The 144,179-nt window shown below is 44.9% G+C and overlaps 2 protein-coding genes across 4 annotated transcripts; one reads left to right on the top strand and one right to left on the bottom strand.

Annotated features, from left to right (window-relative positions):
- Positions 1–24,434: 24,434 nt before the first annotated feature.
- Positions 24,435–122,503, bottom strand: LOC136832032 (uncharacterized). Of its 3 annotated transcripts, none has more exons than XM_067092524.1 (5): positions 122,343–122,503; positions 43,415–47,527; positions 33,493–33,658; positions 31,322–31,482; positions 24,435–25,007 (listed from the first exon to the last, which is right to left on the bottom strand). In XM_067092524.1, the coding sequence occupies exons 2-5, from the start codon at positions 47,513–47,515 to the stop codon at positions 24,924–24,926; spliced, it is 4,512 nt and encodes a 1,503-aa protein (XP_066948625.1). In that variant the 5' UTR covers positions 47,516–47,527; positions 122,343–122,503; the 3' UTR covers positions 24,435–24,923. The 3 variants fall into 3 exon arrangements, with proteins under 3 accessions (XP_066948625.1, XP_066948626.1, XP_066948628.1); XM_067092525.1 differs by having other exon boundaries at positions 122,230–122,428; XM_067092527.1 differs by lacking the exon at positions 24,435–25,007 and adding an exon at positions 29,123–29,279.
- Positions 66,668–67,246, top strand: LOC136832323 (uncharacterized). The gene has a single exon (XM_067093229.1). It carries the CDS (start codon positions 66,668–66,670, stop codon positions 67,244–67,246), a length of 579 nt encoding a protein of 192 aa, XP_066949330.1.
- Positions 122,504–144,179: the final 21,676 nt, after the last annotated feature.

Genomic DNA, 144,179 nt, shown 5'->3' with positions numbered 1-144,179 from the left:
GTTGCAATCTTCTTCTGAAGCCTAGGACTTCTAGCTAAGGAGTTGAGGGGGGCTGGCTTGAACTCAAGGTCGAGTTGAGATGACTAAGACCAAAAGTTCTTGGCCATTGTCCAAAGGACAAATCAGTGCCCTGGTGCGAACCTTGATTACCGGGGTATCTGGCAAATCTCTGAAAGAGAAAGGCAGAACCAAGTAAAGTTTCGTTCCTAACGGTTGAGCCAACTCGGGACTTACGAAACCGGAGATCCGAATTGGGACAAAGTCCTTCTTCTTAGCACCAGAATTGCCCAAAAAACTGCAGTCGGCAAGACCCTCCGAGGCAAGAAGAATTCATATTCTGTCGAGGCAGGGGTGGAAGCTTGGTGTCTCGACCTGAATTAACTCCTTCAAAGAACAGAATTCATCAGGTCGACAACGCTCTCGGAAGCCAGGACCGCAGCGGTCCCTGACACTCTCGGCTCCTCGGGAACTGCAAGGGTTGAGAGTGATGAAGGTTATTTATTGGGGGAGCCGTGGTCCTGTCACGTGGATCCTCGCGCCGATTGAAGCCTAGGACTTCTAGCTAAGGAGTTGAGGGGGGCTGGCTTGAACTCAAGGTCGAGTTGAGATGACTAAGACCAAAAGTTCTTGGCCATTGTCCAAAGGACAAGTCAGTGCCCTGGTGCGAACCTTGATTACCGGGGTATCTGGCAAATCTCTGAAAGAGAAAGGCAGAACCAAGTAAAGTTTCGTTCCTGACGGTTGAGCCAACTCGGGACTTACGAAACCGGAGATCCGAATTGGGACAAAGTCCTTCTTAGCACCAGAATTGCCCAAAAAACTGCAGCCGGCAAGACCCTCCGAGGCAAGAAGAATTCATATTCTGTCGAGGCAGGGGTGGAAGCTTGGTGTCTCGACCTGAATTAACTCCTTCAAAGAACAGAATTCATCAGGTCGACAACGCTCTCGGAAGCCAGGACCGCGGCGGTCCCTGACACTCTCGGCTCCTCGGGAACTGCAAGGGTTGCGAGTGATGAAGGTTATTTATTGGGGGAGCCGCGGTCCTGTCACGTGGATCCTCGTCGGCGCGAAGTTCTCCAAAAACACGGGGGCGATCGTAACTTGAAGAGGAAGACCCTCGCTGTTTCTGATGCGTAAAACTCCTGTACCTCTCCCCTTGGAGGGAGACCTTGACAGATCCCATGAAACCCTCCTCGGCTACCTGGTTATAATACGAGAGAATCGGGGAACCAATACCCAAAGCACGACAGGCAGCCGAACTCCGAAGAAAATTTCGTCGGAGTCTCTCTCTGCCCATCTTGCGCCTCTCGGAACAACTGAGAGGAGAAGAGAACAGGTGAGGAGAAAAGAGTATCCCTGCCTGTCCTGCCAGTAAGATAAGCAGGAGAGGCGGACCGTGAGCGATAATCAACCGAAGGAGATTACTGCCACACAGGGGAAGAAGAGCACTTGTGCCGTGGCAAAGCGCTTTCCTGGGAAGAGCAAAAAGTTCACTCGAACATAGCTGAGAACCCGAATCGGAAAAAACCGAGTAGGGCCGAGCCGAGCTGATCACGTGAACACGATCCAGCTGGTTGGTATGTGGCGAACTGGGAGGCAGGCGGGGTGAGCCAAGCCGAGCCAGTCTGGCAAGCTGAGTCGAGCCGAGCCAGTCTCGTAAGTGTGACTGGGGGCCGAGCCGAGCGGATCGCATGAACACAATCGTAACTGGGCAGGCCAGAATCGTCTGCTGTGAACAATTGCTAGTTCCCGAACTCTAAACTCCTTTGAGGCCGAGGCCCCTCGAGAAGGTTCAAAAGGGGATTCTGTGTCTGCTATCTTGCATGCTCGAACCCTTAAGTTCGAGACACAAGAATGAAGCCCGGCCGAGCAACCGAAGCAGCTGGCAGGCAGATCGAGACACCTGGCGTCTCGGCACCCAGACACCCGGGCGTCTCGGCACCCAGACACCTGGGCGTCCCGCCAACCAGATACCTGGGCGTCCCGCCAACCAGACACCTGGGTGTCTCGGCACTTTCTCTCTTCCTGTGCCTCTCGTAAGGAAAGAGCTCATGATTCATAGAATTCGAGCTATCAACGAGATTTCCAAAAATCGGGAGCGGCTGCTTTGTTCCTAATAGATCAAAAGAGCTAAGCACAGAAACAGTCTTAGACGCAGACCTCCAAGACTGGCAACGAGGGCATGGCCTCGAGAGGCCGCGCTCTCGCGGCCCCCGAAACGCATGATCCCACAGGAGAATGCAAATCGGTTCCCGCCTGAGGGCGGGAAGAGCCAACGAGAGAGAATTGTCTCCCAGAAGAGAGTCAGTCCCTTAGAAGTCCTGCAGGACTCCCGAAGGGAATCTCTTCCCTGCTTCTTCTGATGTTCGAACCGACAGGATCGAGACACCAGGCTGGGAACCCGACCGAGCACTGGCAAACACTTGGGGAGCGCTTGCGGTGCTGGTAGGAAGAGGAGCCGAGACACCTGTGTGCCTCGGCCCTTTCTCTCGCACTGCTCCCGAACTGGGCCGAGAAAAATCTCTCCAGACCAGATCAGGATACTCGATATTCCATAGAATCTCGAGCACTCAGAGCGGCTCGCGAACGAGCGCCCGAAGCAGCCCCTATCTTAGAGGCGGAACCTCTAGGACTGGGAATGGGATCGCAAACCGAGGTCTGCGTGCCCGCGGCTTCCGAAACACAAAACCCAGGGCTATGCGAATCGGTTTCCTAACCTGAAGGTCGGGAAGAGCCAACGAGAGACCCACTGCCTCCTCGGAAGGAGGTAGTCCCTAGACGTCCAAGGGCATCAAGGGGAAGAAGCAGCCTTCCTTTCCTTCGGCCGACGGAGGTCTGTCCGATTCTCGGGACCCCCTTGGACCTTGGGAGAGGAAGGGAAGACGCAGCAGAAGACGCAATCGAAGATATGATGAAGAAGACGGCGGCTACTTCCACAGGGCGGCTTCCTTCACCTCCACTCCCACATCTTCTACAGGGTGGTGGACACGAAACATAGTAAACTCCAGGCCAGTCTGGCAGGAACACAACGGACGCGGCCCAGGACACCACCACCAGGAGAAGCAGCAGGCATGATCAGGACAGCTGATGAAGGAGCTATGGCAGCAGTTCAGAAGGCAGGAGCTACTGCAACGGCCAGGAACATCACCTCAACAGGGCGACTTCCTTCATCTACATGTCAACATCTTCTACAGGATGGTGGACATCGTAACCCCTGGGGCAGCTGGCAGGAACACAACGGAAGCGGCCCCGGGCACGACCGCCAGGAGGACAGCCGATGCAAGAACTATGGCAGAGGTTCGGAGGGCAGGAGCTATTGCAACGGCCAGGAACGTCACTTCCACAAGGCGACTTCCTTCCCCTTCACGCCAACATCTTCTACAGGATGGCGGACATCATAACCTCCAGGGCAGCTGGCAGGAACACAACGGAAGCGGCTCCGGGCACAACCACTAAGAGAAGTAGCGGACACGATCAGGACACCCGATGCAGGAGCTGCATTAGCGGTTCGGATGGCAGGAACTACTGTAACGGACGGAAATGTCACTTGAAAGTCACCAGCAGCGACAGGAACGATCAGGGCAGCTGCGGCAGGAGACCAGGAAGAGCAGCTCACAGTCTGTCATCGAGTTGACAAGAGCATAACACGGAACAGCAGGAGCAGATGGACCACAGATACGCTGGAGGCATTGCAACAGCATACATGAAGACCAGCAATGACAGCGATCGATCCACATCGGCGGGAAAGAGTCAGAACGATACCGATGTGGAAATATGTCATCTAACCAGGTACTGTGGTTGATCCCGAAGCAACACAGAATGAATGTCGGGACTGCTTCATGCGAGATATCCTTCGATATATCCAGCCAACTACTGCTGTGCCTGCGATGCTCACTGTCAACCTGAAAGAAAAGCAAAGATGATTAGCAGAGGGAGATTCCTCCCGCTACAAGGGGAACTGCCCTACGCAGCGGGAGGAGGTACTCTACAAGAGGTCGCCCGATCGCTCCCCGCCCCTGGACTTCGCCTGACGAGCGGGCGAAGAGGGCGAAGGAGAGAGATCTATTAAAGGGAGGGAAGAACCTACGGGAAGAGAAAAAAGGACGGAGGGGAGGCCACCAAGGGCGCCGTGGAAGTGGAACTTATCGACGACGCCCGCAACCTCCCACCCGGCCCGTAATTCTCCAAGCGCAGGCGGCGAGCAACACTCAGCATAAGTAGGAAGAAATTAGTGATGCTCCTTATACGGAGGGCGGAAGCCCAAGAAAGGAACGAACTCTTACGTCCCGATGAATGTAGGGGAGTGAAGATATTATGTCCCAAGCTATATCTCCGAAAGTACAGGGGTGCCTTCAGTATTTACGTAAAGGGCTGCTGGAAGAGAAGTATTTCCACTTGGTCACGCTCCTCCAGTTACGCCCTTGGCCGCCAAACCCAAGACACAGGCAGAAAACGGCTTAAACAAGGTTATTACAAATCGTGGGTTTGTATTAATAAATATCAAACACACGTATATATAAACAAAAATACAGAAAGATCCCACCGGGATAATAAGAGCTTAACGACAGTCAAGTGGAGAGAACGAAAACACGTCAACAACGCATGACAGCCGAAAGCAAACTGGAATGTTTACATCCGGGCAGGCGGGTATCCCTGCCTACCTGGCGGTAGTTGCTGCCTAACCACCTTGCTCAATAGTTTAGCGGCCGTTTCAAGCCTATGCCTGAAAGTAATTCCATATGTAAAGGACCTCGGGTTTGTATATTGTGTCGGAACAAATACAATTTACTTTAAAAAATTGTGATTTTCTGGAAGTCATTCCATTAGCTCACTGTTAAGAGTTTATAAAGTTTTCAAGATTCTCATCAAGCTTTGCATCTTGGTCTTCCAAGACAATCCACCACATAGTATTATAGAACAGTTAATTCTTATGCTAAGTTCACACATTCACATATCAAGGCACGCATGCCCACGCATGGCCACGAACGGGTCGGAATCAGAAAGTATGTAAACACAACGCAAATACAACATAAATGCACCGTAAGTACTGTGTAATTGCGGCAGCATGCGGCGCAACCGTTACGGACCACCCGGGCGTGCGCCGGGGGCACGAACCTTTCAACCTGCTCAAAAACCTGTGTGGGTGGCCAGGTCAGCTGTCAGGTAGCATGGCCCGACCCGCAGAGCGTGGCGCCAACCGCGGGCTGACCGCGCAGCTGCTAAGCCCTTACCTGTGGTCCCACGCTGCCCCAGGGTTCCCGCCCTGCACCGTGTGGCTGTCAGCATGACGTGGGAGTAGACGCGGCAACGCTGTCGCATCGCCCGCAACCGCGGAGATGTGGCAATGCTTTGACCTGGGATAAAAGGGACAGGTGATGTGGTTCCGGGTCAGTGCTTCTCCGGACAGCATCCTGTTGCTCTCTCCGTCAGCGCCTCCGTCGTCGTCGTCCACTGCAGCCAAGATGCCGAAAGGACCCATGTTGAAGAGGACCAGGAAGGGGGCCCTGAGAACTCCAGGAGCCCAGGCAGCTGGAGTTGCCCCCTACGCAAAGCCTTCAGAAGCTGATGGTCCCCCTTCAGGCAGTGATGCTGTGGTGCTGCAACTTGAGGCCGACAAGCTCGTGACGGAGAGCGAGCTAGAGGAGGAGGAGGAGGAAGAGGAGCTTGCCCTCGTTTACAAGAGCGACCCCGCCGCCGCCACCGATGACACCGCCCACGAGGGGGATGCCGACAACGACGCCGAAGGCACTCCTGAAGGGGATGGCCCTACAGGTCAGGGCCGGAAGAAGAACCTGTCAGTGATCCTCTCGGAAGAAAACGAGAGGCTTGTTGGTAAGTGGCTGGAGAACGAGGCCGAGTACATTTACAACAAGGGCCTCACAGCCTACAAGGACAAGGCCAAGGTGTGAAGGGCCTTTGAAGAGAAGGGCCAGTCACTTGTTCCTCCTGTGAACGGCCGTGATTTGAGGACGTGGTTTACGTCCCTCAGGAGTCGTTTTGGGCGGCTCATGGCGGAGAAGAGTGGCCAAGGGACGGGCAGACGGCTGATGGGCCGGGAGAAATGGATTCTCAACATTTTCCACTTCCTGAAGCCGCACATTTTGCATCAAAGGAAGCCAAAGGTGTTGGGACTTCCGATGGTATGTTTTAATGTGTTTCCAAGCATAATTATTACTGAAAATATAACGTTATGACATAGTTTCCATGCATTCAATGTACATTTTATACCATTTTCTCATATATGTTCCTCCTCTTTTTACAGGCTGCCTGTGCTGCTGCCGCCCTCCCTGCCCAAGCTCTGGACCTGTTTGCTGCTCGTGTTTCTTCTCCTGCCCCAACACCGACGCCCTCGCCCTCTCCATTTGCTGACCCAGCAAGCACCAAGGCTCGGAAAAACCAAGTTTCCGAGCTCTTCGACGTCGCCTTCACAAAGGCACAGGCCCTCCGGGTCAATATGCTGACGAATGTTCAGCCAGCTCCTCGTAACCCCCGCGTCCTCTACTGGAGGACGAGTGTGCGCAGGTGTCAGAGCAGCTGAGTCTCAATCTCAAAATAGAGGTGCTTGGTGCCATCCACCGGTACATCCGTGCCACCAAAGACGGCTCCACGGTGCTGTTGAGGGCCATGATGACCCACACCATGGCAGTGACAGCAGAGTGTCAGACACCTGCAATTCCTCCCAGCCTGTCGGCATTGCAGCAGCAGTGGTCACTCACTGCACAGCAGCTGGCGCTCCTGCAAGCACAGTTGGTGACATCGACACCAAAAGAACTTGCCAACCTGTCGACTGACACGACTTTTTACAATAATTTACAGAATTAACTTGTTTGTTGTGTTTTCTTGTGCTTATATTTATATGTATGTTTGTGTTTTATATTAAATAAATATCTTTTGCAGTATCACGTCTAGCTCTATCCTCTGTTCAAATATCATGTATTCAATGAAGTAGCTAAAATACAAGTACACAAATAAAGTAGGCAAAATGAACCAGAATATACTAACATTTCAGTATACATTACTGACTTTGAAATAAGTTCAAAATACTTTATGTAACATATGTGCACAGAAACAAAATGACAACAGACCAAATATTAGCAAGTCATATAAAACGTCACAAATATCTGAAAGAACGTAGTTTCAAAAAGATAGAATTTTCATATCAGAATATCAAGTGTCAATGCTAAGAGCAGGTACTTTCAAGAACATAGAATTATCACATCAGAATAGAAACAATGTTGAGAGAAAGTACTTTCAAAAATGATAGAATTATCATACCAGAATAGAATCCATGTTAAGAAATTATTAAAAAGGGCAAAATAACTACATCTTTCTTTTATTTATATGTATGTTTGTTTGATATTGATTAAATATACATTTGCAATGTCATGTCCTGCTCTACCCTCTTCCCAATTACCAAGTATTGATGAGAATAATATATCATGGATTTGAACAATATCTTTTATTAAATCAACTAAAACAAACAAAAGTACACAAATACAGAGGGCAAAATAATCCTGAATTAATACATTATTGAATTTTAAATAAGTCCAAAATAAATGCAAGAACAGACATTTAAGTAATTACAACAATCAGGTATGCAGGAAAGTAACTAAATCATGTTCTCCTGCCAGTGCACGGAGCCTTCAGCCGATGAAAAGTATTCCTTCAGCATGTTACGCTGTTCCTTTGCATCCCTCTTTGCAGTGTTGCTGGTCACGGTTGGAAGGGCTGCTCCTAAGGACGGGTTACTCCTCCAGCTACCAGGGATGACAGCATGTGTGACGGGGTGCTCCTGATCTCCTTGTCTGCGTGCATTTCTTCTTATGATCATATTGTGCAGAACACATGTGGACATCACTAATGGCTCTATATGGTCAGGCTTCAGGCATATTGCAGTGTGGAATACTCGGAATCTATTTGCCAGAATCCCTAAGGTGTTCTCCACCGTCCTGCGTGCCCTACTTAACCTGTAGTTGTAAATCCGTTCCTCCTTGCTAAGTCATCTTTTGGGGTAGGGCTTCATAAGGTAATTCCTCAGGGGGAAGGCATCACCAACTAGGAAGTAGGGCACAGGAGATCCATTAGGTTGACCTGGCAGGGCATCAGGTTGGGGAAGATTTGCTTCCTCTTGCAACAGCATTTCTGCCAGTCGGGTTTGGGCAAATACACCACCGTCTGACTCTGACCCAATGGCACCCACGTCGACATATAGGAACTTGTATGAAGAATCAGCAACTGCAAGTAATACCATGGAGTAGAACTTCTTGTAGTTGAAGTAATGCGTACCGCCTTTGGGAGGGTTACGGAGCCTAATGTGTTTCCCATCTATAGCTCCAATTACACGCGGGAAGTTCCACCATTCCTCAAAACCCTGTGCAACCTCCTGCCACACTTCAGGTGTTTGTGGCACCTGCAGGTCCTCATCCCTGAAGGCAGCAACAATGGCCCTGTAAGTCTCTGGTACAATGTGACTAATGGTGTTGTGGGCTACCCGGAACGAGTATTGCAGACTCTTGTATGAATCACTTGTAGCGAGGAAGCGTAGGGTGATAGCAACACGTAGGCCTGGCTCAGTAGGTTTCCTCCAGAATGTTACTTTCTTCTGAATGTAGGGTGTGACTCGTTCAACAATTTCATTGAAGAGGTCCTTGTCAATCTGGGTAAAATTTCTGTACAGGTCTGGGGCTTTGGTTGACAACTCCTCCATCAGGTTGTCATAATGACCTTGCTCCATCCTTTTCTGCAGGCACGGCCACGCCCACACCCTCCTTGGCCGCCTTTTTTTCTGCTCTGTGTGTTTTGCAGCAATCATTGCAATCTCCAGCAATAACATGATGTGCACATATTCAATGACATATGGCAACATTTCTGTTCTATCCCTACTTGCTATAGCTATAAGTTGACGCATTTCAGCCATGTTGTCCATGTTGCTTCAGCACATTGGTAGTATGTCTTGATGCTGTGGTGTTATGGCATTGACTAGGCACTGGTAGTATGTCTTGATGCTGTGGTGTTATGGCATTGACTAGCCACACGTGCAACTGCCGGCCCTTATATAGCTGGGGTTTAACCCCCGCAGTATGTGGGGCCAACGTGACGTTTGCGTAACTCAGTTACGCAGAACGTAACACATAAGGTATACTGTACGTACGTTGGTGTTACATGCTCTGCCACGCACTACTTCTGCCTGCGCCACCGCTTGTCGATAAGCGTCATGTCACCCTTGCGCAGTGCGTACATTTGCGGCGCACTACAATACGTATACATCACGCACATCGTCCCATGACACGCATCCAGTTGGGCGGGGCTTATTTTCTCGCGTATGTGCAAGTTTCACAAATTCCGGCTGTGCCTGCGCATGCGTGACTTGATACGTGAATGTGTGAACTTAGCATTAGTCATGCTTTCATAAGGTTCAGTCCCACATGGTTTTCTAAATTTTGTTCCAGCAATGACCAGTGTATGACATGACCTTCCTATAGTCTCATTGGTTAAATTGTTAGAACTCCAAAAGTTCAAACTAGGTGCAAATGTATCTTTTTTGAGCAGTCTCACATGAATCTCATTTCATTTATATATTGCTATTAGTCTTGCATGGTTTATGCACTATTTTTGCTATTTCTCTTACATAATTTATTCATTACTGTACTTGTTTCTTTTTCTGTTATCAGACTGCTTTCGCCTAATGGGCTCCTTGGAACTTTAGCATTCTGCTTTTCATACTACATTTGCAACTCGGCTAATAATAATGAAGAAGAAATGTTTTGGCAAAGCACTGGCACTTCTCTTTTTTTTTACATACAGTATATGAAATGGTAAAGCACATGTTAGGTGTACTGCCTCGCCCCCTCCCTTTCTGATATGTCAAAAACACTTGATATGGTTACTTACAGACATGAACAGAATTGTAAATAATTACCTTAAGTGGTAAAAGTAAGGCAAGAAAGAATACCTAAAGACATAGTCAATGGCCTGCTCATTTGATGTTAAGCAGAACCTTATTAACACAACACAATACAATGAATTTGTGCTCCAAAACTCTGTACAAAATCTTTGAAGACACTAAAATTTGACTCACTGTATGAAAAAGGAATTAAGAACAATTCGCTGTTGGAAAAGGGCACTGAAACCAACACTGTGACCACATAAAATTTAATTAGAAAGGATGCAATGTGACACTCCAAGATAAACTTTCCAAGAAACAAAACATGGACAGAAATCCTTTCAATCATCATTACAAAATACAACCAGGACTTTAACTATGCAAATTAATTAGCAAAAAGCAGTTTGAGCCATGTGTTAAAATCAAGTAGTACCCTATGCATATGTATGTACTGTATAGTGAAGATACATCAGCTCATCCTCCCTTCTAGGCATTGAGAAATTATATTAAAAACCAATTAACCTTACATTGGAAATTGGCAAAACTGCAGAGAATTATTCAGAGGTTGTCTGGATATCACATTGCCAGCTATGAGACCACTACACCTTCTACTATGCAACAGTCTTCCAGGTAACTTTACTGAGCTTTAATAATGCTGTTAATAAGTTGAAGGAAAGCTGTTACGCTACTTGAAAGTGAGATTAATTTAGTTTTTGTCATTTGATTTGCTGTTAAATGATGTGTACGTTTCCACTTAAGCTGGCTTTGTTGGCATACCACTTTGGGGGTTGTCCCACATGAATATCTGCACAATTCCAAAAATATTAATGTGCAGTTTACAGCTACTTTCTTACTCTAAAAATAAATTTCCTTTGCACTCCATAAAACCATAATTCATAATTCAGTAATGTGAGAAAAGGGAAGGCATTTTGCTTAATAATAAGGTGGTAAATTTTTCACAAGTTCTTCAAACCTCCTTAACAACCCATGTATGAAATCAATATTGGAAGTTATTTAATTGAATATAAATATTAATATTATGACTGTAATTATAAGCCTTTACTATTAAAGTTGTTCCAAATATATCAAACCAAACTGATTACACAGTCAGCAACTCATGATCACTATGAATGTTGCTAACTGAAAGTTAGACATGGCAGATTTTAACACAGTTATATAAAATTACTTTTGCCAGGTCTCTTAACTAAACTGACATTTCACAGAACACTAACTACAACCTTTAAAAATAAGGTTTGATACAAAAATAAGATACCTCTACACCAGCCAAAAGACTGTACATTCAGTTTGCTTCCAGTCAAACTCCCTTACATCTATTAAGATCAGTAAGAAACCAAAGCCAATGCATCCAGTAAGAAATCTGTTTGGTATTACTTCACTTTATTATAAGTCAAAACTTTTTTGGAAATATAGTAACCTTTTGTCATTAACAAAAGGATGGCAGCAAGAAGGTTAAACTTGCCTGACAACTTGGAACCTACAAAAGGAGAAGCTGAATATATTCTTAAAAATTTCATGACAGCTACAACCCTATTTGCTTTGCTTCAACCATTACCCCTGGTCAAATACAGCAGAATATATGCTCAGTTATCATACACAGTATAACAGGTAATGGCAGTTCTTTGAGAGATGATTACCTACTGTACACATGGTGGGTCTTAAAGGAACTTAATGAAGAGTGATAACTGCATCATTGTGAAGAATTACTGTTTCTGCAAAGAAATTTGTTGGAAATTCAGGAATGAGTGGGCTTTGGCTGTCAGACAGATTTTTACTAAGCCTTTCTCCATGAATAAACCCACTTGAAGCACTAAGCAGGCCATTTAAAAATGCAGTTACAAATTACTAACAAATGCTTGTGGAAAAACAAAGTAAACTGCATTTTGTATGTACACTTGACTGCACTAACTCAACAATTATCTTAAATTTCTATAACAAGAGAAGTCACAATACTAAACTCCCACTGGGGCTGCCAAGAGGATATCTTCTCAAATGAAGGGCTGAAAAATGGAGCAAGGTAGTTCAATATGTTGGACAGATCATAAAAAAAAATAAAAAGGAAACAAAGAATAAAGGCTGAGAGTAATACAGCCAGGACAGAAGGGTAACTATAATAATCATATACTATCTACACTGTGCTATGCAACCCACATTATAACAACGGCCCCATTCAAAAACAAATAAAATAAGAGGTATAATACATCAGTAACACAATGCATTTACATAAAAATCACACAAGTAAGCAAAATAAATCATTTTGGAAAATGCTGTCAGCCAAAAAAGTAGTAATCATGGCACTAACATAACGTACAAGTAATAAAAATAGCAAGCACATCCCCTACATAGTAAGAATTCAGCATATCAAGGACAAAAAGCATAGTTAAAAATGACTAAGTTCACAATCCATCTTCCTCTCTCATACATATTGCAGAGTAGCATCCACTCTCAGCATGAATAACTTGTTCACTACCACATACCCAACATTTGGGTCATATATAAATGAATTAAGGAGAGCTAACGTGCCAGTTTGCTGAAAAATTGACACTGTTATACTGTACAGTAAAATCTGGTAGCATACTCTTTTATTATGAGGGACTTTATTGTTGTATACCACAATGGAAAACAATCTGTGCACTTCTGACCTCCTTTCTTCTACTGGAACAAAAAGTGCTACAAGCCATTAGATCAACACAACAAAAGTATTAACGCAACAAGCTAAATTAAAAAAAAAATGGCAAATGATAGTACATACATAAGGTCTGAAATACACATGAACCAACAAATACACATCAAGAGCATTAAATGTAAAAATACAAAAAAAAATGTGATAAAATTCTGATACCAATAACCACTTGATATCAACTGCTCAGGAGTAATGGCACATACACTCCTACCACAAAAATGTCTCACATAAATTCACATTACAGTATTAATGGAGTGTAATATCATACAAAAGCCTGAACCAATCAATATGTGAACATTAAAACACTGAAAAAGACCCAGGATTATATGAAAAACCACATTGTACATTTGTCAGTGACCAGACTGAAAGCAAAATGAATGTGTAAGCATGGAAAATGATACTTTCCCTGTTGTGTGTGTCTTTAAATAATAACTTTGCTACTTTTTTGACATACAAACTCTTCCATTCATCACACTCTTCCGTTCATCACCATCAAGAAAATTTTTTTTGAAAGAAGAGCAAAAGTAATACAAAATTCTGTTACTTTCCAAGACACAAAAGTCTGTCTCAGCATATCACAGAGTAAAATATTCACAAATGTCTATCATTCAAGACCTCATAATAACTACTGAAATCTTTCCACATTCCTAATACACTACCTCCAAAGACAATATTTGTTGGTGATTTTATGAACTACCAAACAGAATAACCGGGGGAAAGGGACAGTTATAAGAAATCTTAAAAAAGTTTAAGCTTACTTTTTTTTTCAACTGTGACTGTCTGCCATACAAACATAACGTAAAGCTACAGCCACAAGCTGTTGAGCCTTTCCTTACATTAGTATATTTCAAGTCTTCACATGGTGAATAGGCAAAGACCGTGCTAAAGAAATGAAGATCTTACATTAACAATCTTGCAAGTTCACAGCTCTGTACAATAAGCAAATTATCATTAGATAAAAAAAATCACCTGACAAAACTGGATGTAAAAAGGAAATGAATGTTGTCCTGGAAAACAAGTAAAACACACCACTGTGGCTTGTACAACAGTTTACGAAAACATTTTGCTTTTTACCAATACTTTGTACAAAAGTACATATGAAGAGTAAAATATGCACAATGACAAAACAACTAAGATTAAATATTTAAAAATACATTATATAATGAGGCACTCCAAGAAAGTCTTGCCTAATTTGTGTAGCACTTTCATTTTATTTAGAAGTATTGCTAAATTTTCATATTTTTTCACATCACATTATTTTCAGCTGGTGGTTAATACACATAATAGTTTGTAGGTTAACTACATTAAGCAAACAGAGACACTAATCTGAAAAGGCCTCCTGTTACAAACACTAGTATATTCCAGGATCTTAGAAGCATATTGGAAACTTTTATGATTGCTTCAAAGACAATATTACACTTATGTTGTACATAAACATTTATTGCAAACCATACAAAACCCTCTGGTTTAGAGAAATCTGAACAGAATTACTCAGGAGCTATATCACTGCAATGGGAAATGTCAGTTAAGTACAAGTCCTTCCTCAATATAATGGACATACTGTGAGACCTGCAACTGGAGTGGCAAGAGTTCAGTGATGAAAAATGCTACTAAACTAAAATGAAAAATAGTAATGCTTGGAATAATTAGGACAAAAATAAAGTTTAAAATACCCACATTACTGTGCAAAATCTAGCTTTTTGGGCACCAAATTTTTTAAGGAAAGTGCACCACATCATTCTGACTTTAAAAGTTTCTTGACTATAAAACATTTATCTAATGAGCTAACTTTTAAAGACAGAATATTCACGTTTAGCCAGATGCCTCAACACACCAAATATGACATTTTTATAATATAATAAAGCTTTATACTGTATATACTTACCAAGTAATTACATTGCTATTAGTTCCTACTTTTTTGCAGCAGCTTAAGTTTTTAAAAATTTTGTGGTAGCGCTCACATTGTTTTGGTGCTAGGTAACACACCCCGCCCACTTTCAGGGAAGAATAGGTACAACTGGCTCAAGTATTCAATTCGTTCAAGCATAATGTCCATTGGAGGGGAGGTGGGAGGGCTCCAATCATGTAATTATAATTACTTGGTAAGTATATATAAAACTTTATTTTATTATAAAAATGTCATTTTTATATAAGTAACTTGCCAAGTAATTACATTGCTGAATCCCACAGAGAAAGGTGGGGGATACATGGACACTAACTACTGAAAAACACTCAGTAATGGAGATGAATCTGAAATAGATAAGTAGCCAGCATTAAACAATGCTTGTTGTAACCTTACCTGTTGAGAGCTACAGCAGATGGGTACTGCCTCTGGTCGGTGCTCATCATCAACCTGCAGTGGCGCAGCAGTGAAGCCGAGAATCGCCTCTATTTAGTGGGTGCTTTGCCGCCAAGGAGTACTCCGATGGTTGCCAAAGCGTTATAGAAAAAAATATGCCCTTGCCCTGGGTGCAGTACAAGAAAAACTTTTTCAACCAAATATTGTTACCTACACCTTGCATAAAATACCAAACCCAACCAAAAGGAGATAATGACTGGTGGGTACTCCAGGTACATAGTAACCCCAGGCTCCCATAACTCAATCACCTAAAATTAAAACGAGGAGATAGAGAAAGAGACATGCTCCTACCCTTCCTCCCCCAGTACCAAACCAGCCATGGAGAATGGACCTAATGTACTGAAGTTTTCATAAGTGGTTTCTACAGCATACAAATAATGAGAGGCAAACACAGATCTGCACTTCCAGTACGTAGATTGAAGTATAGCCTACAGTGACAGATTGCATTTAAGAGCCAGTGAAGCGGTGACAGCCAGCACTTTGTGGGGTTTACCTTTCAACAAAGGTAAGGCCTCTTCCTGAACTCCCCTGTGGGTTTCAGAGGTCACTTCTCAAAGAAAGAAGGATAACATATTCTTGGACACAGAATGAGATGGCTTCTTTATGGAACACCAGAGGTTGCGAAAGGAACCTCTGATGCTCTTAGTCCTCTCCAGGTAACATTTTAAGGCTCTGACCGGACAGAGAACGAACGGGGCCAAGGAATGGCTGGGGTTCCATTCTTTGCAAGAAACCCAAGGGTAAACATGCAGACCGCATCACCTTGTGAAAAGCTGGCCTGCTTGTCCAAGGCCTGTAAATCACTAACTCTTTTGGCTGTCACTAGACCAACCAGAAAGAGAGTCTTCCTCATTAAGTCTCTCAAGGAAGATGTATGAAGAGGCTCAAAGAGAGGCCCTGAGAGCCAACAGAACACGACGTCTAAGTTCCAAAGAATAGAAGGCGGTCTGTGTTCCCTTGAAGTATCGAAAGATTTAACCAAGTCACAAAGATCCTGATTTGTTGCAAGATCCAAATCTCTGTGTCTAAAGACAGAATTGAGCATGGAGCTACAGCCTTTAATAGTTGAAGTTGCTAGTCCCCGAGAAGACTTCAGGAAGATTACAAAAATCAGCTATCTGAGCTAAGGGGTCTCAGAAGACAAGATACTGTGTCTTTGACACCAGTCACGAAAAACTGACCACTTAGCCTGGTAGATGTTGGATGAAGATTGTTGTCTACAGTTGGAAATAGCCTTCGCAGCTGGATTTGAAAATCCTTTCGCTCTGACAAGCTTCCTGACAGTCTGAAGCCTGTCAGAGCGAGAATGGACAAACCTTGATGATAGCAGAGGAAAAGAGGTTTTTTGAGGTCTTGGGAAGTCCACTAAGAGGCCTAGAAGGTCTGGGAACCATTCCTTCTGCGGCCAAAACGGGGCCACTAGTGTCATCGACAAATTGCTATGAGATTGAAACTTGTTGATGAATTCCCCTCAATACTGAATGGAGGGAAGCCATACATGTCCAGGTCGGACAAGTCCTGGAGCATAGTGTCTGTTGCCTAAGCCAGAGGGTCTGGAACTGGTGAGCAATACAGGGGAAGACGATGGTTCTTCTATGTCGCAAACGTGTATCAACGGCTTCACCCACCATTTCCGCAGGTTGGTGCACACCTGTCGATTCAGCATCCACTCCGTTGGTATGACCTGTTTGCAGCGACTCAACTCGTTTGCAAGAACGTTTATCTTGCCCTGAATAAAGCTGGCGACAATCCGAGTACGGTCGTTCTGGGCCTAAATGAGATCTCTGGCTGCCAGGCAAAGAGAGAAAGAGCGCCTGCCTCCCTGGTTCCTTATGTAGGCCAGCGTCATCATGTTGTCCGAGTGGACTGCAATTATTTTGTTATGTGTCACCAAAGCAAAATGTAGAAGAGCCAAGTGTGTTGCTTTCAGCTCCTTTACACTGATGTGGAGTAATTTGTCTTCTTGCAACCATGACCCTGCAACTTCCAAGTCCTGTAAATGAGCTCCACATCCCAGGTCTGAAGTGTCTGAGAACAAGGTTAGGCTTGGGTTCAGAGGGAATATAGACTTCCCTACCAGGAATTTCTCTTCTCCCAGCCACCACCGAAGGTCCTCCTTGATTTCGGGAGTAATGGGGAAGACAAATGAGTCTGGAGATGTTTTCCCATGCTAGCTGGCCTTTAGGAAAAACTGCAGGGGTCTTGTGTGCAGTCTCCCTAACGGCACAAACTTCTCTATGGACACAAGAGTACCCAAGAGGCTCATCCACTCTTTGGCTGAGCAGGCAGGAAGAACGAGAAATTTCTGAATCGTCTGCAGGCATGGAAGAATTCTTCTCTGTGACGGAAAAGCCTGAATAGATGATCGACTGAGTCGGGACTGGTTGTGACTTGTAAAAGTTTATTAGAAGGCCCAGATCCTGGACAAGGGAGAGAGTCTTCTGAAGTCCTCGTGCAACAGTTTCTTGACAGGGAGCGTATGAGGCAGTCGTCGAGATACAGGCATATATTGATGCCCATCAAATGTAGCCAATTTGCTACTGGGGTGAGAACCCTGGTGAAGACCTGTGGGGCTGTAGAAAGACTGAAACAGAAGGCTCAAAACTGGTAGATCCTGCCCTGGAACACAAATCTCAAGTACTTTCTGGATTCCGGGTAGACTGGAACATGAAAGTATGTGTCCTCCATGTCTATCATAACCATCGAATCCCCTTGATGAATGGAGGACAGCACTGACTGATTGGTTTCCATCCTGAATTCTGTGGTCTTTACAAAAAAATTTCAGGGCACTTTAGTCCAGGACAGGTCTCCACCCTCCCAATGACTTGGGTAAGATGAAGAGGCAGTTGTAAAACTCCTTTGAGTTCATGTCTTTCACAGCTTCTATAGCCCTTTTTTGAATAGAGAGGTAACCTCCTTTGACAGGGCCAAAAATCTCTGGAGTCCACGGAGTAGGCTGTAGAGGTGATGGGCGCCGACACCAATGGGGGGCCTTGCGTTGAATGGGATCGAGTACCCCTCTCTCTAAACTTCTGTCACCCATGGTCCAGCACTCTTGACTTCCCATTTTATTTTTTATAATTTGGTGAAGGTTAACCTTATTTTTGACTAATTTTCCATTATTTGTCTCTCCTCACTGGTGTGAGTACCTGTCATAAGTGGCTGTACCAATCAGAAGATCAGAAAGATCAGTGTTCGTTTATTTACAAATATGAATGAATATGTGAGTGAACAGTAATCTACAACTGGTATCTTTATTTTTAACATGCAGCTTACGAGGTCCAGGTGCCTGGCCTGTATAGTTTAGAGCAAATAACACACACAAACAACTGACCACTCTAATAGCATTTCAAAAAACAAACCAGCTGTTGACAATGGTGCGTCCATGTAAAAGACAAAGGTTTGTATCCTCATAGGAACAACAACAGGAGGGAAAAACTTATTCTAATTTTTTTCTTATACCAAAAACCAACATGGAATTTACCTTAGGACTGGGTACCGCCGGTAGGATTTTTGTTGGCCCACCTTGCACTACACTTGAAGTAGTCTCGACATTTGGCTTTAATTGCTTTAGAGGCACAACACTTGTAATTTTGTAACCTTTCTGGAGTTCTCTAAATTTCTCCTGTGGCACTCCTATCCACACCAACCTGGCTGACAGTTTAACATTAACTCCACTTGTGTTCATGGGCTTGCACTGTTGTAACAAACATGTCCATTCCTTATTCATTAAAGGCTCAATCGTGGCTTGAATACGAACATCATCCCCGTCAAAGGAAGCACCATTTGCATATAAAACTTGGCAGTGAAAATATGCCTTAGGATAACTCATGTCAAGTATGTTTCCTCTCACCATGAGAATACCAGTCTTAGCGACTATCTTTTTTACTGTACACAATGCCTTGTAGATAATGCCCTTTCCCGATGATCCTTCACCACTTTTACCCTTGGCAGTGTTCACACTTTGTGGGGGATTCTGATAATGATTTGCCATACTGACATTAGATGGATGTTCTGATTTTGAGGGTTTTTGAACCACTTCACTGTAAGAAGCTGAGGTTTTTGTATTTCTGAAGAACCAGAACCTGCTTTGCTGCTAACACATGGAGGACTGGATCCTCACTTGCTAGAAGAGGGTCTGGTAGATGACTTGATGACCATGCACACTGCATGGGGCTTGGTACGTGGTCAGGACTAATACCCTACTCTGCTGCCACGAAAAGGCCGCTGCTGTAAAGGAGAGACCACCCTTACACTAACGGGTGCCGCAGGTGTCCGAATTGACTGTTTTGGGCGTTTAGTGGATTGCGTTAGCAAGTCCTTGGTAAACTTCTTCTGAAGCTCCGAAGCTACATGCTCCAAAGTAGCCCTGGGAAACAAACTATCTCGGTCCAATGGGGCGAAGAGCAGATATGATTTCTGATAAGGAGTGACTCCTTTGGTGACAAACAAACACCCCAGCCCCCTTTTCTTCAATACGCCTAAGGTAAAGAGAGCAGCCAATTCTTGCGATCCATCACGAACCGCCTCGTCCACACAAGATAAAACTCCTAGCCAGTCTGCAGTAAAATTGTCTGGTGGCGCTGCGCAATCTTCAATCTTCTTTGTCAAAGCTCCCACTGTCCAATCAAGGAAGCTGAATATTTCAAAGACTTTGAATAAGTCTTTCACTAAATGATCCAAGTCCGTTGACAAAAAGCCTATCTTGGCCGAGACAAACGCTGAATGTCGTGTCGAATCAATCAAGCTGAAGAAATTTCCTTGGGAGGAGGCAGAAACTCCCAAGGATGGAGCTTCCCCAGTGACATAAGAGAGATATCTCGTTTCCGTCAAATGGGAAGGAGGGGTGCAGAAGGTGGCTTTGCCAAGATCCCTCTTATTGGCCAACCAATACCCAATACAAGACAAAGCCTTCTGCGAGGAACTGGAAAGAACCATATTCAGCAGGTTAGAGGAGCCTGTGGCTTGTCGCATCATAAATGCCGAGCCCGGAGACAAAGGGGCCATAAGGGAGAAGAAAGTCAGATAGCTGAAGAGAAAGAACTTCAATAAGTAGGCATAAGCTGACGCTGGTTGATCTTTCTCTACATCTTCTTCCATGGACGAGATCGAAGAAGAACCTTAGTCCTCTTGTTCTTGCACTGTTGTCGAAGGCTTCTTTAATCAAGATGTTATCAAGACGACGCTGAACGGTTCCAGAGAGGAGTCTTGCACCACCAGAATGCTGACACTTATCAAAACTGGCTGCGTTGGATGATCAGAAACAATGATATGAGATGTTAAATGCTTGTCAGGATGTGGTGCCATATGAGGCGGCGAGTGCGGCAACCAAGTATGGCAAGACTTCACAGGAGACGTATGATGATCATGCGCCAAACGATGGTCAGAGCGCTCGGCTTGGATAGTGAGCTCACCTCCACTCGCGTGTTCAAAATCCACTGCCCCAGCGCACGTCACTGGGCATCTGACTGCTATCGAACGTTCGAAACGCACAGAAGTATCAACAACTGGCCGCTTGATGCCAGATGAGCGATCAACCGCAATGCTGTCTGCCCTCACAGTGAGCTCGGCCAACACTGAACGCACCCCTACCGGGAGCTCGGCTGACACTTCCCGATCAGTGCTCTTCTTAGATGAGCGATCAACCGCAATGCTGTCTGCCCTCACAGTGAGCTCAGCCAACACTGAACGCACCCCTACCGGGAGCTCGGCTGACACTTCCCGATCAGTGCTCTTCTTAGATGAACGTTGCAGTATGAACAACTTGGGGAAACATCGGGGCGTCTTCTTGGTCTCAGAAGCTACAAGAAGGTTCAGGACTCCGCACCAGATCAGGAGTTGCCGATCTTTTCAACGGTCTGGAAATGTTGGAAAAGCGCTGACTGCGCCTCCTATCTACGCTGGAATCGGAACCACTCGACGATAAATCATGCACATCCACTCGGACGCCTTTCCAATGGCCATCCGCCGAGTCCTGGGAACAGTCAACAGGCTCGGTTGAGGGAACAACTACCCATGGGCAAACCCCACCGACCTCCCTTGGACGTTCGGTTTGCCTCCTCCCATGTTTAGGGGAGTTTGACAGGGACCTAGGTCTAGGTGCGTTGGTGGGATGAGTAGCCGGGATGAGTAGCCACCTCCTCCACTGACACGACATTTGCACCAACACTTTGCACTCAACTGATTCACCAAGATCTTAATGGAAGCGGCCAATTGGGTTACGGTATCTACCATAACTCTAAATTTCTTATCTACTCAGGCTTCAAGGCTGGGTAAGGCACTGGGCTCAGAAGGTAGGGAGCCAGGTAAATACAGAGGACTTGGAATGGGGGAAAAAGCAATCATAATCAAAAGGACAGACACCTCTTGAGAATGCTGCAAACTAACCTTGGCTTTATCAGCCGCCTTTCTCTCTCTGTCTCTTTGAAGTCTCGCTAAATGGGAATTTAAAGTCTTCCATTTCCCCTGATCCCACTCCTTACCCTCATCACAGTCAATGTCAGGAGAAAAACTTTGCCCTCTTCAAGGGGTGCAGAAAGTATGAGTGTCATACTTAGCAGATGTCAGTCTTGTCTTGCAACCCTTGCTGCAATACCTAATACTATGAGTACTCGAGTCGGACATATCCAGTCACAAGCCAGGAAAAAAGCTGATTAGCGATATCAAAAAATACAATGTACTTCACCAATTTGGCGATGTTCGCAAACAACCAGTGAACAAACCAAAACAAAAGCTACCCAGCGACCGATGTTCAGTCGACGAGCGGCAGGAACGAATTGAATACCTGAGCCGGCTGTACCTATTCTTTCCCGAAAGTGGGCGTGGTCTGTTACCTACACCAAAACAATATAAGCGCTACCGCGAAATTTTAAAAACTTAAGCTGCCGTAAAAAGTAGGAACTAATAGCAATGTAATTACCTGGTAGGTTACTTATATAAAATGAGACATTTCTCAAGTGCGTTCAGTAGTCTCAAGCAACCAGGCATTCAACATCCTGTTATATATATTGTAATGTCTAATATGATATATATGCTGGCTTTGATGTTCACTGCAAAACACCTATCAGTAAAATCAAAGCTTTTTAACGATCCATAGAACCACAGGTATGGGTTTATATATGCTGGCTTTGTTGTTCACTGCAAAATACCTATTAATAAAACCAAAGCTTTTTACCGATCCATAGAACCATGTGTATGGGTTTGCTAAATGTTGTAACTGCTCTCTCACCCTAGGAATCGATATCTACCCAAGAAGTCTCTCAGGTAGTGATGAATCTACAGCAATTAATCACATTCACTTCAACCACAGTTCTGATTTTCAGGAATAGAGAAGCACAAGTAAACTCAATGTTATTTAGCACCAATTGCACTTATGGATGGCTTACACTTCCATCACTGGCCATAAAGGCACGGGTATCATTATATGCTACTGTAATCAATGATGGAGGATTAGATTTCGTACATGTCTCCCGTACCTGGAAGACCCGTGGAAGATTGTTGCTAATGGATCAACCAAAAAATAAATGCCCATACAAACTTTGTAGTCCTCCAGGTATGTTAAGATACAAAAAAAAAAAAAAAAAAAAAAAAAACATAAGTTGCAATGAAATGCAGAGTAGAAATATGAATTGTACTCCAGTTACTTTGTAGTAACTTAGGAAAATGACTACAGAAACTAAAGATAAAATTGGAAAGAGATAACTTCTATTAGAAAGTGGCAGAAAATACTAAATTATCTGTATGATATTAACATATGAACTTCACTGCAACCTCAAACTTTGAGTGATCAAAACATGCATACAACCAAAAAATAAAAGTTATGATTCATAAGTAAAATGAACTAGAAAAAACACAACTTCTTCCATTACTATGCCAGCTCTCTCCAATAATGCGAGGCTGAACCAAACTAAGACCTCACGAAACTGTCAGATAACCATCCACTTGCACTGCAAGTCGAGCAGAGCATCAGACTATGCAGTGAGCCAAGGCTCTTACTACACACTAAAAGCTTATGAATAAACACCTGAAAAACCACTACAATTTTAATTTACTGAGGCACCTTCCCTGGCCACTAGGCACTAAACAACGCAACCCACCAAACTCACAACTTGATTTAAAAAAATACTGTACAATGATCCTGCTTTAGCACAACAAACAGTATCAAAATCTATATCCTTTACCAATCATACCAAAGCTATGTACTACAACTTGTCATTACCACACTGTTTTCCAACATGATCTTAAACCGAGTAGTGTCATTGTTTTAAACATGATTTTAAACCTGATTTTGATATAAAGAAGCTTTGCAGTGTCTGACATAGAAGCTTGCCTAATTCCTAAGGTTATTAGGGAAGCTCCCTTTGTTTCCTGTTTCTGTTCAAAATATTTTAAGTGGAAGTACCACAAGTCTCTGCAACTATACATAACATGGTAGTAAACTCTAGTTTCATTGAAAACTCATAATTAACATGCTCATCAATCCTTATGACATAAAACTTCTTTATATGACATACAGTGCCCTACTTTATTAAGAACATTTACTGTCCTATAATAATACTGAAACATTTCATACTAAAAAAGTCCATAAATGCTGTAACGTACTGTATTTTAAGCATTATCACTCACTGTGACACCAGTCAGCTGTGAAGATACAAATTAATCTTGAAGGATGAACAGGTTACATGTTCTTCAAGGCAAATATCTTGCAGTCAAGAAAGCCCCTTACTCACTGCTCCCTTTTAGTAAAACTACTGACCAAATGCTTAGTTCAGTCTATCATGCTGCCTACATTTCATTTCCCTTCTAATAGAGTCTTCAGCTAGCCATTCCTTCAAACTAAACGTCATAGTTAAGAATCATATACCCAGCCATGGACCGTTCTGGTAAAGGCCCCAAGGAACTTTGAAGTTTAATGACCAGGTGACTCTTATCCCATGAAAAATCCTACAATAGTATTTCTGAGGATGAAATGAGATCCTACAGAGTTGCCTTCAACACTTCTTACCTAAGAGTGTCCCACGTAAAAGTATTGCTAACAACACTGCCTTGTGTGGACTATGGAAGGAAATTTTTATAAGTCCGTTTCAGACAGGATGCCCTTCAAAAGCTCAGCACTCATGTCGTAGGGCCTTTATCAATAAAAGGTACAGTTATTAAAGCAGTGCATTGATGTCAATCATTTCTTGCAATGTTTTACCTTGAGGATATCGGTCACTATTCACCAACACATTTTCGATAAAACTATTGGCTCGGGGTAGGCAAGTGATTAACTGATTTCTCCATACTTCATAGTACAGATACAAAATTTCTGCTCCTTTGAAATAGGGAATGGAGTACCTAGGGTTCAATGAGGTTAATTTCAAGTAGGTTAATTTACAGGTAATTTGCTCTAAGGAAAATTCATTTTGATTTTAAAAATTTCCTTAACAGCCTTGGATATGCAACAGCCTTGGATATGCATATTCCTGGTGGTCATATCCCAGATGCTAACATTAAACTTTAAAAATATTACAGGATGCTGCAACCATCTGTTCTGGGGTCATCAATAAGTCAGAATTCTTATGACTGATTACAAAACCTCCCTCTTAAGGACACTGTATGAATCAGTGAAAACGAGAGTAACAAAATTTTTTATATTAAATACATAACATTTTCCAAGTGTCCTCCTCCTAGGCCTACAAGGATGCCTTAGGAAGGAATGCCACAATCTTACTCTTTCAAGAATAAATTACAAATCAACAAAATCTTACATTATGTATCTCACAGAATGCTTTTTCATTATGGACATATACATAATCAAAATACTGTATTCAAATATCACATTAAAATAAAAAAACAAGATTGCTAGAGAGTAACTTATTCAATATCAACACCCAATTCTCACAGCCATATTCAAAATAATCACAGCGAAACAATAATCTCTATATTACCTCTCCCACATCAGTATGAAGCACTCACGAACCTATCAAACTTGAAGAGCTTCACCCTAGATTTACAACTGCTTTTATACTTTCCTGTGCAGCTGTTGGATTCAGCTCCGGAGGTAGCCATCCTCCTGCCACAAGCTGAAATAGAAAGAAAAAAAAAAATACAGTATCAAGTACGCTAAAAGTGATGCACAACCAAATAAATATTCCTTCATACTCATACCTGAAACACAAGTGAAGGTTTCAAAATTGCAAACATTTCAAATTCAAAACATGCTGTTGCATTTGATTCTAAATACCAAAGTCCAATAAGACAATTAAGTAAAAATATCTGCACACAATACATTAGTGCTTATAATTAACCATTTTTCGGTGCTACAAAACTGTACAACACTTTAATCCCTGTCCAAAAGAAAGACATTTTGGCAGCACTACTGCATATTGGCAGATGGATCCAAAGGGTACCCAGCAGCATTTAACCTAATTCTTCTTGTCTTGATTAGTACATGGCTGCCCGAAATTCTTGCGGTTGCGATGTGTGAACTAGCATTATAAGTGATGAGTTTGTATGAAAAATCTAGTTTTTTACCCATTAGGTACCAAGTAGAGACAGACTGGCCTAGAAACTCCATGTCAAAAAGAATGCCAGAACTGATAACACGGGGGAGTTTTACCTAGAGTTCTTTGAAAACCTGATACTTGGATATTATTATTATTACTGCATTATTATTATTTTTTTCTATCTGTCATCCTATTCAACTGGGTGGTATTCCAGGTTGCATCCTGCCTCCCTAGGGGTCCATCACTTTTCTCACCATGTGCGCTGTTTCTAATACCGCGGTCTTCTGCATGAGTCTTGGAGCTACTCTGGCTTTTAGTTTTTCCAGGTTCTTTTTCAGGGATCTTGGGATCGTGCCTAGTGTTCCTAGGATTATGGGTACAATTTCCACTAGCATATCCCATATCCTTCTTATTTCTATTTTCAGGTCTTGATACTTATCAATTTTTCCTCTTTCTTTCTCATCTACTCTGGTGTCCCATGGTATTGCGACATCAGTGAGTGATACTTTCTTCTTGATTTTGTCATTCAGCATCAAGTCTGGTCTATTGGCACATATCACCCTATCTGTTCTGATACCACAGTCCAAGAGGATCTTTGCCTTATCGTTTTATATCACTCCCTCAGGTTGGTGTTCATACATTTATTATTAATTATTATTATTATTATTATTAATTATTATTATTATTATTATTATTATTATTATTATTATTACTAACCCTTTAACGTTGACTGGATGTATTTTACGTCGACAAAAGTTGTCTGTCGGGTGCCAAGTGGACGTAAAATACGTCGACTACAAAAAGATTTTTTAAATATTCGCGGAAAAATACTTACAGGCCTCGTTTGCCAAAAATTTTAAATCACACGCCTTGAGGGATGCTGGGAGTTCACGGATCATGCCGTTGTTTTGTTTACAAGCGTGACCCAGCTGCGCATGCGCGAATTTCTTTCTTATCCCAAAAGAAAGCATCGGCTAACTGTGCTGAAAATCTCAGAAATTCTTTAGTCACATTGTTATAATTTTTGCACTGTTTTCTATTAGCCTTTACATAAAGTTTTATATATGAAAATGTGCGCAATTTCATGTAGAATACAACAAAAAATAACTCATGGTTGTAGCTTTTATCAATTTTGACATATTTTCATATAAATCACGATAAGTGCCAATATTTCAACCTTGTCAACTTTGACTCGACCGAAATGGTCGAAAAATGCACTTGTATGCTATAACTCTTACATTCTAGTAATATTCAATCATCTACCTTCATTTTGCAACAAACAAGAAGTCTCTAGCACAATACTTCGATTTATGGTGAATTTTTGAAAAAAACTTTTTCCTTACGTCCGCACTAACTCTGCTGAAAATCTCAAAAATTCTTTAGTCACTTTGTTGTAACTTTTGCACCGTTTTGTATTAGCTGTTACATAAAGTTTTATATATGAAAATGTGTGCAATTTCATGTAGAATACAACAAAAAATAACTCATGGTTGTAGCTTTTATCAATTTTGACATATTTTCATATAAATCACGATAAGTGCCAAAATTTCAACCTTCAGTCAACTTTGACTCGACCGAAATGGTCGAAAAATGCAATTATAAGCTAAAACTCTTACATTCTAGTAATATTCAATCATTTATCTTCATTTTGCAACAAACGAGAAGTCTCTGGCACAATATTTCGATTTATGGTGAATTTTTGAAAAGAACTTTTTCCTTACCTCCGCACGCTAACTCTGCTGAAAATCTCAGAATTTCTTTAGTCACTTTGCCGTAATTTTTGCACCATTTTATATTAGCCGTTACATAATGTTTTATATATGAAAATGTGCACAATTTCATGTAGAATGCAACAAAAAATAACTCATGGTTGTAGCTTTTATCAGTTTTGAAATATTTTCATATAAATCACGATGAGTGCCAAAATTTCAACCTTCCGTCAACTTTGACTCGACCGAAATGGTCGAAAAATGCAATTTTAAGCTAAAACTCTTACATTCTAGTAATATTCAATCATTTACCTTCATTTTGCAACAAACGGGAAGTCTCTAGCACAATATTTTGATTTATGGTGAAATTTTTAAAAACTTTTTTTTACGTCTGTGCGTTACGAATTCATGCATGATTTTGTGATAATATTTTCTCTGTGTTGCTTTGATCGTTTTACAATTTGTTATATACCAAAATCATTGCAATTTAGTGTACAATACAACGAAAAAGAGAATAGCTAATTAGCTTTAACTGTTTTGCTCACAGCGCGATTTGTATACAATTATATATGAAATTTTTTTTGCACTGTCATATATTCCAATATTTATATATATGATAATGATATTTTTTTCATTTCTGATGGTTGCATATTAAACTTCAGGCAGTGAGAAAAAAAGGAGCCAAAAATGAACTCTTAATCTTAAAAACTAAGCGTGCTGTGATTTTTAAAAAAACTTTCTTTCCTTCAAAAGCTAATTCCCAAACCCGCTGGCATATGGCAGACACTTTTTGTAAATAGAGGCTCGGCGTTTAAGGGTTAATTATTATTATTATTATTATTTAGAAGATAAACCCTATTCATATGGAACAAGCCCACATGGGCCATTGACTTGAAATTCAAGCTTCCAAAGAATATGGTGCTCGATACAGAAAGAAGAGATCTCACTTATTAAAAAGAATAAATAAATTAATAAATTGAAAAAATGTATTAAAATGCAAGGAGAATAGCATTAGAGTAGTAATGCACTGCATCTTTCCTTGAACTTTTGAAGCTCCTATTGCACGATATCCTCAGGGAGACTTCAACAATCCAATGGTGTGAGGAATAATGGCCCTCTGTAACTGAGAAGTTTGACAACGAGGCACATTTCCTTCACATTGGTGCTGCTGTTCAGCAAATCTGGCTGCTCTCGGCAGGAAAAGGGGATCAGGGATCAATTGTGAATGTGAAAGATCTCTATTAAAATACAAGTCATAACTGCCAATATTAGGAAACAGAAACCTACCACCATGAACCAAATCCCTGGCAGAAGCAGACAACCACACTGGAGAACAGTATTCTAGTAAAGGAGGCACACAAGACCTAAAACAGGTTGCATTTATTTTATCACTGTTATAAATACATGAAGCTTTACGAACAATACCTAACTTTTGTGAGGCATCTGCTGAGATTTTCATTAGACGCTTCTCAAAAGTAAGATGTGAGTCAAAAGTTACACCTAGAATAGTTAGTCAGCAAAGTCCCATCCACCTGAAGGTGAGGACGGGGTAAAAAAATCTGTACGAGATCTGCTAATCAACAGTGTTTTCGTTTTACTGGAGTTCAGTTTCATACCCCACCTACTACACCATTCAATGATCCAGTCCATCGGCATACTGAACAATCTTGTTCTCCAGTCCAACAACCATATCACTTGTATACACCAAAAATAATAAGTGGACCAAGAACACTACCCTGTGGAAATTGGTAATGAATATTCAGACAAAATTTCCTCAACTGATTCATTTTCAAACATGATATTCCTTTTACTTGAAGTTTCAACATCATATAAAATCTGTTTAAATATGAGTGACATTTCAAAGAATTACTTCTACACTGTGTATTTTTTGGTACAGTACTCTGGTGTAAAAACGGATGCAGTGTTTGGTAACAGAAGTGGTTTGCTTAATTAGGTTATATGGTAGTAAATCTTACAATTGAAGAAGATCTGGAACCAACAGTATAATGGAAAGCGTACATCTTTACTTCCTATGTTCCAATGTTTATTTATGATCATGAGTATAAGCATAACTTATGAACAAGTAGGGTACATGTGTGCATAGCCTTCGTCTCTTCATTATTCAAGGACGCAACAGTTCCTGCAATGAAGGAAAAATTACGTTTTTACAATACTGTAAAAAGCATTTTTCTACAAACCCATTAATCATACATAGCCATGCTCTATGTGAAACAGACCCAGTCATAACAACTTTATATATCCTGAAAGAACAATCACCCCACTGAGGATGGCTGTACAAGTCAGAATCCACTGTGTAACATGGCAACACTTCAGTCATCCAAGCTAACTTCCATCTGGAATATTGATGGGAATGGAACATGGCACTGACATTTGCAATTACTGTAATGGATTTGTAGAAAAACTTTTCAAGTTCTAACAAATCTATTAGTCATAAATAGCCTGAATTGCTAAGTAAGAAAAAAGACAAAGCTGACGAGCCTTTGGAAAGAAGAGTAGACCCAGATACCAGTAGCCAAGTCCCCCTCGAGTGGTTCCACCGTAGCTTCCATATAATTAATAAATCTGCAATGGAAGACACACCCCAAGACTGTACACTCACCAAACATATGAGGAATAAGGGTGAGCACTCCAGGAAACACATTCCTACATCTATGAGAGATGAAGTAATGAAGATGACCTAGATCCCCCTGACCAGGAGCACAAGACCTGCCATAATAGATAAACACTGAGGTACTTCTGCATTCTGTATATGAAGTAAATAAAATCTGGTGAAAGCACTTTGGCAATGCTTAAGATGAAACCTTCGCCTTGCGCCTGGTCATGAAAGCATCACCCAATGAATGAATGAACTTCACTGATGATAAAGGAAAGGGAGGAACAAATGCTGGAGGGAGTAAAGTAGAAGGAAGAAGCACAGACAAGGAAGGATGAGCAGATGAAGAGACCACAAGATTCGCAGGGGTGATCAAGAAAGTCAGGAGACATCCATGGCAGAGAGAGAATCAAGTGATTTATTAGACACACAGTATGGCAAGAACATTGGAATGCAGAAGGTAAAACTATAATGAATGGGATTAAAGGAAAGACACCTCCTTGGAGGTATAATAATATGCCCAGAAGGGAAACAAGCTTCTAGCACTTATGGATATGACAATCCTGCCTGCCTCTTGGATTTTTAATGGTAGGTGGAAATCAGCCATACTGTGATGACTATCAAGTCCCTCTGATTGAGGGATACAGTACTTGTTCACTAGATGCTTCAGTCTTGCGAACTTCCTTTCTGAGGCTTGAAGTATTTTAAAATGGCAGATTCTTACTAATGTCTTTATGGAAGAAACTGGATAAGGTGCCAATGGCAATCTTAGTTATGTTTCAGAAGCCAGTCTTCTGCAAAGGATCTTGCCATGTACTGTATATTCATTTCAGAAGCAGGACTTCGGTGAAAATTTAATATAAATGAAATTTTCTATCAACTTCTATGGACTTCCAACAGAGAAGTACTAGGTACTGTGTTATTTTCATACAAGTGTACAGGATATGAAGTGACAAGATTATCCACTTGGAGTGACAAAAGACTATGTTACTCAATATATGAACACAACACATAGAATTAATGTTGAACTAAGATATGAAAATTCTACAAACATGAATAAATGGTTAGGCTATAAATAGTGAACCACTAAAATTACAAAAGCTTACAGCAAAATGCGGTAAGCCTAAAAAGGCACTGTGCAAGATAGCAAATCTAAAGGAAGTAACAAGGAACTAACAACATTAGGCACTTACCAAACACAGGAAATGTAATTTAAAAAAATCTTATCCACAGGAGATAAAAAAAAAGCACACAATTCTCTTGAGATCTTGCATAAAAATTGGTTAAATACTTGAAATTATTGAAAATAATTGTGAAATTACAATGAAAAGGTAATATAGGAATAGGTTTTGCTGGTCATTAACAACATGTTAGACACAGTGACTAAGCACACCATTGGGACGCCAGTGGACTGCAAATGCATGAGCTGCCAGCTGGAACTGGAATGCACACTGCTATTGTAAAGCAATGGAACTGATGAAATAAATGTCCTTTTTAACTTACAAAAGCACTTTAAACTTATTCAACAGACGGGTTAAAATTAAGGAAGATTTTGACAGTAATCTTACCAATATATCTCTAGATACACTTGGAACACTGTACTGCTCACACCAGGATTTAAGTAACTTGTAGCGAGTGGCAGGATCCAGCAAATCAGCATCTCTGTAAGATCCCTCCAAAATAACCTTCTTCACTTTTCCATTCACTTCCTCATATATCACCTCTAGCCCTGTGAGCAAAATGGGAATTCCCATATAAAGAATTAATTCCTCCTATGCTATAACACAGAAGTAATGCAAAAATTAATATAGTAAAATCTTAGTTTATTAATAATGGTATATAATACAGTATACTATAATAATAATAATAATAATAATAATAATAATAATAATAATAATAATAATAATAATAATAACAATAATAATAATAATAATAATAATAATATAATAATATGTGATATCCAACATGAGCCAGAAGAGATTTATATTATTAATGAGAACTTTTATTAACGAAAACTTGATGTAAAATACATGCCATTATATAATTAGGAATGTTATTTCAATACTCTAAGGACAGGCAGACTTAAAAACTTGCTTAATAAGAAAGCACTGCAATCTCCATGATGATGACTGACATTACCTCAGGGTACTCATATCTGAGTGCTTGGTTAAATGTGCAAGCACACACACACACACACATACACACCTTTTCTTAACTTTCCATTCAATTCAAAAGCTTTGTTCTTAAGAGGATTTGGGGAGATCAGTGGAACCTTAATTTGAGACAATAATTTACAGTCTACAAAAACAAATAAATATTTCTAAAAAACTGTGCTTATTTAAAGACTCAAACCACTGCCTTACTAAAGCCAAGTACCATTCTAGGTAGGATGAGGATTAATGTAGGAAGTAGCACTGACTGGGATTCAGGAAAGAATCGTCATATTAGAAACCAGGCATGGAGTTGAGACTGCTGGAAGTAAATTGCCCTTAACAGCAACCTCACTCAACCTCAAGAAAAGACAATGCTGGCGGCTGGAGATAGCAAAATTGGAAATACATGTACTGTATCCTAAAGTCTCCCTAAGCAGCTGCAAGGTGCAATAAGATCTGAGTAGGTTTGACACTATCCTAGTACAGAATGTTGGCCCATGTAATAGTGCCTGTACAGTGTCTGTATCTCTTTGCCTAACAAACTACTGTACTGCTTTCGCAGCAAAATTATGTGCAATAGGATCAGCCATTACTATTACTGAAAATAAACCACTGCATATACTTCTATTTTTTGCAAATCTAGAAGTGCTAGATTAACACTTCAAAATTATACTCCAAAAAATTCCTTGGGATAGAAAATAATATTTTCACTTCACAAATTATACAAAGATGGTAAAAAGGTATATATATGTTGGGATTCCGGCCCACGTAGACATTAAGGGAAATGATGGGGAAATGACGAAGCAAACTTCTCTAAAACCCATTACTGTATAATCTAAAAATGGCTGCATATATGGAGCAATGAACATGACGGTAACAAATGAAAACATTTCAAGCCAAATGTTGGAATACTTAGGCATTCATCACACCAAATAGACAGGGGCACACACACATAATTCTGACCCATGGATACTTGGTGAGTAACTCAAATGATCCAATCTCTTTATGTACATAGCAAAGAGTGACAGTAAGTTCAATATTTTATGCGTGAATATCCAAAATATAATTTATAGCAAATGTCAAGTTTTAGAAACAAATAAGTTGAAGGAACTTTGTCAGAGACTTCATTTTTAATTAATGCAATTATGACATTTTTAAAGATTTAATCAATACATGTACAAGCTAAACCTTCTGTCCAGCCCTGTGAGAGCTACATAAATTAGCTCGGTGGTCTGCTTACACAACCTAATAATAATAATCTGCTAAATTATCCAGATGTTTCAATTCCTTTTTTCCAAAACTGAGCAAACTGCCATTATACATCACCTATATAAGCATTGGGAAAATAACAGTTTGAAATTACAGCACCTGTAAATCTTATTCAACTAGAATCTGTATAGGCTAAGTAAAACTATGAACACTAAGTCAGCTGACTTGAAGAACCAAAATTTCTTCAACTTCTGAGATTTACAAACTAAGCATTACTGTATATGAACACAGTAACCTCAATTTCATATTACATAAACTAAGCGATACATGATCACAGTAACCTCAATTTCAAAAACAAAAACATACAACAACCTTACCGCAAGGAAGAACATCCTTCAGGCAAACTTTTTCTAGGGAGATATTGTAGAGAAAACAAATTTTTCTTGTGAATTGGATTTCCTTGTTGTCTGACCCAACTGATTTGAGTTTTCCAGCAGTTGACTCTACTGCAACAACAAACCCTCTCAGAAGTACAGGTTGTGGCTGTGAAAGTACAAAGCGAATCATAAAACGCAGTTCAACAAAGATCAACATGAATGACATTAACCCTTATTACCAATTACATTTGTGGAAAGTAGCAGTGACTCAAGCTGTAGGTGTGAAAATGTTTACACTTTTTTTTTTTTGTTCATTGATGCATACCTCCAACAATCATCAAGGCAGACTGCTCAATTCTGCTTCATTTTGCAACTGAATGATTTTTCTATGCAATGGCATAAAACAATCCCCCCAAAATAATTTCTATGTAGGTGGCATAATGAGTAGAAACACAGATACAAGAAAATTTTGCACCTTCCCCCAAAAAATTTGCCAAAAAAACTATTTGCAATAAATTTTAATTTTTTATCCATAGGATACCTAGATAAATTACCTAGTTATTGCAATGCAAAAAGTTGTAATTAAAGCAAGGAAAATATGAAAAAAAAATGACAAAGCCGGGTAAAGTTTTGATAATACAGTAAAAATGTCTTATATTCAATATGCGCAAGAACTCTATACCATTTTTGTTCAGACAAATACCTCTGACAATTTTCAAGGCAGACTGCTCAATTTTGTTTCATTTGGCAGCTCATTGACTGCTCTATACAATGGCATTAAAAAGTACCCAGAACTTCCTTCCTTCAATCTTGCTGTCCAACACCTCTAATTCTTACTTCTTAGTGCAACTCTGGGGTTTTCTCCCAGATTCACCTGCACATATATTCATTTCTTTAATTTCCTGGGTCTCTTTATCTTGCTGTCCAACTACTCCAACTGCTCCTTCACTGTCTTTAAAGCTGAATGCCTGAAAGTACGCCAGTACTTGGTTTGACGGCCTAAATTTCATATATCAAACATTTTATTCCCCATCATAACTCCCTGCTTGTTGGGTTATAAAACAAAAATTAGTTTAATTCCCCTCAAAAACCCGTCCAAAGCCTCAACAAGAGCAGTCGGCTGAATTCATCATTAAGGGATAAAGAGATAACAATCCCTATACAGTAACATGGTTCTTCAAAGGAAATATGTAGTCATCATTTCCAAAGAGTCTTTTTGCATTGGGGCAAATAGAAATGAAGAAAGCTTGTGAAAATGAGCAAAATAAATGTTGGAACAATGGCAGGGAAAGATTATCCTTTGAGAGCTGTGTCTACCAAAGTTTTGTGTATTTGCCATTCACAGGACACTTCAACCTCTCCCTAAAGTTGTTCTCCCTTGAAAAGACAAGCTGCAGTTGATGTAACATATGCTTTTCTTTATTTTTCTTGGCAAATGATATTTGTCCTTCACTTCTTGTCTGGCTAAGTTTCATCAAAACATCTTACCTACCAATTTTTGTTGATTGGATCCACAGATAACAGCAGTTTTGGCTCTTTACCATTATGGTCTGAGGTGAAGCTATTAGTTTAGGGAGTGTGGCCTCAAGGAGTATCTTTGAAGTCTTGCAAGTTTTTGATTTGTCAAAAGTGGATCCCAGGAGTAAGCTCTGACCAAAGTCTTCAACTGAATCATCACCATCTTCATCTACACAAGTTTCTACTCCATGATGCTGTTTGTCAGCCTGATTGGAGAACATGGTCTAGTCATGGTCTGCCAGGCTCAGCACTTGCAAAAACTACTAGGTAAGAGGAAGGGCAAGCCAATCAATGATGGCACAGGTAATTTAGTTTATCAAAGTCTGAAGCTGAACAAATTTCCAGACTACTTTTCTGTCCTGTTACTATAAAGCTACTCAGCTTTTACTAGGTGAAATAATAACTCAACCTGGCCTTCCTAGACACAAATGAAAATAAACACTAAACAACAATTATGTCACTATATGTCATCATTCACATCTTTATGCCAGGTTACTTCCTTTATGTAATTAAATATCCAAGGTGCATTTGATTCAATATCCAAGGTGCTTTCCTCATTCTCTTCAGTCAGGAGCATTTCTTGTCTTACTTCCCAACTTTTTTAGGTCCTCTTTTAGGCTTCTCCTCAGCCCTTCTCATCGCAAACCAAGCCATCTTGGTCCTTTAGGTCTTTACCTATTTTCTCCCTCTGAAAGTCACCTCTGAAGTTAATCTTCCTAGTGCACTCCAGCAATGAATATAACAATTTTTAAAAGTAAATTGTATTTTTCCTAACTATACAAACCCAAGGTCCTTTACATTAGGATTACTTTCAGGCGTAGGGCTGAAACGGCCGTTAAACTCTTGAGCAAGGTGGTTAGGCAGTAACTACCTCCAGGTAGGCGGGGATACCCGCCTGCCCGGATAAACATTCCAGTTTGCCTTTCGGCCCAGGTACAGATTGAGGGTGGCATGAGGTGGGCATAAAGTGTAAAGGACCTCGGGTTTTTATAGTTAGGAAAATACAATTTACTTTTAAAAATTGTTATTTGTTCCGACACAATATACAAACCCTCGGTCCTTTACATTAGGAGACTCACTGATTGGAGGGAGGAATCTGATAAAGTCTCTCTGAACTGACTGGAGTTCACCACCTTGCCTTCCCTTCCTGGTCGTGAGAGAGCGAGGAAGGAAAAACTCCCTCTGACAAAAGATCGGGTTGTAAGAAACGCAGGATCAGTTGTCAGACTTCTGGGTCCTTTGCATGAAAGAGGAAACGTCAGTTCATGCAAAGTAGGCTAGAAAAAATTTGACGTCGGATGACAATAAGGCAAATACAAGCATTGAGTTTGTCTCATAGTCATGGTCTCCTTCCTCCCTTGCAAGAGGAAGGAGTGGGGTTGTTCTATTAACCTGAACGGAAATAGAATGAGAGCTCCCGTTATGTGCTTATCTGCCTCGATCGCCCGGTCCAGCTTGTAACGGCATGTCCGCTCCCTGCCCATGGGAAGAGAGCCAGGATGGGGAGAAAGAAGAGAGGCCAGTCACTCAACATTCATTCTCCCAATCACGGGACGTACAACATAGGCGAGATGCAACCTGTCCCGTTAGGGGAGCTGGATAAGTTACACAACTTGTTGAGCAGCCACCACAGGACCCAAGGAAAAAGTGTCCAAGGACTTGTGTGCAACATCCCGGAGGTAGAAGGTGAAGGTAGTCTGTTGGGACCACACACCCGGCTTCAGCACCTGTGGTACCGACATATTCTTCCGGAATGCGGGGATGGACCAAGCCATCGACCGTGAGCTCTCGGGTGCAAGGTACCGGTATCGTCGTCGTCAGCTGCAAAGTACCTCCTTTGATCGCTTCACAAAGTCAGGAGGAAGATGTGTCCTTAGACACTTCTTCCTTGGGAGAGACAGTACTAGCGAAAACGTTGACGACATCCAGGTTAGGAATGTTGAACCTTTCGGAAAGTACCACAGCTCCCAATAGGACGAAGTAATGAATGATCTGGATCATCGATACAAAGTCCAAGTAGGAGGGGAACAAGAAGGACTCGAACCCGACAGTCGATGCCAATGGATTCGGAGTCCACCTACGACATCCGAGAAGGAGTTGAGGTATGATCCCCATCCCTGTTCTTCCATCTTCTATGCCAAGGCCAGGGTAAGATGAGAGATGGACCTAAGAGGGCATATCTCTATCTGACGACTCTCGTAGGGCGAGTACAGAGCACGGACAGGAACCCTAAACGGGAGTCGCATGCCACCCAGGGAAACAGTTCCCTGGGAGAGCATGACTGAAGAAGCTTCTTGTCCGTAGCTAACTCTCGACTGAGGAGTGAAGGCTACTTCAGATAAAAGACTAGGGTCGCAAGGGCCTCGTTCTTCACAAATGAAAGGGAGAGAAGCAGCCCTCGGCGGAGAAGACGAGGAAGTCCAGACTTGACGGCGACTCTGACCGAGAAGAAGTTCCGACAACGACACCACCAGTTAAGACGGATCCAGTCCCTGGGACAGTGTTGCAGAGGACTTCAAGGGATATCCAGCTATATCAGTTGCTGCTCGGCGAGAAAGCCTGTGCTTGCAGGAAAGCTGGAAAGTCTCCCAGTCCTGAACACACAGGGATGTACTGCCTCAAGAACTGCTTTCTTGTAGCTGCACAGGAGGATGGGTCAAGCGGAATTCTTCTCGATGCCTCGGCAATCAGGTCGGATGAAGGTGAAGTCTTCAAGTATTTGTCTGTAACTCGGGGTGAAAATGTTTGTGAACCCTAGCGAAACGGACAAATACAGAGCGAAAAAACGTTGATATCGAGTTTTCACCAAAAGACAGCATGCCTCAACAGAGCGGCCCCTGGTCTGGTATGAAGGAGCGAGAAAACACTACCGACTTGTGTGCAGGGAGGCAACAGAAGGACGGTAGGGATTTCCCAGTCGAGCAGTCTCTGCACGAATCTTCGTGAAGAAAGAGTGAGCAGCATGTTCCGTCCCGATCACTCAAACCCAAGGCCAGGCTTGCCTATCAATACATCCCCACCAGGAATGCATCTGGTTAATTGAGCTGTCGAGTGTGCAATAGAACAACACTCGAGTACCTTCAAATGTCGAGATGAAACAGGGGTTAAAAACGATTGCCTCCTGTCTGTCAACAAATGCCACTACTGTGGTTTTGTTGTTCAATGAACCAGTGAGTGCCGCAAAACCCATCCTGAATTCTCAGGGCCAAAAGGCTGCCCTGAGCCCAGGACGGTGGTGAGAAGGTACTAATCGTCTCGGTCACACAAATTCAAGACAAAGTCTTACCAGTGTGCGCCTATTCCTCAATCTGTGAATCTGTAAGTACTGTAGACACAAGATGTGAGGGGAATATGCAAGCATATTCGAAGGTTCCTTCAATCAAGCATTAGCCTAACTCTTTCCTTATACATCGAAGAGGAAAGAAGGGGAAAAGGAAGCAGACTTCCATTTTTCCACCATGGGAAGCTTCTGCCCAAGATGACAGGAACCAAGGCAATTAGCTCTAGCCAGCTGGCATTTCCGAACCAGGAGCACGGGAGAGGTGGTGGGATGAAAGTTCGATGGAAAGAATTGCCGAGACCTAAGGGAAATAGATACTTCTCCTAATGGAATCCATTCCCAGGTCTCACCAATGTCGCTGCCAGTTCCAGAGACTCGATAAGTATCATTTCGTCCAGGCATCAGCAGTTGCAATCTTCTTCTGAAGCCTAGGACTTCTTAGCTAAGGAGTTGAGGGGGGCTGGCTTGAACTCAAGGTCGAGTTGAGATGACTAAGACCCAAAGTTCTTGGCCATTGTCCAAAGGACAAGTCAGTGCCCTGGTGGGAACCTTGATTACCGGGGGATCTGGCAAATCTCTGAAAGGGAAAGGCAGAACTAAGTAAAGGTTCGTTCCCAAGGGTCGAGCCAACTCGGGACTTACGAAACCGGAGATCCGGATTGGGACAAAGTCCTTCTTCTTAGCACCAGAATTGCCCAAAAAACTGCAGTCGGCAAGACCCTCCGAGGCAAGAAGAATTCATATTCTGTCGAGGCAGGGGTGGAAGCTTGGTGTCTCGACCTGAATTAACTCCTTCGAAGAAAAGAACTCATCAGGTCGAGAACGCTCTCGGAAGCCAGGACCGCGGCAGCCCCTGAAACTCTTGGCCCCTCGGAAACTGCAAGGGTTGCGAGTAATGAAGGTTATTCATTGGGGGAGCTGCGGTCCTGTCCCGGGGATCCTCGCACCGACGAATTGGTGCGAAGTTCCCCCGAGAACACGGGGGCGATCGTAACTTGAAGAGGAAGACCCTCGCTGTTTCCGATGCGTGAAACTCCTGTACCTCTCCCCTTGGAGGGAGACCTTGGCAGATCCCATGAAACCCTCCTTGGCTACCTGGTTATAATACGAGAGAATCGGGGACCGATACCCAAAGCACGCCAGGCAGCGAACTCCGAAGAAAACCCGTCGGAGCTCTCTCTGTCCGTCGCGCCTCTCGGAACAACCGAGGAGTATCCCTACCTGTCCTGCCAGTATGATAAGCAGGAGGCGGACCGTGTCGCGATAATCAACTGAAGGAGATTACTGCCACGGGAAAAGAAAACACTTGTGCCGTGGCAAAGCGCTTTCCTGGGAAGAGCAAAAAAGTTCACTCGAACATACCCGAGAACCCGAATTGGAAGAAACCGAGCAGGGCCGAGCCGATCAAGCAAATGCGATCCAGCTGGTCTGTATGCGGCGGACTGGGAGGCAGGCGGGGCGAGCGAGCAGAGCGAGCCAGTCTGGCAAGCCGAGTCAGTCTCGAAAGTGCAACCAGGGGCGAGCCAGGCCAATTCTTGCGAACACAATCATAACTGGGCAAGCGGACTCGTCTGCTGTGAACAATTGCTAGTTCCCGAACTGCTCCTTCAAGGCGAGGCCCCTCAAGAAGAAGGTTCAAGGGAATTCTGTGTCTGTTATCTTGCATGCTCGAACCCTAAAGTTTGAGACACAAGAATGAAGCCCGGCCGAGCAACCGAAGCAGCTGGCGGGCAGTATCGAGACACCTGGCGTCGCGGCACCCGGACACCTGGGTGTCCCGGCAACCAGACACCTGGGTGTCTCAGCACTTTCTCTCGTCCTGTGCCTCTCGTAAGGAGAGCGCTCGTGATTCATAGAATTTGAGCTACCCACGAGACTTCCAAAAATCGGGAGTGGCTGCTTTGTTTCCTAATAGATCGAAAGTGCCAAGCCCAGAACCAGTCTTAGACGCAGACTTCCAAGACTGGCAACGAGGGCGTGGCCTCGAGAGGCCGCGCTCTCGCGGCCCCCGAAATGCAAGATCCCACAGGAGAATGCGAATCGGTCAACGAGAGAAACTTGTCTCCCGGAAGAGAGTCAGTCCCTTAGAAGTCCCACAGGACTCCCAAAGTGAATCTCTTCCTGCTTCTTCTGGTGTTCGAACTGAGAGGATCGAGACACCAGGCTGGGAACCCGACGAGCACTGGCAAACACTCGGGAGCGCTCACGGTGCTGGCAGGAAGAGGAGCCAAGACACCTGGGTGCCTCGGCCCTTTCTCGCACTGCTCCCGAACTGGGCCCAGGAAAATCTCTCCAGACCAGATCGGGATACTCGATATTCCATAGAATCTTGAGTGTTGAGGCGCTCGCGAACGAAGCAGCGCCGAAGCAACCCCATCTTAGAGGCGGAACCTCTAAGACTCGGGAACGGGATCGCAAACTGAGGTCTGCGCGCCCGCGGCTTCTGAAACACAAAACCCAGGGCTATGCGAATTGGTTTCCTAACCCGAAGGTCGGGAAGAGCCAACGAGAAACCCACTGCCTCCTCGGAAGGAGGCAGTCCCTCAGCGTCCAAAAGCATCAAGGGGAAGAAGCAGCATTTCTTTCCTTCGGCCGATGGAGTTCTGTCCGATTCTCGGGACCCCCTTGGACCTCGGGAGAGGAAGGGAAGACACAGCAGAAGACGAACTCGAAGATAAGATGAAGAAGACGGTGGCTACTTCCACAGAACGGCTTCCTTCACCTCCACTCCGACATCTTCTACAGGATGGTGGACACGAAACATCGTAACCTCCAGGCCAGTCACGCAGGAACACAACGGACGCAGCCAGGACACCACCACCAGGAGAAGCATGATCAGGACAGCCGATGCAGGAGCTACGGCAGAATTCGGAAGGCAGGAGCTACTGCAACTGCCAGGAACATCACCTCAACAGGACGACTTTCTACATCTTCACGCCGACATCTTCTACAGGATGGCGGACATGGTGACCTCTGGGGCAGCTGGCAGGAACGCATGGAAGCGGCCCCGGGCACGACCACCAGAAGCGGCAGGAATGATCAGGACAGCCGATGCAGGAGCTACGGCAAAGGTTCGGAGAGCAGGAGCTATGCAACGGCCAGGAACGTCACTTCCACAAGGCAACTTCCTTCCCTTTCACGCCAACATCTTCTACAGGATGGCAGACATCGTAACCTCCAGGGCAGCTGGCAGGAACACAACGGAATTGACCCCGGGCACGATCACTAGGAGAAGAAGCGGGCACGATCAGGACATCCGATGCAGGAGCTACATTAGCAGTTCGGAAGGCAGGAGCTACTGCAACGGACAGAATGTCATTTGAAAGTCACCAGCAGCGACAGGAGCGATCAGGGCGGCTGCGGCAGGAGACCAGGAGAGCAGCCCAGAGACTGTCGTCGAGTTGACAAGAGCATAACACAGGGAACAGCAGGAGCAGATGGACCACAGATACGCAGGAAGCATTGCAACAGCATACATGAAAACCAGCAATGACAGAGATCGATCTACATGGGCGGGAACAGAGTCACAGCGATCCCGTGGAAATATGTCATCTAATCAGGTATTGTGGTCGGTCCCGAAGCAACACTGAATGAATGTCGGGACTGCTTCATGCAAGATATTCTTGATATATCCAGCCAACTACTGCTGTGTCTGCGATGCTCACTGTCAACCTGAAAGGAAAACAAAGATGATTAGTAGAGGGAGGCTCCTCCCACTACAAGGGGAACAGCCCTACGCAGCGGGAGGAGGTACTCTAGACGAGGTCGCTCAATCGCTCCCCCTCCCCCCGGTCTTCGCCCGACGGCTTACGCAAGGTTATCACAAATCGTGGGTTTGTATTAACAAATATCAAACACACGTATATATAAACAAAAAAACAGAAAGATCCCACCGGGATATTAAGAGCTTAACGACAGTCAGGCAGAGAGAACAAAAACACGTCAGCAACGCATGACGGCCGAAAGCAAACTGGAATGTTTACATCCGGGCAGGCGGGTATCCCCGCCTACCTGGAGGTAGTTACTGCCTAACCACCTTGCTCAAGAGTTTAACAGCCGTTTCCAGCCTACGCCTGAAAGTAATCCTAATGTAAAGGACCGAGGGTTTGTATATTGTGTCGGAACAACATTCTGTGTAGCACCTTTTCAAAATCTTCACAATTTTATTTAAATACATGATGAGTTCAACACCCCTAAATTGTGAAATTCTGGTTTCACCAATAGGCACAAACTATTAACATGATTAATCACCAATGCCAAAAATATTCTGTGCACTCCGTATTTGAATGTACCAATGATAATTAAGAACAGAGTAAAATAACTATTTTGAGTACCACAAGTGATAAAATATGAAATGTTAAAGGTAAAGGCAGTTAGAAAAGCATTTAATACACAGAGAGGATTTTGGGCAAATGATATTTTGGGGCTTCCCTTACACAAAATTGACATTTTCCTTGTATGCAACCGTTATTCTTGGCTCAAAAATGAACAGCAGCTTGACTCACAGCGATAATATCATGAGCTAGGTAAGGCCCACAACTAGGAAGCTAAACAATGGTTACAATACAAGCCCTTTGCTTTTCATCTATCCTAATCTGCAGTAGCAGCATCCCCCACAAATCTGAATACACATCTAGCTCCTGAGCGGCCATAATTCTCAGTGTGGTTGGATTTTTTCAACTAATGTGAATTACAATCCTTTGCATCTTTTATTTTTTATAATTTGGTGAAGGTTAACCTTATTTTTGACTAATTTTCCATTATTTGTCTCTCCTCACTGGTGTGAATACCTGTCATAAGTGGCTGTACCAATCGCAAGATCAGAAAGATCAGTGTTCGTTCATTTACAAATATGAATGAATATGTGAGTGAACAGTAATCTACAACTGGTATCTTTATTTTTAACATGCAGCTTACTAGGTCCAGGTGCCTGGCCTGTATAGTTTAGAGCAAATAATACAAACAAACAACTGACCACTCTAATAACATTTCAAATAACAAACCAGCTGTTGACAATGGTGCGTCCATGTAAAAGACAAAGGTTTGTATCCTCATAGGAACAACAACAGGAGGGAAAAACATATTTTAATTCTTTCTTCTACCAAAAACCAACATGGAATTTACCTTAGGACTGGGTACCGCCGGTACGATTTTTGTTGGCCCACCTTGCGCTACACTTGAAGTTGTCTCGACATTTGGCTTTAATTGCTTTAGAGGCACAACACTTGTAATTTTGTAACCTTTCTGGAGTTCTCTAAATTTCTCCTGTGGCACTGCTCCTATCCACACCAACCTGGCTGACAATTTAACATTAACTCCACTTGTGTTCATGGGCTTGCACTGTTGTAACAAACATGTCCATTCCTTATTCATTAACGGCTCAATGCGTGGCTTGAATACACGAACATCATCCCCCGTCAAGGAAGCACCATTTGCATATAAAACTTGGCAGTGAAAATATGCCTTAGGATAACTCATGCCAAGTATGTTTCCTCTCACCATGAGAATACCAGTCTTAGCAGCTATCTTTTTTACTGTACACAATGCCTTGTAGATAATGCCCTTTCCCGATGATCCTTCACCACTTTTACCCTTGGCAGTGTTCACATTTTGTGGGGGATTCTGACAATGATTTGCCATACTGACATTAGATGGATGTTCTGATTTTGAGGGTTTTTGAACCACTTCACTGTAAGAAGCTGAGGTTTTTGTGTTAACATCTAGCTTACTTTCTGAAGAACCAGAACCTGCTTTGCTGCTAACACTCACTGGCACTGGCACCCCAAATGACCATTTCCCTGGAGGTAAGTAAGGTAAGCAAATTTTCTTATTAGTCACTTTAGTACTTGATATTTGGCTCAATGAAGTATATGAACTACTAGAAGACATTGGACTGCCCAAAACAGGAGAAAAGTACTGTAGAGAAGCTGAGGAACAATTTGAATGTTCTGCTGGTGAACTGTGAGGAATATCAATCTCAAGAGGCAGATGAAATGAATTTTCATTACTTTTGGACAATGGAGTACCTGGAAAAGTTGCCAGCTGAGTTTGAGACAAAGATGATTCACATAACTTAGCAGATGCTGAACCAGGCCCAGAAGATTTAGAGAAATTGTTGGAATTATCACTAACAATAGCAAGCAAGCTATCACCTTTACTTTGGGGTGACTTAATTGTGCATCCCACCTTGGATGAAGAAAAGTTACCCAAGACAGCTCCATTACTTTTACACAACTGCATACTTGAAGTGTTGTCTTCCTTGACTGAAGCAATCTCAGGCATGCTATCATGTGAAGAAAACAGAGGTAAATTTGGGGAAAAGTTGAAGCGGAAGGTTGAAGGAGTACCTGTATCCAAAGTGGATGGATCATGACACTGAGACTTAGAAGTAAGTACATCACATGCATGATTGCTAGAAGGGTGGACTTCTTGTGAAGCTGTATGTCTTTCAGTAAGTGTAAGATTAGAGCACACAGTATTATGGTTAATATATGAGGGTGATGCAGATGATGACTTGAGGGAACTTACAAGACTCTGATCCTTAACAATGTTGTCTGGAGTCCCACTCCTTCCCTTATCTGCAACTCCTAACTTCTGGACAATATTTAATGATGACAAAGAGTCGGACAAAGTAGTCCCAGTGACCTCTTCAGGAACTTGAATCATGATGACTTCAAATTTTTCCATGTTCTCCTCAAAACGATGCTGTAGAATATGAGCTTTCACAATAGTTGAAAAAGGCAGACATGAGCCAATAAGTGCAACATGTCTATTTTTACAGTATAATCTATCCAAAGTGCATTCTAGTAACCGTGCTTTGTTATCTAGAATAAATTTCAAATTAAAACTTCTCTCTGATGATGTAAAATCTCCTGCACCCTCAGACAAGAACAGTTTACAAGGAACATCACAATGCAGTGTGGAATGATGCTCTAGTTCCTGGGGCAAGGTCCCACTAACATGAGGGTTATAAAGTTTTGATTGATTAACAGGAGGATTCAGTAATAAATTACTTGGCTTTACACCTCTCCAAATACAAGTTGGTATATAAACATATTTATCACTAGATCCAATGAGAACGAATTTGTTCACTGTTACATATATTTTGGTTGATGAATACTGGAAAAAACTAAGCAGATCAACATGATTTGACACTTTTGCACCATTGAGAAACACCACTTCAGCTGAAAAAAGGACAGTTTCTTCCTGACCATCTATGGTGGCCTTCACAACACCGGTCTCAACTCCAGTCTTCTTGGCATTTAAGCTGACCAACTGCACTTGAAATCCAGTAACCTCTTCCAAAAACATAAGATATTCTTCCTTTGGCAAAGTGGCAATACTTGGCTTACAAGTGTGCCAGACAACCAAAGCAACAAATCTGTTCAATTCCGGCACCAGCATGGCATCAAACATCACCTCCACACCATCTTCAATATGTGACATTACAAGAGGAGTCTGCTCTCGCCACAGTATTTTGCAGCAGTTGTTAATACTGGCCTCAAAACTCTCCTCACACATGCAAATTAACATAGGAACACCTTGTATTTCAGTGAATATGTATTGCTTACCAAATATGGTACAAAGCAGTCCAGAATAATTGTACAAGCAAGAATAGGTGCAGCAAGCACAATTACGACAAGCAGAGTAAATTGTAAATAGCTCTCTTTTGGGTTTCAAGCTGTATTCAGGTTCCTCATCACTATCTACTGACATTGCTAACAAGCTTGCTGATTCAGATAAACACTTCTTCCTTTGACCTCGTGACCTTCTCTTCACACTTGGTTTAACACTTTCCACACCAGACCTAATGTTACCTCTACTCTCACTGTGACTCTGTATTTTTTCATTAAACACGTTGCAAATGTCTTTTGATGGAATTTCTGATGCACAATTAAGTGTACCAATACTAGCTCCCCCATCAAATGCTTGTGCGAATTCAGAGCTATGCACCTTTTCTAAACACGGCTCCAGAACTAAATTGGAAACCTCCTCAACATCTTTTACTTTCCATTCCAAAGACTCTGCGTTTTTCTCATTAGAGGTGTTAACCTCCTTGTCACTGTTCTTTTTGTGACTTGGGAAAACGTCATCTGACCAAGCACTTTTTACTTCATTTCCATTTCCAACAACACTTTCTTTGGGCATGGTAGGTGTGGAAACACTTCTCAAACATTCTCTATCAACATCGCCACCATTCACAAGACCTTCACTCTTTGGTTTCCCTGTTAATTTTTGCTCTATATTTTCCTTATTTCTGCCGCAAAAGACTTCAGCCTCACTATCCCTAATAACTGAATGTACCCTTTCATTAACTTTTATTCCAAAGCCACTAGTTTTTTCATTACCACTTAAATCTTTGCTAGACATAGACACAGAATGAAAGCTATGAGAAAGTGCATGCTTCCCTGACATATCTTGGCTATCTGTACTGTCAACAAAAGCATGTAAACCACTTTCTGATTTATATTTATGCATTGTAAACCCTGCTCCACTTGCCAGAGACATTTCTGGACCACAAGTCCCTTCATCTGTACTTTCACTTGTTTTGCTGTCTGCTACGTCACTGTCATCTTCACTTGAACTTTCATGCATGGCATTACTATTCTGGCTACCACAGTTGCTCTGTACTGTTCGAGTAATTTCACTGGCATAAGTTTTGACTTCTGTGTACTGAGGCATTTTACACTCCTCATTACCATCCAGCGATCTCTGTAAATCACAAAGAAGCGAATCACAATCTTTAGGCAATGGGCCATTTTCTATTGTGGGCAAAGGCATCGAAATGTTACCATCGGAACTTTTAGACATAGAGCTAGTTGATGAAAAGTCACACAATTCAGTATTTTCATCATTTTGATCAATCACTTTCACAGAGAATTCTAATGTGTCACTGGATGCAGAATGCCTAGCAACAACAGGTACATCCTGATCACTGACTTTCATCTCGATGTCATCAACACATTCTGAGACTTGACATTCCTGGTTCATTAAGTCAAGCCCAAACTGTACCAATTTGTTTTTATCGTCAAATATAGACACAGATTCTGCAATATGCTCAACAGGTGTCTGTGCAACAGACACATCTTCCAGCTTGTCCGTCATTGCATTTTCTACATTCATGGACATTCCTGATACTTCTAGAGTGAAATTTCGAGAAGTTGTGTTTCCCGTGTCCTGATTATTTGCCTTCTTGTCTGCTCGTCTGAACAATCTTTGAAGCATAATTCACGAAACCTGAAAAAATAATTGAATATCAATAAACAATACCACCTAATGATGGCAATTATACAGATCGCATTGGTTGCAATTATAATGGTACTCCATTACATCCTTACTCCACTCACTATATTTATGTACCAGTAGATAAACTTGTCGTAAATGAAACACACACATACAGGGACTATGTACAGCCTTGCTCAATTGAGGCACAACATGATTCTTTTCGCATCGTTCGAAATCTGACTCAACGTAACTGCTGCCAAGTAGTGTTTCCCATGTTATATATGCTAATAAATTTGCAAACTCACAGCTAGCATTTTTTGCCAAATGGGTATAAATATGATCTCTTATGTGTTGGTACAATTTGCAATCTATGTGACATGAATGTATTTTTTTTGTTTTGTTTACATTGCCTAACACAAATAACTTTATTTTTCAAGAAAATCTCTATATTCTTATATGAAATATAAAATTAATATTTTGAAGATCATTTCATTGCTCTACACACTGTAGACCTACTGTATGTTCCATCTGGTTCATGTTGCTGCCATTTAAACACGCAGGCCCGCCCGTCCTTTGATATTAGTGGATGCATCTTAGCTACATTAATACTTTTGTAAAATGTAATCTATTTATCTTCTCAGCACTGAGGCATAAAAAAGGGATTTTGACAGAGGAAAAATCTATTTCTGAGGAAGGTCCCGTGTCACCCGGTGAAATTCCATTACAGCACGAATTTCTAGGTATAACAATGCTAGATATACCAGAGAAAAAGAGCTTTCAGGAAAGCTGGGGTTACTACCCCCAGTCGACCGTCTTTAGAAGACGTCGGTATAATGAAGGGTGAGTGAAATACCACTACCACGGAAATATACTCGAAAGATCTCTCCTTATCAAAACCCCCGTAAAAGAGCGGTGAGCCGTTACAGCTCCCACACTCTACACCCGCCAGGACGGCGACACCAGCGCCACCTGCTTCATTCCATGCTAGCACTAACCCCAGACTTGGCATGTGCAAGAAGGGGAGGGAGTACTAGACTAGACAGGGAGGGTCACGGGTGACACAGGACCTTCCTCAGAAATAGATTTTTCCTCTGTCAAAATCCCTTTTCTGAGTCCAGTCCCGTGTCAGCCGGTGAAATAGTGATAGAGAATCATGCCAAGACTGCTACTACTGGAAAACAAGAGGGGGTAACCTGAAGAAAAGGCAAAATTGTAACGAAAATAATTTAATTAAAGAATCTCTTCCATGAAGCAAGAATACTTAAAAGTAAAGCAACTTAACTTTAAGGCACACCAATAAACTTAACACTACCAAACACTGGAGGTCTCCTGACTGGGTAGAAAACCTCAAAAATCTTAAAATTACTCACAAGTAGTGAAACATGAAATGTGCACAGAACAAAAATACACTTTTAAAAACTATATATGTAAACTTAGGCTTAAACATGTAAGAGGCAAGACTAATGAAAATAACACACGCAAATATCCGGGGTACGTGGAGCCAACAAAAACTGTCCAGTACCCCGCAAACGAAACAATTATGGCTAATCAGGTTACAGTTTTCCATCATAAAACACAAACATATCAACATGAAGAGCTAGGCAGTGAGGCATAAACTACCAGGAAAACAAGCAGAAAAGCAAATGAGGTAGGCGGGCGGGGGGGAAAAGGAAAGTATATAATTATTTAATGTGGGGAGATGACACTTCCCACTGCTACAGTAGAATATTTCAGGGCTTCGAGTGATTTTAAATAGTGGCGTTTAAACACTAGAGGTGATTTCCAACCCGTATATTTTGACAACTCTGAAAAGTCCATATTATGAAAATAATTAGTAGAAGTAGCCACTGCTCGAATATCATGAACTTTAGGAACTGAGTCTGGGTTGGCTTGTTTAATGAAATACAGAATCTGTTGTCTTATACCATTAAGGGAAAGAGTACCACCTTTCTCCCTGATAAAAAGAGGACCCGACTTACTCTGTGGAGTTCTTGAGAGATAAGATTTAAGTGTATGGACTGGACATAAAGATTGATCTTGAGGAAGGGGCACCACCTTCCAGGGAGACCACCTGTCCTGTGGGTCTTCGTTTTTAGCTAAAAAACCAGGGTCAGGGGAGAGGAGGACTTCTCCGGATGGGAGGAAGTTAACAAAATTACCACCTCTAGTGAGAGCTGACAGCTCTGAAATTCTAGCACCTGAAGCCAAACTAAGTAAAAATAAAGTTTTTCTTAACAGATCTTGATAAGAGCAATTTAAGTTATCCAACTCTGACGCTAATTTAAGGACGTCGTTGAGAAACCAAGTAACCGAATGTGGACGTGAAACTGGCCTCAGACGAGCACATGCTCTGGGGATGGATGAAAAATAAGAATCTGTAAGGTCAATTTTAAAGCCGTAAAGAAATACTTTCTTCAATGCCGACTTGACTGTGGTAATAGTGGCCGGAGCCAGGCCTTTCTCAAACAGTGACCTAAAGAAGGAAACTCCTAAATTAGTCGTCATAATTTTGGCTTCAGAAGCTTTCAGGAAGGAGGCTAACTTCTTGACTGCTGAGTCATATTGCCTAATAGTAGAATCTCTTTTATCGGATTCTAAAAACAGAGTGTTGACAGGGTCAATGTTTGCTCCTTTTGAGCTGCGAACTTTATAAAGTCCATAAAGCTAGGGCATCTTGAATCCTTGAGGAAGCTGACACAGTCTTGGTTTGTACTGTCTGGGTCAGAATGGGCTTGGGAATCCAAGACTCGCAAGCCCAGTTCCTGAAGGAGAGGGAACCAATTGCTCTTCGGCCAATAGGGGGCTACCAGAGCTGGTTGACCTTCGAATGTCCTCAGTTTGTGTAAAACTTTCAGCAGCAAATTTATTGGAGGGAACAGATAAATTCTCTCCCAACTGTTCCAATCTACTGTCATTGCGTCTGTGGCGAACGCCTGAGGGTCCAGGTTGGGGGCTACGTAACAGGGGAGCTTGAAGTTGCTCTCTGTTGCGAACAGATCCACTTGGAGTCCCGGAACCTGGCGGCAAACCCACTGAAAAGATTCCGCGTCCAGGGACCACTCCGTCTCCAACGGAGTAGTCCTGGACAGAGAATCCGCCACCACGTTCCGGACGCCTGCCAGGTGGGTGGCTGACAGGTGCCAACCGTGCTTGTTCGCCAGGGAGAAGATAGCTACCATTACTTGGTTTACCCGACCTGATTTGGAGCCGCCCCTGTTGATGCAATGAACCACCACTGTCTAGCACCAACCTGATATGAATCCGATTGGGAGGGCGGATTTTCTTCAGCGTCAGAAAGACCGCCATGGCTTCCAGGGTGTTTATATGGAACTGCTGAAACATTGTGGACCACGTTCCTGTACTTTTTGTTTTGGTGAATATCCCCCAGCCGCTTAGAGAAGCGTCTGTGTGGATAACTAGTGCCGGAGGGGGAAACTGAAGTGGGACTGTTTTGGACAGGCCCTTGACTGTGGTCCAAGGCCAAGCCTTGTCTTTAAGATCCGAGGATAGAGGAGACCCTGTCCCTGAGCTTGGTGTTTGCTCGGCTCCGCCACACCCTGTTTATGTCCTTTAACTTGGCTTTCAAGAGCAGGTCTGTTACTGAAGCAAACTGGAGAGACCCGAGGACCCTTTCCTGGGACCGGCGGGATGCTGACTGATTTTGAGAAACCTCTTGGTGAGAGACGCTATCTCTTTCCTCTTGGAAGGAGGGAGAGACAACGTGTGGAGGACAGGTCCCACTGAAGACCCAGCCACTGAAACCGAGACTCGAGTCAGGCGGGACTTCTCCTGTTCAGCTGAAAACCCAATGACTCTAGGAAATTGGTGACTATGGACGTGGCTTTCTGACACTCCGGCACAGTTGGAACCCAGATTATCCAGTCGTCCAAACGCTGCTAGGAGATTCCTTGGGACCGAGCTGCTGTACTACCCGTATCCGCCAGCTTGGTGAATATCCTGGGTGCAATGTTCAGACCGGCGGGCATGACCCTGAAGGAGTAGGCTTGGTTCCCGAGTCTGAAACCGAGGAACTGAGAGAAGTTCCGCGCAACTGGGACGTGATAATAAGCGTCTGAAAGATCGATAGAGGTGGTGACGGCTCCACGCGGAAGTAGAGTCCGGACCTGAGCTACCGTAAGCATGCGAAACTTGTCGCATTTTATGTAGAGATTTAGACGCGACAGATCCAGGATCACTCTTAGCTGATCGGAGCCTTTTTTGGGAACAGTGAATAGCCTGCCTTGAAATTTTAGGTGCCTTGCTTTCTTTATTGCTCGTTTGTTGAGCAATCCTTTTACATAATCCTGTAGGATTGATGTGGGTGGCTGGTAAAATCTGTTTGGAGGGGGAGGATTCTTGATCCAGCTCCACCCCAGTCCCTTGGACACAATGCTGTGTGCCCACGGGCTGAAGGTCCACTGGTCCCTGAACCAATACAGGCGACCGCCTACCTGCGTTTTCTCAGTGGGAGGGAGCGGGTTTGTTCCCTCTACCACGACCTCTCCCCTTGGGGTGGTGTTGGATTTTCCTCTGTAGGGGCCTTGCCCCTTCCTCCCTTGCCACCCTGTTGAGGCCGTGAAAAATCCACGACCTTCATATGTAGGGTTGTATGCTGGTGAGGATACATAGGAGGGCGCCGCTGGTTGAACCAAAACATACTGCTGGGGTTGGGACTTAGAGGTAGATGGCTGGGCCACTGCCGAGACCGGGACGGCTTGAACCATCGCCTGATGAGGCCTCTTATGCCTCCTGAACCTTTTTCCTCCTCTCGTCTGGGGGCCGGCTGATTCTGGGGTCTTGCGCTTATAAGTGGGAATTCCCCACCGAGCGCGAAGACTCTGATTGGCCCGTGTAGCTTCGGACATGACGGATGTAACCTCTCCTTCAGGGAAGAGGTTAGGTCCCCAGATTGAACTTTTAATGAGCTTGTTAGGCTCGTGGCGGATTGTAGCGTCAGCAAAAATAAACTTTCTACATTCCAGCCTAGCCATAACAAACTCATGCAAGTCTAACTGGAAGGTCGCCAGGAAAGACTTAGCCAGGACCTGGAAAAAGGGCTCGTCCGAGCCGGAGACGGCAGTAGCCTCGGTAAGACAGCCGGAGCTCAAGGACCGGGCTAACTTAGTCCGGGTCTCAAACTCCGCCTTTAACAAAGATTCCGGCAGCTTAGGGAGTTGCTCACTAAACTGCGTGGAAGCGCAAAGAGGGTCCAGCTTGCCTACAGTGAAAGTGGACGGGCGTCCACCCCAGAACTCGTTACTTCCTGGGAATACCAGGAAGTAGGGTCTGTTTCCCTCAATTGAGGAAAGGGTTCCCATCGAGGCATGCTCGGTCGTGGCCAGAGCAATTTTATCCATACAAGGAGTGGGAAGATCTTCACCTAGGGTGAACATCGTGAAATTGCCCTTGAAAGGGGTCAATTTTGTGTTCACTGCCTGCCACTCCGTCAGAGTGCGTAGGAGAGCCGACTGGGCTTGGTCTCTAGGGATGATGACAGTTTCCCTAGGAACCTTGTCTGATCGAATCCAGGCTTCTTCGGTAAGCCTCACGAAGCCAGGATAAGGGGGCAAGAGATCGGGGGGGAAGAACTCCAACTCCTCCAACCGTCTCGTGCCCAGACCGTCTAAGGTGAGTTTGCCATCATGTTGGATGGCCCGGAGTGCGAACCGCCAAGGGTTTCCGACATCAAACGGCGGGAGGTCCGCAGTGTCGGGGATAGAGTACTGCGGTTCGGCTTTAGGTTGGCGAGCCAAACCTTCCAGTACACTGTCATAAGTGGCAAACTTTTCGGAGATCTTCTCAAACCTCGAGTCTAGATCCTGCGTGAACTGTTTGTACAGTTCAGTGGCCAGGGCCTGTGCGTCAAAAAGAGGCTGGGGAGGAGGGCTTGGTTTTGCAGCCCTCTTACTCGCGCCCTTGCTGGAGGAGCTAGACTTACTCCCGGGAGGCTACCGGTCCTGGGACCTTAGCCTTGACGGGGAAGGGCAATGCCTTCTTAGAAGACGAGGACTTAAAGCCCTTCGCCTTCCATGAAGTCTTCAACTTCAACTTGGGGATAGCAGACGGAGCTCTATCACCCAAAGAAGAAGACTTCACAAAACCTGAAAAAGATGACATAGATGAATCAGGGAGTTAAACAAAGAGGGGCCCGCCCCAACCTCCTCACTTACCTCTCCACTTACCACCTGGTCCTGCTCCGTATTCATAGGTTCCAAGTCGAGATTTAGTGCGGCAACATCCTCCGAGACTCGGCGTACAAAATGTCCACTTGAGGTGGCTGGGTCGCATCGAGGATCTGCTGGATAATAGGGGTGGCAAGTTCTTCCGAACTGCTGCGGCCACCCGTGCGCCGGGGTAAAGCAGATCCCTCAACCTGGCGTCGAGGACGTAGGGCTTCCCCGACGGAACATTTCTGCCGAACCCAGCCACCCAGGCCCGGAGGGATTCCAAGGCAGACTTCTTGGAATTTTCATCCGCCTGCAAGGAAACCTGTGGTTAGTCCGAATGCAAAGACCGTCCGGAAGATATAATCAACGTAACGTATGAGGAGCATGGACCGGAGGAAAGAAGACTTTCACTTACCGACCGTCTTGGATGGTTGAGGAAAGAGCGAAGCAAACCTCACAGCCATCGGGTGCCAAACAACCAGGTCGTCTAGCCGGACCGCACAACCTGCGTGGGTCCGACACACCACGTGCCCGTAGGGTTGTTGAAGGGAGGCGGTACACCGGCTCCTCACAACGCACAGTCTGTAAAAGTAACAGTACATGAAACCTCACACTCTAAGCAAAATAAAGCCGGCAAGGCCGGAAACTCAACTACAACCGGAATACTCCGGTGTAGAAGAACTACCAAATAAAAACTGGGCCAATAAGCTTTAAATGCAACGAGCGGAAGTTTAAGGATTCATACCCGGAGGGCTCCGGGAATGAAGGAACGAAACCAGGAACCAACCATAAGGGCTGCCAGAAAATAACGGCGGAGCCCCAGGTGTGGGATCGAATCACGTAAATGGTAAAACAAAATAATAATAATAATAACAATAAATTATAATAATAATAACAATAAACAAAATTAATAATGATGGTAACCCTCCGGGGTCCGAATACTAGCATTACATGGAACCATTTCACACCTATCTCCCCGCCGGAGAAGCTTAATGGGTAAAGGAACAATGTCCATAATATACGGCGGGGCCACACCTAAACCCAAACTTCGTGAGCCCGATGGGGAGACGAGAGGCGAGACAGGATCCGAACACGCTCGAAAGCAAACGAACCACCCACCCCACCACAGCGAAGCTGGGGACGACATGGGAGGAGCGAATCTCTCAACCAATAGGAGAAGTCCCTGACTCGGAGAAAACGCCATCTAGCGTCACCCGCACGAGTCGCAAGGCTGAGGGGGTAGTGGAGAGAGAGTAGGCTACCAGAAGGGGAGAGGAGACAAGGAGAACATGATACCCGCTCAACTGCAACCTTCCTTCCCAAGGAACTTGGAAGGAAGCCTACTCCAGGGAGCTACACAGCCCAAAGCCCAACATCTCCTAGGCGTAGCCTAATAAATCCAAACCTAGTATAGGTTAGAGAGGAGAGAGGGGTGAAAAGGGAGAGGAGTAACCAACAGGAGAAAAATTTTGTGCCGAGAGCCAGCAGGGAACGATCAGGGGATAAGAAGGCGACTAGCCTAGAGGAACACGTCCAAAGAACTCGATTCCTCCGAAATTGGGGGAAGAGGACTAAGGGGCTCACTCTGACCCACAAACGGACCCTGAGGAACAGCAACAAAACTCCCTCAACCTGATCTCCACACCCAGGGCAAGGGATGGAGCCTACACTATGACCATCACAGAAAATAAAATTATGTTCACAGGAAGTGTAGCCTACCACGAGAGTAATTCAAAACATTTATAGGGCTCATCAGAGGCAAACTACACAACCAAAAACAAATAAAACTAAAAACATTAACCCAATTTAAGAGCACCATCTTCAATAATAACATAATAGCCTATGAGACTAAATGAAAAGGAACCCGACCTGGTGGGGGTACAGGATGGGGCAACTCCTTATGCAAAACAAAAAAATAAAGTGGAGGGAGAGCCATCGCACGGAACCACCAGGAAGGAAGTCAAGGGCAAAAATCTAAATAAATATATAGCGACTGGGAGAAAACTCCGACCGAAAGAACAGAAGGAGTCGCCTCGCGCTCGCCATGGCTGATAGGGGACGCCGTGGCGTCATAATAAGATCTCAATATTTATGAAAATACGAGACCAAAACAGCCAACAAAAGATCAAAAGCCCCACAAGAAGATGGTACTTAACTTAGAGATGGAAAAAGGTGCTCGAAGCCATCGAGATGAAGAAAAATAAATCCAAAATAGGGACGAGCACACAAAAGAAGCGAACGAATCACGTGCTAGAAAATGGAATGAAGCAGGTGGCGCTGGTGTCGCCGTCCTGGCGGGTGTAGAGTGTGGGAGCTGTAACGGCTCACCGCTCTTTTACGGGGGTTTTGATAAGGAGAGATCTTTCGAGTATATTTCCGTGGTAGTGGTATTTCACTCACCCTTCATTATACCGACGTCTTCTAAAGACGGTCGACTGGGGGTAGTAACCCCAGCTTTCCTGAAAGCTCTTTTTCTCTGGTATATCTAGCATTGTTATACCTAGAAATTCGTGCTGTAATGGAATTTCACCGGCTGACACGGGACTGGACTCAGAAATAACCAAATAAGACCATTTAAAAATTTATGGTTATAATGCAAGCAATATCTATGTTATGAAATTTTTTTTCATTGTTATTTTAACATTTGAACCTCGATTTGATAAAGACTGTTTTTTGAATGCATCAACGCTGGGTGAATGAAAGTTTTGGAAATGTTTTGTTACTGTTTTTCTAAAATGTGGCTACACATATTTTCTCACAGTTTTGATATATATGATTGACTCCACTCTCTTGACACATGCTATGGGCTTATTTTAATAAATAAATGTATTTTTGCATTCAAATAAAAGATAAATATCCAGAATACTAGGTTGCCAGTTAATGAATTTTGAATGAAATCCTTTGTAGTCATATAGTATCACTTTTGAGCATGGCTGTACATACAAATTTAAATACAGTGTTTCATTTTTAAGAAACGCTGCCTATACTAAAATAAATGATAGGAAGAAAGCTATACAAATTATCAAAACAATCAAACACTAATTAATGACTAAGGTTATAATATACAACAAAACTCCAAACTCAGATCAACTAACATGAATGTTGACAAAGCTTAATATTCATTAACAAGCCAAGGCACACAATCTAGCAAGAGGCTGAACTGCAACCAAATTTGCATAGTACACACCTCCAAAAGCAGTCAAAATTTTATTGATGTGCAAATCATGATATTATAAACTCTCACCAGGCCATAATTTTTTATCATTTTACTCGGCCTACATTAAAATGTCTTTCAATATCCGAATATTTTTGAAAAAGCACTTGAACACTTTCTAGTTACTATGCTGTACATATATAATAAAATAAAATCATTTAAAACTTGAAGAACTGACCACCTTGACAACAAAAATCCGAGGGTAAGGTAGTCACTTAGCTGTGCCCTGGATCTCAGTGGGAAACCTGGGTTTAAGGAGAGGACGAACATGATGTGGAAAATAGAAATAACCTAGGGATATACAGAAACCTAACCTAGCCAGTGAAGCCAGGTTACCTGAAAGTTATGATTTCTGAGTTACAGTAATCACTTGATTATCAGGATCTTCATTTTCTGGAACTAAAAAATACTCAACAGCAGTGGACCAGGGGCCAAATATATACTATGTACAGAGAAACATCATTTTACGACAGGTGCAACTTGCGACAGTCTGAGTTTATGACAGCAGCAAAAAAAAAAAAAAAAAAAAAATTAAAAAAATTAAAAAAATGTAAACATTTACAAAACATGCAGCAAGCAGAGTTATGAATAGCAGTCCCAGCGATGTGTGTAAAACAGAAGTATGTTTCAGACCCTTACGGAATGTGCAAGTGATGAATATCATAAAGAATTCATTGCAAGTACCGAGTGGGTCAAAAGGTTAAAAAGAAGATTCAGTTTGCATATGTTCAAGTAACAGGAAAGAGGCAGTGAGAAGGTTCATTGATAGTTTTGATGAATTATAAGAGAAAAGGATAAAAGCTTATAACATTTAACAAGCAAAAACTAGGAGTTAATAACCATCTTGGAATAAGCGCAAAAAAAGCCACAGTAAATGTGATAATAATGTACTCCATACATTATACGCAAACGTCGCAAAAATGATTTGTAACATTATGACAAAATGGAAATGGAAACTAAAGACTAGTAATCGTAAAGTACTTTCGAATACCATGTTGAAATCACAATTTTTTAAAGTAAATTGTATTTTTCCTAACTATACAAACCTGAGGTCCTTTATGTTAAGAACTACTTTCAGCACAGCGGGAAATGGCCATTGAACTTTCGAACAAGGTGGTTAGGCAGTTAACCACCGTCCAGGAGACGGGAGTACCGCCTGCCCGGATGTAAACATTCCAATTTGCCTTTCGGCCCAGGTTTCAGATTGAGGGGTGGCATGAGGTGGGCATGAAATGTAATGTAAAGGACCTCGGGTTTGTATAGCTAGGAAAAATAAAATTTACTTTCAAAAATTGTGATTTGTTCCGACATGATATACAAACCGTCGGTCCTTTACATTAGGAAGACTCAGGTTGGAGGGAGGAATCTGAGTGAGTCTCTATGAACTGACTGGAGTTCACCACACCTTGTCTTCCCTTCCTGGTCAATACAGCGAGGAAGGGAAAACTGCCTCTAACAAAATGATTGGGTTGTAAGAAATGCGAGATCAATTGTCAGACTTCTGGTCCCTTTGCATGAAAGAGGAATCATCAGTTTATGCAAAGTAGGCTAGGAAGAACTTGGAGTTGGTGACATTAAGGCAATCACAAGCATTGGCTTTGTCTTATTGTCATGGTCTCCTTCCCGCCCTTGTAAGGGGAAGGAGTGGGGTTGCTTCTATAAACCCAAAGAGAAATAGAACAGAAGCTCCCGTTGAGTGCTTACCTGCATCGCTGCCAGATCCAGCATGTAACAGCACGTCCGATCCCTGCCCGTGGGAAGAGAGCCGCAATGGAGAGAAGGAAGCGAGGCCAGTCACTCCACATTCATTCTCCCAATCACAACCGTACAGCTTAGGCGAGACGCAACCTGTCCTGTTAGAGGAGCCAGGTAAGCTACACAACTTGTTGAGCAGCCACCAAAAGACCCAAAGAAAAAGTGTACAAGAACTTGTGAGCAGCATCCCGAAGGTAGAAAGAAGTGAAGGTGGCATGTTGGGACCACACACCTGCCTTCAACACCTGAAGAACCGACATGTTCTTCTGGAATGCGAGGGACGGACCAATGCTGTGGACTTTGTGAGCTCTTGGACAAAGCATATCAGTGTCGTCTTCTCCAGCAGCAGAATACGCTCTCCTTACCGTCTCACGAAGCTAGAAAGAGATCATGTTCTTGGACAACTCTTTCTTGGTCGAGCCAGTACTAATGAAGAGTTGTCAACACTCAGGCCGGAGACATTGAGTCCTCTCCAGATAGCGACGCAGCATTCTAACAGGACACAGTAGCATCTTGTCTGGTTCAATACCTACAAAGTCCTCTACGGAGGGGATCACGAAAGTCTCAAACCGTGCGTCAGGGACCAAAGGATTCTGAGTCTTCGCCATGAAATCCAGGACAAAAGCGAGCGTCACTGATCCCCATCACCTTGAGTGTTTAACATCAAAGGAAAGTCCGTGAAGTTCACCAACTCTCTTCACCGATGCCAGGGCCAGCAAGAAGACGGTCTTGAGGGTCAGATCCCTGTCTGACAACTCTGATAAAGGCTCATACGGTGCACGAGTCAGGCTCCTTAGAACAAGAGTCACATCCCACGCAGAGGGCCTGAGGTCCCTGGGTGGGCAAGACCTTTCGAAGCTTCTCAACAGTAGGGAAATCTTGAAAGAAGATGAGATATCTGCTCCTTTCAGCTGCAAGACTAGGCCGAGTGCGGCGAGGTAGCCTTGTGGTAGGCTAAGTTTGGGTTTGTATGATAAAAGACGTTTGTATGAATTAATTGTTCCGTTTTGTCCGTTGTGATGTTTTTATTTTTGTTTGATTTTTTTGTTTCCTTATTAAGTGTGTGTGTGTATGTTGTTTATGAATGTGTTGTTGGTGTATGATTGTATGAATTTGTTGTTGGTGTATGATTGTTTAATTTGTCGTTGTTTTACTTTTTTTTGTTTTGTTTTGTATGTCAGGAAGTACACTAGATAAGTCTGTTTTTTTTCTTTTTTTACTTGCAGTTTGCTGAATGTGTCAGAGTAGTGTGGCTTCCTCCCCTTCAACCCAGTGTGTACGCGACTTGGGAAGTTAGGATACTTCCGAGAACTTCCCAGGATAGAGGAACGTTAGATGGACATAATCTACTTGTTCCAAATTAATTGCAGTTGATTTGATTACGAACCATCTACTGTAATTTGGGCTATGTTTGCAGTAGTCATGTGCTTCTTTTCATGAAACTAGTGCATTTATGTAATTTTGAAGAGTTTAAATGAATTATTGAGGTTTTTTTGTGGTTCTGAGCTCAATATGTTTTTGTTACTGTGAAATGAAGAGTGACTTCATAGAAAAGGACAAATTGTTGTAGAAATGTGTGTCATTATTTTTGCACCAGACTACCAATTTAATCTTTTGTATACAACGGACACTGTTTGGTTGGTACCATATGCAGTTGAAGTATTTTGCTGGTTTTTGTAGTATTAAGGTGGAATACAGGATAAGTTCTGATGAACTATAATATTAATTTAAGCTAAGTTAGATATTGGCTAAGTTAGGATAAGGTTCTGTTTGAAGATCTTCAGGCCACTGTAATATTAAGGAAATAAATTAGGTTAAGGAAAGTCAGAGTTTCATTATAGAGGGATGAATAAATTTGTTTTTATTTAGCATTTCCCAACGTTTTTGAGAGAGAGAGAGAGAGAGAGAGAGAGAGAGAGAGAGAGAGAGAGAGAGAGAGAGAGAGAGAGAGAGAGAGAGAGAGAGAGAGAGAGAGAGAGAGAGAGAGAGTAATTGTCGTAAGTGAGTGCTTCGGTTGTTGGAAGAGGGATGAGGTCGTTATTTTATTTACGGCGCTGTCTGTCTGTGGAATATGTGTGTGAGGATTTTTCGGTTTTAATGGCAGTTTTTTGAGTCTTGAGTCAGAGCTAGTGCTGGTCTGTCGTTTGGTTTGGACAGTTTTTTTGTGCTGATGCAAAGTTGTTGTTTTCCCTTGTTAGTGTGCTGTTCTTGTTGCTGTATGTTCGTGAGTCGTGTGTTTTTCTGTTTTGGTTGGGTTTGTGTTTTTTTGTGTGCTGTGTTGGCGACCGTGGACGCCTTACTCCATCTTCCAGCAGCCGAGGACCAGGGTGAGTGTTGTGTACTGTTTTTTTTTGTGTTTTGAAATTCCGCCACATAAAATTTGGCGCCCAACGTGGGGCAGCTGGTGGTGCAGCTGCAATTGAGATTAGTGGCTAGTAGTGTGACTGGAGGGAATGGAAGAGGAACTGGTGAGGTTGAGAGAGGAGTTGCGGCTGGCAAGAGAGGAGAATGGGAGGCTGAGGGGTGAGAATGAGGAGTTGAGGAGTCAGTTGGAGGAGATGGGGGAATGCTAAGGAGTGCAAAAGAAGAAATGAAAGGGAGATGAAAGAGTCAGAAGAGAGAATGGAAGAGAGGATGGATAAAAGTTGGAGGGAATGATGAAAAGTGTGGAAGAAATGATGAAAGGTATGTTCAAGGGTGTTTTTGGAGAAGGGGCTGTTGGAGGCAGGTCCTCTGGAACGTGTGAAGGGGCAAGAGAGAAAGAAAAGGAGGAAGAAGTGAATGGAAGCGTGAGTGATGAAAGTGATGTGGAAATAGGAAGTAAGAAACGAGAGAATGAAAGGCAGGGTAAGGAAAAGGGAATGAAAAGCAAGGGAAGGAACAGAGGGAAGGTAAGGATAAGTCAGGGGAAGAAAAAGGGAAGAAGGGAAAGGGAAAGGAAACTGGTAAGAAGGGTAAGGAAGTGGGAAAGGCAGGAAAGAAGGAGAGGGTGAAGGCAGTAGTGATAGTGAGGTGGATGGAGGTGAGTGGATAAAAAGAGGGGGAAGAAGAGTGTAATGAGTAAGATGAATGTAAGTTTTGGAAGTGGACTCTTTGTATTCGGAAGAGGGTATGAAAGGACAGAGTGAAAGTAGTGAAAGTGAGAGTGAAAGTGAGAAAGAAGTGAGAAAGGCTATGTATGTGAGGGAGGTACCCTGGTGTGAAAGGTATAATGAGTATGGAAGTAGGGATGTGCATGATTTCTTTAGGGAGTATGAAAGGTTTTGTCAGGATAAGTATGGGAAAGTAAGAGAGTGTGGGCACGAGAATTAGGAGAATATTTGACTGGGTTTTGCTTGATATGTATAGGGTTATTATGAGTGTGGGAGATGTTGAGTATGACAAGGTGAAAGCTAGACTAGTTGAGCAAGCGAGGCGTATGAAAGCGAGTGTTAAGTATAAGAGGAAGAATGAATTTGATGAGGCAAGAATGAAAGCTGGGAAACCTTGTCACTGTATGCTTGTAGGTTGGAGACGTTGGCAAGGAAGAAGTTTGGGGATGATGGGATAGATGAATGTAAGGAGTTAGTACGGAAGTTGTTAGGGACAGTGCCAGATGGAGTTAGAGAATTTGTGAACTTGAAGCGGAAGGAGAAGAAAAGATGGACGAATGAAAGGTTGACTTGGGGAGAAATCTTGGAAATTGTAGAAGATTATGAGCTTGACAGGGTTATAAAAGAGAGCAGAAGTGTAAGTGTAAGGGCTTGGGTAGATGAGAGAGTGCCAGAGTTTGGAAGCTTTAGGATGCAGTGTTGAGGGGCCCAATGAGAATGGCCGATAGTGTAATAGATAGGAGTGTAAGAACAAGTAATGTGGAGGTGCCAGTGAGGATGAATGGTGGGGTTGTAAGGGAACAACGGGTTGGACGGGTTAGGGATAGTAGTGTACAAAGGGGAAGGTCGATGAGTGGAAGTCGAGTTGAAGTGTTTTAGATGTGGAAAGGAAGGACATACAAAGAATGAGTGTAGGTGGGCTTTAGGAGCGTGTTTGGTGTGGGCAATCGGGACATTTGGTAAGTGAGTGTCACGAAAGATAGGGGTTAAATGCTACAGGTGCGGACAGGTGGGTCATATTGCTAATGGTTGTAGGGGTACCCGAATGAATTTAATATGTGGCAACTGTGGTAAGAATGGGCATTATGCGAGAATGTGTTCAGAACCGAGAGCGAAGTGTGTCGAATGTGGAATGGAAGGGCATGTATCAAGTGTATGTAGACGAAAGAGGGTGACTGTGACAGCAAATTCGGGAAACTGAGTGTGAAGGGGGTTCAAATGGGTGGATCCTCCCGGATGCAAGCGGTGCGTGTGATGCATGTACGTGAGGGGTTGTGTATGGAGGATCAGCAGTTTGTTTTGATAGAGTATGGTAAAAAACGTAAGAAAGGGAAGAACGTAAGTAAACTGAATGGTCGTAAGTTGTGTGATAGGGGTGTGAGTGCCAAAGTGGAAATGAGTGATAAAGCGTGTAATACGGATGAATGGGATGGTATGGATAGAACGTATAGCATATGCGGGTTTGATATAACTGAGTTGACTGAACGTGTAGGGGTTAGTGAACGGTTGGAGGTGAGCGAAAGTGTAAGAGTAAGAGAGCGTGAGCAGTAATATCTGAGTGATTGAAAGCATGAATGAATCGTTGCAAGAATTGGAAAGGTCAATGAGTGAATGGGATGGGTTAGTTGAAGAATTGGGGGAGGTATTTGGGAACGAGTTAGAGGGTATAGATGAGATTGTGGATGAAATTGAGAGTGGTAATAGTGAAGATGATAGCATGAATCTGAGAGAGAATGGAGGAGAAGATGTGAGTTTGAATGTTGCTAGAAGAGAGAATGATTCTGAGAGAATGATTGCGTGCCCATGAACACGATCTAGAGGACCTGCTAGTGAGCATCCGTGGGTGTTACGTGAAGGTGATTTGAAAGAGGTGTGAAAGGTGTTGGTTGGGAAATGCTAAAAGGGGGAGAAATATAGAGGGATGAATAAATTTGTTTTTATTTAGCATTTCCCAATGTTTTGAGAGAGAGAGAGAGAGAGAGAGAGAGAGAGAGAGAGAGAGAGAGTAATTGTCGTAAGTGAGTGCTTGGTTGTCGGAAGAGGGATGAGGTCGTTAGTTTATTTACGGCGCTGTCTGTCTGTGGAATATGTGTGTGAGGATTTTTCGGTTTTGAAGGCAGTTTTTTGAGTCTTGAGTCAGAGCTAGTGCTGGTCTGTCGTTTGGTTTGGACAGTTTTTGTGCTGATGCAAAGTTGTTGTTTTCCTTGTTAGTGTGCTGTTCTTGTTGCTGTATGTTCGTGAGTCGTGTGTTTTTCTGTTTTGTTGGGTTTGTGTTTTTTGTGTGCTGTGTTGGCGACCGTGGGCGCCTTACTCCATCTTCCAGCAGCCGAGGACCAGGGTGAGTGTTGTGTACTGTTTTTTTTTGTGTTTTGAAATTCCGCCACATCATTTAATAACCTCCAAAACTGTTCCCATCATACTGCCCCAATTGTGTACTATAAAAAGCCCCTACATAATATTTTGGTGCCCAACGTGGGGCCCTTTGATAGTAAAGTAAGAGTCGGGTGCATAATTGGAGATGGCAGAGGGAACAGGTTTGGAAGGTGTTGGGTCAGGTGAAGGGGAGCAGGGTTGGATGCAGAGGTTGGACAGGCTGATGTGCATGATGATCAGCCGCAGGATAAGTTAGAGGAAGTCCAGGTAAGGGGAAGTAGATTGGTTACAAGAATGGAGGCGATAGATGAGAGGCCAGGTAAGGGTGGAGGCAATAAATGAGAAAGCCCAGGTAAGGGAAAGTAAACTGGTTGCAAGAATGGAGGCAATGGAGAAGAAGATGGCTGAAATGGCTAAGAGTGGGCCCGACGTTGGGAAGGGAAGTGAGAACAATGAGGTTAAAGGTGCAAAGGAGACATTCCCTAAGAAAGGAAAGGAGTTGTCAAGTAAGAGTATGGGAAGACTTGCCATGGTAGAGGACAGTATGAGTGAGGTGAGTGAAAGTGATGAGGGAGAAAAGTGAGAACATAACAGGAAACAAGAAGAGAACACAAAAGGGGAGAGGTGTGAGGAAAGAAGAACTGAAGAGGAATGAAAGTGGTAGTAGCAGTAGTAGTAGTGGAGGTTTGAGTGAGGTAGAAGAGAAAGAGGCCAAAACAATGTTCCTGAGGGAGGTTCCCCGCATAGAGAAGTTTAACATCGGGAAAGGAAGAGATGTGTATGAGTTTTTCGATGAGTTTGAGAAGTATTGTAGGCAAAAGTATGGAGAGAATGAAAATGTGTGGATGAAGCGGCTGGGAGAGTTCTTGGATGGAAAGCTGAAGATGTGTTATAGGAGTATGTGTGAGGGTGAACCAGGGTATGAGTCCATGAAAGCTAGAGTGATTAAGCAGGTGAAGAGAATGAAAGGAAGTGTTGTGTACAAGAAGGATGATAGGTCTGAGGAGGCCAAGATGAAGGCTGGAGAGGAAGTGGGCTTATATGCTCACAGATTGGAAGCGTTGGCCAGAAGAAAATATGGAGAGGAGGGAATTGAGGAAAACAAACACCTCATGTGGAAGTTCTTGGCCACTATCCCTGAGAAGATTAGGGTAATTTTAAATGAGAAGGAAAAAGATCGGAAGCGGTGGTCAGGGAAATGCTTAGATTGGGAGGATGTTTTAGAGATCCTAGAAGACATGAGAGTAAATGAGGATGAAGCAAAGGAAATGTATGTTGGGTCTGAGGTAGTAAATGGACGGACATATAAAGACGCTTTGGTGAGTGAGGAGTTAAGTGTGATGTATGCTGGACTGTAGGAAAGACTGGATAGAGAGAGGAAGAAAGAATGTGCAAGTGAATGTGGGAAGTAATGGAAAAAGGAGCTTGAGCAGAAGCCAAGAGAGGTTTAGTAGTGAAGTGTGAGTAGAGCAATTGGAAATGAGAAGTGAAGTCGAATGGGGATGAGTAGTAGTGAGGGGTGTTACAGGTGTGGAAGGACTGGTTATGTGAAAGCGGATTGCAGATGGGCCAATGGTGAGTGTTTTGGCTGTGGAAAGAGAGGGCATGTATTGAGGGATTGCCCACAAGTGAAAGAGTTGAAGTTTTCGGCTGTGGAAAGATGGGCATCGAGTGAGAGACTGCCAGAAGGAGAGTAGGAGTAAATGGAAGTTGCTGTGGAAGCTGTGGAATGAGTGGGCATTTTGCCAGAACATGTAAGAACCCTTGGAGTAAGTGTGAATGATGTGGAATGGAGGGTCATGTGAAAGATGTCTGCCGTACCACATCCCAATCTCAGGGAAACTAACTGTGAAGGGGGTTTACCGTGGTGAACCCTCTGGTATGGAAGGGATAGATGTATTGCATGTAAGAGAAGGGTTTGTGAGTTGGAATGTTTGTTTTGGGGAACAAGTAGATCGTTATTTGTGTGTTAGGGTAGAATGTGGTGGAGTGTTAATGAAAGCACTGATTGACACTGGTTGTAGTAGAAATGTGGTTTTCAGAAAGGCATATGAGAAGATAAAAGAAAGCATAACACAGAAGCAGGAATGTGCTGGATATGTGACAGGGATTGGAGGATTGGAAGTAAGGGTGTGTGTGAGGTTTGTTGAGTCAGTTGCGGTTGCAGGAATAAGGCTGGAGGAGGAGGATTTTTACGTTGTGGACAGAGTGAATGAGAAGTATATGTTGCTGGGGTATGCATTTTTGAAGAAAAACAGGGTAAAGGTGTACCCAGAACAAGAAATGATAGAAATACGAATGGGGAATGAAACCAGCGTGAAGCTGTATGTGGAGGAGGATGGACAAGTAAGTCTGAAGATGGTTTCTGGAGTGGAGGTGTATGCAATGGAGGATGTACAATTGCCAAGGGATTCGGGAAGTGTGTGGAGTGTGAAAGTAGGGTGGAGGACTAATGTTGGAGTCGGCGCAGAGAGTTTAGGAGAAATGTTTACGTTGGATGGTAGCTCTGCGTGTTATGAGATAAGGCGGATCGCATGTGTCTGATGGGATTATGGACCTAAAGGACCAAAAGGTGTGTGTACAGGTATGTGGGGATGTGAAAAAGAAAAGGTGGAGAGGCATACATCTTGGTGATAGATTAGGAAGTTTGAGAAGTGTAGTCGATTTGAATGATAGTAAGCATGTTAAGGGGTATGATATGATGGCCGAAAGGGAAAGGACAGAAGAGTGGAGTAAGGAAAAGCTTAGGGAAAAGGTAAGGTTGAATGAAAAGTTGAGTGAAAAAGAGAAGGAGCAGGTGTATGAGTTGTTATGGGAGAGAAAGGGTGTGTTGAGTCAAGGGGATGAGGACTTTGGGACAGCTAGATTGCCGGAGTTCCGTATTCAGCTGACAGATGAAACACTGATTTATCAGAGACCCCGACATTTCAAGGCTCCGGTAATGAGAGAGATTGAAGAGCAGTGTGAAGAGTTGGAAAAGATAGGAGTGATTGAACTCAGTAAGAGTGCTTGGAATAGTCCAACTGTGCCGGTCAGAAAGCCTGATGGGAGTCTGCGAATGTGTATTGATTATCGGAGAGTATATGAGGTGACAGTGAAGGAAAATTCCCTATGTGTGTGTGGTGTCTGACTGTGTGTACAGTATGCATGGGATGAAAGTGTTTAGCAAGATGGATCTGGTAAAGGGGTATTATCAGATGCCAGTGGCAGAGGATTGTAGACCGATAACTGCCTTCTCGACTATGAAAAAACAGTATCAGTTCTGCAATCTCAGTTTTGGATTGGCAAATGCCCCAACTGCCTTCCAGAGAGCAATGAATGTCGTGCTGAGTGGTCTTCCCCGCGAGAATGTGTTGGTGTTTCTTGATGACATTTTGGTGATGAGTAAGACGGTAGAAGAGCACAAGAGGTTGGTGCGAGCAGTGTTGAAGAAGTTAGAAGAAGTGGGGGGGTGAAAGTCAAAGTGAGTAAGTGTGAGTGGTTCATGGAAGAGGTGGAGTTTTTAGGTCATAAGGTGAGTGAGTCTGGAGTGCGAAAAGCAGAAAAGTTTATTGAAAAAGTGAGAAATTTACCTCGACCCAGGACTGTGCGAGAGTTGCGTGGATTTTTGGGATTGATTGAGTTTGGAAGGAAGTTTGTGGAAGATTGTTCGGGAATTGCAAAGCCGCAGTCAGAATGGACAGGCTGTAGGAAGAGTACGGTTGTGAGGTGGGATGAAAGGATGGTGGAAGCATTCGAGAAATTGAAAGAGAAAATGGTGAATGATGTGGAGCTGGCTTACCCTAACTATAGTGCAGATGCCAGTAAGCTAGAAGTGTATACGGATGCAGGTGGAATGACAATGGGTGGATGTTTGATGCAGAAGCAAGTGGTGAATGGAGTTGAAAGGGACACAGTGACAGCAAGTGTAAGTAAGGCGTTTAGTTTGGCAGAGCAAAAGTATTTGACTGTTGAGAGAGTTGGCTGCCCTGCAGTTTTGTGTGAAAGCGTTACGACCGTTTCTGAATGGTGTGAGGTTTGTGGTACATACGGACCATCAGCCTCTAGTGTATCTCCAGAGAATGAAAGGAGTGGATGCTAGGATTGCACGAAAGATGGAGGATTTGAGTGATTTTGATTTTGTACTTGAGTACATCTCGGGTAAAAGAAATATTGTTGCAGACATGATGTCTAGACTACCTGGGGAAGAGTAAGAAGAGAAGATAAAAGACAAGACCAGGGTATCTGCCAAGAGGATTGGTAGTAGCATGTGAGAGTAAGGGGGTGGTGATTCGATGTTTGAAAGTTTTTGGTATGGATTGAATGATTTGGTAGATGAAGGTTTGAAGGTGCGGGTACCGGGAAGTGTGAATGAACTAAGGGCAGAGGTGATCGAAGAAGTTTGCAAGAGACCTGGATGTTTGGGAGTGTCAAATGTGGAATGGTATCGGAAGAGTCTGAGGGCTATGATGAGTCATGAAGTAGCCCCATTTCAGGAGGTTTTGGTAGCAGTGAGTAAGAAGTATAAGGTGATTGTGTCCGTACACATTGGTGGTGAAAAACCTATAGTGTATCGACATGAGGGAGTGAAAGAGCGTGAGCGTGAGTTGCATCTGAAGTGTTTGAGTGGGGTGCACTATAACTGGGTCGTGGAGAAAAGAGCTATGAAAAGAAGTATGAGAAGGAGGAAAATGTTGAAGAGAGAATGCCGGAGTTGTTGGAAGTAGAAGAGGTCAGTAAGGAAGTAAATGAAGGATGTTTGGTTAGTGGAAGAGACAGGTGTATGTGTGTACACAGGAGAGCAAATGCAATGATTGTGGGAGTAGATGTCAGTGGAGGACAGTATTGAGGTTTGGTTGACACTGGAGTGCAAATATCGTTGGTGAACGCACGAGTAATTAGGGATGTTGAGAGAGTGAATTGAATGTTAAAAGGAGAGTGGTGAATGTGTCAATAAGAGGTATAGCAGGAAGATCAGTTGGATGGGAGGAAGTGAGGTTGAAGGTAAGGTTGGGAGAGTTAGAGGTGGAAGTTTGTTTTGTAGTACTGGGGGATGAGCAGATGCCATGTTGTTTCCTGTTTGGGATAGATTTCTTGAGGAAGAATGGGTTGGTAGTGGATGTTGGGACAGGAGTTCTGTTGAAAGACGAGGTTGTAATAGGGAAGATTCAAAGTGAGGCGGTGAACATGGCCAGGTTTGTGGGAATAATTGATAAGAGTCTGAGTGAGGAGGAGGATGTAGTGGAGTTAGACAAGAGTGAGAATGAATTGTTGACAGCGGAGGACATTGAGGAGATGCAGCGGAAGTGTTTCGTGGTGAGTGAGTTGAGGAGATGTACTACAGAGGGAGTACCTGGAAGAAGATGGCCTTTGTTGTTGAGTAAATGGATGCGGCTTGCTGAGAGATTTGTGCTGTGTGAAGGAGTGGTGTACTGTATTTTTCTAGAGAGAAGATGGGAGAGTTGATGTATGTTCCAGTGTTCTCGATGAGTGGAGCAGTGGGGATGTGCATTTTAGTCCATGAGAAATATGGACATACGGGGAAGTTTAAGCTGATCGAGTGTATGAAAGAGCGGATGTTTTCCCTGTATTTGAGGAAGATTTGTACGGATATGGCAGTCACATGTGAAGAATGTCAGAAAGGAAAGTATCAGAGAGTGTATGCTAGCCCATCTGTTTTGAAGTTGAGTATGAAAGAACCGTTTGAGTTAGTGGCGATTGATTGTGTGGCTTTGCCGGTAACTGCGAGAGGAAACGTATGAGTGGTTGTTATGGTAGCTCATAAGAGTAAGTTTGTAAGTTGTGCAGCTGTGAAGAATAAAACTAGGCTGTTGAGTGATAATGGGCCAGAGTTTGCTGGTAGACTGTTAGAGCAAATGTTGAAAGAATGGGGTATCGAGCATGTAGTAACAACTCCATACATGCCGAGTGCAAATGGGTTGGAGGAACGAACCATAAGGACTCTGAGTGAAATGTTAAGAATATTGACTGATAGAGAATGAATGGGATTTGTTGTTAGGAAGAGTAGTAGCGATGTATAATGGGTCAGCACATAAAAGCACTGGCATACCTCCGAGTGAGTATGTAATGAATTATGAGAGGTATGTGAGAGCGAGGTTGGATTTGAATGAAGACGAGCGGAATGTGTGGAGGCAGGCAAATGAAAGGTTTGAGAGTTTCAGAGTGGGTGATAGGGTGTTGAAGGAAGTTGTTGAGCAGGGAAGATTGACAGCAAGTAAGATGCATGAGAAGTATGAAGTATGTAGTGAAAACAGTTTGGTCTAATGGATTGAGTTATGTGCTAGAAGACAGGAATGAAGAAGGAAATGTTAGGGTAATACGAGTGCATTATAATCAGCTGAGAAGATGGAGAGAACCACCTAAATACATAATAGAGCATCCCATTAGGAAATTATTAAGGGAGGAAAAGGAAGAGGAAAGAGAAGAAACAGAGGAAGATGTAAACTGGGGAGATAAACAGCTAGTATTGGTGGAACATAAGAGAAAGCCTAAAAAGAGGTGTAGAAAGAGTAAGGGTACAGTTACTGAGTTGTTTGCAGAGAGTACTAGAGATGGGTTGTTTGATTTTGGGGGTTTTGAGAAGCCAGTAGGCATGAGAAGTGAAAAAGGGATTTTGACAAAAGAAAAATCTATTTCTGGGGGAAGACCTGTGTCACCCAGTGAAATAATCCATTAGCACTCATTTCTAGGTATAAATATTGCTAAATATACCAGAGAAAAAGCTATCCATAATGCCAGGGTTATGACCCCTGGATCAAACACCATTAGATGGTGTCGGTATGCACAAGGGGTGACAGATCTTCGTCCTACAGATTTCTCCATTCTCAAAAACCTGAAAAGGGAGGAGCCGTTCCAAAGCCTTACCCTCCGCACCTAGCCAACCACCACCACGGCCGCCATAGGCTATTCATCCCAAGTTAGCACCTCCCAAGCTTGGTATGCCACTCGGGAGGGAAAAGGAAGTACAGGGATTGGTCACTGGGTGACATAGGTCTTCCCCCAGAAATAGATTTTTCCTTTGTCAAAATCCCTTTTCTGGGCTCGACCTGTGTCACCCAGTGAAATAGTAACAGAGAATCAGCCATACAAAAGCTTGGTGGAGCCCTCTAAGAATTACCTTAATGGAGCTAAATAAAACTATGAGAAAATTACTGACCTTAATGGAGCTAAATAAAACTATGAGAAAATTACTGTTTTAATAACCCAAAACATTCGTATTAAAAACATAATTAACATTATAAGGCACACAGTCTAAATCATAAAATAACCAACACCAAGACACTTAAGGCTAACAAAAAGATTTAAAACAGGATATCCATGAAATGGCCAGGAGTCAGGCTGTGAAGCAGGCCTGACCTAAAGGTTAGAAGGCAGGGCAAGTAAATGAGGCAGGTAGGCGAGAGAAATACAAACAATAGGATAAGCTAAGGTTACATAAACTAGTCTGGGGCTGGGGGAACAATACTTCCTGCAGCTACCGTGGAATATTTAAGAGCCTCTAGAGACTTAAGATAGTGTCGTTTGAACACTGTTGGTGATTTCCAGCCCGTATACTTTTTAAGGTCATCAAAATTCATGTTATGAAAATAATTAGCTGAGGTGGCCACCGCCTGAATATCATGTACCCGAGGTACTGAATCCGGGTTTGCCTGTTTAATGAAATATAGTATTTGTTGCCTGATGGCCTTTAAGGAAATGGTTCCTCCATTTTCCCTAACAAAAAGAGGGCCTGAAATTCTATTAGAAGTTCTATTTAAATAAGCTTTTAAAGTGTTAACTGGACATAAAGACAGATCCTGTGGAAGGGGAATAATCTTCCAAGGAGACCATCTATTTTGTGGATCCTCATTCTTTGCTAGAAACTTGAGATCCGGAGACAACAGAACTTCTCCTGACGGGAGGAAATCAACATGGTTCGGTTCTCTAGAGAGAGCAGACAGTTCAGAAATTCTAGCCCCTGAGGCTAGACTTCCTAGAAATAACGTTTTCCTTAACAGACTCGAGTATGTACATAATTCGTTATCAGTGTCACTCGAGTATGTACATAATTCGTTATCAGTGTCTGATGCCAATTTAAGTACGTCATTTAAGAACCAGGAAACCGTGTGAGGACGGGTTGCTGGTCTAAGACGAGCGCATGCTTTAGGAATTGATGAAAAATATGAGTCTGTAAGGTTAATATTAAAGCCATGTAAAAATATTTTTCTTAAAGCAGATTTTGCTGTAGTAATAGTACTAGTGGCCAGTCCTTTCTCAAATAATGATCTGAAGAAAGAGATTGCTAGGTTCGTGGTCATTTCCTGAGCTTCAGAGTCCTCAGAAATAATGCTAACTTTTTAACTGCTGAGTCATATTGTCTGAGAGTAGATTCCCTCTTGTCTGATTCTATGAACAGTGTATTAATAGGATCAATGTTAGCGTCTTTCTGAGCTGCAAACTTCATGAAGTCCATAAAGCTAGGGCATTCAGAATTCTTGAGGAAGCTGACACAGTCCGAGTTTGCACTACTTGTGTCAATCTTGGACTGGGGATCTGTTTTGCCGGAGTTTCAACTCTAGAAGAAGAGGAAACCAATTGCTCTTGGCCAGTTGGGTGCCACAAGTGCTACTTGACCTTTGAATGATCTTAGTTTGTGTAAAACTTTCATTAATAGGTTTATTGGTGGAAACAGATAGATCCTTTGCCACCTGTTCCAGTCGATTGACATCGCATCCGTGGAATGAGCTAGAGGGTCTAGATTGGGAGCAACGTAACATGGAAGCTTGTGGTTGCTCTCTGTGGCAAACAGGTCCACCTGGAGACCCGGTACCTGAAGACAAATCCACTTGAATGATGCCTTGTCTAAGGACCATTCCGACTCCAGCGGAGTTGTCCTGGATAGTGAATCTGCAATGACATTTCAGAACACCTGCCAGGTGGGTAGCTGACAGGTGCCAAAGATGTTTCCTTGCAGAGAGAAAATTGCAATCATTACCTGATTGATATGGCTCGACTTGACCCCCTCTGTTTATGCAATGTACAACTACTGCACTGTCCAGTACCAGTCTGATGTGAATCTGTCTGGTTTGACGTAGTTTCTTTTAGTGTTAGAAATACTGCCATTGCCTCTAGAATGTTGATATGGAACTGGCGGAATACAGTCGACCATGTTCCTTGAACTTTCTTGTGTTGGGAGTATCCTCCCCATCCGCTTAGGGAAGCATCCGTATGGATCACTAATGATGGAGGGGGAAATTGGAGAGGCACTGACCTTGACAAACTCTTGACTGTTGACCATGGTCGAAGCCTCTTCCTCAACACCGGCGGAATTAGAGACATCTTGTCTCTGTTTCTGCTGTTGGCTCGTCTCCGCCATACCCTGTTTATATCCTTCAGTTTGGCTTTTAGCAGCAAATCTGTCACTGACGCTTGAACTGAAGAGAACCCAGGACTCTTTCCTGGGGTACGACAAGAGGCTCTTTTGTTTTTGAGGAACTGCCTGGTAGCTTTGGCTATTTCCTCCTTTTGGCTGGCGGAAGTGACAGTTTGTGTGTGTTTAGGTCCCATTGGATTCTTAACCACTGAAACTGAGCCTCCCGGAACTAGACGGGATTTCTTCCTGTTTATTTGGAATCCCAAAGGATTCCAGGAAGCTGATCACTATGAATGTTGCTTTTCGACATTCCTTGGCGTTGGATGCCCAAATTATCCAATCGTACAGGTATGCGGCTAGCATAATCCCTTGGGCCCGTAGCTGTTGGACTACTGTCTCTGCCAGTTTGGTAAAAATTCTGGGCGCTATGTTGAGCCCGAATGGCATGACTCTGAACGAGTATGCTTGTTTCCCTAGTCTGAACCCTAGGTAAGGAGAGAAGTTTCTCGCAATCGGGACATGATAATATGCGTCTGAAAGATCTATAGAGGTGGTGACGGCCCCACGGGGAAGTAGGGTCCGTACCTGCGAGATCGTAAGCATGCGAAACTTGTCGCATTGAATGTATAAGTTGAGATGAGACAAGTCTAGAATTACTCTTTGCTGGATTGAGTCTTTCTTTGGGACACTGAACAGACGGCCTTGAAATTTCAAGTGTCTCACTTTCTTTATTGCCTTCTTTTGAAGAAGGTCTTTTACAAAGTCCAGTAAGTCTTTGGATGGAGGTTGATGGAACCTGACTGGCGGAGGAGGCCCTCTGCTCCAGCTCCATCCCAGACCTTTGAAACTATGCTGTGGGCCCTGGACTGAAGGTCCAATGGTCCCAGAAGAGATATAACCTCCCGCCTACCTGAGGAGACTCATTGATTGGAAGAGGACTTACTTCCTCTGCCTCCTCGGCCTCCTCTTCCACGGGAGAGAGGTCTGGTTGCAGTCCTACCTCTGTAGACGGCTCTGGCTCTACTCCCCTCGCATGCCTGTTGTAGCCCGAAACGCCCCTTGGCTTTCAAGCGGCGTTGAAAGCTGGGACGCTCACGAAGGCTGGCGGAGCAGAGGCTTGCTGAGCCGGCTGCATCAGTATGAACTGCTGCTGAGGCTGAGCTTTGGATGTGGAAGGCTGTCCGATCTGAGAGACCGGTACAGCCTGAAGCACAGTTTGAGCCTGGGGTTTCCTGTATCTCCTGAACTTCTTCCTTTCCCTGGGTTGAGGTCCGGAGGTCTCGGCGGACTTCCTTTTAAAAGGAAGACCCCAGCGGGAGCGAAGACTCTGGTTTGCTCTGGTTGCCTCCGCTAGAAAATTATTGACCTCATCCTCAGGGAAGATGTTAGGTCCCCAGACAGAACTATTCATGAGTCTATTGGGCTCATGCCTGATGGTGGCGTCTGCGAAGATATGCTTCCGGCAGTTTTGTCTCGCCACCACAAAGTCATAAAAGTCCAATTGGAATGATGCTAATAAGGATTTCGTCAGGACCTGGAACAGAGGTTCGTCAGTGTAAGTCAAAGCTGTTACCTCTGCGATGGTGATGGAATGCAGGGAGCGACTCAACCTACACTTAGCCTCATACTCCGCCTTCAGAAGGGCCTCCGGAATCCTGGGTAGTTGCTCACTGAACAAGGTGGAGGCACACTCAGGGTCGAGTTTACCCACTGTGAACGTAGCCGGAGCTCCCGACCAATATTCCGAATCCCTGGGGAAAAGAAGGGAGGTGGGATCTGTCTCCCGGAGTTGAGGCAGCGGTTTGCCATCTATTCCCGCCTGAATGGTCAATTCTGCGATCTTAGTCGTGCAGGGGGTAGGGGAGTCACCTACCGAGAACATCGTAAAACTCCCTTTAAAGGGAGTAAGTTTCGTATTTTCGCACTCCCAGTCAGTGAGAGCGCGCATCAGGGCGGATTGGGCTTGGTCCCTGGGAAAGATAACCGTTTTCTTCGGGACCTTATCGAATCTAATCCAGGCTTCCTCTGTTAGCCTGGCATAGCCTGGGTAGGGAGGCACCAGGTCGGCTGGAAAGAACTCCAGTTCTTCCAGACGACGAGTGCCCAAACCCTCAATGGTCAGGGTGTCATTATGCAGGGGGGCGTGTAGAGCCTGCATCCTTTGTGCCAATGACAGCACTGACTGACCAGAGGTCTCCAAGCTTGAAACAAGCTGAGAAGAAAGGTCCTGTAGCCTAGCTTCAACCTTGGAGTCGATCCTCTGCATTAGAAGTTCGACAAAGGCCTCAGGGTCAAAGTTAGGCTGTGGGGTTTAGCCTTAGACACTCTGGATCTTGACCCTTTGGACGGGGAGTAGCCTTACTTGAGGACGCCACTGGTTTAAGAGCCAGTGACAACCTTGAGGGAGCTGGCGGATTAGACCTTTGAGGTCTAGAGGACTTTGGTAAGTCCTGCTTTTGGATGATTTCACCTTGGGGATAACAGACCGAGATCTGTCCCCAAGGATAGCTGGTTTGGAAACCCCTGAAAGGAAGAAGAAGAAGAAGAAGGAGAACTGAAAAGGGGACTACCAAAACCCTCTCCCCTGCCTCACTTACCACCTTACCTTCTACCTGATGGTCCAAATCCACGCTCATCGGCTCGAGGTGGATGTTGATGGCGCTACCTCTTCCGCCACCTCTCCGCACAGGTTGTCTTCTTGGGAGGGCTGCGTCTCTTGCGGATCCCTCGATGATTGGGGCGGCCAATTCCACCAACATTGCAGCAGAGATCCGGGCACCGGGGTAGAGGAGATTACAAATCTCCTCCGACAGGACATATGGTTTGCCAGACGCAACGTTCCTCCCAAATCCGCCGACCCAGATCTTCAGGGTCGACAGCGAAGAGGCACGGATGATTTGGTCACTGTAAGAAAAGGTAGGACTTACTGAAAATATTCTCCAATTTTCTCGTATATGTCTATATAAGCCATTAAAAAAAAAAGAGACTAAAGGTTAGCGGTCTCTTAAAACTTACCGACTCATCCACCACTAACTCGTACAGAGCGTAGCAGATTTCACAGCCATCCGGGTGCCAAACGACCAGGTCCCCAACGTGGACCGAGCAGCTGGAGTGCGATCGGCACACCTCGTGTCCACAGGGTTGTTGGAGAACCGCCGTGCACCCTGGCTCCTGACAACGTACCATCTGTAACTGGAATGGTGGTACATGAGTATCGTCAAGGCAAGGCCCGCCGGAATTAGGTCCGGCGGTAATAGGCTACCTTAACACGGATTTATGGGTGATGAAACATGCGTGTCATCAGGCAAAACCCGCCGGAATTGAATCCGGTAGTAAAAGACTAATAAACATAGGTTATGCTACAGAATGGCTAACTATTAATTATGTTAAAAATAAGTACTCTATGATACTCTGCCGCTATGGTACTCCGCCGTGATTTGCCACTGAAATCTCGTTATGTCACATATTATGGAAACGGCGTAATGTGGCGGAAAGGAGTGTTCGCATATGGCCCATCTCTCAATCGGCCAGGGCGGAAACCACATAGTGGAAACCGCCAATTAAACCGAAAACCATACCCACCAGAGTGGTAACATGGATGATAACAACGAAAGATCCGACTAACCTGGCGGAGACTTAACATAGCGTAGCTCATGATTGCATCCCTGGGACAGTGTTCGACGCTCCAGCTATAACTATGGAAAGCGAGCAAGCGAAACACTGCCCGATAAGGAAAGGTAGGTGAGTGGCGGAAACCCCGACGGCGACCAGTCGGGTGGGTAGCACCCTCTGAAGCCGAACATTTTCCTCCTCACAGGGAAAAGCACGCGATCGGTTTCCTCTGCTAGGAAGACGCCCAGGCCACGTCGCCAAAATCTATTCGATCAGGTAAAGAAGGACTAGGCTATATACACGAAATAACCTGAGCAACCTCTCGATCCCAGCCTACCTTCTAAAACCAAAACTTTTGGCTTGGTCAGGAAGGCCAGAATGAGCGCTACAGGTGTGAGGGGAGAAGAACCTCGCATAACCTAGCCACACCCTCCAAAACCGACAGCCTGGTCAGGTGGTAGACTATGAATTGAGAGACCCTTCACTATTCAAACCTCACCCTCCAAAACCTAACGGCCTGGCCAGGTGGGCTAAGGGTGAAGAGCAACTCTCTCACTAGCCTAACCTCACCTCCCAAAACCTAACGGCCTGGTCAGGTGGGCCAAGAGTGAACAAGGAACAGCCCCTCACAAACCTAACATCTCCTCCAAAACCTCAAAACGGCCTGGTCAGGTGAGCTAGGTAGTCTGAGCATCGTGTAAAAGCGCCTATCCTGTCTAGCCTAACCCTCCCAAAACTGGAAACGGCCCGGTCAGGTAGGCTAGGCTAGAATATACCTAATCGAATAAAACTACCTGTCGTCAAGAGCACTAACATAATAAAAAGTTAACCATTGATGTGAGATGTCTAAAAATTATATACTTATAAATACATAAATGACTCAGCGGCAGAGAGGGCCAAACAACATCCGTTATACGGGAAGCAGGGATACCCAAAATGGCCACCTCTGACGTTTTGAATCGCACACATAAACTAATCCAAGAATAGACATGTCATCCATCCTTGTACACATCAGCTATGATCATGATAATAATAATACCACCATCGAGAAGGCACCAATTCGCTGATGGAGGAAGGAAACCAATAAAAGGGAGGAAAAAACTATGATCAGAAAAAGGGAGGGGTGTACCTCCATCCCTAGCCTAGATCAGTCATGATCTGGGCTCCTTACCTCCTACCAGCGAAATGGTAAATTCTCCAAATAAGGCTCCAAACTGAAATGGAGTATGGATAAAAACTAGCAGAAATATTCTGCTAATAAAATGCGAAGACTGAGGGTCAAGCATGGCAGAGGCAGACACAGCCCACGCGCGGCTGTGTAGAACTATTTACCTTGGTAAACAATATACGAACAGTCAAAATATAATGCCTCTGTAATAAAAAACCAAAAGGAAATGGTACTCAACTTAGATGGTGGAAATTCCTGGTGGGATGACATGATGCAAGTAGAAAAAACCGAATAACAACACCAAAGAAAAATACAGTGTATCCTGGAAGGCGTGCTAAATTGGAATGAATATGGCGGGCGTGGTGGTGGTTGGCTAGGTGCGGCGGGTAAGGCTTTGGAACAGCTCCTCCCTTTTCGGGGTTTTGAGAATGGAGAAATCTGTAGGACGAAAATCTGTGGTAGTGGCAACCACTCACCCCTTGTGCATACCGACACCATCTAACGGTGTTTGATCCAGGGGTCGTAACCCTGGCATTATGGATAGCTTTTTCTCTGGTATATTTAGCAATATTTATACCTAGAAATGAGTGCTAATGGATCATTTCACTGGGTGACACAGGTCGAGCCCAGAAATACCCTTGTGATGTTGTTTGGGGGTGGTGAAAATGAGGGCGTAATTGATTTTGAAGGATTTGAGTGTGATGTGGAAGGAATGAACTTGGTGAGTACAAGGAATGTGGACGAGGATATGCAAGAGTTTGGTGAATTGAAAACAACACCAAGTTGTGAGGAAGACGGTACGTATAGTGTGTGTGAGTTTCCTTTGAGTGAAAGTGTTGAAAGAGTGAGTGTAGTGGTGGGTGTGAGTGAGAGAGAGTTAGCAGTGCTGGAGAGTGCAGGTGGAGGAGTTTTGGATAGCTTGAGGCAGACTGTGGAAGAAATAAATGAGAGTATGGAAGAGATGATAGCAGCCATGTCAGGTGTGAGTGAGGTTGGAGCCAATTTAAGTCTCCAGAGTTTGAATGAGCTTGGTGTAAGTAGTCCAAAACCAAAGCTAGGTGAGTCTAGTGTGGTTGGAGTGGAAGTGAGCGAAGAAGAGGTTGCGCACAAGAGGCCATGGACCCGAAGTCAAGGTCCAGTTCCGGAATATGAATGGGTGGTAAGAAAGGGATTTTGAAGAAAAGGGAACAGGATTTCCTTTATTTTAGTAAGGGGGGAGTGTGGTAGGCTAAGTTTGGGTTTGTATGATGAAAGACGTTTGTATGAATTAATTGTTTCATTTTGTTTGTTGTGATGTTTTTATTTTTGTCTGATTTTTTGTTTCCTTATTAAGTGTGTGTGTGTGTATGTTGTTTATGAATGTGTTGTTGGTATATGATTGTTTAATTAGTCATTGTTTTGTTTTGTATGTCAGGAAGGAGTACACTAGATAAGTCTGTTTTTTTTCTTTTTTTACTTGCAGTTTGCTGAATGTGTCGGAGTAGTGTGGCTTCTCCCCTTCAACCCAGTGTGTAAACGACTTGAGAAGTTCGGATACTTCCGAGAATTTCCCAGCATAGAGGAAAGTTGGATGGACATAATCTACTTGTTCCAAATTAACTGCGGTTGATTTGATTATGAACCATCTACTGTAATTTGGGCTCTGTTTGCAGTGGTCATGTGCTTCTTTTCATGAAGCTAGTGCATTTATGTAATTTTGAAGAGTTTAAATGAATTATTGAGCTTTTTTGTGGTTTTGAGCTCGATATGTTTTTGTTACTGTGAAATGAAAGTGACTTCATGGAAAAGGACAAACTGTTGTAGAAATGTGTGTCATTATTTTTGTACCAGACTACCAATTTAATCTTTTGTATACAATGGACACTGTTTGGTTGGTACCGTATGCAGTTGAAGTATTTTGCTAGTTTTTGAAGTATTAAGGTGGAATACAGGATAAGTTCTGATGAACTATAATATTAAGTTAAGCTAAGTTAGATATTGGCTAAGTTAGGATAAGGTTCTGTTTGAAGATCTTCAGGCCACTGTAATGTTAAGGAAATAAATTAGGTTAAGGAAAGTCAGTTTCATTTAATAACTTCCAAAACTGTTCCCATCATACTGCCCCAATTGTGTACTATACAAAAGCCCCTACAGCTTTTACAGCTGAAACAGAGATAAGCTTCCAGGGGCATCAATTAGGGGGGCTGGGGGGGCAACTGCTCCCCCCAACCCTCAACTTGCCCCCCCTCCCACATTATTTCTTTTCATTTCATAGTCATAATATAAATTCCATTACACTAATGTTGCAGTTGTTTCATAATTTTCATTAATGCCGGCATGCCAGTCGATGGCACTGTAATTTGATTTATAAAATATATTTACATTAAAATGTAAATAAAAAAAGTCATATTTTCTTTTTAAATGTGCAACCATAAATATAACAGTTTTTAAAAGTAAATTGTATTTTTCCTAACTATACAAACCTGAGGTCCTTTACATTAGGGATTACTTTCAGGCGTAGGCTGGAAACGGCCGTTGAACTTCAAACAAGGTGGTTAGGCAGTTAACTACTGTCCGGGGGGCGGGAGTACCGCCTGCCCAGATGTAAACATTCCAATTTGCCTTTTGGCCCAGGTACAGATTGAGGGGTGGCATGAGGTGGGCATAAAGTGTAAAGGACCTCGGGTTTGTATAGTTAGGAAAAATACAATTTACTTTTAAAAATTGTTATTTGTTCCGACACAATGTACAAACCCTTGGTCCTTTACATTAGGAGACTCACTGATTGGAGGGAGGAATCTGATAAAGTCTCTCTGAACTGACTGGAGTTCACCACCTTGTCTTCCCTTCCTGGTCGTGAGAGCGAGGAAGGGAAAAACTGCCTCTGACAAAAGATTGGGTTGTAAGAAACGCAGGATCAGTTGTCAGACTTCTGGGTACCTTTGCATGAAAGAGGAAACGTCAGTTCATGCAAAGTAGGCTAGGAAGAATTTGATGTCGGATGACAATAAGGCAAACACAAGCATTGGGTTTGTCTCATAGTCATGGTCTCCTTCCTCCCCTTGCAAGAGGAAGGAGTGGGGTTGCTCCTATTAACCTGAACGGGAATAGAACGGGAGCTCCCGTTATGTGCTTACCTGCCTCGATCGCCCGGTCCAGCTTGTAACGGCACGTCCGCTCCCTGCCCGTGGGAAGAGAGCCAGTATGGGGAGAAAGAAGAGAGGCCAGTCACTCAACATTCAATCTCCCAATCACAACCGTACAACACAGGCGAGATGCAACCTGTCCTGTTAGAGGAGCTGGACAAGCTACACAACTTGTTGAGCAGCCACCACAGGACCCAAGGAAAAAGTGTCCAAGGACTTGTGTGCAACATCCCGGAGGTAGAAGGAGGTGAAGGTAGTCTGTTGGGACCACACCCGCCTTCAGCACCTGTGATACCGACATATTCTTCCGGAATGCGAGGGACGGACCAATGCTGCGGACCTCGTGAGCTCTTGGACGAAGCGTACCGGTGTCGTCTTCTCCTGCAGCAGAGTATGCTCTCATTATCGTCTCACGAAGCCAGAAAGAGATGGTGTTCTTAGACACTTCTTTCTTGGTCGAGCCAGTGCTAACGAAGAGTCGTCGACACTCAGGCCGGAGGTGCCGAGTCCTCTTCAGATAGCGCCACAGCACTCTAACAGGACACAGTAGCATCTCGTCTGGTTCATTACCTACAAAGTCCTCTATGGGGGGATCGTGAAGGACTCAAACCGTGCGTCAGGGACGAAGGGTTCTGAGTCTTAAGCCACCGAAATCTGGGATGAAATCGAGCGTAACTGGATGAAATCTGGGATGAAATCAGCGTAACTGATCCCCATCCCCTCAAGTGTTTAACATCAAAGGAAAGTCCGTGAAGCTCGCCAACTCTCTTCGCTGATGCCAGGCCAAGCAAGAAGACAGTCTTGAGGGTCAGATCCCTGTCTGATGACTCTCGTAAAGGCTCATATGGTGCACGAGTCAGGCTCCTTAAGACGAGAGTCACATGCCCACGCAGGGGGCCTCAGATCCCTGGGTGGGCAAGACCCTTTGAAGCTTCTCATGAGTAGAAAAATCTCGAAGGAGGAGTTGTCTACTCCTTTCAGCCGTAAGACTAGGCCGAGTGCGGCCTTGCGGTAGCCTTTTACAGCTGAAACGGAGAGAAGCTTCTCTTGGCGAAGGAAGACGAGGAAGTCCGCGACCTGCTGAACAGTAGCTCCGACTGGAGAGATACCCCTTCGACGACACCAACCACAGAAGACGGACCACTTTCCCTGGTATACCGCCGCGGAGGATCTTCTGAGGTATCCTGCCATCTGTGTTGCTGCGTGGCGTGAAAAGCCTCTCGCTCGCAAGAGATGGTGGATAACCTTCAGCCGTGAAGACACAGGGAATGCACTGCCAGGTGGAACCGCTCTGCGTGAGGTTAACGCAGAAGGTTGGGTCAGGGGATCTCTCTCGGTGCCTCGAGAGGAGAGCTAGCAGGTCCGGGTACCAAACGGCCTGGGGCCATTTGGGTGCCACCAGAGTCATTCTGAGATTTGGGGTGATCATCTTTCGGCTGATCACCGGCGAATCAGACAGAATGGGGAAAAGCGTGCGATGTCGAGATTGTCCCTCGGGTGTTGGAACGCGTCCTCCGCAGCTGCCCATGGGTCCGGCACGACAGAACAGAAGACCTGGAGCTTTCTGCTGTGCCGGGTGGTGAACAGATCGATGGCTGGACGCCCCCACAGGTCGAACAGCCTTTCTGCTACTTCCTGATGAGGGACCATTCGGTCCCTACCACCTGGCTCTGGCGGATGAGCTTGTCTGCCACGACATTCCTCTTGCCTGGAATGTACCTGGCTGACAGCTCTACCGAGTGAGCCATGGCCCACTCGTGCACCTGCATCGTCAACTGGTGAAGCTGGTGGGACACCAGTCCCCCGTTTGTTGACGTATGCCACTACCGTGGTATTGTCGCTCATCAGTACCACGGAGTGTCCTATCACTCGATCCTGGAACTCTTGGAGGGCCAGGAAGGCCGCCTGAGTTCCAGGATGTTGATGTGAAGGTGCTTGTCGTCTCGGTGCCACACTCCCGAAGTCAGCAACTCCTCCAGGTGTGCGCCCCATCATCCCTCAGTCGATCGTCCGAGAACAGAAGCATGTCTGGAGGGAGTATGCAAGGATACTCCTATCAAGAGGTTCCTGTCGTCTAACCACAAGTGAAGGTCCTTTCTCACCTCCTCGGAAAGAGGAATGAGGAAGAACTGGGGGTCTTGGGACTGGGACCAATACTCCTTTAGTCTCCACTGGAGAGACCGCAGGTGAAGACGCCCGTGAGGTACTAGTTTCTCCAAAGATGACAGGTGACCGATGACGACTTGCCATTGCCGAGCTGGTTGCTCCTGCCGTGACAGGAACAGCTGTGCTGCCTGCCTGAACTTGCTGATACGAGAGTCCGAGGGAAAGACTTTCGCTGCCACAGTATCTATCAGCATGCCCAGGTACTTTGTCCTCTGCTTGGCGGTGAGATCTGACTTCTCCAGATTTACCATGATCCCTAGATCTCGGCAAAACTCGAGGAGACGATCCCTGTCCTGTAGCAACTCGGCGAAATGAGCTCGCCAGGACTAGCCAGTCGTCGAGATACCTCAGAAGGCGTATCCCGTGCGAGTGGGCCCAAGCTGACACGAGGAGAATACTCGTGAACACCTGGGGAGTGGTCGAGAGCCCGAAGCAAAGTGCCCTGAATTGGAAGACCGACTCCCCGAGGACAAAGCGGAGGTCCTTGCAACGAGTCAGGTCCGGGTCAACCTGTTTGGTCAGCAACGCCCCTTCCACTGGAGCGTGGAAACGCTTCTGACAAGGCAGAGGAGGAGGAAGAAGCTTGTCCGGCGGCTCACAGCTGTAAGCAAACTGTCTTGCCCTGACACAAGACTGTTCACCTGGAAAGTACCCCTCGGCAAGCATGGACCCACGGCAGCTCCACGAAGCTATCCAGGTTCCTTCTTGGGTCCCAAGGTTCGGCGCGACGGACGATGAACAAGGCCGTGGTCCCTTCCCGAGGTCATTGTGCTGACAAATCAGCGATAACCTCCCAAAAGTCCTCTGTATTTCAGGGGTGTCCGCATCCTGGGGCAGAGGACCTCGAGTCCTTCCAGAGTGCGGTCCTCCCAAACTACTCTCCTGCAGGAGGGAGAACCTCAGCAGACCCCGTGGATCTTCCTGAAGAAAGCGGCGGGGCGTAGGACCTGGTCGAGCCGATAGCCAACCAGGTGCGTACCCCCACGCCTGAGTAACTCTGAGAGAACACTCCCAGAGTTCCTCCTCTCCGACTCGCGCCCCTGGAAGAAACCGAATTGTTGGGCGGAGGAGACAGGTGAGGAAGATCGGACGCCCCACTGGCTTTACTGGCAGGACCAGCAGAGGCAGTGGGCGAGGCTTGAAGCTTAACTCACCAACCCAGCGGTGATGACGAGCCCCGGTCGAGGAGACTGCTTCAGCCCAGGTGAAGCGATCTCCCGAGGAGAGCGGAAGCGTGCTCACGAGAGCAAAAAGCAGCGCACTGTCCGCTCCTCGAGCCAGGCTGGCCGCCGGATGTGGCGGGGACTGGGAGGAGTCGAGCAGCGCGGCTGACTGGCACGAGAACTGAGCCGCGCTGTCCTCTGGACACGCCCCAGTCTTCTTCGAGGCCGGGCCTCTGGGAAGACTGAGATGGGGGACTTCTTCCTACCTCTCCTTGTGTTCAGCAACCTTATTGCGGAGGCTCACAAGAGAAGCACTGTCCCGGGAACCTGACTTGGCACCTGAAGGAGTGTCTCTATGCAGAAGTTTCTCCCCGTATCAGACTGGGGTACCCAGGTCTCCTTGGGGACCCGGGTACTGTGCCAGCAACTTGAAGAGCAAGTGTCTGGGGACGGACTTGCTGGCCTTAGATGCAGGAAGTTTCTTAGGGCGCAGCAGGGGAGTGCCGACCTTGGTCTGCACAATTTCCTTAGCACCACGGGGAGGCCTTGGGTGCCACTGGCCGGAGGCCGGGACAGCGGTTCCCTGATCCAAGGATCTGGAAGAGCCGACGAGAGATCCCACTGCCTTCCCTGTGGAAGGAGGCAGACCCTTAGAAGTCTTGGTGCGAGATTTCTTGGGAGGGGAGAGGCAGACTTCTTCTTCCTCGGCTGCGAAGCCTCGGAAGGAGAAGCGGAAGAAGCAGCAGACGAAGACAACGATAATGACGAAGATGAAGATGAAGATGAAGACGATGACACCTTCCTAGACCTCTTCTTCTTCTTCTTCTTCACCATCTGCTTTAAGAACGCCGTCAAGTCCCCAAGCCAGGAAAGCGAGGCCGCACTCTCAGGAACAGCAGGAGGGGCTGCAGCAGAAGGCACATCCTGGGCAACTACCACGGAGCTCGAGCCAGCATTTGCCTGGGTAGAGAGAGCCGCGCGTCAGCTAGGAACAAAAGTGGGCGGGGCCGGGAATGCAGGCGCCGCCCCTCCCGCGTGAAGATTCAAGTCGGGCCGTGCCAGGGTCGATAGAATGGGAACGAAAGCAGACGAAGGGCCAGGCTGGAAAGTCAGACGAGGAACAGCATTCGATGATGACGTCACCATGTAGGCGGGGCCAGCATGCGTGAATGGAGCCAGGAAGCCAGGAGGCAGCGGAACAGCGTGCTGCACCGCAGGTGATGCCGACACTTGGGTGTCCAGATGCGATGCAACTGACACCAGCATCTGGGCAAACCTCGAAAAGGTGACGGATGTAGTGGTGACTATCGTTGCCGAGTGGGTCATGACTGGAGCGGGGGGCAGGGGAGCCAATCCCTCCAGTGACGAGCCAGGTAGGCCCAGGTGTAGCCAGGATGAGCTTGGAATCGGTGTCTGGCTATCCAGTCCGGGACCTGAAGCAAAAGTCGGGTCAGTACACGAAGCCTCTACTCGCTCCGGAGGAAAAAACTCCCCTCCGGAACGGGAAGAGACTTCAGAGAGGATGTCGCGGTCCAACTCTCCCCGCATCCTTCCACAAACGATGAAACGCAAGAGGAAGGGGAGGGGGAGTCCTCACCCGAGGGAGAGGGAGCAAGCAGGGGAAGTTCGCCGGGGAGAGAAACGAGCCCGACACATTCGCCACCAATGGAGTCGTCGGGGGCGTATTTCCCTCGGACAACTCCTTGGTAGGCTTACGATGGTAACGTCTCCTCCCTTCGAACTTGCCCCATTGCTCGGAGGACCACGAACAACACTCACTACAGGGATCGTCGCATGAACACACACGTCCCCTGCAAGATGTACAGAGGGCATGTGGGTCCACGTCATTTCGAGATCTAAATGAATTACATTTCTTACCCCCTACCCCGGGACACACACGCTGGGGATAGGACGGTTTAGCTGATTTCTCCATGATAATGAAAGCAAAGAAAGAATTTCCCACCAAAAAACAAGTATAGCTGTCAGGCAGAGAGCGACGAAGAACAATGTCTGAGCACTACAACGGCCGAAAGCAAACTGGAATGTTTACATCCGGGCAGGCGGTACTCCCGCCTCCTGGACAGTAGTTAACTGCCTAACCACCTTGTTTGAAGTTCAACGGCCGTTTCCAGCCTACGCTTGAAAGTAATCCCCCTAATCCCTAATGTAAAGGACCAAGGGTTTGTATATTGTGTTGGAACAAATGGTAACCTCCAGGCCAGTCAGGCAGGAACACAACGGAAACGGCCCAGGACACCAGCACCAGGAGAAGCAGCAGGCATGATCAGGACAGCCGATGCAGGAGCTACAGCAGCGGTTCAGAAGGCAGGAGCTACTGCAACGACAGGAACGTCACTTTCCACAGGGCGACTTCGTTCACCTTCACGCCAACAACTTCTACAGGATCGCGGACAGCCGATGCAGGAGCTAGGGCAGCAGTTCGGAAGGCAGGAGCTACTGCAACAGCCAGGAATGTCACTTTCACAAGGCGACTTCCTTCACTTTTACGCCGACATCTTCTACAGGATGGCGGACATCATAACCTCCAGGGCAGCTGGCAGGAACACACAACGGAAGCGGTCCAGGGCACGACCACCAGGAGAAGCAGCAGGCATGATCAGGACAGCCGATGCAGGAGCTACGGAAGCAGTTCAGAAGGCAGGAGCTATTGCAATGGCCAGGAACTTCACATGACAAGTCACCAGCAGCGACAGGAACGATCAGGACGGCTGTGGCAGGAGACCAGGTAGAGCTGCCCAGAGACTGTCGTTGAGTCACCAGGAGCGTAACACAGAGAACAGCAGGAGCAGATGGACCACAGATATGACAGAGGCATTGCCACAGCATACATGAAGGCCAGCAATGACAGCGATCGATCCACATTGCCAGGAACAGAGACGGAACGATCCCAACATGGAATTATGTCATCCAGCCAGGTATTGTGGTCGATCCCGAAGCAACACTAATGAACGTCAGGACTCCTTCATGCGAGATATCCCCTGAGATATCCAGCCAACTACTGCTGTGTCTGCGATGCTCACTGTCAACCTGAAAGAAAAAGCAATGATTACAGAGGGAAACTCCTCTCGCTACGAAGGGAATTGCCCTACGCAGCGGGAGGAGGTACCCAAGAGAAGGTCGCCCGACGACCAGCCCCCCCTTGCGGTCTTCGCCCGACGAGCGAGCGAAGAGGGCGAAGGAGAGAGATCTCTACCAAAGGAGAGAAAGGAAGAACCTACGGGGAGAGAAAAGGACGAAGGGGAGGCTACCAAGGGCACTATGGAAGTGTAACTTACAGATGACGCCCACAACCTCCCACCTGCCCCTGCAACTCCCTAAGTGCAGGCGGCAAAAACAACACTCAACACATGTAAGAAGGAAGTAGTACATGTACATGGAGGGCAGAAGCCCAAGAAGGGAAGCGAACTCTTACGTCCCAATCAACGTAGGGGAGTGAAGATATTACGTCCCAATCTATTATTTCTGATTGTACAGGGGAACGCCTTCAGTATCTAAATAAAGGGCTACTGGAGAGAAACATTACTACTCGGTTACACTCCTTTTAATACACCCTTGGCCGTCAACACAAGACAGTGCAGGGGAATGACGGCTATGCAAGGTTATCACAAATCATGGGTTTGTAATAATAAATATCAAACACAAGTAATATATACACAAAAATACATTAAGATCCCACCAGGATAATAAGAGCTTAACGACAGTCAGGCAAGGAGATCCGAAACCACGTCTGCAACGCATGACGGCCGAAAGCAAACTGGAATGTTAACATGCAGGCAGGCAGGTATTCCCACATACCTGGCGGTAGTTACTGCCTAACCACCTTGCTCAAGAGTTTAACGGCCGTTTCCAACCTACGCTGAAAGTAATTCCTAATGTAAAGGACCGAGGGTTTGTATATCGCATCGGAACAAACTCTCTGCAGTAAGTTGTTGCAATGAGAGCCCCGGACCTACATGAACTAGATCTGGGTCAACCTGTTTAGGTCGCAATGCCCCTTCCAAGGGCGTGTAGAAACGCTTCTGTCGAGGCAGAGGAGGGGGAAGCAGCTTGTCCGAGCGGTTCAATCGCAGGGAATTGTCCTGCCCAGACACAAGACCATTCACTTGATCGAGGACCCCCTCGGCAAGCATGGACCACAGCAACCCCACCGAAACCTTGGGTTCCTTTTTTGGTCCCCAAAAGGATTCAATTCAATCCCGAAGGACAATCCACAGCTGAGGTGACGTGGTCCCTTCCCCAAAGGTCATTGTGCTGGAATCAGCACAATTACCTCTGCAAAAGTCCTCTGTATCTGGGGTGTCCGCACCCTGGGGAAGAGGGCCCTCAAGTCCTTCAGGGTGCAGTCCTCGATCGATCTCTTCCCTGCAGGAGGAGAACCATGGCAGACCTGTAATACTTCCTGCAATCACTTTGCAACTTAGGAGTCACGATCTGGTAGGTCTGAGAACCAAGCCAGGAATGTAATCCCCCGAGGTCGAACTCTGGAGAGACAACTCACTGGAGTTCCTCCTGTCTGACTCGCAACACTTAGGGGGAGCAGAGGAGGTTGAGGGGACAGGTGAGGAGGATCAGGCATTCCCACTGGTCTTGCTGGCGGAACCAGCAGGAGCAGCTGGCCGGGAGCAGTCACTAACCCACGGTGATGACAGCAACCTGTGTCGAGAAGAACGCTTTTGTCTCGGCGAAGCGTTGTCCCGAGGAGAGAGGAGTGGTTCACGCAAGTCAAGTCAGGCTGGCCGTGCAAACGTGGACGGGGACTGGGCTGAGTCGTGTGCGCGGCTGGCTGGCGGGAACTTGCGCTGTCCTCCAGATGTGCCCAAAACTTCTTCGAGGCTGAAACTTCTCAGGAAGAGCAGGGGACCTCTTCTCCATCTCGCCAGGTGTCCGGACTTGAGAGGCCGGTGCACCTTCCCGGGAACCTTGCTTAGCACTTGAAGAAGTGCTAGCAGGAAGACTTGGAGCACCTGCTTGCCCGGACTCTTTCTCCCATCCTGTGCCCAAGTCGGCAGGGAGAGAGGTCTCTCTGGTACCAGACCGGGGTACTGGGGTCTCCTTAGAAACCCGGGTACTCGGCACAGCTCGTGAGCGAGTGTCCAACACAGCGCTGGCCTTAGAAGCGGACTTCTTCGGCACAGCAGCGGGAGTGCAAACCATGGTTTGCACGCCCTAGGCTCCCGACACGACTGACCTGGGGGTCAGCGAATCGGTTCCCTGGCCAGCAGGCCTGGAAGAGCCGACAAGAGATCCCAATGCCTTCCCTGTGGAAGGAGGTAGTCTCTTAGAAGTTTCGGGGCGAGGCTTTGGGGGGGGGGAGACAGGATTCTTCTTCTTTGGTTCCTGGGCCAAAGAAGAAGAAGAAGAAGAAGAAGAAGAAGAGGTAACATATGATGAAGACGAAGACACCTTCCAAGACCTCTTCTTCGACTTCTTCTTCATCATCTTCGGGATGGCGGTCAGGTCCCCCATCCAGGAGGGAACAGCAGAAGACGCAGGAGCAGCCAGGGGAGCCAGGAAAGCAGTGCAACCCAGGTAGTGGAGACGTCAGTGATCTGGCCAGCAGCTACCGGGGCAAGTGGAGCAGCTTGGGACCCAGGGAAGCCACGATTCAGTGCATGGGTAGAAGGCACAGGTGGGGCAAGAGCAGGAGCCAGGCAGGGCCGGGAGTCAGTAAATCCAGGAGCCGGAACCAGAGTCGGGAACGAGCGTGGGTCGCCAACAGCAGGGACAGCAGGAGCAGACACAGAAATATAGGGCATCGATGACGTGACCATACTGGAGGGGCCATGCACAGATAGCAGAGCCAGGAAACCAGGAAGCACCAGCACGGTATGGAGTGCGGTGGGAGTGGCTGATACCTGGGTGCCCAAGTGTGTGGCCACCGTCACAGGCATCTTGGCAAATGACGTCATGGTGACGGTTGACATGGCGAAAGTGGTAGCTGTGTGGGTCGTCACAGGAGTGCTGGACAGATACGCCAGGTGCCTGTAAGGTCAGAGACCTGGCCACCAAGAGACGCCTCCACAGCCAAGCCTGAAGATAAGTCGGGTCAAAAGAGGAAACCTCTACTCGCTCTGGGGCAAAAAATCCCCCCCCCCCCCGGAGTGAGGAGAGGCCCCAGAGAGGATGTCCTGATCATCTGCTCCCCCACGGCCTTCCACACCCAACGAAGCGAGTGAAGAAGGGGAGGGGGAGTCCTCAACCAAAGGAGAGGCAATAAGAAGGGGAAGCTTGCTGGGAGGGAGAAATGATCCCGACGGATTAGCCACCATGGGAGTCGTCAGGGGCGTATAACCCTCAGACGACGCCTTGGCAGGCTTCCTTTGGTATTGTCTCCTCCCCTCAAACTTCGTCCACTGTTCAGCAGACCAGGAACAACACTCTGAGCAAGGAGAGTTATGGGAACATACATGTCCTCTGCAGGTGGGGCAAGGGGCATGTGGGTCCATATCTACATGGAAGCGGAAGCTATTGCACTTCTTCTCTCCCACCCCAGGACATACACGCTGGGGGAAGGAGAGCTTACTGGGTTTATCCACATTCATAATGAAGAAAATTAAGCAAACCAAGAAAGATCCCACCGGGAAAAACAGCTCAACAGCGGTCAGGGCAGAGAGCGAGAAACACATCTGCAGTGCACGACAGCCGAAAGCAAACTGGAATCTTTACATCCCGGCAGGTGGTACTCCTGCCTCCCGGACGGTGGTTAACTGCCTAACCACCTTGTTCAAAAGTTCAACAGCTGTTTCCAGCTTTGGTGAGAGTTAATCCTAATGTAAAGGACCAAAGGTTTGTATATTGTGTCAGAACAAACCCAAGAACTACTTTTAAGGCAATTATCAGTGGCCTGAGTGAAGGCATATGGCCGATACACAAATCATAAATTGCCAAAATTTGGCCTTACGAAAGATGATAATGCAACGTCGTAACAACTAAAAATTACTTTAAGGCAAAACCATAATCAGCATCTCGCCAGTAGCCTATGGTCGGTAAACAATTCATGAATTGCAAAAGCTAATGCCTAATGAAAAGGCGTAACATACACCGATTACAGTACAGTACTTTATAATGGAATGCCGTAACATACGAGAATTACTTATAAGGCAAAACTATTATTGGCTCGCTAGTATATTAAGACCATAAAACAATTCATAAATTGCAAAGGTTATGGCCTAATGAAAAGCTTAACATAGACCAATTATTTTATAATAGTGTCTAGACCGACTGCTTTATAATGGAGTGTCCTAACACTTGAGAATTACTTTTAAAAACAATACTATTACTGGCAGCTCGCTAGTAATTTATTGCCAGAGAACAATTCATAAATTGCCAAAGTTGTGGTCAAATGAAAGTGCATAACATACAATTTACTTTTAAAATGGAATGTCGTAACATCCAAGAATTACTTTCAAGGCAAAACTATTATCGGCACCGCCAGAAACCTAACCAGGAAACAAATCATAAATGCAAATGGCATCATTTACCGGCAGCTCGATGATGACTGAATCAACGTAAAACAAAATAAGAAAAAACTTATAATGAATGATTTCAGCTGGAAGTCTACAATATACGCGTTCCGACAATTGATTTAAAGAATCCTCCATCAGAATCCAGTAAATGAAAAAAGCTGCCACCAGACCAGGTGTTGTCACCACGGACGGCAGGAAAAGAATGAGGATTGTTTGCTAGGTCGTTCCAATATTCCATTAGTGGGACTGGGTGCTCACCTACACAAACTACACTGAAGCGCTACCCGCAAAATTTTTAATCTAAGCTGTCGTTCAAATGGAAACTATAGCTATGTAATTACTTCCTAAGTTACTTATATAAAACCACAATTTTTGAAAGTAAATTGTATTTTTCCTAACTATACAAACCTGAGGTCCTTTACATTAGGAATTACTTTCAGCGTAGGCTGGAAACGGACGTTAAATTCTTGAGCAAGGTGGTTAGGCAGTAACTACCGCCAGGTAGGCAGGAATACCCGCCTGCCTGGATGTAAACATTCCAGTTTGCCTTTCAGTCCAGGTTCAGATTGAGGGGTGGCATGAGGTGGGCATAATATGTAATGTAAACGACCTCAGGTTTGTATAGTTAGGAAAAAACAATTTACTTTCAAAAATTGTGATTTGTTCCAACACAATATACAAACCCTCGGTCCTTTACATTAGGAAGACTCACTGGTTGGAGGGAGGAATCTGAGTGAGTCTCCTGAACTGACTGGAGTTCTGCACACCTGGGTTACTCCTCCTGGTCGAAAGAGCGAGGAGGAGTACCCGAGCCTCTGACATGTTGATCGGAGTTTAGGAACTGCAAGATCACGTGTCAGTTACTGGACCTTTTCGCATGAGCGAGCAAACGTGACTCATACGAAATAGGCTGGAATAATCTTAGAGTCGGAGGCAGTAAGGAAAAAGCTGAGATAGAGTTTCTCTTATTGCCAGACTCTCCTTCCTCCCCTTGCTAGAGGAAGGAGCAGAATTGCTCCTATGATTCTATAAGAAAAATAGAACGGGTGCTCGATGTGTAGTCTTACTGCATCAGCGCCAGGTCCAGCACATGTTGGTTCGAGTCCTATTCTCATCCCGAAGGAGGAAAAGTAGAAGGACGGGAAAGGAGGAGGAAGAGAGGCCAGTCACTCTCGGTACCCTTCTCACTTCCAGAACCAACACCTTAGGCGAGATGCTACTCGTCCTCTTGAAGGAGCCAGGTAAGAAAACACAACTTGTTGAGCAGCCACCACAGGGCCAAGTAAAAAAGGTTCCAAGGGCCTGTGGGCAAGACCATAGGAAGACAAGAGTGTGGTCTATGAGACCACGTCTTGCTTCCAGCCCGACAGAAACTTCCGGAATGTGAGGGATGGACCAAGCCATCGGCTTGGTGAGCTCTCAAGTGGAAAGTACTGGTATCGTCGTCATCAGCTGCCGAGTACCTCCTTCGATTGCTTCACGAAGTCAGGAGGAAGATGCGTCCTTAGGCACTTCTTCTTTGGGAGAGAGACTACTAGCTAAAATGTCGATGACATCCACGTTAGGAGTGTCGAGCCTTTTCGGAAAGTACCACAGCTGCCAAAAGGACAAAGTAACGAATGATCTGGATCATCGATGCAAAGTCCAAGGAGGAGGGGAACAATGACAACTCGAACCCGACAACAGATGCCGAAGGATTCACAGTCCACCTACAACATCCGAGGAGTCGAGGTATTGATCCCTTCACCTATTCTTTCATATTCTACGCCAAGGCTGGAGCAAGATGAGAGATGGTCCTACGAGGACACATCTCTATCCAACGACTCTCGTATGGGCGCGTGCAGCATGGGACAGGAACCCTAAACGAGAGTCACATGCCACCCAGGGAACAGTTCCCTGGGACAGCAAGACCAAAGAAGCTTCTCATCCATAGCTAAATCTTAACTGAGGAGAAGACTACTTCAGATAGAAGACTAGGTCGCAAGGGCCTACGTTCTTCACAAATGAAAGGGAAAGAAGCAACCCTTGGCAGAGAAGACGAGGAAGTCCAGACTTGAAGAGCGACTCTGACCAGAGAAGGAGTTCCTCAACTACACCCACCAGCGAAGACGGCTCCAGTCCCTGGGAGTGTTGCAGAGGACTTCAAGAGATATTCAGCTATAGCTGCTGCCACTCAGCGAGAAAGCCTATGCTTGCAAGGGAAGCTGGAAGTTCTCCCAGTCCCAAACACACCAGGATGTACTGCCCGAAGAACCGCTTCTTGTGTAGCTGCTACAGGAGATTGGGTCAAGCAGAACTCTTCTCAATGCCTCGGCTATCAGGTCAGGCGAGAGGCGAAGTCTTCCGGCATGTGTCTGTAACTCGGGGTGCGCAATGCTTGAGAACCCCTAGCGAAACAGACAAATACATAGGGAAAAAAGTAGATATCAAGTTTCCCAGAAAGACAGCACGCCTCGCTATAGCGGCCCCTAGGTCTGGTGTGAAGGAGCAAGAAAAAATTACCAACTTGTGCAGGGAGGCAACAGAAAGACGGTAGGGATTTCTCAGTCGAGCAATCTCTTCGTGAATCTTCGAGTAAGCAGCACGTTCCGTCCCGATTACTCAAACCAGAGGCCAAGCTCGCCTGCCAATATATCCCCACCAGGAATGCACCTGGCTAATTGAGATGTCAAGTGCACTACAGAACACTCGAGTACCTGCAAATGTCGACAGATGGAACAGGCGGAAAAAACTATTCCCTCTTGTTTGTCGACAAATGCCACTGCTGTGGTTTGTTGTTCAACAAAACCACTGAGTGTAGCAAAACTCATCCTAAAATCTTGGAAGGCCACAAGGCTGAGTTGAGCCCAGGATGGTGATGAGAAGGTACTAATCATCTCGGTCACACACCTTCAAGACAAAGTCTTACAGGTGTGTGCCTATTCCTCGATTGGTGAATCCATGAGTAGACACATGATGTGAGGGGAATATGCAAGCATATTCGAAGGTTCCTTCAATCGAGCATTAGCCTAACTGCTTCCTCATACTTCAAAGAGGAAAGAAGGACGGAGGAATGGAAGCAGACTTCTATTCTCCGCCATGGGGAAGCTTCTGCAAGATGACAGGATACTGAGACAATTAGCTCTAGCCGGGCTGGCATTTCCTGAATCGGGAGCACGGGAGAGGAAGCAGGATGAAAAGAATTGCAGAGACCTAAGGAAATAGATACTTCTCCCGAAGGAGACCGTTCCCAGGTCTCGGCAATGTCACTGCCAGCTCCAGAGACTTGATAAGTATCATTTCATCCAGGAATCTGCAGTAGAACTTCTTCCTGGTCAATTTCTTTCTCTCTTCCCTTCTTCCCTCCTTATGGGAAAAGAGGGTGGAAAGAGACATATTCACTTTCCTAGAAGGGTATCAGGCTATGTTCCACGATCTTCTATCTGAAGCCTGGGACTTCTTAGGAGTTGAGGGGGGGGCTGGCTTGAACTCGAGGTCGAGTCGAGATGACTAAGACCCCAAGGTCTTGGCCACTGTCCAAAGGACAAGGCAGTGCCCTGGTTACGAACCTTGATTACCGAGGTATCTGGCAAATCTCTGCAAGAGAAAGGCAGAACCAAGTAAGGTTCGTTCCTAAGGGTCGAGCTAACTCGGGACTTATGAAACCGGAGATCCGAACTGGGACACAGTCCTTCTTAGCACCAGAATTGTCCACAGAACTGCAGTCGGCCAGACCCTTCGAGGCAAGAAGAATTCGTATTCTGTCAAGGCAGGGGAGAAGCTTGGTGTCTCGACCTGAATGAACTCCATCTCCGAGGAAAAGAGTTCATCTGGTCGAGGACACTCTCGGAAGCAAGGACCACGGCGGCCCCCAACACTCTCGGCCCCTCGGGAACTGCAAGGGTTGCGAGTGATGAAGATTATTCATTGGGAGAGTCGTGGTCCTGTCCCGGGGGTCCTCGCGCTGACAAATTGGTGCAAAGTTCTCCGAAAAATGAGGGCGATCGCAACTTGAAAGACCATTGCTGCTTCTGAAGCGTGAAACTCCTGTGACTCTGCCCTTGGGCGCCTTGACTATCTGGTTGTACTACGAGACAATCGGACCAACACCCAACGCGCACCAGGAAGCCGAACTCTGAAGAGCTCTCTCTGTCCATCTCGTGCCTCTCAGAACAACCGAGATGAAAAGAGAACAGGTGAGGAGAAAGAGTACCCCTACCTGTCCTGCTAGTAAAACCAGCAGGAGAGGAGGACTGTGAGTGATAATCAAACGAAGGAGATTACCACTACACGAGGGAAGAAGAGCGCTTGTGCCATGGCAAAGTGCTTTCCTGGGAAGAGGAAAAAAGTTCACTCGAACAGAGCCAAGAACCCGCTTCGGAAAAAACCGAGTGGGGCTGAGCCGAGCCACATCAAGCTGAGCCGATCGCGCACTGGAGGTATGCGGTGGGCGGGAGGTGGGCCGGTGAGCCGAGCCGAGCAGAGCCAGTCTCGCAAGCGCGACAAAGGGCTGGGCAGGGCAAGCAAGTCGAGCCAGTCTCGTAAGCGCGACCAGGGGCCAAGCCGAGCCGAGCCGAGCCGATTGCTCGAACACAATCGGAACTGGACAGGGTGGAACTCGTCTGCCGTGAACTATTGCTAGTTTCCCGAACTCTAAACTCCGAGGCCCAGGCCCCTTGAGAAGAAGGTTCAAAGGCGAATTCTGTGTCTGCTATCCTGCATGCTCGAACCCTAAGGTTCAAGTCACAAGAATGAAACCTTGCCGAGCAACCGAAGCAGCTGGTGGGCAGTATCAAGACACCTGGCATCTCGGCACCCAGACACCTAGGTGTCTCGGCCTTTCTCTCGTCCTGTGCCTCTCGTCAGGAGAGCACTCATGATTCATAAAATTCAAGCTACCCACGAGACTCCCAAAAATCGGGAGTGCCTGCTTTCAGTTTCCTAAGATATCGAAAGAGACAAACACAGAACCAGTCTTACATGCAGACTTCCAAGGCTGGCAACGAGGGCACGGCCTCGAGAGGCCGTGCTCTCGCGGCCCCCGAAACGCCAGACTCCACAGGAGAATGCGAATCGGTTCCCGCCTGAGGGCGGGAAGAGCCAACAAGAGAAACTTGTCTCCCAGAAGAGAGTCAGTCCCTTAGAAGTCCTGCAGGACTCCCGAAAGGAATCTCCTCCCTGCTTCTTCTGGTGTTCGAACCGCCAGGATCGAGACACCAGGCTGGGAACTCAACCAAGCACTGGTAAGCACTCGGAGTGCTTGTGGTGCTGGTGGGAAGGGCTGAGACACCTGGGTGCCTTGGCCCTTTCTCTCGCACTGCTCCCGAACTGGGCCGAGGAAATATTCTCCAGGCCAGATCGGGATACCTGATATTCCATAGAATCTTGAGCACTCGAAGCAGCTCGCGAATGAGCACCAGAAGCAGTCCCCGTCTTAGAGGCGGAACCCCTAAGACTGGGAATGGGATAAATGAACTGAGGTCTGCGTGCCGTGGCTCCCAAAAACAAAACACAGGGCTATGCAAATCGGTTTCCTAACCCAAAAGGTGGGAAGATGAGACCCACTGCCTCCTCGGAAGGATAAAGTCCCTAGACATCCAAGGGCCAAGGGCATACTCACCGGGAGAGAATATACAGATAGTCTCCGACGAAGATGCAACAGGAGGAAATTAAAGATAAAAATGATATTTTTATGACAGGTAGGTCAGGTGATCTCCCGACCATACCCCATTCCCGCTGGGTGGCGGGAATAGGAACCATTCCCGTTTTCTAATCAGATTTTCTCTTCCACCTGTCTCCTGAGGGGAGGCTGGGCGGGCCATCAATCGTATATATCTGCCGGGTAAGTATGTACAAAACTTTATTTTATCATAAAAATATCATTTTTGTACATGCAACTTACCTGTCAGATATATACTTAGCTGAATGGCACCCTTGGAGGAGGGCAAGAGACAGCTAATAACTAAAAAACGGGAAACAACATATGTTGTAGGATAAACAAAAAACCATGGTTCTTACCTGATTGGGCAGAAGACTTCATGGATACTGTCTATGAGTCTGCTTGCCTCAAGAGCTTCAGCGAGGATGTGACCTGTGACTGACAGCCCTTCTGGATCGTATCAATGGGGATGACCCACTAACATGACAGAGCCTGTTATGGATCGTGTCAATGGGGCTGACCCACTTACATGAGACAGAGCCCTACACCTGAATCATATCAATGGGGGCTATCCCTCTTACATGACAGAGCTAGGTGTAATAAAAATACAAGGAGCATAACAACCAATCCCGACCACCTGACCAATCCTAACCTTGTTAGTGATAAGAGATGAAAGGAGAGCATAATTCCAACACCTCTTTCAACCAACCATAAAAACACACACCACCAAGCCTTAAAAACAACTGAATTAACTAAACTAAATAGGATTAGATTCAGCTCCTTGTCCCAGCACCGAATCCATGAGATACGTATGCTCCTAGAGAGAAGCACTTCTCATACGTTACTCTAACATCTCTCAAATAATGAGAAGCAAACGTTGAGTTACATCTCCAGTAAGTAGAGTCCACAATAGACTGGAGGGACAAGACTTGTGAAAAGCCAGAGAAGTAGCAATGGCTCTCACCTCATGTGCATTAACTCTAAGGAGCTTAAAGTGCTCATCCTTGCAAGAAAGATGAGCCTCCTTGATGATATCCTTAATAAAAAAGGACAGCGCATTCTTTGAAATAGCTCTTGAAGGATCCTTGACAGAGCACCAAAGACTTTCAAGTGTTCCTCCCAGTAGCTGTTTCTTTCTCCAGATAGAATTTAAGGCTTCTTACTGGACAGAGAGTGTTCTCCAACTCATGTCCTGAAACAGAAGAAAGACCTTTGACCTCAAAGGTTCTAGGCCAGGGTTTAGAAGGGTTCTCATTCTTAGCTAAGAAGAATGGTTTAAAGGAGCAGATAGCAGAGTCCTTCCTTAAAACCAACTTTGAACCTTCCTAAAGCTTGTAATTTCACTTATTCTCTTAGCTGAAGCAAGGGCAAAAGGAAAAGTGATTTCCTGGTTAGATCCCTGAAGGAAGCAGATGAGGAGGCTCAAATTTTTTTAGACATTAAGAATTTCAAGACCACGTCCAAATTCCAGCTGGGAGGTCTAGAAGGGACTGAATTTTGACGTTTCAAAAGACCTTATAAGGTCATGAAGGTCTTTATTTCCGAGATATTCAGATCTCTGTGTCTAAAAACTGAAGACAGCATACTCCTGTATCCTTTAATTGTGGAAACAGCCAGGTTACACTGTTCCCTCAGGAAGATAAGGAAATCAGCAATGTTAGTTACAGAGGTACTGGAAGAGGATATCTTATTGGTCCTGCACCATCTTCTAAAGACCTCCCACTTCGACTGGTAGAGGCGCAAGGTTGAAGATCTTCTGGCTCTGGCGATAGCCTTTGCAGCCTTGTGCGAAAAACCCTTCGCTCTAACCAGACCTTCGATAGTCTGAAGGCAGTTAGGTTGAGAGCGGGGAGGTTCTTGTGGAATCTGTTGAAGTGGGGCTGTTTGAGAAGATCGCTCCTGAGTGGAAGCGACCTGGGAAAATCTATCATCCATTCCAGTACCTCTGTGAACCAGTCTTGAGATGGCCAAAAGGGGAGCTATCAGGGTCAGTCTTGGTGCCCTTTCGAGAAAAACTTTCTTACCACTTCCCCCAGGATCTTGAATGGGGAAAAGCATACCCGTCTAAGACCTGTCCAATCTAGGAGAAGACTGTCTATTGCAACTGCTCTGGGGTCCGAGATCGGAGAGCAGTAGTTTCTCCAACCTTGCATTCCAATGGGTTGCAAAGAGGTCGATATGAGGTCTCCCCACAGGTTCCACAGTCTTTCGCAAACCTTCTGAATGGAGAGTCCACTCTGTGGGAAGAACCTGATCCTTCCTGCTGAGAAGATCTGCTCTCACATTCCTTTCTCCCTGAACAAATCTGGTGAGGAGAGTCTGATCTTCCTCTCCTGAGCCCATAACAGCAACGTTTTTGCTGCAATGTAAGGGAGAAGGAGTGTGTCCTCCCTGTTTTCTGATATAAGCCAGGGCTGTGGTGTTGTCTGAGTTCACTTGGACTACTTGTCCTTGACAAGAAGTTCGAACTGGATGAGAGCCAGATGAATGGCTGTCAGCTCTTTCTTGTTGATGTGCCAGTTCACCTGGTCTCCATCCCAGGTGCCTGACACTTCTCCGAGCCTAGTGTTGCTCCCCAACCCGACTCCGAGGCGTCTGAGAACAACACTAGGGTAGGGCTCGGTAACTGAAGAGACAGTCCCTATAATTTTCGAGGGTCTAACCACCAGTTGAGATGTTCCTTTATCTTGTCCGAAATTTGGAACAAAGTTGCTAAGTCTTGGGACTTCCGATCCCATTCTTTCAGGAAGAACTGAAGAGGTCTCAGGTGAAGTTTCCCCTAGAGAAACGAACTGTTCCAGCGAGGAAATGGTCCCCAGCAGACTCATCCATTCTCCTCGCCGAACAACTGTTTTTCTCTAGAAAGACTGTCACCTTTTCTAAGGCAGCGTTCCCTTCTTTCCTGGGATGGAAAGGCTTGAAAACCCCGAGAATCCATCAGAATCCCCAGGTAAACAATGCTCTGCTGAGGAATCATCTGGGATTTCTGAGGTTTACTAAAAGTCCTAGGGACTGGTCAGATTTAAGGTGATCGAGAAAGGTCCTCCAGACAACGGTTTCTTTGATTGAGCTCGAATCAGCCAATCGTCGAGATACATTGATATCCTCACCCCCTCTAAATGAAGCCAGTGAGCCACATTCCTTAGAATGCCCGTGAACACTTGGGGGCTGCTGGAAAGTCCAAAGCACAGGGCCCTGAACTGAAAAAAGGTTCTTCCAATCACCATGAACCTCAGGAATTTTCTGGAGGAGGGATGGATGGGAACGTGGAAGTAAGCATCCTGAAGGTCCAGGGACACCATCCAATCTCCCTGACGAAGAGCTGACAGAACTGAAGAGGTAGTTTCCATTTTGAACTTCTTCTTGATGACATAAGAAAGTTCAGGGCGCTCACATCCAGAGACCGGTCTCCAACCCCGAAGATTTTGGAACCAGAAAAAGACGATTGTAAAACCCGGGAATGAAGATCTTGAACCGGTTCTATGGCAGCCTTTTCTAGCATTTGTTCCACTGCTAGAAAAAGAGGCTTGTTCTTGAAAGGATCCTTGTATCTGGCCGATAACTCCTGGGAGTTGTTGTCAAGGGAGGACTTTCCATGAAGGGATAAGGTAGCCTCTTCTCAGAATGGAGAGGGACCAGTCGTCCGCCCCTTCTGTGCCCAGACCTCGGCGAAGTGTAACAGTCTGGCACCCACTGGCGTCTGGAGGACTTGTTTCTCATTTGGACTTCCTGATTGGGGAGTCCTGAAGGACCTTCCTCTTCTCTCAGGTCTACGCCTCCTGAAGGAGACCTGGACCACCTCGAAAGGGCTCCTGAAAGGGGGCCTTCTCCTTCTTAGCAAAGGGAGCGGCAGGTCTCATCCTCTTCGATGACTGGGCCAAAAGATCCTGAGAAGCCTTTTCAGATAAAGAACGAGAAATCTCCTTCACCAAGTCTTTTGAGGAAAAGATGGAGGAGAAAAAGGAGCAAACAGAAGAGAGGAGACCTCTGAAGAGGAGAAACAGATTTGATGAGGAAAGAGCTGAATACTGACCTCTTCTTCAGCATACCAGTGCCGAATAAGGAAGCGATCTCCATAGAGCCGTCCCTCACTGCTTTGTCCAAACAAGACAAAACACACTGTCATGAGGTCCTCCATACTGACTGAAGGATTCAAGAGTCCTCTTGGCAAAGGCCCCAAGAGACCAGTCCATAAAGTTGAAAACTTCCACAACTCTAAAAAGGCCCTTGAGGAAATGGTCCATTTCACACATTCCCCAAGAAGCCTTGGCTGAAGAAAGAGAAAGTCTTCTGGAAGAATCCACCAGGAAGAGAAATCTGAGCCAGCTGATGAGGGGAGAGCCCCAACCCCATCGGCTCCTTGGTCTCATACCACATTCCTGATTTTCCCAAAAGTTTCAAAGGAGGCAAGGAGAAAACTGTCTTGCCTTGCATCCTTCTTAGATTGCATCCACTCTCCCGACTCCTTTAAAGGCCTTCTTCATGGAGATCGAGGGCGCATCTTGACCAAAGAGGAGAGGGTCTAGCTGACTTGGTGCTGTCCCAGCAAAGATCCCGGAGAAGGAGGAGAAGCAGGCAAAGGGAATCTCCAAACTCCTGAATCAGTAAAGCCAACCTCTTGTAATCAGAAATGGTGATATCCTTAGGAGAATCCTCCTCTGAAACTTCCTCCAAGGCCAGCAGGAGGAGGAGAAGGCTTAAGAAGAAGAAGGGCACTTATCAGAAGAAGAGCGCCTAGAAGGAGAAGCACCCTGTCCAACTGAAGAGCACCTACCAGGAGAATGGCGCCTAACAGATGACTGGCGCCTGACAGGAGAAGGGTCCTGTCCACTGAAGAGAGCCTTCCAGGAGAGGAGGCCCTACCAGACGAGGGAGGCTGGGGAGGAGCTTCTACTGAGCGGAAGGAGGAGCTTGAAGTGAGAAGAGCGTTTGACTGTGGAGAGCGCCTCTCCAACAGGAGAAGACCTGCGAGGCGAAGAGCGCCTGGAAGGGAGGCGCTATCTCCGAGAGACGAGGAGAGAAGCGCCTGGAAGAAGTGAGGAGCGCCTGCTGGAGACTGAGCGCCTAACAGAAGAGAGCGCCTACAACGAGGAGAGGAGAAGAAAAGGAGAGAAGAAGGAAGCAAGGAGGAGAAGCTAACAGGAGAGGAGAGCCTGGAAGGAGAGGAGAGCTGCTGCTTGAGTTGAAGAAGAGAGCTTGCTGGGGAACTTGGAGGACTTGACAGGAAGAAAGTCATCCTTCCTACGAGAAGAGGTGTCTTTGATAGCAAGAGATCCAGCAAGAGCAGATAACTGAGCCTGGAGGCCGACCAAAATCTTCTTGGTGGACTCCTGAACCTGCTGAAGAGGAGGAGGGGATCTTCGAGCTCTCTTCTTGACAACAGGAGAACCCTCTGGGAAGCGCTCAGGGCTAGAGTCCAAAAGCGTCTCCTCTAGGAGCCTTCCAAGTCTCTTCAGAGGGCGCGACTCCTCAGCCGAACTCCAACCACGCCTCGGAGAAGAAGAAGCAGAAGACGAGAAACACTTCTTCAGGATCCCTTTTCTATGGCGATCCAAGGCAGCCTGGGACGCAACAACAGGATCTGCCGAAGGGACGCCTGATCGTTGGGGATGCTCTTCATCCCCCCTTGCGGCTGTCGACATTCCTCCTCCACTGGTCCTGGGAGTTTGGAAGAGGTCTAGGCCTAGGAGCAATGCGGAGCCGATCAGACGCCCCCTCCACTACACTGGGGACACTACACAAATCACTGTCACTTTTTACCTTTTTCTCCTCCATCGCACGCATCTGCAATTGCATCTTGCGGAGAAGTTCCGCTTTCATTGCAGCCATCTCAGAGGACGAATCCACAGGTTCGATGAAGGGAGAAGGGGCTGAAACCAAAGGAGTGAGAGGAGAATCTGGAAGTTAATGTTAGGTTCTAAATCTACCAGCAGAAAGAGACCTACTCGAGCTTCTAGAAGAAGCCTTCCTAACTCTATCCTTCTCCAAGCTTCTTCAAATAAGAAGTCAAAGCCTTCCATTCTTGATCAGACAGATTCTCACATTTGCACCTATTGTTCTCAAGAGCAATCATTCCCCTACACCTCATACATACAGTGTGAGGATCTACGAAGCTTTCGGGTAGTCTCACCTTACACTCTTGCCTAACACACACACGAAACACAGGTGCAAAACATTCTGATCAGACATCTTAAAGAAAATCCAAAAGCAAAATCAAAAACAGTCCACAAAAGCGTATGCCAAACCAAAGATCCAATACGTCACCAAAGGTCAGTCCAAAATAGATCCTCAGCAAGCGAAAAATGAAAATCAAAGCAGGAGGAACCAACAACAGATGTTGCCGGAACCAGCGACAGAGAAAATCTGATTAGAAAACGGGAATGGTTCCTATTCCCGCCACCCAGCGGCGGGTATGGTTGATCACCTGACCTACCTGTGCGTGTGCCGCGAGTTTTGAAATTCTGTCGGGAACGTCGGAGACTATAGCTAAGTATATATCTGACGGGTAAGTTGCATGTACAAAAATATGGTTTCAGAAGAGGAGGATATTGCAGTTCCAACCACTAGTAATTACCAAAGAGCTGTAGAATGGCATAAAGTGGAAGATGTTGTTTCAGTAAACCCCCAAATATTAGATGAAATTACAGATTTTACAGGTGACCCTGGTGTAGAGGGCATAGAAAATCTTACATGAGGCGTCCATTACAGTGCAGATCCAGGTACAATAATTGGCACCCATTAACAGTAGAAGAAATCAAAGCATTTGTTGCTGTAGAAATAATGATGGGTATTGTCAAGAAACTAACTTTGGCATGATTTTGCAGGATTTTTGGTTATCAAAGACACCAGGTTTTAGTGAGGTGTTCACTAGAGACAGGTACCAGTTGATACGTGCTTTTTTGCATTTTGCAGACAATGATGCACACAAAAGTAATGATAAAACTCTGGTCCCTTTGTGATGCCAAAACTGGATACCTCATGCATTTCAATGTATATACAGGCAAGGAAACAGTTAATCATCACCCTAGTGAACTGGTTAGAGTACTTAGGCATTATTAGAAGGGTTTGAAAGATAAAGGCCATATACTCTTTGTGGATAACTATTACACAAGTGTAGAGCTTTTAGTAAGCAAGATCAAATGTCAGGTACTGGACCTTTGTCGCATGAGTGAATAAAAGTAACTGCTAAGGAAATGGGAGGCTAAAATTAAATTAATTAATAGTGGGATGGACAAATAATGAAAATACAATGAATAGGCAGCAACTTGGCAGGACACAGGCTCCTGAACATGTCAACTGTTGCTGAGGAAGGTGACAGGGTAACAATAAAATAAAAATAAAAAAAAAAATAGAATTGTACATAAACCATCTGTTCAAGCTATATTATTATAAAAATGGGAGCAGGTGCCAGGTTTGATCAACTATTGTTTGAGTCATATAATTTTAGCCAGAGGAAGAAGAAATGGTATCAGGTTATATGGCATTTTGTTATAGAAGTCACTCTGGTGGATGCAAAAATAGCTTATGGTATCCAAAATCCAAATAAAAACCTAAGTCAGGTGAAATTTAGAGAACAGGTAGTAAATGGATTGTTGGAAGGTTACAAAACACAGTGACTGGTTGAGCAGACTTGAATTACCATTATCAAACAGGTTCCACGGGCAGACATTTCATGGCTCAATTTGCAAACAAAAATCACAAGCCTGATTGTATTGTTTAGTAGAGACCAGTGACTTGCTTGAAGAAAAAGACAGTGCAGGAAGAGGCAAACAACATATCACTGTGAAATGGCCCTAACAAAGCCCGACTTGTGTATTGAGCCATGCTTCAAAATTTACCATACTGTAAGCAAGTACAAAAAGGCCTTGAATGTAAAAAGCTATGCAAAACCAGTTGAGGAATTTTGTCTCAAGAATTTTCTTGAATGGAAAATTCCTATTTCATTACTATATGAAACATAGATGACATCCAGGTTAGAAAATATCAAGCCCTTCTGAAATATACAGCTATATAATATATATAAAGTAATTTTGATCTGGAAAATCTATTTCTGGACAAAGTCCAAGTTTTGTCAGGAGGGGAATCAAATAGACTCCATTCAGACAGTAGATGCCTATGGTAATTATTCCACCTAGATAATTCCAAGATGCTAGATACCAGAGAAAGCTAAATGAAATGCTATGATTCCCATCCCAGTTCTTCCATCTTCTAGATGCCAAGTCTGGAGTAATGGAATAAGATGAAGATGGTCAAAAAGGGCATATCTCTATAGAGATTCCCAATGTCAAAAGTCCCAACATAAGGTGCATGCAGAGCCCATGCAGGAACACTAAACTGTCACAACACCCAGGGAACAGTTAGCACAGACAGCACAAGAATGAAGTTTATTGGAGGGAGAGAATGAAAAACGAGGGTGAGGAGACACGGGCCCCTCTCCAGAAATAGAAGGCTTTGTCAAGATAGAAGACTGGATTGCAAGGGCCACGTTCTTCAAAAAACAGAAAGAAATAAACATCATTCTTATGCTATTAAAGACTTAAGTCCAGAAACGTTGAAAACTAGGAGAATTCTGACCTGAACATAAGTAGTTCCTCTAAGTTCACCAATGAAAATAATGTAAGGTCCAGTCCCTGGGATCATGTGTTGCAGAGCACCTGAATAGGCTTATCCAGAAAATATCTGTTAATAGCTGCAATGAGAAAGTTGCCCCCTTTTTTTAAAGGAGAGGACCTGCTGGAAGGAGGTCCTGTCTAAAAAGTCCTGAACAGAAAACTGGGACAGAAACAGACCTTGTCAAGAACTTTCCAAGGTGACCTTCGAAAATGAGGACCTTCAATTGGAGGTTGGGTCAAGAATTCACAACACTACCCCCTGATGGAAATCAAACTGATTGGTTCCGCCAGATTTGTCTGACAGTACAGGAAAACTAACACTAGAAGCTAAGCTGATTAAAAATTTTTGGGACTTCCTTAACAAGGAAAGATAAGAACAAGATGATTGTGAACCCCAAGCTAAAACGGACATTACTCAAAGACCAGGAAAACCGAATGATATCGAGTTTTTACAAAAGACACAGACCTTAGGGATGAAAGCCCTGGCCTGTGAGTCTGGTTCCAACAAAACACTTTCCTCGACTTGTTGCCAAGGAGGTTGCATCAGAACTGTACGGTCGAAAACTATTGAAGAGTGAGCAGTCTAACTGCAGAACCATACTGCAGAAGAAAGATCCCTGAGCAACATGTTTTCCTGATCACTCAAACCTAACAGGCCAGGCTTCCTACCAATACATCCCCACCAGGAATACATCTGGTTTAGGGGGCTGAGCTGTCTGAGTTTGCACCATAACAACACTTGATAGTTTGTACCTGCAAATGTCGCAAACAGATGAAACAGGCCCAGGAAAAGGTCACAAGACTACCTTGTTTGTCGCCTAAGGACAAATGCCACTACAGGGTGGTTTTGTTGTTAGGGAAAAACCAGTGTGTTTGCAACCCCTCATCCTGAAGGGTGGACGGCCAGAGGCTGCCCTGAGCCCAGGATGGTGATGAAGAATGAACCATAACCTGGTCACACAATCGAGTTCAAGACAAGGTGTTTACCAGTGCGCACTATTGCTGTTTTGGTGAACCAGTAAGTAGAAACAAGATTGGGAATATGCAAGCATATTTGAAGGTTCCTTCAATCTGTCATTAGCCTAACTCCTTCCTGATATACTTTGAAGAGGAAAGACCATGTACTCCATTGGGCAAAATATCCATTCACCCGCCATGAGGGAAGCTTCTGCAAGATGACAGAATACTGAGGCAGGGGAAAGCTGGAGAGGAACTGGCATTTAAGCACTGAACAGTTGTGCAAGGCCGAGGCCACTATTCAAGCAGGATGAATCAAGGAGACACTTGACTCCACCATAAGGGTTATAGACTCCAGCTTGACTTCTGAAGGAATCCATTCCTGAGGTCTCAAACTGGAGAAAACCCAGGACTTTTCTTGGGCACGGGAGAGGTATGCTTGAGATGATGAAATGATAAGATGCCCTTGCTATCTCTTTCCACTTCCACTGGATTCATAACTCCAGGCTACCCTCCTGAATCAGGTGGGATTGCCTTTCCTGGCTACTTAGAAGCCTGAAACCGATTATAATGACCGGGCCCTCAGGCAAGGAGTTGACGGGGGCTGCCCAAATGAACTCAGGCAACTAGAGATGCAGCTAAGACCTAATACCGGAGCTCTTGGCCATTGTCCAAAGGACAAAGCAGTGCCCTGAGCCGAACCTTGATTAGGTCATGAGGTATCTGGCAAATCTCTGAAAGAGAAAGGCAGAACGACAAAGGTTTGTTCCCGGAAAGGTCGAGCCAACTCGGGACTCCACGAAACCGAGATCCGAAATTGGGAAAAAGTCATTCTTCTTAGCACCAGAATTGGAAAACAAACTGCAGTCGGAAAAATTTTCCAGTGCAAGAAGAATTTATTCTGTCAAGGCAGACTGAAAAAGCCTGACAGTCCGACCTGAATTAAGACCCCAAGAAAAGAATTCATCAGGTCTGATTGAACCTGATTGGGAAACCAGTCCAGCTCCACGGGCGGTCCCCTGATAACTATACTCTGGGCCCAGGGGAACTGCAAGTGGCCCCTGAAAATGGTACAGCCTGATGAAGATTATTACTGGGGAGAGGAGGTCCTGATTGCCTCCCGTGCCAACAAAGCCTTCCCAATTTCTCGGAGAAAGGATGCATCCCTGCGGGTGTGATCAGAGCCTCTTGCCAAAGAGGAAAACCCTCGCTGTTTCAAATGAAGCAAAGTGAAACTCCTGTACCTCTCCCTTTGGAGGGAGACCTTGACAGATCCCATGAAACCCTCCTGGGAGGCAGGCTACCTGGTTATAGGGGCTGAGAGAATCGAGGGGGACTGGGACACCCAAAGCGGCTGTCCAGGGGCAGTGGAACCTGAAGAGCCTGCACCAGCTCTCTGAGTCAGGGGGCTCTTGAACAATGAACTTCTTGCCGGAAGAGAACAGGTGAGGAGAAAAGTATCCCTACCTGTCCTGCCAGTAAGATAGAGCGATAATCAACAAGGAGATTACTGCCACACGGGGAAGAAGAGATGTGCCGTGGCAAAGCGCCACCTGGGAAAAGATTAATTCTCCAGGTGAAACTGTTCAAGATTTTTCAGCTCAACACAGGCTGAGAACCCTGACGCCAACACCTGTTTCAGCTTCCGAAAATTGACTTCGGGCTTAGGGGCTGGGCTGAATAAATTAGCCGTAGTCGGTTAGAAGATTCACTGTGAATGTATCTGTGATATCTGTCTCCCGGAAATGCCTCAGCGATAATTTTCAAAAAAACAAGCCTGTTGATAAGAGGGGCTCGAGCACAATTGGCCAGGGGTAAGAAGCACAATTTTCAGGGCTCTCAAAGAGAACACAATAAGAACCCACAGCTGGCGTGAACGTCTGCCGTGAACAATTGCTAGCCACTCTGTTAAAGTCCTCAGGAGACGATGTGTCCAGCTCGAGAAGAGGGTTCACTTATGGATCCTGCCAGACAGATGCCATATCGTTCTGCAGTCTGGTAAAACCGGATAAAGGTTCAAGACACGGAAGGAAGAAATGCCCTTCCACCAACCTCCGTGTGCCACACCCCGACAGCTGGGTGCCTTCATGCTGGGAAGCATACACCTGGAAGGCACCAAGATTCCCCAGACTGGAGGGGAAACCCAGACACCGAACGATAGAATTCCTCGGAACGGAGCAGGGACTTAACAGGTGATCCATTGACAATGAGTCTTGAGATTAATCTCTTGGGATTTAAGCTCCTGGGAAAGGGAAGGCATGGACCATGACGTAGATAGTTAGTTTAATAGGTTGACAATGACCCCATAACGAGCTCCTTAGAGTCCAGAAAAGAGTTTTCAACAAAGGAAGGAGGGGTAAGCCTTGTTGCTTGGGCAGTTTCCTAAGAAGATCGAAAAGAGCCAGGCACAGAACCAGTCTTAGATGCAGACTTCCAAGACTGGCCCCGAGGGCGTGGTCTTCTTGGTTTAAAAAGGGTGGTCTTTTTTTTTTTTTTTTTTTTTTTTCTGACTTCACCTTAGGGACAGAAAGACCAGATCCCACAGGAGAATGAGAAGGTATCAGTTCCCTAAAGGAAAAGTTTGCCTCCTAATTCCGAGAGAAATTTGTCTCCCGGAAGAGAGTCAGTCCCTTAGATGTTCACAGGTCGAGAACAGACAGAAGGCCGAACGTCTTCTTCTCCGTAAACTTCTTCTGATGTTCGAACGAGACAGGATCGAGACACCAGGCTGGGAATTAGGACCCCAGACACTGAGGAAGAACTATCAATAATTTATATAAGACGGAGTTTGGCAGGAAGAGAAAGACACCTAGGTGCCTATGAAACCTACCAATTTCGCACTGCTCCTGAACTGGGTTTGGCGGAGGAAATCTCTCCAGACCAGATCGGGAAACCGATATTCCATAGAATCTCGAGAGCAAACACCGAAAAATTAACTTAATAAGCCGAGGCGCGGAGAAGCAGGTTTATCTTAGAAACAGAACCTCTAGGACTGGGAACGGGTTCGCAAAGAGAGACTATTAATAAGCCACATGAGGCGGAGCTTGACGGAAACACAAAACCCAGGTATATATGAAATCGGTTTCATCTGGTAGGTCGGGAAGAGCATAGCGCAGAGACCCAATCTGCCGAAGGAGGCAGTCCCTAATAATACGTCCAAGGGCATCAAGGGGAAGAAAAACCGACTTCCTAAATAAAACCTTCGGATTCACGGAGGTCTGTCCGATTTCTCAGGACCCCCTTGGACCTCGGTCAAGAATAAGGGAAGAGGCGGAGCAGCAGAAGACGAAATCGAAGATAAGATGAAGAAGATGGCGGGTTCATCAAGAAGCCTGCCACAGGGCGCTTCCTTCATAACCTTCCGTGCGACATCTATAAATCCAGGATGGTGGAATGGGAGAAACATCGTAACCTCCAGGTTTGTTGCAGGAACACAAGCATTCCTGCCCAGGACACCACCACCAGGAGAAGCAGCAGGCATGATGCTGGAACGGATGCCGATGCAGGAGCCTAGTCAGACCAGAAAACCCCGGAGAAAACAGGAGAAAACTGCAACGGCCAGGAACATCACTCAACAGGGCGACATAAAAACAGAGTCAACGGAACATTCGAAGCGATCATGTTTGAACAAATGGTGGAAGGTTATGAACTGTGGGGCAGCTGGCAGGAATAAAATGGAAGAGAGGAAAACCGCCAGGAGGAGGATATCCAGGCATGTTCAGGACAGCGATGCAGGAATAAACGGCAGAGGTTAAACACTAAAAACAGGAGCTGTTGCAACAGCCAGGAACAAGATAACGAAACACAAGGCAGGTCCTTCCCAAAAGGAGGGGGAACGCCGAAAGTAAATAAAGCAGAAGACAGTTAGGTGGAGAACCTAACAGGGGCTGGCATGAGATCCACAACAGTGAAGCGAACATGTAGGAAGCACCACAGAGAGGGAAGCAGGCACAATCAGGACAGGAAGCAGGGCTACAGAGGCAGTTCAGAAGGCAGGAGGCTGGTTGCAGCAGCAGCCAGAACTCCCGGCATGAGAAGTCACCAGCCCCTCGCAGGAACGATCAGGATGGCTGCGGCAGGAGACCAGGAAAAGAGAGAAGGGCAAAAACTGTCACGGCCAGGAGCAATGACAAGAGCATAAACAGTGGAACACCAGGAGTAGATGGACCACAGAGGTCCAGGTGGCAGTGCCAACAGCACACATGAACAATCCATCAATGCAGAGGAGGGGATTTACATCGACATAAAACAAGTCAGAACGATCCCAACCTTGGAAATTGTCATCTTTGAAACCAGGTAAGGGGAGATAGAGAGCAAAGGATAAAATGGAACGGGACTCGAAACTTCAAAATAACATATAGATAGTCAGTAAAAGAAGTATATCCAGCCAACTACTGCTGGTCACCATTGGTGTCAACCTGAAAGAAATTGAAAGATGATTAGTAGAAGGGTAAACCCTCGCTATTCCAGCTTAACTTAGGGGAAATTAGCCTAAGTGAAAAGGAGGTAAACAGAAGAGGTCGCCTGATCGCAATATATCCAAGTCAAAACCAAACAAAGGGAAGCACCAGACATAAAACACACATGTACAGAAACGAGCGAATGAAACTCTACTACAGAAGGAAGAACCTAACGAAGGAAGAGAAAAAGGTTACGGAGGGGAGGCCAACCCCTAGGCTAACTAACTGAGGCGATGTAAACCTCCCAAGCCTAGGAGAGTTATCCAAGGCTAACAAATAACAAAAAAAAAATCATAATAAAACAAAAATTGTGCCCCTTAGGTACAGGTAGGGGGATAGGCAAGAAGGAACAACACAACATGGACGTGAAGGACATGACCAACCTCCAGTTAAATGAAAGTATCCCAAAATTAACAAAATTCAAAAGCATCCAAGCACAAGGTCAAAAATTAAATGTAACAATGAAAATCATGTTCCCATACTGGAAGAGAAGTCTAAAACAAGGCAAAATAAAGCCAAAATAAGAAGCCAATAGGCCCGAGGGGAACCACGTAGCCTAAACAGCAAGACACACTTGACCAGGAAGGGAACACAAAATTCACAAAATTAAACAAAATTATGGGAAAACAAAGTAAAAATGTCAAACACAATGAAAATAAAACAAAAATAAGAGAAGTGAGTGACAAAAATAAAGCATAATGAGGCCATGATAACAACAATGGGCAGAGGGAGAGCTCGTAAAACAAACGCTCAACAACATGACGTAATGAAAGCAAATTGAATGTTTAGCATCCGAGCCTAACGCGGGTGTTCCTCCCGTACCTGGAAGCCATTACTGCCTAACCAACTTGCTCAAGAGTTTAAAGGCCGTTTCCAGCCTAAACGCTAAAATCACTACCATAATAAAAATCACGGTTTAATGAAGTCATGATAGAACAAATGGGCCCGGGGGGTGGCTATTTCAAACGCTAAACAGCACTTCTTCGTAGTAAATGGGTACAGAACAAACAAAAATTAATCAAAGGATGGTTAGGGATCATTAATGGTAAAACATCCCAAATAAAAAGGGATACAAATAAAAACACAAAACAAATATGCCAGGATCCAAGACCAGAGAGGTCAAGAGCAGGTATGAGAGGACAGATCGATGCAGGAGCGTTATAAATTCCTTTAATTATTAAACTAAAGGAAAATAAGAAGCCTCAATCGCTAAAAACAACAAAACACTGGTACTCAACATTGAAGAAGAACTTTGTTCACGAGGATGCCATAAAAATCTTCAAAATAGAGCACAAAATAAGGATCACTCCAGGGTAGCTGGCTGAAAAAAAAATGCTAAAATGGAATGTGGGCTAGTGTTGCCTTGTACTACAGAGACGTGAGTAGTGCATGGGATCATCGGCACCTCTGCGTTGGGACTTTTGACATTGGGAATCTCTATAGCAACGGCCAGGTTCCGTGTTTTTGAAAGTTCACCCTTTTGACAGGAACTCCATCTAGTGGACGGCTCTGGGGCAGGAAACCAGCATTTCATTTAGCTGCCAAGAAGCTGGAATTACCTAGAAATAAAGTGCTGAATGAACTATTTCACAGGGAACAGCAGGAGCAGATGGACCATAAAGATATATATATACAGCATATATATATATATATATATATATATATATATATATATATATATATATCCACATATGCCAGGAACAGAGAAGGAATATTCCATAATTCTCTGAATGCTGTTTATGTCATTCCTATGTCTTGACATCATTGTGGAAGAGATTCTCCTCATATTTTCATATAATGAAAGTTGTGCTGCATAAAAAAAAAGCTATATTGTAGATTATTTTTCCAGTCTTTCCTTCAACACTACAAAATCTCAAAAAAATATTTTTAATAAAAGGAAAGAAAAGAAAAAACAATTTTTATATTGACTTATTTATCAAGAGATGGTTACAAACTTATTCCACACACTTTTTCTTTAGATTTAGCTTCCCCCAAAAAATAACAATTTTTGAAAGTAAATTGTATTTTTCCTAACTATACAAACCCGAGGTCCTTTACATTAGGAGATACTTTCAGGCGTAGGCTGGAAAACGGCCGTTGAACTTCAACAAGGTGGTTAGGCAGTTACTGTCCGGGGAGGAAGGGCACCGCCTGCCCGGATGTAAACATTCCAATTTGCCTTCGGCCCATGTACAGATTGAGGGGTGGCATGAGGTGGGCATAATTGTAAAGGACCTCGGTTTGTATAGTTAGGAAAAATACAATTTACTTTCAAAAATTGTTATTTGTTCCGACACAATATACAAACCCTCGGTCCTTTACATTAGGAGACTTACTGATTGGAGGGAGGAATCTGAAAAAGTCTCTCTGAACTGACTGGAGTTCACCACCTTGTCTTCCCTTCCTGGTCATGAGAGCGAGGAAGGGAAAAATCACCTCTGACAAAAGATCGGGTTGTAAGAAACGCAAGATCTATGTCAGACTTCTGGGTCCCTTTGCATGAAAGAGGAAAACGTCAGTTCATGCAAAGTAGGCTAGGAAGAATTGACGTCGGATGACAATAAGGCAAATACAAGCATTGGGTTTGTCTCAAAGTCATCTTTACTCTTTCCTCCCCTTGCAAGATGAAGGAGTGGGGTTGCTTCTATAACCTGAAAGGAAATAGAACGGGAGCTCACGTTATGTGCTTACCTGCCTCGATCGCCAGGTCCAGCTTGTAACGGCACGTCCGCTCCCTGCCCGTGGGAAGAGAGCCAGGATGGGGAGAAAGAAAAGAGGCCAGTCACTCAACAAACATCTCCCAATCACAACCGCACAACTTAGGCAAGATGCAACCTGTCCTGTTAGAGGGGAGCTGGATAAGCTACACAACTTGTTGAGCAGCCACCACAGGACCCAAGGAAAAAGTGTCCAAGGACTTGTGTGCAACATCCCGGAGGTAGAAGGAGGTGAAGGTAGTCTGTTGGGACCACACACCTGCCTTCAGCACCTGTGGTACCGACATATTCTTCGGAATGCGAGGGATGGACCAATGCTGCGGACCTCGTGAGCTCTCGGACGAAGCGCATCGGTGTCGTCTTCTCCTGCAGCAGAGTACGCTCTCCTTATTGTCTCACGAAGCCAAAAAGAGATGGTGTTCTTGGACACTTCTTTCTTGGTCGAGCCAGTGCTAACAAAGAGTCGTCGACACTCAGGCCGGAGGGTGCCGAGTCTTCTTCAGATAGCGCCGCAGCATTCTAACAGGACACAGTAGCATCTCGTCTGGATCATTATCTACAAAGTCCTCTAGGGAGGGGATCGTGAAGGACTCGAACCGCAAGCGCCAGGGACCGAAGGGTTCTGAGTCTTTACTACAAAATCCGGGATGAAATCGAGCGTAACTGATCCCCATCCCCTTGAGTGTTTTACATCAAAGGAAAGTCCGTGAAGTTCGCCAACTCTCTTCGCCGATGCCAGGGCAAGCAAGAAGACGGTCTTGAGGGTCAGATCCCTGTCTGACGACTCTCTTAAAGGCTCGTAAGGTGCACGAGTCAGGCTCCTTAGAACGAGAGTCACATCCCACGCAGGGGCCTGAGATCCCTGGGTGGGCAAGACCATTCGAAGCTTCTCATGAGTAGAGAAATCTCGAAAGAGGAAGAGATGTCTACTCCTTTCAGCCGCAAGACTAGGCCGAGTGTGGCGCGGTAGCCTTTACAGCTGAAATGGAGAGAAGCTTCTCTCGGCGAAGGAAGACGAGGAAGTCCGCGACCTGCTGAACAGTAGCTCTGACCGGAGAGATACCCTTCGACGACACCAACCACAGAAGACGGACCACTTTCCCTGGTATACCGCTGCGGAGGATCTTCTGAGGTATCCTGCCATCTCTGTTGCTGCGCGGCGCGAAAAGCCTCTCGCTCACAAGAGATGGTGGATAACCTCCAGCCGTGAAGACACAGGGAATGCACTGCCAGGTGGAACCGCTCTGTGTGAGGTTGACGCAGAAGGTTGGGCCAAGGGGGGATCTCTCTCGGTGCCCCGGAGAGGAGAGCTAGCATGTCCGGGTACCAAATGGCCTGGGGACATTTGGGTGCCACCAGAGTCATTCTGAGATTCGGGGTGATCATCACTCGGCTGATCACCGGCGAATCAGACAGAATGGGGGAAAGGTGCGTGTCGAGGTTGTCCCACGGGTGTTGGAACGCATCCTCCGCAGTGGCCCATGGGTCGGCACGACAGAACAGAAGACCTGGAGTTTTCTGTTGTGCCAGGTGGTGAACAGATCGATCACTGGACGCCCCCACAGGTCAAACAGCCTTTCCGCTACTTCCTGATGGAGGGACCATTCGGTCCCTACCACCTGGCTCTGGCGGCTGAGCTTGTCCGCCACGACATTCCTCTTGCCTGGAATGTATCTGGCTGACAGCTCTACCGAGTGAGCTACTGCCCACTCGTGCACCTGCATTGCCAACTGATGAAGCTGATGGGACACCAGTCCCCCCTGCTTGTTGACATATGCCACTACCGTGGTATTGTCGCTCATCAACCACGGAGTGTCCCATCACTCGATCCTGGAACTCCTGGAGAGCCAGGAAGGCCGCCTTGAGCTCCAGGATATTGATGTGAAGGTGCTTGTCGTCTCGGTGCCACACTCCCGAAGTCAGCAACTCCTCCAGGTGTGCGCCCCATCCCTCGGTCGATGCGTCCGAGAACAGAAGCATGTCCGGAGGGGGAGTATGCAGGGATACTCCTATCAAGAGGTTCCTGTTGTCCAACCACCAGTGGAGGTCCTTTCTCACTTCCTCGGAAAGAGGAATGAGGAAGGACTGGGGTCTCGGGACTGGGACCAGAGCTCCTTTAGTCTCCACTGGAGAGACCGCAGGTGAAGACGCCCGTGAGGAACTAGCTTCTCCAATGACAACAGGTGACCGATGACGACTTGCCATTGCCGAGCTGGTTGCTCCTGTCGAGACAGGAACAACTGTGCTGCCTCCTGAACTTGCTGATACGAGAGTCCGAGGGAAAGACTTTTGCTGCCACCGTGTCTATCAGCATGCCCAGGTATTTTATCCTCTGCTTTGGGGTGAGATCTGACTTCTCCAGATTTACCATGATCCCTAGATCCTGGCAAAACTCGAGGAGACGATCCCTGTCCTGTAGCAACTGCGAGCAAGAGCTCGCCAGGACTAGCCAGTCGTCGAGATACCTCAGAAGACGTATCCCGTGCGAGTGGGCCCAAGCTGACACGAGAGAGAACACTCTTGTGAACACCTGGGGAGCGGTCGAGAGCCCGAAACAAAGTGCCCTGAATTGGAAGACCGACTCCCCGAGGACGAAGCGGAGGTACTTGCTCGAGGACGGATGGATGGGTATTTGAAAATACGCATCCTTCAAGTCCACCGTAAGCATGAAGTCGTTCTCTCCTGATGGAGGCCAGCACAGATCGCGCTGTTTCCATCGTGAACCGAGTCTGGCGAAGGAAACGGTTCAAAGGAGAGAGGTCTATGACTGGTCTCCATCCCCTGATGCCTTCTCTATGAGAAAGATCCGGCTGTAAAAGCCTGGAGACTGGTCCGACATGACTTCTACAGCATTCTTGCTCAGCATGGCTTGCACTTCTTGCTGTAGTGCGATGTCCTTCAACGAACCTGAAAGATAAGTTTGGAGATGGACCGGAGTGTAGGTGAGGGGAGGCCGAGACTCGAAGGGTAGTAGATATCCTCCCGAAGGACATCCACTATCCAGGTCTCGGCTCCATGTCGCTGCCACGTTGCCCAATGGCTCGACAGGCAACCCCCCACCTTTGGCAGCTTTTGGGGGGGAACGCCGCCCCTAGCGTTTCCCCTTCTTCTTCTTACCCTTGCCCCCTTTACCGGATTGGAAAGTGGGCTGAAAGGGACGGGAGTAACCCCCCCTTTTCGAGGAAGAAGAAGGCTGGGTGTTTCCTCGGGACCCCTTTGAAGACTGGGACTTCTTAGGGGCCGAGGAAGTGCCAGCCTGGCCCGAAGACCTGGCTGCAGTGGAACGAAGACCCGGAGGTCTTGGCCACTGCCTGGTGGACAAGCCGGTCGCTGTCATCGGCACGGCATTTGTCCACCGCGGCATCCACCAACTCTCTAGGGAAGAGAGAGGAGGAACCCAGCAATGGTCCATTTCACAGGGCGATTGCTGACTCGGGACCTACAGACCTGGCAAAGCGAGAGAGAACGGCATCCCTCTTCGCTTTAGCACAAGGTTTGCCCACAGGTTTGCAGTCTGGTGGGCAAGGTAGGAAATAGCCCTACCCCCAGACTGGCACAGTCTCCCAAAGGCAGAGTCCTCCCAGGTACGATAGCGCCTGAGGAAGCAGCTACCTTCGATACTGTGAAGGACCACAGATCGAGCCAGGAGACTGCCTGGAAGGCCGCCATGGCGGTGGCTTCCAGGGTTGCAGCTTCTTGCTGAGAGAGGAACATTCTCTGCCAGTCAATTGCTGCAACGACAGACCCGGATCCAGACGAGTCAGGTCCGGGTCAACCTGTTTAGTCAGCAACGCCCCTTCAACTGGAGAGTAAAACGCTTCTGACGAGGCAGAGGAGGAGGAAGAAGCTTGTCCGATGGCTCGATCGAAGTGAACTGTCTTGCCCAGACACAAGACCGTTCACCTGATCGAGTAACCCCTCGGCAAGCGTGGACCACGGCAGCCCCACCGAAGCCTTGGGTTCCTTCTTGGGTCCCAAGAAGGATTCGAGGCGCGACGGACGATCCACAGACAAGGCCGTGGTCCCTTCCCCGAGGTCATTGTGCTGACAAATCAGCGCGATAACCTCCGCAAAAGTCCTCTGTATTTCAGGGGTGTCCGCATCCTGGGGCAGAGGACCCTCGAGTCCTTCCAGAGTGCGGTCCTCCCAAACTACTCTCCCTGCAGGAGGGAGAACCTCGGCAGACCCCCGAGGATCTTCCTGAACCACGCGGGGCATAGGACCTGGTCGAGCCAAGGACCGAGCCAGGAACATACCCCCATGCAGTTGAACTCTGAGGAGAACACTCCCCAGAGTTCCTCCTCTCCGACTCACGCCTCCTGGAAGAGACCGAAGGGGTGGAGGGGACAGGGGAGGAAGATCGGGCGCTCCCACTGCCTTTACTGGCAGAACCAGCAGAGGCAGCAGGCCGAGAGCGGTCACCAACCAGCGGTGATGACGGGCCCTCAGGTCGAGGAGACGCTTTCATCCCAGGTGAAAGCGGTCTCCCGAGGAGAGCGGAGCGGCTCGCGAGAGCCGAGCCGGCGCATTCGCCTCCCCTGAGCCAGGGTGGCCGTGGGACGTGGCCTGGGACTGGGAGGAGTCGAACGCGCGGCTGGCTGGCGCGAGCTTGCGCTGTCCCTCTGACGCGCCCCAGACTTCTTCGAGGCCGGAGCCTCTCGGGAAGACTGAGCAGGGGACTTCTTCACCTGTTTCTCCATGCACTCGGCCCCTCGGGCTGAAGCATTATCCCGGGAACCTGACCTGGCACTGGAAGGAGTGCCAGCAGGAAGAGAAGGGGCACCTGCATGCCCTGGCTCTTTCTCTCGCCCCACGCCCTGGTCTGGTCGAGAAGTGTCCACCGTAACAGACTGGGGTATCCTGGTCTCCTTGGGGACCCGGGTACTCAGAGCAACTCGCGAATGAGTGTCCGACGCGGACTCGCTGGCCTTAGAAGCAGGAAGTTTCTTAGGCGCAGCGGGGGGAGTGCCGACCTTGGTCTGCACACCCTTGGCTCCCGGTGCCCCTGGCCCGGAGGCCAGGGAACAGCGGTTCCCTGATCCAAGATCGGGAAGAACCAACGAGAGATCCCACTGCCTTCCCTGTGGAAGGAGGCAGACCCTTAGAAATCTCAGTACGAGGTTTCTTAGGGGGGGGAGAGACAGACTTCTTCTTCTTCGGCCGCGAAGCCTTGGAAGAAGAAGAGGAAGAAGCAGCAGACGACGACGACGATGAAGACGAAGATGAAGACGACGACGACACCTTCCTAGACCTCTTCTTCTTCTTCTTCTTCACCATCTGCTTCAGGAAAGCAGTCAGATCACCAATCCAGGAAAGCCAGGAGAGCGAGGACTCAGGAACAGCAGGAACAGGAACAGCGGGAGGGGCTGCAGCAGAAGGGCATCCTGGGCAGAGACCGCGGAGCTCGAGCCAGCATTTGCCTGGGTGGAGAGAGCGCGTGTCGGCCAGGAACAAAAGTGGGCGGGCCAGGAATGCAGGCGCCGCCCCTCCCGCATGCAGATCAAGTCGGGCCGCGCCAGGGTCGCTGGGATGGGGACTGGAGCAGACGAAGGGCCGGGCTGGAGAGACAGACGAGGAACAGAAGTCAAGGCCAGGCCAGGGTCAGCAACGGGGGCAGCAACAGTCACATACGGGTATGATGGCGTCACCATGTAGGAGGGGCCAGCGCGTGAATGGTGCCAGGAAGCCAGGAGGCAGCGGAACAGCGTGTTGGCCCGCAGGATGACGCCGATACCTGGGTGTCCAGATGCGATGCAACTGAAATCGGCATCTGGACAAACCGCGACAAGGTGACAGTCGTGGTAGTGGCTGTTGCTGCCAAGTGAGTCGTGACTGGAGGGGGCCATGGGAGCCAAACCTTCCAGAGCCAGGTAGGCCCGGTGCAGCCAGGGTGAACTTGGTATCATCGCCTGGCTATTGAGCCCGGGTACCTGAAGCAAAAGTCGGGTTAGTAGAAGAAGCCTCCACCCGCTCGGAGGAAAAACTCCCCTCCGAACGGGAAGAGACTTCAGAGATGATGTCCCGGTCCAACTCTCCCGTGCACCTTCCACAAACGAAGAAACGTAAGAGGAAGGGGAGGGGGAGTCCTCACCCGAGGGAGAGGGAGCAAGAAGAGGAAGTTCGCTGGGAGGGAGAAACGAGCCCGACACATCGCCACCACTGGAGTCGTCTGGGGTGTGTTTCCCTCAGACGACTCCTTGGTAGGCTTACAACGGTAACGTCTCCTCCCCTCAAACTTCCCCCATTGCTCGGAGGACCAAGAACAACACTTACTACAGGGGTTGTCGCGTGAACACAGGCCCCCTGCAAGATGTACAGAGGGGGTGTGGGTCCACGTCGACTCTAGATATAAAAGAGTTGCACTTTTTACCCACTAACCCAGGACACACACGCTGGGGATAGGAAGGTTTGGATGGTTTCTCCATTACAACACAAAAAGAGTAAATTTCCCACCAATTAAGTAGAAAAGAAAGCTGTCAGGCAGAGAGCGGCGAAGAACAACGTCCATGCGCTACGATGGCCAAAAGCAAATTGGAATGTTTACATCCGAGCAGGCGGTACTCCCGCCTCCTGGACAGTAGTTAACTGCCTAACCACCTTGTTTGAAGTTCAACGGCCATTTCCAGTCTATGCCTGAAAGTAATCCTAATGTAAAGGACCGAGGGTTTGTATATTGTGTCGGAACAACTACAAACGATACATAATACTGTATGTCCAATGAAACTTGGAGCGGCTGCAGAGTAGGGAGTCGGGGACAGGCGTGAGAAATCAGACCGTGAAAACGGCTTATACCTGACCTTCCCTAAAATGCTGCGTCCTCACCTAACCAGACCTTACCCTCCTGAACTGACTTAGGTAGGGCACTGGGGTAGTTTGCAGAAAAACGGGATTAGCCTTTCCAATTTGGGGGGTCCAGTGGCCACAGCCAGGTCAGGGCACGGCAACCTAAGTGAGGTTAGGAAGGTAAGGTCTGGTTAGGTCAAGACATGGCATTTTAGATGTTCGGTTTATTTTTGTCTGCGGAACATGTTCCCGTCAAGGTATTTCTAAGTGTTAATTTTGCACGGACTGTATGGAATGGTTATGCAAATACGAGACACATTAGGGAGCCATACGCTATATTCAAGAAAGGATTGCCGAAGGAGATCTATTATAAAATGGACCCATATTAGCCTAATGTACCCTACCAAACCTAAACTAGTAGGCCATGTTACTTAGGAAGGAGGCTCCGCCTCTACGGAAACCCCCCGGGGGGAAGGAAACTCCACTTTTTACCAGAAGTCCCCCTATAGCCTAACATTGTGTGTGTGATAACAAAAATATAATCATTCTGAAGTTCATTAAAGGTTAAGAAGTCAATTTCCAAGGCAATACCCGACGCAGCGCTAATACTTACTTCTACCGCCGTCGTTCTACACTCGTCCCTCTAAAAGCACCAGGGGAACTTGCCCTGACCTGGCGGAGGGGGGGGGGTCGTTCAGCCTCCTGGCCACCCAGTGTAACACTAACCATCGGAAACATGGACAAAACTTTCGTTCGGGGGTTATATACCTGTTAGAACCTGATCTCGTCTTTCTGCAAAATACCCTGAGATAAGAGCTATCTCGACTGAACTCCCCATAAGCTACGACAGAACACTTGCCTCCTGTGACATACCTACTACTGGCCTAGAACAACAGTCTTGCATATATGGTGGCGGAAACAGCTCCTAGTTTTCACTGAATAATGGTACCTAAAAGAAGTTTGTGCTGTCAAGATAGAACTCTTACCAGAAGTTATACCTCTGTCAGATAACAGCTTCGTTGTATCTTACACTATACGTACAGGTATTAGACATCTGTTTACGCTTAACCCTTGTGCGTAGTAGTAGTAATAGGAGTAGTAGTTGTAGAAGCAGACGGGATGTGCTTTTGAATCGGCTCCCTTGCTCGTTTTATTCCTCCCCTGTGTGTGATTGTTTAAGTTTTTTGTCTCTGTAATACCGTAAATCTTTTATGAATTCTTTCATATTTTCAATTTCTCCTTTTGGTATCGTGTTCATTTCTAGATTCAGTTCAAGAACTGCATAACAAAGGCTCTGGCTTGAATCTAATAAACATCAGAAACTGTCCCTCGTTCCTGGTTCCTAAGTGATCACTCCACAAACACAGTTGCAACTTGCAGGCACACTAAACATTTCACTATTCGTGTGAGTTGCAGAGCTATTTAACTTGAAACAGTTTTGCTATAGCTTTTCTCTCTTATACTGTTTTTACATTATTTACAATACAATGACACTGAACTCTTTTGTTGTGTACAATTTTAAACGTCTTTAGCTTTACTTTATTTAACAGTTTATCAAACTTTAATTTAATCCTTGACCATTACCTGTTTTCTGAAACAGCAACTCCAAAAGGTTAGAGATGTTTCTAAACTAATTTTTACTAAATATTATTAATAAATTTCTTCGTTACTTTTAACCTTAACCCTTTCATTTTTTTTTCTGTTACTGAGGCAGTACCATGTTATTGGCTTTGACAATAGTGGAGCAGATAAGCCATAAAATTGTTCATTTGATGATACAAGCTTGAAATTTGGTAGAAATGCTCATTGGGAGGTAGACTTTAAGAAAAAAGTGCTAGCCACCTTAATTCCCTTAGATGGCTATTTTCCAAGATGGCCGCTATATGACGATTATCGTGAAAAAGTGCCAATTTTTTTTTTTTTTTATAAATAGCCAAAGTTCAGTCATTATTACGACAGATTACCTGGACAACTTATAATCCCGGATAACAGCCACTCCCAAATTCCAATAGCAATTATGCCCAGAAGGTCTCAACGCATCCGGGCCGGTTGGAATAAATTAGGGGGTTCTTAGGCATAAAATTGCAGACTTTACCAGGGAGAATAGTCCTTGCCATTCAGGAATACAATTTGCCGGCCATTTTCCAAGATGGCCGCCAGGTAAGCCTAATATGCAAAATAATCTAACTTTCTTGGTATTTCTACATATTTGTCCATATAACTTGATTTCTATGAGTATTTATAGCCATTTGTTCATAGATATAATTTATATATATATATATATATATATATATATATATATATATATATATATATATATATATCATAACAAATATACTAACTCATTATTGTGCCCAAACTTGAGAATTATAACTATGAGTGTGTTAGCGTCTATTTTCCTTCTATCATGTTGAACATCAGTCTTTTAGGCTCCTGAAGATGCATGACAAGGGCAGCTACAGAGTGCAGTACAGTCTCATCCTGTCTTTTTACATGTGCACCTTCCACCACAGTCCGTCTTGCATCCACAATTAGTCAATTCCCGGCAGCATTTAGCGATGGTTCAAGTGTGGTCCACACAATTCTCAATTGTCATCCTCTTTCGTCTATCCCCACCTAGAAGGACATTGGAAGTTCTGAATCACGTTTAACACATTGTCCCTAAATATGATCTGCCTGGTAGGCTTCTCTTTTTGCATGTTCCCTTAGTGCATTTTTAGTTGGCGGGATTAGGTCATAATTATGACCTCTGCATCCGGGTGAAGAGATTAAGTCTTGCCTTGTCTACTGATGAGGTCGTGCTAGACCTGCCGTACGTTAGAACTACAAATTGCCCCAGTACTTGTAGATCAGACTCCTTATCTTCAGATGGGTTATGACTGAGTTTTACAAATGTATCTGAAACTTCATTAAAGACATTCCATGTCTGCCAAGCTGTCTTTTTTCCTTTTCCATTGAAACCTGATACAACACCGCACTCAGTGAAAGCATGGAAAAACAACATTCCTTTGGACTTCTCATGTTTGCCAAATCGGACCCACTTTCTCGAGTCCCATTGCAGTGAGCGACGGCATCAGAGATATGGCAATTACCACAATGTCTGTGACATTTGCATCAGTCATCTGAGACTTGTAGCCCTCCCTAGCCACATGCCAGACACGTAGAAATATGCTTGTGTCGGCCTCCTCGTGAGTACAGGGTGCCAGTTCCTTCATGCTTATGTTGGTGTAACTGGTACTCGTGAGGACATTTTCCTCTCTAGTCACAGGAACTTTTGGAGAAGACGGGTCTGGCAATGATACAGCATCAGTGGTGCTCGGTTCTGGATTCCTTTTGTGGAAGAAGGCCAGTGAGATGTTTGTGAAAGACTCAGGAAGATCAGGAATCTTTTTTTGTTCGAATGTCTACAACATTGGTCAATGTGAGTACTTCCCCTTCTTCCTCTGGACTTTGATGCTGGAACAGTGAAATACTTGTACCATGGAAGGATGTACTGGCTGTTGTGGCTGTTGGATTGTGGTCTATGTTGTCTAATGCAGAAGTTGTGAAAAGTCCCTTTCTCAAAATAGGTGGACACACAACATCATCTTCCACATATTGCTTTACTACACTCTCACCTAACTGTCCTGATATTTCCAATTCTCTGTCATATGATATGCTAATTCCATTCTCATGAAGCTTATCAATTATTTCTCTTTTTCTTGTTTTGACAAACACTTTCATCCCGCTATATATGGGAAAAGGTGTTTCACGGTGTTTTGCGTGCCTGTGGGTTTTTGATCCTTCTGTATACTTAGAATAGCAGTTGTATTGTAAAAGTTGTGCAATAGCAACATCTGACAGTACAACACCATGGTCCAGATGGGACCTGATGTCAACAACATGCTCAATGCTGCAAACAAAATGTAGAAGTGCTTGTGGAACAGCTTCCTTTCCAAGTCCTTTTTGTAAATCTTGACTGAATTTTGTCTTATGAGCAAGCATTCCACTTCGAATGATATTTACAGCTTTAGCCAGATGAATAGCTTACTGTACTTTCAAGCATCAGACAGAATTGTGCCAGTGTCTTTTCTGAGTGCTAGAAGAACATCACGCCCTTTCCTACGGGCCTGAAGCTCAGGGATCCTGGAGAGTAAATGCTCTTTTAACTTGGTGGTATTGACGTCTGGGGAGTCTACACTTAGTTGTTGTAGCCGGTGCATGTATAGGGAAACTAGATCAGCAAGACTGAATATTACAGGTGATGTTTCTGTATTAGTAACCTTGCTATCAATGATGTAGTTAACAAGTTCAGAAAAAGCCACAGGATATAACTGTTTCCTTTGATCATGGGCGATTCTCCATTTGCTTTATTGCATTAAGATGTGCTCTCTCTGAGTTGTATAAGTCGGCCAAGCATTGTGGGTGATACTTCAGTTCTTGAACAACAACATCATTAGCACTTAACTCTGTAAGGAGCTTTCCATGGTTTAGGGTCTTGGCACATTGATTGGGCGTTTCATCCAACTGCATTGTCATTGCTTGTCTTAATTTTGATATTTCATCCTCTTCTTCACACAAAAAGCATTGTATCTTTGGACGGTCTGAGGTTCTTGACCTTTTTTCACGGTTTTTTTCTGTGCTTGATGTACTGGGAGTCACTGTTCTCTTCTGTGCTCTTTTCAATTTGGTATTATTAAACAAAAGTCAGCAGCTGTTATGATATTTTGCTTTATTTTGTATCAATGTAGTCTCTATCCTTCTCCATCATCTAACCGTGCTGGATCAAATGATATTGGCATAGCAGTAAGAGCATGAAACAATGGTACATTTTTTGCAAGATTAACATCCAGCAAAGTCCTGTTTCCTCTGAAATAAGCTAACAGGTGAAATTAGTGTTTTATCACTTTTGTCCTCTTGACAAAGACAACTTTTGCTCCAGTCTGTTTGCATTTTTGGTTTGGCATCCATGATGAGATACTTTGATAAACTTAAGTAGAGCTAGCCAAGGGCTTATCCTTTTACTACCTTTGCTCACTGTCATGTATGGGGTACAGTTTATGTTCGAGCTGTTGCCCTACACCTAACCCGATCGTTCATATAACATCATTTAAATCCCGTGCGATCTGTACACCATCCGGATGACGTTAAAGCTCCCATCATCCTTGGCTCAGCTCCCCCATGCTGGCACATCCTGTCAGTTCATGTACGGCTATCTAATTTCTTTGGGGCTGATTAGATAGCATTTGGGATACTAAAATTGCAGTTTAGCTGATATTGAACCCCATGCTGAGTTTCACGGCAGTGTTCGTCACCAGTGTGCCCTGGTAGTGAGCGACAGACACTCTCTTGGCTCTACCTCCATAGTTTAATTTTAGAGTTTTCCGTCTCATATATGAATAGTCTTTACCCTGATAATGAGCTTCACTTGACCAAAGCCACTGATTTTTTGGTGCCAAAACCTTCTGTTTGCCCCATTGCTGTCTGCAGAATCCCCGCCCCCCCCTCCCCCCGCCTCAGGAACAATAGTGTTGACTTGACTGCAAGATCGGCTCTGTAGTTTGCAACCTTTTGGGACGTTATATAGACAGAAAGAGCTTATCCTCTTTGCCTTCCCTTCATTAGTAGCCTTTTTTAGTAGCAAAAGTTGGAAGTAAATAGACATAGATCGGCATTTTTATGGTTTATGGCTGTTTTTGTTGTGCTGGTGGCCGTCTCGAAAAAATGGCAGCCATATTGGAATTTTTGATGGCTAGCACTTTTTCCTCAAAATGTGACGTACAGAGTATATTCATACCAAATTTCATGCTTGTATCTTCAAATGAACGATTCTGGTCAAAAATCACATTAAGCTGCTCCACTACAACCAGCTCATCCCAAGTTTCTTCCCTGAAAATTCTTAATTTTCAGGGCTTGTCTTATGTATTCCCCGCAAGTTTTCTGTTAGGAGATTTCAGGGTCTTTAAAGTAATGTCCTGTTCTTTTGTTTTCTGTAGGGTTACAAATGAATAAATGTTCGGTGTTGTCCTATTCCGCTCTGCAGATATCAAGCCCAACATATTCAGCCTGGCTTTCATTATCATGCACGCATCCTTTATTTCAAGTTCCCTGGTTTACTCATTTTCCCCAAAGTTTTCTATGAACCTCAGCTTCTTTATTTCTTTCCTCTTCTCTTCCAAGGTCTCTTCAAGCCCTTGCTTAATTTTTATCTTTATTTCCTTTTTCAATGCTCTTTTGACGTACTCCTTCATTCCTTTAATCTCTATGTTCTGTCGCTATGCTACATAGCTTTGGGCCATATATTGTCCCTTGTCCCTCATTTTCTGTTATTTCAATTGTTTTTGTCACCCCGGCAGGGTATCGTACTACTGCCTTGCCATTTTCATTCATCTTTTGTATCAACAATGCATCTTTCCACCCTATCATCTCCCTTATTTCCTTGATGCAATTCTTCAGGTCTAGTTTATCAAAGCATCTCCAAACCAGATGTTTTCTGGGGCGACTAACATTGTGTCGTGGTCAATCACTTCATTCATTGATTGGGTTTGCTCCATCTAGTTTTTTCTTAAAGTCCCAGAAGGCTTCTCCGTTTACATCCCCCCTCTCCTTTGGATTTTATTTCTGCTGCTGTTTCCTTTATCCTAGTGCCATCTTCCTTCATTTTTTCCCTAATACATTCATTCATTAGTCTCTCCTGCAACTACATTAACTTGTTCTTTTCTGGGCTAATACATTTTTTGCTCTTTTTTTAAGCCTCCTTCTAGCCCTCATCAGGCCTCTTAATGTTCTTGCTTTGCTCTCCTTTTGTACTTTGCATTTTTTCCTACACTTTCTCAAGATTCTGTCCAGTTCTGTTTGCCATTTGGCGTACTTTTTTTGTACCCTTTTCTCTTGCTATGTCCACCTTGGTCTTTGAGTTCTTTTAACTTTCTTATATCTACTACGTATTTTACACTCTTGCCTCTCCCACATGCTATTCTCCAATTTATGGCCATTCTCACACCACAGTGGTCAGAGTGCACTAGTTCAGAAGACATGCTCTATTTATTTTGCTTTCGTGTATATCTAATATCTGCACCCCTTCTTCATCTTCTTCTCTTATCATTACATAGTCAATAATGGACTTCTGCATGTTTCGAATTCTGATCCATGTTCCAATGCGTTTTGTGTGATTATTTAACAGACTTTGTTTATTTTGTTTGATTAGCTTCAGCAATGCTTTTCCTCCTTTGGTCACTTCTTCCTTATTGGTGGAGATGACTTTTCCTATTTTGCAGCTAAAGTCCCCAAGGATCATTACTTTCCTTGTTTTCCTCTGCTTTATTTATTGCCTCTTCTGGTGAGGAGTACATGCTTATCAGCTGTTCATTTTTGCCCTTATTTTCTTGTGGGGCATATATAACATCTAACCTTATCTTATTTGTGCCGTTAATGCTGACCCAGATAGACTCATGAGTTATGCTTTCTACTTTAGTTTGTACAGTGACACTTGCCAGTTCGTTCTTAATGAAACACCTTGTAACCAATTATTTCCACATATTCGGTTTCTTGAAGGTGCGTTTCCGTCAAACATCCGCCTTGTCAATTATTTCTTTCAGTGATCCTAATTTTTACTTGATACCCCTAATATTTACATAATATATAACACAGTTAGTCCTCGTAAAGCCTTTTTTTCCTTTATACTTCGTCTTGCACTTTTACTTTTTGCTCAGTCTTACTCCTCGTTCCCTATGGGCCTCTCTGGAGGCGTGGTCCTATCATGTTTGATGCACTGGGATTTCTTACAGTTGCTGCCCATGGCACAGGTTTTGGCATCTCTGGTTGTATATTCCTTATTTCTAATATCTGTAACTAGTTCACCATTTCCTCCATTCCCTTTGCTTAAAAAATCCATTTCATTTCTCGCATTTTCTTCTGGTGTTTTCTTCACCCGGCTATTTCTCTCCCGGTTTTGTGTTCTGTAACACCAGAAGCGGCAGTCTGCCTCGTTAAATGAACAGGATTCCCTATTTGTAAAACCTGTACATGTGCTTGTTCTCGTCTCTGCTCACTCTTCTTTTCTGGCCTACCGACTAAAATGAAGATTTTTTTTTTCCTCTTGTTTGAGTGTGATATCTGCTCCCTTTGTCACCCCCAAACAATTTCATGTTTCATTTCTGTGGTCCTTTTCCTAGAGGACCCTCCAATAGATCCCGTGGCCAATCTTCTGGGATCAAGGTTTGAAGTTATTTTTCAGTTTAGAGAAAGGTTTTGATAAAATTAAGCCGGGGTATACCTCGCAAAAGTGTGAGCTAACTTTCTGAGAGGCATAAATCCAAGATGGCCGCCTCCACCTTTTGTCAAGCCTGTAAAACTTCATGTCTTAGGGGATTTTTCTCTTACAAGTGCATTCTTGGTATGTAATTATGGTTTTTGAGGTCAAGGATTTCATACTCGGTGTTAGAATTAAACTTTCTCTAACAGTTTTTATGTTAGAAAAAGAGTATAAGTATATCAGTCTTAATTTTCTACTGAGCTCAAGACTGAATTGATAGTAAAAATCTTAAAACTTTTGTAAAAATACATTTTATTTAAATTATCACATCATCTATCAGTTCATCATCATAATAATTCACATCAGTATCATTAATTTCACAAAAATCATGTAAAAAAAGTAAATAATATAATTTGACAACCAAATCATGTATCATAATAACTAATATTATCAAGTAAATCAAATTTTACTTCTCTAGGATTCAGCAAAATAAATACTGTAAATATATAAATTAAAAAAAAAATAAAGCCAAACATCATAATTGTGATTATTACCATCATCATTATCTGCATTTGATTCATTATCGTCGTCCTCATCCTCATCATCATCGTTATCATCCGCTCCATCATATTCAAAATCTTCTGTAGGATCTTGAAGATGTCGCCGTACTGATTCGCTGAGATACCTTGGGAGTGCTGGCTTGCTGTAGCCCACTGGTACACTTAATCTGCCTTCTTTGAGTGTCCATCCTCACGTGATCCGGTGGGGTCGGGGGTGACTCCGGCTTGTCATAGTTCAGAAGAATGAACGCTTAGTAGTTCACCCTTTCCATATGCCAGTCATGTGAATCTTTGTCTGGTGGAAGTCTAACCGTTGATTCACGTCTCATCAGTTTCATTTTCTTGCTCGGGCCTCCCCGAGGGATCTACTATGTTTGTCATTATATGTATATATTGTATACCTTATGGTAAAGATGGACATAACATCTTTCAGGGCTTGCATCATAGGCAGATTTTGTCCAATTTGTTGTAGCCACTGGCGGGCTTGTTCAGAAGCGCATACTTTGTCATACAACGTTGTTTTTCCATGGCCAAAAAAGGCTGATGTAGTATCACAACCACTGTAGACGTGAAGTGGGATTATGATCTTTGTATCTTGTCTGAGCACAGCACTCTACAGTCTAAGATACCTTGCTTGCATTTGACACCCAGTGTTCCTTGCATAGCATGTGCAACATCTGCAACCATGACAAGAATGACTGCATGCGTCTTCCGCATCAATCACAACTGTTGTTTGATTTCCAGAATGTCTGATCTTGGAGTAGATGAAAAAAATAGTTGTATCAGCCTCAGCGTTTTGGCATTCATATTCCTGAACTGAACTCTGCTTTGTTCTGGTAATTTGACACAACGAGAAGCCAAAGAATAAAAGAACTTGATACCTGGATATTGTCTTGAGAGGGTACAATATTCATTTTGTTAGAAATTTTGCAGTCATTGTTTGTTAAAAGGATTTTGAAGAAGCTCTTGGAAAGCTTTAGATGATGGAAATTTGCCAAGAGCTTTGATGAAAATGTTTTTAGGGCACTCAGACTTGCTGGACCTCAGATTCCTTTCAGCACCTTTTATTGAATAAAGTAAATAATAATGATCATTCACCAGAACAATCTGGGATGCATGCTTGTGTCTAGCCATGATGAGTGAAAATACTTTGCAACCATAATATCGCCATGTGAAGCTGCTTCCATCTGATCGCGATATAATCTGCTGGATCTTTGTCCAAGATTTGCATGTGAAATCTTTCCAACAATTTTGATTTTTGAGTTTTTCTCATAGTTCCATTTATGTTGCATATTGGCAAACATTCATCTGTGACACGATAGTCCATGACCTCAACGAGATCAAACTTTTCACTGTCAGCCTCTGCGAGAGATAGGACAGATGTCATGGCTTTGTTTTCCATGGCCTCAGATCTCAAGACCTGTTTCTTTTTACCTTCTAGTTCAGCAGGTGGATTGCTGAAATTACGTCTATGATTGCAGTCGATGGTTGAGTGGAATTGATTTTTGTTGCTCCTCATTCGATCATTGCAAAAGTCTTGGAAAGAGTTTTTTGCCATCTGCATGAGCTGTTTCAAAGTCTTCAATAAGAGCTGAGAATGCCAGCACCCCAGATTAAAGTGACCTTAAATTTAGATTGTCTATCAAATGGATCACACCCAAACTCAGTCATGCAACTATGAATGTCCTGTACAGTTTGTTCATCTTGTTTGATTTGGGTTTTTTTGTGTTCTCGGTGTGTTGCTTCTTTGAGGCAGTACTGTTGGCAATGTCATGCATTGATGACCGTTCACAGTTGATGGAATTAACATTTCTGGAGTCTGTCAACAATTTCTTTTCATTCTTCAATACTTTGAGCCATCCTGCTTTCAATTTAGAGCCTTTATTCATAGTCATCTCAATCCAGAGATCAAGAGGCAGGTTGGTGATATCCAACCACTATTCTATCATCCATCTTCCATATTTGTCATTGTCATAGATCATCAGCCAAGGTAGCACCAAGCCCAGTGATCCCTTGAACCCTTCCTGATTTCTCAATACCTTCAGACTGATCTTCCAGGCATTTATGAAAGTTTGGGGTGGCTTCAAGAGCAATGAAGATCTCGCTTCGATCTGACAAAGATGACGATGGATCGTGTAAGTTGTTCAAGTGTGTCAAATCATCCTGAGACAAGGAGGTCCAAACTTCAAGATTATGTTGAATTATTCTTCTAATGAGAGCTTTATACATAAGTCGCAGACAACTAATACTTCGCTTGTAATGCTTGCCTCTCAGTGCTTGATCAACAGAACCTTCAGCAATCACTCCTGCAGTAACAAGAATATATGACAATCCTGATCCATGGAACCGTTTGTCGACTGCATGCATAAACGAACAATGGATATGAAATGGGCCCATACATGGTAATATGACATCAAATCTTTCAGGGTGTTCATATTTGATTTCTATGATCAGAGCATAAACAGGCTGGTCACCCACTAACTGCATGAAATGCATACTCTTCATATTTGCTGCAGGTACCATCCTCTCCATAACTTCATGCACTATAGCTTTATGAGGAGGGTGAGGAAATGTGAGGAAATGATAAGGCTTGCTCTTGACCACTGCTGGCTGAAGAGATGCTTGAAAGCCAGCAAATGCTGTTTGTTGTTCCACGTGTAAATGATTCCCATTTTCATCTAGGCGTGCTAGACTGTGGATCAACCACCTTTTTTTCTGGCTTATAGTACTGCAAGAATGGTGTATGTTGGCTTCAGGCCTAATGGTTGAAGTAGCACGCTGAAAGGTCATGTATTGTTGAAATTTATGTTGATCTTCAAACAGAGATTTCATGTCTTGTTGTTTAGATATTTGAAGTTCAGGAGATTCATCTGAAGCCACAACTATAAGATCTTGTGGTTGAACAAACATTACATTTGTGTGATGAGAGGTATTTTCTCCTGCCTGGCTTTCCAGTTGCAAGTTCCTGAGAACATACTGGATTCTGTTCCAGCTCATAGTTTCCCCAGGTGTCATGAAGGTTTAAGACGTCTTTGTAACTAATTCCTAGTGAAAATTTCTTTAGCACATCAATTATCTAGCGATTTCGGGTAAGTCCGTGTAATATTTAATGAGCTCTTTAGAGACATTGTAAATTACCAGTAAAACTGTGCATTTATGCATCATATATAGTCTTCAAATTACTACTCTATGTATATATCAAATCAATAATTATTTCAGTTGATAGATGTGACTGATATTTTATAAGTATTTTTACTCTAACATAAAAAATGTTGGAGAAAACTAAATTTTAACATTAAATATGAGATCCTTGACCTTGTAAAGTCACCACATCGGCGCCAGCGTAGTGTTTCGGCGGCGCCATTAATTAAGTCTCCGCTGAGCATGTTTTCTTTGGTGACTTCCCATTTTCTTCAAACTCAATTAGTCACGCCTAAAACGTGCCAGGTCACGCATTTTAACCATTTTTACTTTATGAGTATTTATACAAATGTCACACATTGTGTATCACATGTTTCTTCATTCACAGGCATCAAGACTGTATCCATATTGTAGTTCTGTATGTTTTGTATTGTAATTTATACTCGTTCACTGCATATTATTGTTTATTGTTTCGACCTCAGGTCACAGTCAATTCCATTGTCTCTCGCAAGGGGCGCCAGTCGGCCGCTATATAAACTGCCTGGATCTGTAATAAAGTAGCAGTAACTTTTACCTGCTCGTTTCTTTGACACCTTACAACCTCAAAAACCTATAAGTAGATACCAAGAATTCATTTATGAGTGAAAAATTCCCTAAGATATGTAGTTTTATAGGTTTGACATAAGATGGAGGCGACCATCTTGGATTTATGCCTCTCTGAAAGTTAGCCCACACTTTTGCAAGGTACACTCCGGCTTAATTTGATAAAAACCTTCATCTAAACTGAAAATTAACTTCAAACCTTGATCCCAGAAGATTGGTCACGAGATCTATTGGAGGGTCCTTTGCTATTGTGTAGCCCTCTTGTGGTCTTTGGTCCTATGACCATATCTACAGTTCCTACCATATTTGCAGTATCCTTCTTTGAAAAACTTATATTCTGTCCCAACTTCTTTTCTGCCCTGACTGTTTTGGGTTCTTGCATAGATGATGTCTTTTCTCACATGCAGGTAGGCTACTCTCAAAAATTACCTTTCGTGCACTTTCCTGCTTTATGGAACCTGCACACTGCTTTTGCTTCCTTATCTTTGACTTTAGGCTCCTCCTGGTTTACAATGGATTCCCTTCCTTCCTCCTTATAGTGCAGCAGATAATTGCATATTTCATAAGAATCGTTCAGATAGTGAAACAAGCATAAAATTTTGCACAAGTGCTCTTTAAAGTTCCCTCTATCAGAAAAGGGCGCTGGCCACGCAAAAATTTAATATGGCGGCCAAATTCCAAGATGGCGGCCAGTATCGACAGATTTTGGCTAATTTTTCACTAGAATGGCATGTATTTGCTTCTAGCAATATGGTAAAGCTCTTCCATACTATTTCTTGTGAATATTATGTTTCTGTAGCTTCCCAGTACAGTTTACCTTTAAATATGGGGGCTATATGGCTGCCAAGAAAAGGTAGAAACAATAATTATAATGAGAAATAATGCCCGTTCAACAATTATCGTTTTAAGCATGGATCTTGGTTTCTGTGGTTTTAGATCCTAATGAGGCCATCTCTTTCGAATAACTCATCAATTTTGAAGGAAAATTAATAAATGTAAAAGAGTGTATGTCTGCACACAACCAGGGCACACTGGTGACATCACTGCTGTGTAACTCAGCATGGGGTTCAGTGCCAGCTAATCCAGCTTTACTAATCCTGTAGTCTTAGACTAGTAGTTGTAGTATAGTTTAGTTTAGTGTCCCAAATGCTTTCTAACAGCCCCAGACCAGCTATAGTTAGATAGCCGCACCTGAATAGACAGGATGTGCCAGCGCGGGAGAGCCGAGCCAAAGGTATGGGGGCTGTACATGATGGTTCATGTACTTACCCGGATGGTGTACAGATCACACGGGACTTAAATGGCACTGGATGAATGATCGGGCTAGGTGTAGGGAGACCGAACCTAGTTGAATCCCATACAGGAATGTGTGCTTTGTTTAAGGTGGTAAAAGGATAACCCTCGGCCTTAATCAAAAGTGAAATCATGGCAGAATGTGATGCCAATCCAATATTGAGCAGTAGAAAAACAAACTGGAGTTTGTGTTGTCTTTGTCAGAAGGACAAAAGAGGTGAGCACTTGACATCACCTCCAAGTCATCATGTCCTAGACCATGATGGGTACACAATGCTGGCAAGGAACATTCCCATGTTCAGTGAAATTAATGAAATGCCACTGATAATGGATCCAGCAAGGCTGGATGAAGGTGGTGGCATAGAGGCCACTCTCAGGAAAAAATGCAGCAAAATACCATGTGAACTGTCGCTTGTTGTTTAACAACACTAAACTGGACCGTGCAAGAAAGCGACAATCCAATGACCAGACCAGCAACACTGAGACTAGTCGTGCAAAACTGCGCCGAACCAGTCATGACAATGAAGTTTGCATTTTCTGAGAAAGTGGCACCTGCATCTGATCTCAGACAGGCTAGTACTAAGGGCCTTGACTTGAAATTGCGTGAATGTGCAGAGATACTTAGTGATGGCAAGCTCCTTGCTAAGTTGACTGGTGGGGATGTCATTGCACAGGAGTTTAAGTATCACCATGCCTGTCTTTGTGCCCTCTACAACAGAAAAAGGTCCTACCTGAGGAGCCTTGAGAAAGACCAAGGTAGCACTGAGTCAGAATCAGATGTGTATCCACTAGTTCTGTCAGAACTGATGACATACATTGTTGAAAACAACCTTTGTTCAGATGATCCAGTCACATTTCGGCTGGCAGATATTTGCCACCTCTACCAACAACGTCTGGAACAATTAGGTGTAGAGTCACCAAGTGTAAATTCCACGAGACTCAAAGACAAACTTCTGGCAGAAATTCCAGAACTTGAGGCTCATAAATCTGGCAGAGATGTATTACTTGCATTTCAAAAAGGATGTGGGAAAAGCACTTGCTCAATCATCTGATCTTTCAGAGGCAGTTATCATTGCTAAAGCAGCAAATATTCTCAGAAAGTCTATACTTGATCATCAGTCACGGTTTGATGGCACATTTTCTGAGGCTTGTGTACGAAATTCTGTGCCTCCTCTCCTGCTCCAGTTTGTAGGGATGGTTGAGCATGGGGCTGACATCAAGTCACAGTTACGATTTGGAGCATCAAAGTCAGACCAGGCCATTGCACAGCTCATGCAGTTCAACTGCTACTCCCGATACAAAGAGGGAGCAACAACTCATAGACACTCCAAAGACAGAGAAACACCATTCCCAGTCTACATGGGACTCTCAGTCTATGCCAAAACCAGGAAGAGAAACCTGGTTGAAATGCTACATCAGTATGGCCTCAGTATCTCTTATGACAGAGTACTGGAGGTCTCTGCACAGTTAGGAGATGCCACAGTTAGCAAATATGTGGAGGAGGGTGTGGTCTGTCCCCAGTACTGCGAAAAGGGTTGTTCACCACTGCAGTGATGGACAACATCGACCACAACCCATCTGCAACTACTGCCACTACCTCCTTCCATGGAACTAGCATCTCCATATTTCAGCACCCCACCAAGGAGAACACTGGACAGGAAAGACAGCAACTAAAGTTTGCATCTGAGAAAGTGAGGTCGGTGCCTGAATTGCCGGACACATTCACAAACATCTCACCAGCTTCCTTTCAAACAAAGAACCCTGTGCCACCAAACACTGCAATACCAAAGCCACCCACAGATATCTTGGGGCCACAGCTTGCACTGGAGTATCAGTGGCTAGACAAGGTCATAGTCACCCAGGAAATAGATGATGCAGTGAATCTGACGTGGTCAGCTCATCACGCTTCAATGAAGAGAAGCCCAGAATTTGAAGTAACCATAACTTCATTGCTTCCTCTCCTGCGTGATCAGGCTCATTCTGTTGCTACGATCAAACACGTGATGCAGAAAGTGCAGGATGTCACTGATTTTCTGAACCCTGGCCAGATACCCATAATCACAGCTGATCAGCCAATCTATGCCGTGAGCAAAGCAGGTGCAGTGGCAGTGGCCTGATCAGTATGGCGAAGACAAGTATCTGGTAATGTTTGGTGGTCTGCACATTGAGATGGCAGCAATGACATCTCTTGGTACTCTTCTTCATGGCAGTGGTTGGACAGGAGCTCTGGTGGAGGCAGGAGTTGCTTCATCTGGAACTGCAGAATCCTTCCTGTCAGCTGCAAGTGTAACCAGGACACGGCAGATGCACCAGGTTACAGCCTCTAGTTTGTACAAACTCCTGAGGACAGCATACACTGACTACTGTGCTGAGAAAGCAAACAACAATGAGCAGGCATTAGAGTTTGAGGAGTGGTGTGACCTTCGAAGACAGCAAAGTCCACAGTTCCACTTCTGGCACATGGTGTTGTCTATGGAACTTGTGATATTCCTACTGATCAGGTCCTTCCGTGAGGCCAATTTTGTCCTCTACTGCCAGGCATTGCATGAGCTGATACCCTACTTCTTTTCCAACAATAATACAAACTATGCTCGTTGGCTGCCTATTCACCTCAGGGACATGCTTACCCTAGAGAGTTCACACCCAGAGTTGCACAAGGAGTTCAAGGCTGGCAACTTTGTTGTGCACAAGACCAGTCGCCAGTTCTCAGCAATGGCTCTTGACCAAGCTCATGAGCAGACCAATGCCTTTATAAAGGCTGATGGCGGAGCCATTGGGCTGACTGAAGATCCGTCAGCACTCAGAAGATGGATGGTGGCTGGCCCAGAGATCATCCGCTTGGTGTCTGCATACGAAACAGAGGTTCAAAGTAAGGAGTCTAATGAGCAGACAACACACCATGAACAAACACCTCATGCACAGAAGACATTCTTGGAGAGAGTCAGCAAGCTGTCATTGGCTTTGCAACACTTGGGAAGTCCTTTTCAGGAAGAGAGCCAGGATCTGTATTCCATTGACAACAAAGACATTGCCCACCCCAGCTCAGCAGAACTTCTACAGACACACCTTGACAGAGGCCGCACTAAATTTCAGAAGTTTTCAGACTCTTTGGCAAACAATGCAGTCTCCTTCTATGAGCCGATAAAGAAGAACAGAACTGACTTCTTCAGGCAAGAAGCTGCTCCTGTAGAACAGTCAAAGCAGAAACTTCTGAAGGAGGATTGCCAGCTTTTCTCAAAGCTATTTATATCCTGTCAGAGCCGTGAATGTGATCTGCAGGAATTCTTCCAGCACGAGAATCAAACATTCCCAGCTTCCCTTAGTGAGGGTGGTAGGCTGTACACATGTCAGAAGTCTCAGCTGACCTCGGTCCTGGAGAGTCATGTTACACTAGAAGACAAAGAACCAAAGACTGATGTCCTCATTGTAGATGGATCAGCTTTGGTCTATGCCTTGCCACCAAAGAAAGGAAAGACCTTTGAGGGCTATGCACTTTGCAACTTCTTGCCTGTGATACAATCCTATAGCAGCAAGTACACATCATCACATCTTGTATTTGATGTATACAATACATCCAGCCTCAAAGCTGAGACCAGGCTCCAACGTGGTCAAGGAGGAAGGCGCAAGGTGACAGACAAGAACACAATTCCATCCAACTGGTGCAATTTCCTAAGACACGATGCCAACAAGACAGAGTTGTTCCAGTTCCTGGCAGACAAAGTTGCCCAGATGTCTGCCACAAATGTTGTCATTGCCACGAAAGGGTCTGCTGTCCTCAGCACTCATGAGGCTAGTCTTCAGGGACTGGAAAAGTGCTCTCATGAGGAAGCTGACACCCGCATCTTTCTCCATGCCAAATATGCCACAGAACATGGAGCCAAGACCATCACGGTTAAAGCAAATGACACAGATGTTCTTGTCGTTGCAGTCAGTGCTTTCTCCACTCTCCACAATCTAGGGCTAGAGAAGCTATGGGTGGCATTTGGCCAAGGCCAGAGCCTGCGCTGGATTGCTGTGCATGACCTGTGCAACTCTCTGGGCCAGGAGAAGGTGAATGGCATGCTCTTCTTCCATGCGTTCACAGGCTGTGATACAGTGTCAGCCTTCCGAGCAAGGGCAAGAAGACCGCCTGGCAGACATGGAACATCTTTCCAGAGGCCTCCACTGTGTTCTCCAAACTGAGTCACTACCCTCTCAGAGTGGAAGAGAGTGACCTGAAGGTCCTGGAGAGGTTTGTCATACTTATGTATGAAAGATCCAGCACTGCTGGCACTGTGGATGAGGCTAGACTTGATATGTTTGCCAGAAAACAAAGGGCATATGAGGCCATTCCACCAACCAGGGAGCTCTCCTCCAACACACCAAGCGTGCTGCGTACCAGGCTGGTTGTGTGTGGGGCAGGCCACCCAGTGTCAGCCACAGCCAGAGAACCCTGCTGAGTGGGGATGGCAAAGTCTGGTGAAGCATGGCAAGTCCTCTGGACAACCAACTCGCCCTTAGCCAAGAGTTGCCAACAGCTTACCAAATGTGGATGCAAAGCAGGCTGTCGGGAAAGGTGCAAGTGCTACAAGCTGGGTCTTCCCTGCACAGCTCTGTGCACTTGCAAATGTGAAGTCTAGATAAATATTGCCCTCTCTTCAGTAGATAATCTAGCTTGAGCATCCAACGTGTCATGCTATGCCTACCTTCTTATCCTCGAATTTTTCAAAGGTGTAGGTTGAGAGACCTATACATAGATTGGTTGCGTTTAGTCCGTATTTCTCTTCTTTTCTTTTTATGGTTACAGTCTTAGACACAATGTTGTATGTGACCATACCATTACTATTTCAGTTGAAAATAGCATATTAGTTAAACTGTCTGATCACATGAATATACCATTAAATAAAAACAGTTGGTCTCTATGTCTGCTAGCGCTGTGGATAGAAAAAAACTTTTATGGCAACCATTTTGTACGCCATCTTGGTTACAATTCATTTAGTAAGGGTTTTCAATAAAATGTGTGGTATGGAACATTTTTATAACCTAAAAGTCGAGGTTTAAAAAAAAAAAACTGGCATATTCCATCCAATAGATGCTCCCAAACCAGTGAATCTCAACATAGATGGCGGCCATTTTGAAAAATAGCCGCCATCTTGGATTTTCAGGTGGCCAGCGCCCTTTTCTAAGAGAGCGTAGTCTTAGGAATGTTTGTGCCAAATTTCATGCTTGTTTCACTATCTGAACGATTTTTACAGCAATCTGCTGCACTATTACCTTCTTTTGATCTTTTCCTTGGTTTGGGCCTACACCACTTAGCATTTCCTCTTCAGCAGGGTTGGCTGCATTTCTAATTGGGCACTTTTCTACTTTATTGGGCCTTTCCACGGTTTTGCTTTCATTGTTTCCAACATCACCCACTGGGTTTTGATTAACGGCTTTTAGGTCTTCTATGCTATGATGCTCCATTGGTGACTGACTGTCCTCTTGCCATCAGCTATTTCTCCAATTACCTCTTCTAATCTTTCTTTGTATGATCTGCATTCTTTTCTTAATGTTTGTAGTTCTTCTTCAGATTATTTCTTTTCTCTATTTTATTCTCTTTTTGTGCTTTTTATTCCATCAAACACCATACTTTCTAGGTTCTTGATGGTCGTGGATTTTTCTTCTGTCTCTTTTCTCATACCATTTTCATCCTCCTGACTTGTTGCCCATTTTTTCCTGCATCCTCTCTTACAGTCTACACATATACTGAGGCTCTGGTTGTTGCTGTCACTCCTTCCTCTATCGCCTGTGCCTTTTACTTCTTCACGGCATCCTCTGCAAAACTAAAATAGGCCTTTTACCTTCCTCACCATTTTTATCGATTTCAAATAATTCTTCATTTGTGTCTTGTTTAGGCAATGAATGCAGCACCACTTTTTACATTTATCAGTCATCTTGTTGTCATTATTTAATTAGTTGATTTGTCTTAGCTTTAATTTTAATGTTAAATTATTGTCACAATGTATTAGCTAGTTTTCCTCCTCTGGTGGTTCTTGTGTTTACGTTTTCACTAACGACCGTTTTGTCTTTCATGTTTTGAGGGTGTACGGCTTTTCTCCCCAGCTCCCCCACCCCCTCCGCCCCAGGAGGCCGAGGGGTTGTCAACGTCCCGAATGAAGTGGTGGACAATTGTGTTCTGAACCTTGACCTGGGCGTTTCTACTTGATTTTGGCCGCTGCTGTTGACTGCTACGTTTTTGGCATCCTGAACTTGGGATTATTTTGGATCCACTACCTTCAGCAGCTTGAGGATTTATTCATTTATTATCCTGCTACGCCCTTGGTTCAGTTACCATAGCCAAGGGGACCTCTCTGTCCAACGGTACGGTATTTGGACTGTTATTAGTTTGCATGCTGAGCAAGACGCCTCAGTTGGATCACGGCCTGTGAATTGGTGGAGGTATAGGCCAGCGCCGTAGTTGGGCCCATAATTTGACATCACCCTGTCTCAATCTCCAGACGTGGAGATCCTTAGTTTAACCAGATCACGGCTTTGTTACAAGGACCACCTCTAAATACTTTAGTGTTGTATTTTGGTTAGGTTATTCATTCTTTTTGAACTTCTCCTCCTTTCTGGGCCCCCTCCATATTGCGTTTGAATGTGTTGTTTTTCTATTTATTAATTGGGTAAGTGTTTTTTTTTTTATATATTAAGCGTAATTGTTTTTCATTATAATTATTGTATCTAGTGGTTCAGGCGTCATTTCTGTCTATATCTTCATGTATTAAAATTAAGTTATTTTTCTTAGTGTTTATTTTCACCCCCAAATTGGTTTTGCACACATTGGTTGATAGTCTTGTGATACGATTTCACTTACTGTGAATTTCGTATTCTGGTTAGTGAATACTAGTATTGGATAATTATACAAGTGTATGTTGTGGTGGTAAAACGACCCATCACAAACTGGCGACCGTTTTGACAGGATATTTTGTTCCTGCAAGTATTCACTAGTGTGCAAAATTGATTCTGGGGGTTTTATTTTTGGGCAACAGTTTTACACCTTCTCCAGATTTGATATTTTTTTTTTTTGGTATTGTTTTGAGGTTTGATTGAGCAAAATGTGTACTATTGATGTTTTAGAGCTTCTTAGTGGAGAGGGGTGGCAAGCAAGGCTCGCAGAGTTGGATAGGCTTGAGTTAGAGCAAGTGGCTCAGCATTTGGAAATTGAATTTGATTCGTCTGTAAGGAAGGGCCTATTGTTGTTGAAGGTATATGATTATGTTAAAACTGTGAAGACAGAGGGGGAAATGAAGGTAGTCAAAGAGGAAGTGTCTGTAGAGTTTTTGAATAAGCAAATTGAGTTAAAAACAATAGAGTTTAATATAGAAAAATTTAGGGCAGAGGAAAGAGAGAGAGAGAGGCAGTTTGAGAGGGAAATGCGTTTAATGGATCCTGTTTCCTCTCCCTCTTCCCCAACCAGGAGGTGACGCCTACTATTAATTTGTCAGAGGCACTCAAATTTGTGCCACATTTTCAAGAGTGTAATGTAGCGGAGTTTTTGTTTCATTTGAGAGGATTGCCGCTAAATTGCAGTGGCCTCAAGAGTACTGGACGACACTTATCCAGAGTAAATTGATAGGTAGGGCTCAGAAAGTGTATGTTACGTTGGATGAGAGTTTATCATCCGACTATGATAATGTGAAAGCCATTGTGCTAAAGGCTTATGAGCTTGTCCCTGAAGCTTATAGACAGCGTTTCAGGAATTTACAGAAAGATAGGGAACAGACGTTCGTAGAATTTGCTAGGGGTAAGAGGCAATATGCTGAAGATTGGTTAAAGTCGAAAGAAGTTGACAATTTTGAAGGGTTGAAAGAATTGGTACTTGTAGAGGAGTTTAAGAGGTGTGTACCCGATAAGTTGAAGGTGCATTTGGAAGAATTAAAGATTGATACTTTGCAGGAGGTTGCCATTGCTAGTGACGAATATTACCTGTCACATAAGAATGAGTTAGGGGTGATGAGTAATATAAAGCCTGGTTGTGTTAGAAAAGTCAGTAATAATAATAATAATAATAATAATTACAATGTTTTTGGGAGGCCTAATTATGTTAATAGGAGTCAGCCCAGGAGGCAGAATAATAGTAATCATTTTTCTGCTAATAACAATCGTGTTTCTCCTGACAGAGGTAACATAAATAATCCTGAAAGGTTAAGAAGCATGACATGCTTCTTCTGTAATAAAGGGGGCATGTAAAAGTCAGTGTTTTGCCTTTAAGAAGTCCCTACAAGCTAAGGGTAGATCAGTTATGGGCATTGATAAGCGAGAGAGAGAGCCCGTCCAAACGAGAACGACTGAACAATGACTAACCAATTGCTTTGAAAGGTATTTGTCCCGTGGTAGTGTCTCGTCTGTGGATTCGTCCAAAGAAAGGGTGGTTCGCATTTTGCGGGACACGGGAGCGGCTCAGTCGTTGATTTTAAGAGAGGCATTACCTTGCGATTTTGTCCATGACTTTGAAGAGTTTGTTCTGTTGTCTGGCTTTCCCGATTCAGTTGAGTCCTATCCCATCGGTAATTTCCATTTAAAATGTCCATCTTTTTCAGGAATATTGAAGTTGGCCATTGTGAATAGGTTTCCTGTTAAAGATGTAGATATTGTGTTAGGAAATGATGTGGCTTATAAAAATAATCAGGATCCAATTTTAATGAATCGTGAAATTGCTGTCGTTACTCGTTCTAGAGCTAGCTAGTGGTGTTGACGCTGCAGAGTCAACAACAGACGTAGATTGTAGTAGTTTAGAACGTAGTATTAGTAGTAGTAGTGGTAGTAATTTAGTTGTAGATAGGAATATTGCAAAAGACCTTCCAAATTGGACAAAGGAAGAGCTAATTAAAGCTCAGAAACAAGAATTCCGGGACCTTCATGTTGAGTCGGGCGAAGTGGATGATTTAACTGTCCCAAAGTTTAAAATAATTAATAACATTCTTTACAGGTTGAGTAGGCCTAGAGAGGCTGGCAATAGTGCACATGAA

This window comes from Macrobrachium rosenbergii, chromosome 49, assembly GCF_040412425.1.
Source record: "Macrobrachium rosenbergii isolate ZJJX-2024 chromosome 49, ASM4041242v1, whole genome shotgun sequence".
NCBI lineage: Eukaryota > Metazoa > Arthropoda > Malacostraca > Decapoda > Palaemonidae > Macrobrachium > Macrobrachium rosenbergii.
The sequence above is the reverse complement of the archived record's forward strand: the minus strand, read 5'-3'. Positions and strand labels throughout refer to the sequence as shown.

Bases quoted from the DNA above. Each gene is read 5' to 3' on its own strand.
- LOC136832323 (XM_067093229.1), top strand. From the start codon at position 66,668: ATGGACCTAAAGGACCAAAAGGTGTGTGTACAGGTATGTGGGGATGTG.
- LOC136832032 (XM_067092524.1), bottom strand. From the start codon at position 47,515: ATGCTTCAAAGATTGTTCAGACGAGCAGACAAGAAGGCAAATAATCAG. The intron at 33,659-43,414 runs GTAAATTCCATG...GTACTTTCACAG, and splicing joins CGGCGGTACCCAGTCCTAAG to CCACAACCTGTACTTCTGAG. The intron at 25,008-31,321 runs GTAAGATTACTG...TTTCTATTTCAG, and splicing joins GTGTATCTAGAGATATATTG to CTTGTGGCAGGAGGATGGCT.